At 48.8% G+C, this 131,110-nt stretch overlaps 2 protein-coding genes and 1 long non-coding RNA gene across 4 annotated transcripts; 1 reads left to right on the top strand and 2 right to left on the bottom strand.

The window, feature by feature from the left end:
- Window positions 1–5,958: 5,958 nt before the first annotated feature.
- On the bottom strand, window positions 5,959–8,454 carry LOC148118411 (uncharacterized). The gene is made up of 2 exons (XR_015735962.1): window positions 7,976–8,454; window positions 5,959–7,228 (listed from the first exon to the last, which is right to left on the bottom strand). It is a non-coding gene; the product is annotated as an uncharacterized LOC148118411 (long non-coding RNA).
- A 5,628-nt stretch (window positions 8,455–14,082) lies between these two features.
- LOC148118412 (uncharacterized) lies at window positions 14,083–24,132 on the top strand. Of its 2 annotated transcripts, none has more exons than XM_087900358.1 (5): window positions 14,083–14,198; window positions 18,198–19,585; window positions 19,972–20,169; window positions 22,183–22,567; window positions 23,889–24,132. In XM_087900358.1, exons 2-3 carry the CDS (start codon window positions 18,240–18,242, stop codon window positions 20,003–20,005), a joined length of 1,380 nt encoding a protein of 459 aa, XP_087756484.1. In that variant the 5' UTR covers window positions 14,083–14,198; window positions 18,198–18,239; the 3' UTR covers window positions 20,006–20,169; window positions 22,183–22,567; window positions 23,889–24,132. The 2 variants fall into 2 exon arrangements, with proteins under 2 accessions (XP_087756484.1, XP_087756485.1); XM_087900359.1 differs by lacking the exon at window positions 14,083–14,198 and adding an exon at window positions 14,210–15,539.
- A 16,259-nt stretch (window positions 24,133–40,391) lies between these two features.
- On the bottom strand, window positions 40,392–95,644 carry LOC148118413 (voltage-dependent P/Q-type calcium channel subunit alpha-1A-like). Its single transcript, XM_087900627.1, is given in 27 exon segments — window positions 40,392–40,447; window positions 40,567–40,672; window positions 42,752–42,848; window positions 44,715–44,818; window positions 44,923–44,988; window positions 45,227–45,343; window positions 52,440–52,523; window positions 60,716–60,917; window positions 62,662–62,799; window positions 63,676–63,836; window positions 64,578–64,677; window positions 71,806–71,912; window positions 72,480–72,539; window positions 73,323–73,452; window positions 75,112–75,250; window positions 76,523–76,669; window positions 76,672–76,967; window positions 83,132–83,806; window positions 86,089–86,195; window positions 89,419–89,486; window positions 89,600–89,659; window positions 89,662–89,716; window positions 92,749–92,821; window positions 93,083–93,214; window positions 93,317–93,429; window positions 95,383–95,495; window positions 95,578–95,644. Coding segments are annotated over 27 exon segments (3,573 nt in total).
- Window positions 95,645–131,110: the final 35,466 nt, after the last annotated feature.

Below are 131,110 nucleotides of genomic sequence, written 5' to 3' on the forward strand. Positions count from 1 at the left end.
GATATAGAAATACTGCTATATTTGTACATTAAAGTGACAATTTTCTGAATTATTTATGTTGGAGTATTATTGCTTTTATTTTTGTTTTTCAAGACATGGTTTCTCTATGTATGTAGCCTTGGCTATCCTAGAACTTGCTACATAGACCAGGCTGGCCTCAAACTCTCAGAGATCCACCTGCCTCTACCTCTCTTGTGCTAGGATTAAAGATGTGTGCTACCTCGCCAGCTATCCATGTTTAAGCTGAACGCTAGTGTTTGCTTTTCTTTTTTGTTTTGTTTGGGGGACTTCTTGAAACAGGACCCACTGTGTCAGCCAGGCTGGCCTCTACCACAAGTTTCTTTTGCCCTCGCCTCCGGAGTACTGGGAAGCCAAATGTGCACCACTGTCCTCGACTAGTGGGAAGTTCTCTGCTTTTCCTTTTTATTTAATATTTAGTTATTTTTAGTTTTTTAAAAATATTTTGCAGAAATACTACTTTATGCATGTCCACTATGTTATAAACGGTGGTTGTGATTCTGTTTATCTAATCCATTCTGATCAAACACATGAATAGTTTGAATAACTATGGAATCTTTAGCACTGTAGAAGCTGGCTGCACCTTCCCTGACTCTTAGAGCAGTGGTTCTCAAATGATGTGTCATGACCCCTTGGGGGTCAAACAATCGTTTCAGAGAGGTTGCCTAAGACTATTGGAAAATATATTTACATGATAATTCATAAGAGTAGCAAAAATAGACTTATGAACTAGCAATAAAAATAATTGTGTGGTTGAAGATCACCACAACATGAGGAACCGTGTTAGAGGTCTCAGCATTGGGAAGATGGGAACCGCGTTAGACGCCGCAGGATTGGGAAGATGAACCGTGTTAGAGGTCGCAGCACTTGGGAAGATGAGAACCGCGTTAGACGCCGCAGCATTGGGAAGATGAACCGTGTTAGACGCCGCAGGATTGGGAAGATGAACCGCGTTAGAGGTCGCAGCACTTGGGAAGATGAGAACCGCGTTAGACGCCGCAGCATTGGGAAGATGGGAATCGAGTTAAACGCTGCAGGATTGGGAAGATGGGAACCGCGTTAGACGCCGCAGCATTGGGAAGATGGGAATCGAGTTAAACGCTGCAGGATTGGGAAGATGGGAACCGCGTTAGACGCCGCAGCATTGGGAAGATGAACTGTGTTAGAGGTCGCAGCATTGGGAAGATGAGAACCGCGTTAGACGCCGCAGTATTGGGAAGATGAACCGTGTTAGAGGTCGCAGCACTTGGGAAGATGAGAACCGCGTTAGAGGTCGCAGCATTGGGAAGATTAGAACCACTGTCTTAGAGTCAGTCTGACTGGTTTTGTCCTCCTCTCACTAGTATAATAATCAGGTCCCAAATAGAAGCAGTGCATCAGCCAAGTCAACAGAGTACATAGAGCAAGAAAGAGACATATCCTAGGATGACATAATAAATTTTATATAAGATTTTATAATACTTTAAAGGCTAATGACATAGGCTAGTGGCTGAACAGTTATGTAATGTGGTGGCTTGATTGAGAATACGCTCCCTGTATGCCCACATGTTTGATGCTTAGCTACTAGTGAGTAGATCTGTTTGGGATGGAGTAGGCTGTGTGGCCTTGTGGGAGGAAGTGTATCCCTGTGCGTGGGCCCAGTGTCTCCCTTTTCTGCCTGCTGCATGTGGGCAGGATGTAAAGTCCTCAGGTACTGCTCCAGTGCCATGACTGCTCCCGGCCACCATGATGTCTCGACCCTCGGAAACTGTAAGCAAGCCCCTAGTTAAATGGCTTCTTTTTATAACAGTGGCCTTGTCAACTGTGGCCGTGGTGTCCTTCACAGCAACAGAACAGTAACGATGGCAACTAATAGGTTCCTCATCCTGAGTTCAGCTCCCAGTACGATGCAACCTACTAACAAAACAAAACTCAGCTATGAAGTGCCAAACCGCGGTGTGGACGGACGCTCTAGACACAGTGACTTGACATGATGGAACCCATTGTCACCTGACTGCAGCCATTGTTCATGATTCTTCTACACTGGCTTAGAATTACTACAGCTTCAAACATACAATTTACCGTCTCCAGACTTTCTTCAGAGTCAATATCATCAGTTACGGAATTCAGCAGACTCCTTAGTCAAGGGATCAGCTCACTTCCTTCACCTGGAAAGGACAGTTTTGAGATCCGGTGACCTAAACTGATGGCTGGTAGTCTTCCTGAATTACAATCCCAAGATCACAAGTCTAATTTATTTCCTTCAGTATCACAATCTGTGGGCCACACACACACCACACACACACCACACACACACACCACACACACACACACACACCACACACACACACACACTCACACACACACCACACACACACACACACCACACACACACACACTCACACACACACACCACACACACACACACCACACACACACACACACACACACCACACACACACACCACACACACACACACACACACACCACACACACACACACACACCACACACACCCACCACACACACACACCACACACACACACACACACACACCACACACACACCACACACACACACCACACACACACACACACCACACACACACACACACACACACCACACACACACACCACAGACACACACACACACACACCACACACACACCACACACCACACACACACACACACACACACACACCACACACACACACACCACACACACACCACAGACACACACACACACACACACACCACACACACACACCACAGACACACACACACACACACACACACACACCACAGACACACACCACACACACACACACACACACACACACACACACACAGGCCTGTATTTGCAGCTGTCACTCATGACTCGCTTTAAACATCCTAAGTTAAGAATTCTAAATTTCTGGCAATGCCCCCCCCCATACTGAGAACTCGTGGAGTCCTGGACACACACTGCGTCATGAAGTTCAGAACCCTTACATGTGTGACAAGCAGTAATTTCAAAATTATTGGAAATGGATTAGTCCTTGTGTCTATGTTTTGTCTTCTTCTCTCCTAGTCTTAGTCACTCTTCACTGACAGTGAACTGTGTTTCCACTTCTGCTGGCCATAACTTTTATCTTCCAGCAATCCTTGACTTGATGTCTCCAGTGAGCTAAAACGGTATTCTAAGAATACAGGTTTGTTACTGAGCAGGGTGCAGTTTCCTACTGAGTACAGAATTCTTTGCTAAAGTTTGAATATGTATGTATTTAATTAAGATTCACATGTGCACATATGCACAGCACTCTCGTGGAGGTCCGAGGGCAATCCTCAGGAGTCCTTTCCTACCACCTTGTCGGATCCAGAGATCAAACTCAGTCCTCAGGTCTTCCTGCCATCTAAAATCTCCACGGCTTTCCAAAACATTACAACTGGACGCCAGTGTCCAGACACAGAAGCCTTGGGGACACTTCACATTTGCCCCATGGCAAAGCTGTCTTTAAGTCCAGTCACTCTGGCAGTTTGTTCTCCAGTGTGAATGGAGTCGGGGTGGGGGACTCAGTCCCAGTCCCTAACACATAGATGGTTGTGGTGGGGGACTCAGTCCCAGTCCCTAACACATAGATGCCTGTGGTGGGGGACTCAGTCCCAGTCCCTAACACATAGATGGCTGTGGTGGGGGACTCAGTCCCAGTCCCTAACACATAGATGGCTGTGGTGATTTGAATGGGTATGACCTCCATAGACTGTGAATGCTTGGCCCATAGAGAGTGGCACTACTGGGAGGTGTGGTCTTGCTGGAGGAGGTGTGGCCTTGTTGGAGGAGGTGTGGTCTTGTTGGAGTAGGTATGGTTTTGTTGGAGGTGTGGCCTTGTTGAAGGAGGTGTGGCCTTGTTGGAGTGGGTGTGGTCTTATTGGAGTAGGTGTGGTCTTGTTGGAGAAAGTGAGTCTCTGTGGAAGCAGGCTTTGAAGTCTTATAAGCTCAAGTCTGGCCAGTAGGGCACACAGTCTCCTGCTACTGTGTCTGCCTGCACACTACCATGTTCCTCCATGATGACAATGGATTATCCTCTGAACTGTAAGCCAGTCCCAGTTCAATGCTGTCCTTGATGAGAGTTGCTGTGGTCATAGTGTCTCTTCACAACAGCAGAAACCCTAACTAAGACAATGGCCATCTCTATGACTGAATGACCCTTAAGGAATAAGAACTGTCTCTGTTGTCGGGGAAGAGGTGTCATTCCTATGCTTGGGTACACTTGGGGCAGTAATGAAAGACAGGAGTTAAGTCACCTGCTGACTGCATAGGGAGAATAGTTAACAGCCTTTAACAACAGTAATCAACTCACAATGATAAGAAACCGTTGTCACGTTTTTAATGAAGGGCCCTATGAAACGAGCTGACCTTGAAACCCAGCCAGAGAAGGCAAAGGCAAAGGGTACCAGCAGGCACGTTGGTCTTAGGTAAGAGCACATAAGTACTGTCACTCAGCCCTGCAAGAGACCAGCAAGGGTCTCAGTTTTTGAGGGACTCCAAATCAGGGTACCTTGCTCGTGAGTTGTCATTGGCTAAAATCTACCCTTAGCCCAGATACTCTTAAAGGTCAGCCTTCTTAAGAGGGTTCAGCAGCAAGTTTCCCTCTGGGGCACATGCAGAGGCAGAGGAGGATAGACCAGGCAGGGAAAACAAAAGCCTCAGCAGTCACCTTCTTTATCACTATGGCACACCTATAAATTATAGACATTTATTAGTCATCATTAAAGGAATAAGGAGTCTTACTATTTTCTTGCTTGGCTGCTGATTTAGCCTCTTTCCAGAACGCTTTCTTGAAGACTTCAGAAGCTGCAAAGATACAAACCTTAACTACTTGAGTTTGGTCTCCAGGACCAAACTCCCTCAAGCTGTCCTCTGACCTTGACCAGTGTGCTGAAGCACATATGCAATCAATGCACACGCGCACATGCACTACATGTGAAAAGATTAGACAAATCACATTTCCAGCAGCAAGCGTTTGTCAGGTCACCGTCTTCCCACCCCAGTCGGATTCTCTTCCAACAATGTGTTCCAAGGATCAAGCAGTCACTGCCAGCCCACGGGAGAGACAGTGCACAGCTGCAGCTACAGCTGCATTGGTGACTTCCTGCATCCTGACTGAAGGGGCTCTGATGGGCCCAAGCATGGCAAGCGTTGAGAACAGGCTTTGCCTTTTCACCGCTCTTCTTTCCCCATGCTGAAAAGCATTACGATCCTAAAGCTAGCCAGCCACCAAGGTCTAGTCCCTTATTTGGCCACTGACTCATTACTGAGACAAAACGCCAAGGCCCAACAATCAATATTCATTTGGCTAAAATATCCAATCAGGATTTACCAACTCATCCCAGCACAGACTCCCTTCCCCTACCTACCTCTCCATCTCTCCTTAAAAAGCCACTCCTGCAGAATTACCTTCTCTTGCTTGCTTGTTTGCTTGCTGCTGCTGCTGCTGCTGCTGCTGCTGTTGCTGCTGCTGTTGCTGCTGCTGCTGTTGCTTCCACCTTTGTAGCCCCACCCCCACCCTCCTGCCCACTTGCTCCTCTGGGATAAAACATCTCCTTTATGTTAAGAATTTTGTGGCTAGGTGTTTTGTACCTGTTCTGGGGCTGGCGGGGGTGGCTGGACACCTCCCTTTCACTGATAAGAGACCAATCTTACAATGGTTCCTCAATCTAGATACCTAGTTATCCCCATACCTGGCGTTCAGGTTATAACTGCTTTGTCAACTAAATGCCTTACAAATACGCCCCAGTCAGGCAGTGATGGTGTACACCTTTAATCCCATCACTCGGGAGACAGAGGCTGGCAGATCTCTGTGAGTTCGAGGCTAGCCTGGTCTACAGAGCAAGTTCCAGGACAACCACGGCTATACTAAAAAACTTTGTCTTGAAAAACCAACAAAACAAACAATAAAAAACAAATATGCACCATAGCATGTTTCCCTTTTATTCTTTTAATGGCATGTATGGAAAGTCTTAATTTTTTGAGAGACTCCAATTGACTGAGGTTTCATTTTGGGGTAATCATTTTGGTCCTCTTATTCCAAGCCCCTGAGTTGCCCTAGATAAGCATTGTTGTTGGGTTTTTGTTTTGTTTGCTGGTGGTGATAGTGGATTCTGTTGTTGTTGTCTTGAAATATGGTCTCACTATGTAGCCCTGGCTAGACTTCAACTCACTATGTAGACCAGGTTAGCTGTGAACTGACAGAGACCTGCCTGCCTCTGCCTTGTAAGTGCTGGGATTAAAAGTGTGCACTTTCACACTTCTTGTTGTGGCTTTGCCTTTCACAATTGTACCTAGAGTTCACTGAGCACTGACACTAGCTCATCTTTCATTCATGCCCACCAGCATTTACTGAAAAAAGCCGTACTGCCTGAGTTAAGTCCCCACATAGCTATTGGTTCTGTTTTTGTGCTTGTTGGGTGTTTTTTTCTTCACTTATGACAACATTGCATTAACTCAGTTGAAATCTCTCCCTACACATTAGAGGTCCTGGAAAGACTTCTTCCACACTGTTCTTTCAATGGGGCTTTGCCATTTGTGCTTATGTGAATGCTGAATTGGAGCTCCTCGGGATGGGGCACACTTTTAATCCCAGCACTCAGGAGGCAGAGGTAGATGGATCTTTGTGAGTTCAAGCCAATCTGATCTGTAGAACAAGTTCCAGGACAGCCAAGACTACACAGAGAAACCTTGTTTTGAAAAGCAAAACAAAGCAAAAACATAATATTGCATGCTAATAATAGTTTTAAAAAATAGCCTCTGCCAATCCAAAACATAACAATGTAAGACAAAGCTATTTTAAAAAGTTACTAATATGAAGTGGCAGGCTTTGTGAAAACATTTGAGTAATTTCTTCATATCGTGTTGTTCACAGCTCCTTAAATTTCATACATAAGTCTGAAGAAGTTCACAGAATATTGTTTCTTATAAAATGTTTTCCCTACATAGGGTTTTTGAATAAATATTACAGTCACATGGTCAAAAAGTGAACACATTTTCTTCTTCTGATATCCAAGTTATGTATCCTTCCAAGATATTCTGTGCTATTGAAGACAAGTTCACGTGTACTGATGAGACTCCAGTTAGGGCTACCGAGAAGGCTCACTCTTCTCTCCTGGGGTTCCATCTGCTGATGTCAGGCCCTGTGGCTTTGTCATTTGGTTGACTGAGCCCTCTTGTGGATGAAACTGAATCTTCAGGACTTCTGACAATTGGAATACATTTATATTACTACGCTCTCATAGAGGTACAATTGTAAACAGTTTTCTTTTGTGGAGAGGCGGCACACCCCTTTAATCCCAGCACTCACTCTGGAGGCAGAGACAGGTGGAACTCTGCATTTGAGGCCAGCCTGGTCTACAGAGTGAGTCCCAGGATGGCCACAGCTACACAGAGAAACCCTGTCTCAAGAAACAAAACAAACTAACCAACTAAAGCTTCTCTTTAACATGTTTTACTCACTGAATTTGCTCCCTGATGATTCCACCTGTGCCCATAATGCTTGCTGACCATTCTCTCCTTGCTTTCTCTCATTTTCCTCCTACCTCCGTCTCTCTCTCCCTCCCCCGCCTCTTTCTCACATTCATGTCTATTTGTTTTGTTTTGAGAGCCACTGAATATAACCAGGGCTATCTGTCCTTCCAAGGGTGTGGAACTGTGCAGTGAGGTTTGGGAGAGTCAGCAGTGGATACACAACTGAAGACAATGACTTCCCCTCCCAGAATCTGTTTGAGTCCAATAGTTTAGCACTGAGGGGTGCTGGCTACAAGCTTTCCCTTCCAATACTGATTGCTGATCACCCAGTCTTGTGTAATCCAAGTTATGATTTCATGAAACCCTGGGTTGCCTGGTCACATTTTTAGCTATGGAAAGCAACCAGAGATGAATGTCAGCAAAGGACTCAACCATAGCTGTGAAGGCTGTAGTTGGGGGCTGGAAGGAGAAAACTCACCACCAAAGCGGCTGGTGTGCATAGAGGTTGGCGTTCAGGCAGATAGAATGAAGAGCTGTTGTAAAGAAACCTGGTTCCGGAGCCCAGGGTTCCACATGTCCTCAGCTAGGCCACCCACGGACAGAAGGGAAGCTAAGTCACAAGCACCAATGTTATGGTTAAAGTAAAATGGCATTATTCCCCGAGTTGTGGTAGTGGGCAGCGGGCCACCAGACCACACCGCAGGTCCCCGAAGACAACTGGTCCTGAGCAGGGAGCCACACAGCAGGTGAGAGAACTCGGCAGGTCAGCCAGTCCCATGAGGAGCCATAGCCACAGCGGGTGAGAGACAGACAGATACGCACACCATGCAGGGTAAGGTTGGATACTTATTTAGTGTGTTATAGAGGGGAAAGAGAGAGGGAGAAGGGGAGCTGGGGGGAAGAGCAGAGAGAGGCAGAGAGAGAAAAAGAGAAACAGAGAGAGAGGAGGGGGAAGGGGAGAAGTGGGGAGAAGGGAGCAAAGCAGAAGTTACCTCTTCAGACAAAGAGATGGAAATGAAAGAGACTCAGACTGGAAGCAGAAGGAAGATCCTCTTGCCTCAGCAGTGGAAGAAGAGGAGGGAGTGTGTGTGGCTTGTCTCTTAAAGGGACAGAACAGACCATTACACTCCTCATCCTCTTCTTTTCTTTTTGAGACTGAGTCTTCAAATGAAGACTAGGTGGTCATGAAAGCTATGTCGGGCCAGCTTCACCTCTACCTTCTGAGTGCTGGGATTTGTGTAGAGTTCAAAGTCAGCTAGAGAGGTACTTTGTAGGAATCCACTCCTGCAAAGTCAGCTAGGGTTCCTGGATTGGTGGGGGGGGGGTCATCAAAGCTAAGGAAATGCCAGATGAAAGCAACAGAGACAGAAAACACAGGATAGAATTGGGAGGTCTGTTTGATCATGCCAAAAAGACAAACAGCTCAGAATTTATTTCAGAACTTGATTATATACAAAAGCAGAACAAAGCACAGCACAGATGGTCAGTCAGTATCTAACCAAAAGACCATTCCTGTCCTTGAGTGAGCGGTCTCCTCTCCAACGTGTGCTTGCTGCTCCGAAGCAGCCTCACTTTCTATCTTGATGTTCCTGAGGTTTGCCGTCAGCAGTATACGCTCTACTAGATAGAGTGCTCTTTTCCCAGGGGCTAAATCAGAAGTCTCTCATAGCCCTCAAGGTTATTGGAAAAAGCAGAGCAGGCAAGCTTGAACTCAAAGTCAGAATGGACTCCAGATGGAAACTGAGTCACACGTGGGCTCCTCCCACTCTCCAGCGCTAAGACCCATCCTCCCTTCTCATATGTTTTCTCTGTAGACTTCTGTTCAGGCCTGCATCCCCATTCGGAACACTCACTCTCTGCCCTAATAGCCAGTGTCTCTCCCTTTCACTCCTTTCAGCTAGCCCTCAGGGTGACACACAGCACACTGTTCTCAAGCCATTCCTGAGACCTTTTGCTCCACCTACTGTAGACAGCCACTGCCTAGCTTTCACTCTCGGTCCCATGGAATCTAGCCATTTTTGCATGCACCACTCCCCCACACCCATACCCCCTCATTATTCTTTCTTTTTTATGTAATATTTTAATTTTTTGTCTGACAATGTCATACATATTAACAATGTATCTTGATCATGTCTCCTCTCAAATCATTTCAGGTTCCCCAACAAGTGCCCCTCATACCTTTCCTGATGTCTAGGGTACGGGGATGGATTCATTTGCTCTGCCAATTAAAGAAAATGCAGGGGTGAAGTCTTACTAGAAACAGTGGGGCATCCCAAGAGAGCCATCAGATGACACCAGGGAACTCAGGCCTCCTTGTGGAGTTCTTAGCTTGATTAGCATAATTAAGGAGGGCCTCAAATGGAAGTTCAAGGGTGATGCTTTCATTTGACACAGGAAATCCAGAACAGGCAAGCCCTAAGTCTTGAAGCTGTCTGGAGGACAATGGGGAAGATAAGCATAAAGGTCAGCCACTGACAGCAGTCACAGTGCAGGGAGGGAGTCCAGGCCATTAATCTAGTCGTTTAAAAGCATAATGGAAAGAGAAAAAGCCCAATTCTGCCCTTCTGAAGCTTTAGGTACAGACCCAGCAGTATCTCAGGGCAATTCTGCTCTTAGTGTAAAGCCTGGCAGCTGAGATTGAAAGGTATCCTGGCAGTTGGGAGTCAAGGAATACCATAAAGCCACTGTAAGCATAGCAACTTACATCTCTGCTCCTGGGAGAGGTGCCCCCAATGTAACAACTCTGCTCTGGTAGGGGAAGTTTTCCCCAGCGAAGTTGTTACAGCTCTGCTCTGCTCTGCCCTGCACAAGAGAAGTGTTACAACTATGCTCTAGCAAAAGTGTTATAGCTGGGCTCCGCTCCAGTGAAAATGTCACACCACACAATAAACCTCACTCCAGAGATTTATTGAGAAGGAAGAGTCCAAGAGGGTGGCTCCCTTGGGTGAGAAACATCAGGGTGCAGATCTTATATAGAATTTATTGGAGGAGGAGAACTTTTCTGGGTGGCTTGGGTGTAATGGAAAAAGTAAAATGCTGCAGACCCCTGAGTGGCTCCAGTGGGCAGTGGGTCATGAGACCATGCTGCAGGTCCCCGGAGTGGTGGCAGGCAGTGGGCAGTGGGTCCAGAGAGCAGCCAATCTCAGGCAAGGATAGCGCAGTTCACAAGTGGCTGCAGTGGGCCATGAGGGGCAGCGAGTCCCAGGCAGAGAGCCGCATGGTAGGTGAGAAATTGAGATGGATAGACACACCACAAGATCACACTGCAAGTCTCCGAAGGCAGTGGTCCCAGGCAAAGAGCCACATGGTGGGTGAGAGACAGAAACATGGATAGGCACGCCATGCAGAGTAAAGTTGGATATTTATTTAGTGGGTTATAGAAGGGAAGGGAAGAAGAGGGAAGAGAGGTAGAGAGAGAGAGAGAGAGAGAGAGAGAGAGAGAGAGAGAGAGAGAGAGAGAAACAGAAGAGGAAAGGAGAGAAGTGGGGAGAAGGGAGAGACAGAAACTTCCTCTGAGAGTAGAGGAAGGAGGGACTCAGGCTAGAAGCTGAAGATTAGCATGCCTTGGCAAACAGGGGAGGGAGTGGGTGTGGCTTGTCTCTTAAAGGGACAGAGCAGACCATTACATTGGGATTGATGGATTTTTGTGGTCTGATTCTGGGATAAGCTTGGGGATTGGTGGAATTCTGTGCTTAATGGGATTGGTGGGATTCTGCAGCCTGACTCTGGGGCAAGCTCAGAGATTGGTGGGATGTTAAGCCCTGGTTCTGAAATAAAGTCAGGGACAGTGTTATTTTTCCTTGGCCCTTTTTGTAATAGTCTGTCCTGTCCCTTTAAGAGACAAGCCCCATCCACTCCCTCCGAGGCCAGTGGATCTTCCTTCCACTTCAAGTCTGAGTTCCTTTTTTCCCCATATCTCTCCTGAAGAGATAGCTGCCGTGGCTCCTACCCACTCCCCCCTCCTCTCCTCCTTCTTCTTCTCCTCCTCCTCCTCCTCCTCCTCCTCTTCTCCTCTTCTTCTTCTTCTTCTTCTTCTTCTTCTTCTTCTTCTTCTTCTTCTTCTTCTTCTTCTTCTTCTTCTTCTTCTTCTTCTCTCTCTCTGTTTCTCTCTCTGTGTTTTTCTCTCTCTCTCTGTTTCTCTCTCTCTGTTTCTCTCTCTCCTTCCCCCTTCTCCCCATCCCCCTTTCCCTTTTCCCTCCATAACCTACTAAATAAATATCCAAACTCACTCTGCATGACATATGGTTGTAAGAGACACCAGATATTTCCATACCACAAACACTGGACAGGAACAAAGAGACCAGCTATGCCAGAATGTGACTAGCACCCAGCTTTCTCAGATTTCCCACACCCTTGAAGATGATGTCCACAAATAAGCAGGAAGCAGTCTTGAGAATCTGTCATCCCAATTCCTTTAATCTGTTGTGCCTAAACTTGCTTTTTTATTATAAAAAAAAAAGATGGGATTGTAATGGTCTGTCCTGTTCCTTTAAGAGACAAGCCCCACCTACTTCTCCTGAGGCAAGTGGACCTTCCTTCCGCTTCCAGCCTGAGTTCCTTTTTTTCCCATCCCTCTCTTGAAGAGGTAGCTGCTGCGGTGGCTCCTCTCTTCTCCCCTATCTCTCCCTCTGCTTTTCTTTCTCTCTCGTTCTGCCTCTCCTCTTCCCCCTTCTTCCTTCTCCCCTTTCCTCATCCCTTCTGTAACCCACTAAATAAATGTTCAACCTCACTCTGCATGGTGTGCCTATCCATCTCTGTCTCTCACCTGCTGTGTGACTCCCTGCTGGGGACCCACCACCCCTCATGGTCTGCTGGTCACTCAGGGAACTGCAGCATTTTATCTAAACCATAACACTTTTCACCCTATACATAGGAACTGAAATTGGGCACAGGAATTCTGGGAAGGAAAAGTACATTATTTTAAGGGGAGCCTTGTTTCCTAAGGGTGGTTCTTTAGCTAGGGGCATGATTAGCCTTGTGGGATTCACACTTGGGCTTATCTCTACTTAGAGGTAGATGCATTTCTCCTCCTCCACTTTTACAAAATAACTCCTTCAAACTTATCAGTGCAGCCTTGGGGATGGACAAGCTACCTGTGGCCACACTTGCCTGCCCAGACAGCCATCAACCATGAGGGTGGAGCCTCGGGAGCCCTTTCCCCAACTGTGTTGATTTACTACCACCTAGACTGATTCTTTGTCCAATGTATATAATTAAGACATAAAATTGAAAACATTTAAATAAAAATAAAACTTTTAGCGGGGTGGTGGTGACGTGCTTAATCCCAGCACTTGGGAGGCAGAGGCAGGCAGATCACTGTGAGTTCAAGGCCAGTCTGATCTACAGATTAGTTCCAGGACAGCCAGGGCTACATAGAGAAACTCTGTCTCAAAAAACCAAAAAGAAAAAGAAAACAAAAACAAAACAACAACAACAAAATACCCCCAAATCTTCTATAATAGGCCATATTGTGCTGTTTAGGAAAGAATGGCCCCATCCAAACCAAAACACTGAGAAAAAGAGCATTTAAAGAAGGATGAAGGGGAAAAAGTCACTCATCCTTAACAAAGCATTTACTTCCTTTGAACCAGAAGTGTTCTACTAGTGAGGATTCTTTAAAGAGCTGTTGATTTGGAAGTGTCTCTGGGATGCTTCCAGAAGGGACCTTTTGTGGTGCCCTTGGGAGTGGGTTGGGGAAGTTTTCTTTCTTCACTACATATGAGATTCCTACACCTCGGTTCGGCAACAACCTTCTTGGCGAGATCTTGCCATAGCTGACTGATTATGGAGACCTCAAATATGTTCTCCCAGAAAAAGTTTTCTGGGAAATTGTCTCTTGGGACAATTTCCAAGAATTATATATATGACAATCCAATTCAGGCATCAAAATATTGAGGTTTATTAGGGTGCCAGACCCCTGAACCTCTCAGGACCCAGAAGGAATGCTATACCAGGCAAAACCCGGATAAATGGGATCTGAGGGTGAAAGGAATGAATCGGCTCATACAAGTCTTCTCACCATGTCACATTTCTTCTTCCAATGTCCTCCCAACGCTCTCTTGATGTCCTCCCCAACGCTCTCTGCCCCTGCTGATTTGGCATAAGTTCCCAGATATGTAAGTCATTGACGTGTCAGAGACTTAACTTCGAATTGTCATCCTTGGCAGTCTAAGATTTTAGGGATCTTGACTCAGGACAAACTGGGATTTGTGGTTTTGACACTGAAAAGAATTTCAGGAGTGGCCTAGATGGCAAGGATATTTCAATAGCCTCGAGGGTGAGGAGATGTCTATGCAGAGAAAGTAGTCGCCTGAGGCCCTGCTGCCAGTGCCACCAGCTGAGCCCATCACCCTGCTGGTCTGATCCTCTGCAAGCCTGAGTCAAATAACTTCTACCTCCCTTATACTGAGTCTTGGCATTGATGTGGGAGGAGCCATGAGCAAAGAACTCCAAAGCTATGCTGGCTTCTGGTCAACTGTGATTGGTGCATGGCTCCGTGACCTCACAAGGGACCATTGTGATGAATGAGAGAGACCCACCTATATTAGGCACCACCTGGGCCTAGACCTTGTTCTTAGGCTGCAGTGAAACCGTTGGTTGGCTGCAGAGGACTTGACTGAAAACTGTGATTTTTATAGATTTTGAATTTTATTGTGCATCTTTGGAAGTGAACATCTGTGATCACCACTGACCTGAACATCGTGAGTGTGCCTCCCAGTGGGGGCGGGTTTGTGCCTGAATTTTGACTGACTTTGTTTAGATTTAGTTCATGCCTGCTTCAGTTTATTTCCTCATCAACCATTTTCTGTTATTCTCTATACATTCATCTTTGACATTTCATACATTGGTTTATTTCTCTACCTAACTTTTGTTAAGTTAGCTGTAAAAGATAAGGGATTTGGTCGTGCACTCGGAGCATACCCACCTGCCTTGTTACTTTCCCCGCCATTTCCCTGTGGTTATAAATTCCCTTACCACGTTAAGACTCTTCTCCTGCCCACCACGCCACTCATTAAACAGAACACGCTCTGGATAGTTTGAGGGACGACAGTTTCCTGGTGGCCTCGCAATGGCTCAGACAGGCCATCATCCTTTCAGTGCCCACAACTGCGAGTTTAAGGGAAAGGAACTGAGTGTCCTGAGGGTGGAGAGGAAGAGGGCTGCAGTAGTTGGAGTCATCAGAGAATTTGAGGGTCTGAGTGAAAGGGACCTTGAAGAAGCCTGTGTGTTCACTATCTAGTCCATAGCCTGTCTCTAACACAGGTTAGCCCAAAGCCACCTGAGTCCACTCTTTTTTTTTTGAAAGTAATTTTATTAAATTATAAAAGTTTCCATTTCCGCCCCTCCTCCCAACACCCTCACACTCCCCCCACTCTCTCTCCTCCTCCCTCTTCGTCCTTAAGGGCAGTCAGGGTTTCCTGCCCCTGAATCCACTCTTGTTGTTACTGCTGCTGTTATTAAAGTCCAAATGTCCTCAAGGTTTGTGTGGGAGAGGTTTCACACCTGGTCTCTAACACGGGGTTCTGTTCTGAACATTGTAATGCCCCATGGTGGTGGAACCCAGCAGGGGGAATTGAGTCATTAGAGGCAACAGGACATGACAAAGCCATGTAAGCAGCTGCTTCAGACCCATCTTCCCAAGTCCCCAGACATGGATTCCCTGTCCTCTGAGAGTCTGAGCCATAGCACAACCTATGGAACAAATGTTGCTGCTTCTCAGGGAATTGGTCATGGCAGTGAGAAAACCAATGCAGTCCTGGGAGACAGAAGGTGAAGTGGGTTTTCTTTCTTTCTTTTTTTTTTTTTGTGGTTGTAAATAGCTGTGATTGGTTCATTTCCAGCATGACCTCACTGAAGTCATTATGAGTTGTAGACTCTGCCCACATGAGGCTCTGGCTGGGGCTGGGGCTTCTTGCTCTGCAGAGAAACTGTATGTAGCTTGGTTAGCTGAAGAGTTGTTGAACTAATACTTGATTCACATAAACCTTGATATTACTGATCTACGAAAACCGACGCTGTTCATTTGCTTTGACATCCAAACAGTGAGTTTGTTTCCCAGTTTTCTGGTTTTGATTTCTGTCACTGAGGTGGTTCTTGACTTAATTTGTGCTTTTCATTCAGTTTCTCTTTACTAGTCCTGTATATCTATTCTTTAGCATGATTCCTTGACATTCTTTAAATTTAATACTTCTGGTTTTCAAAGTTTATTAGTATGGACAAGCTTTAAAGCCATCTCTTTCATCCCCGTGTGAAGATTTATCACATCTACCTGTGCCATCTTTTATCTCACAGATCCTTTGGAGCACTTAAATGCCCATCTACCCTGGTAGCTATCTTCCACACTTGCTATGTTGCACCCCAACACCCGGCAAAAAAGACCAAAAACATGTCATGTGTACCATGAGGTACAGTCCATTTCATCACAGCATCCCAGTGTCGGGGAGGGCTAGCATCCTTTAAATGACAGTCTATATGAGTTTTAGATAAAGGAACTGAAGGTGCAAAGTGTGGAGACGATGTCTGTAGTCATCAGAATACTTGGAGAACTTTAACATCCTAGTGCAAAGGGCATTGGGGAAAACAATAGGTTCATTCTCTAACTACTCCATATCCATGTCCCTAGCAAAGGTCAGCACAGAGTTGCTGAGTCTGTCCACCTTGTTACTATATCACTTGTTACCTTGTTACTGTGATACCTGATTACTATGTTCTTAAAGTCAAAGTGTCCTGCTCAGGTTTGATAGGGAGGTACTCACACCTTCTCATGTGTCTGAATGCCTGGGATCTAGCAGGAGGTGCAGTTTGATGCAGTTTGGGGAAGTCATAAAAGCCCAGGGCATCAGGAGCAATTGAGTGACTGGATGCACCAGGGACCAGCCAAAGTCATGTATCCAACTGCTTTAGATCTATCTTCCCAAGTCCCCAGCTCCTCATCTGCCATCCCTCCCTGGCCCCTGAGAACCTGAGAGAGGGTTTCCCTTTGTCATTTAAGCTGTATTTTGTTGGGGATTTGCTCACAGTCTTGACAAAAGTTATGTAGTCCCTGGAGCAGGGTAGAGAATCATCTTTTGGTCTTTTTGCTGTTACTGGTCCATTCCTTACTGTGACATCACAAAAGGCCTTTGTGAGAAGTTATCAAAATCTCTTCTTATAAAGCCCTGCTGCAGACTGCGGTTTGTCTTGATGCTGCAGAGAAACTCTTGTTGGACAGAGAGCAGCCAGACTTCTATACTTGACCTCATAAACTGGAATCTCCTAATCTCTTGAACCTTGACATTGGGAGATTTCCTCTTTGTTGGCTGGATTCTGTGTTCAGTTGTTATTTTTGATACATACACGCAGTGCTTTTTGTTGAGGCACAGATTTCTGCTTATGTGTTCATTTTGCTTAATTGTTCCATTTAAATATTTTTTGCCACATTTTACTTTGGTTTCATTTTTTCTTATTTTAAACCTTATCTGTATGAAATAAGGAATACTTCTATAGATGTATACAATGACCTGGGATCCTTTTCATCTGCTCTGTGACATTACAGCTGCCCCTGGTGTGTGCCCCAAAGTCCCCCATTTCAACTAAGGTTTGAGCTACTTATCCACAGCTCTATTCACCATTTCTCTGGAACTGGGAGGAGGGTTTTGCAGTACGAACCTCATGTCTATTTCTTCTTCAGAGAATGACAATAGTTGATGTTTTCGTGGCTAAGTATGGACCTCTTCACTTGATCTCCTTACATGCTTGTTAGTTTCCCCATAGAATTGTCCTAGGATTCCCTGTTGAACTCTCTGTGAATAGGAAACATCCTAGCTGTCATGGATTGTTTGAATTTGTGTGAAGAAGCAAGGAATCTGATAACAGATGTACAAGTGGATATTGGTCAAGGACACTGGAGTACACTTAATCCTCTGTGTGTGTGTGTGTGTGTGTGTGTGTGTGTGTGTGTGTTGTGGTTGTTGTTGTTGTGGGTTCAGCCTCAGGGTTATTCTGGCTTTCAAGACTATATTTGCAATGACCTTTCTTCTTCTCTTTTTGATGCTTCCCGGGGAGCACTGGTCTCCATTGTCAGGAAAGACCCATCATGCACTCTGTTGGTCCTGGGATGTCCTTGCTAACAGAAGTTCTGTTTCTCTTTCCATTTCATCCCTAAATTGATCACATTGTTTTATAACATCTGGAATTGATCCTCATGCCCGGGGTGGATTAGTTGGAAGGCAACAAGTGCTATGTAGGTGTAATAACATCTTATCAATGTTAGTGTCTCTTATATGATTCAAGAAATCTCTTGCTTACAGGAGTATCAACTCTCTAGAGTCAGTTCACATCACACACACGCAGGGCTCCCTAGGTCCTACTTGTCCTTCCTTCATACTTTATGTCTTGTCTCACATTTCAAGAGTTTGAATCTTCTCTCTGGGTGATGCAGGTCAAGGGTTTGTCAGACTTCATTCTTTCAAATCACCAGATCCTTGTTTCTTTGGTCTCTGATTCAAACTCTAAGAGACCACTTATTGCGTCTCTGCTCTTTCTTATGCTTTCTCATAATTGCTTTGGGGTTTGGATTGACATTTATTTTCTTTTTTACCTCTGACCCTAAGATGTGTCATTAGGAGGTTTGAGGTAGCTAATTTTTTGATGACTTTCATGATTTAGACATTTGGAGCAATAACTTCTCTACTAGACCGCTTTTGTCTTTTTCCTTCTAGGATCTTGTGGTGGTCCCATCCCCCACCTTAAGGGTGGGGGTCATGGAGGAGGAAAGTGGAATACTGTGGCATAAGAGCTGGCCGGTTTTGTCGGCCTCAAAGATTTATTCTGAGGAGATGGAGAGTACTAACTCGAATGAAACTAATCTTGACAGTGAGTCAGAGGAGGACTACTTCTCCTGCATGGAGGATTTAGACATGGAGGATGACAGCGGAGAGGCTGAGGTGCAGGAGAAGGGCAGCATCACCATCCATCGTGATCCCCCAAGTCACACTGAAGACCCTGAGGTCATGAAGGGCACTGGCCTCAGCAGGGAGAATGAGGGTACCATAGGTGATGGCCCAAGAGAAGGCATAAAAATTGATGTAACAGATTGTGATCCCTTGAGCCAGAGTGAAGTCCCTGAGGTGACCGAGGGCACTGGCCCCGGCAGGGATATTGAGAACACCACTGGCCATGGCCCAAGCCGGGACATAGATATTAATGTAACCTATTGTGATCCCCTGAGCCACAGGGAAGACCCTGACATCACCAGGGGCACTAGTCCCGGCAGGGATACTGAGAACACCCTAGGCCATGGCCCAAGCAAAGACATAGAAACGGATATAACATATTGTGATCCCCTGAGCCACAGGGAAGACCCTGAGGTGACTGAGGGCACTGGCCCCAGCAGGGATATTGAGAACACCACTGGCCATGGCCCAAGCCGGGACATAGATATTAATGTAACCTATTGTGATCCCCTGAGCCACAGGGAAGACCCTGACATCACCAGGGGCACTGGTCCCGGCAGGGATACTGAGAACACCCTAGGCCATGGCCCAAGCAAAGACATAGAAATGGATATAACCTATTGTGATCCCCTGAGCCACAGGGAAGACCCTGAGGTGACTGAGGGCACTGGTCCCAACAGGGATATTGAGAACACCACTGGCCATGGCCCAAGCAAAGACATAGAAACGGATATAACCAATCGTGATCCCCTGAGCCATAGTGAAGACCCCGACGTCACCAGGGGCACTGGCCTCAGCAGGGAGAATGAGGGCACCATAGGTGATGGCCCAAGCCAGGGCACAGAGAATGATGTAACATTTGGTGGTCCTGTGCCCCCATGTCTATATCCCAAAGTCATCATTATCCCTGGCCCCCCCTGGGAGAGTGAGGAGTCCCTGCACCCTCTCCTGAGCCAGAGGGAGGAATATGAAGAATCCGTGGGCAGCCCGCCTAGCTCAAATGTGGACCGTGAAGACAACTTGCATGCTGAAAACCAGAACCCTGACAGAAAGAAGAGATGGCGCCTTAAAGGGGTGAGGAGGCAAATCCGTCGTCTGTGCTGCTGTTTCTTCTGTTGCCTCCTCACCCCAACGGAAGGAGCCCCAACCCCCAGGTGAGGGACAGGGAGAGGTGGGAAATGGAGTCCCAGTGAGACCGGGTAGACAAGCCCAGTGATTTCTTGTGTATTTGATCTTGGCTTTTGCCAAGGATATGCTGCACCAGTTATAGGACATGAACCCTAATATCTGTGACCCTAGAAGGAGCTTTCCCACTCTACCCCTTTATATGGATTTGGGGGAAGTTGAGCCTGAAGCAGAGAAGCAGAGGATGCAACCAGGGGCAGCGGAGGGAAGGAGAGGGGTTTGGGCTTTGGGAAGGGAGATCAGGTTAGGCAAGAGGAATCATGTAGAGAGCTGTGGGACAACAGGCTAGCCCAGTGGTGAGTCCTGCCTGTGTCAGAGTCACTAACAGAGTCCTTTGCTTGTGTCTCCTTTCAAGGTCTGAAGAACAGGCCTGGGGCCATGGTTCGTAAACCATGGCTGCTGTTCGGCCTGGTGTGGCCTACCAGCCACAAGAGGGGGCCAGGCCGGAACAGAACATTTGAGAGCCATATACCTGAAGTCATCACGCCTTGTGACACAAGGCTAGCTCTCTATCCCTCCTCTCCCTGCAGTGGGAGCTGTTAGCTCCCGCAAGGTAAGCTCATACTTGTCCCAGCACTATGGCTGGACACAGAAGTCAGACACACGGCCACCCTGTTTTAAAAAGCCAGCCGTCCGACTTCTGCAATCCACGTTATGCAACTTCATGTTCCACACGATATGGGGTCTTCATCAAATCATCCCATAATTTTTGAAGATCCTTATTGATAAACAGCTGTAAAGAACTCCATGTACAGGGCAGAGAGGAGGAGAGGGGTCTGTGGGACAAGGCAAGAGAGAAGAAAATCAGTAAGACAGTGAGGGGGACAGGGCATGATGCTGGGGAAGGGGAGGGGTCTGCCCATAGGAAATTCCAGTTCCAGTCAGGCAGCAGAGAAAAAAGAGATGAGCAGGTAGGGCAGGAACAGGGACCGTGGGCGGGCTGATCAGGAGAAACTCCCTGGAGAAGAGATATATGGGGTGCAGGGCATGGGTTCCCGGGAGCAGAAGACCATGTCTCCCTAGGTTCAGGCCAATCCCTTCCCAGGAGCCTCCTCTTCCTGCTCTATCCAACCACAGGCTGATCTGGTAGCGTCTACGTCCTTTTCTTCACAGCCTCCTGCCACCAGGGTCCATGCTGCCCTTCCCATGTTCCAGAAGTTTAGAAACTGTGGTAGTATTTTTATCCCAGTGAATGATTCTTTCCCTCTGATTGACTAAAATTACAGGACTTTTTTGGGTACTGTGAAAAGGTAACTAGGACTTGAGAGGACTGTGGAACATCACTGCTGGACAAGGCCTGTGTCCTTGGCCGGCTTTGTGTCCAGTGATGACATCCAGAGTCTAGATTGGGGAAAACAGTCACTGTCATGGAGCTACAAGGTATCAGCCAGTGTTATTGTGTACATTCTTGCTGAGTGAGGTGTCTGCAGAATCCTCATGGTCACCATGCAGGTTGTGAACAGCTCTGTGTCAGTGAGAGCTTCCCAGCTGACAGGGAATCCAGGGTTCTTGTCTGAGGTGATTATTTGGATCAGTAGTTCTCAATATTCCTAATGCTGCAACCTTTTAATACAGTTCCTTATGTTGTGGAGACCCCCCAAAAAACAGTTACCTTTGCTCCTGTTTCTGATCTTAGGTGAGCCTGTGAAAGGCTCATTCAATCCCTAAGGAGGTTGAGACCCACAGATTGAGAAGCGCTGAAGTGATGAATTAGTTTGAGTTCTCTGAATGTCTCTGTGTGGAAGATGAGTTTCTGAAGCCTGATCTTAACGGAATCCACCAATGAATCGGGCTTTATGTCTGCTGAGAATGCTGGCATTGGTTTTTCTGAATGTGGGTGTTGCATCAGCTTAGCAAACAGCAATCTACGTCCTCAGCCACCGCATAGCACAGCTTGCACACACAGTCTCTGTGGCAGCCTACAGTGCCGAACTCTAGTGTTGATGGGGCAGTGGGTCAGCAGGTCATCCTGAGGAGGGCTTGATACTTGTCTCCCTGTGTCATGAATCATTTGCCAGATACCCTAGGCCCTTTGAGATAGGACCTTGGTGCAGACAGATACCTATTCTAGCATTCACTTACTGAATTTGCCCATTCTGCTGTCAAAGCACTGTGGCCAAGGCCACTTAAGTGAGAAATCATGTTATTTAGGGGTCCACAGTTGCAGAGGGGGACAGGACATGACCATCCTGATGGGAATTTAGCAATAGGAAGACAGTCATGGCATTGGAGCTGGAGGTGATAGCTGACACTGATTCTCAAGCGACACACACAGACAGACAGACAGACAGAGAGAGAGAGAAAGAGAGAGAGAGAGAGAGAGGGGGGGGGGGAAGGAGAGAGAGAGGAGAGAATGAATGGGTTTGGCTGTAGAATCCCTAAAGCTCTGTGACCCCTACTGACACTTCCTCCTTCCAGGCCATACCTCCTGTTCCATATCCAAACATGTTCATCCACGGGGGCCATTCTCATTCAACCTAAGCCACATATTAACCAGGATGGGGAGAGGAAACACTCTTGGGTGGCATCGCCCTGAGTTCTGACTGTCGCTGTCCCCACTTTTCAGCTCTCCTTGCTCTCTCAGAGAGCAGAAGACACCACTGTCTCTCTTGAAAGTTGCAAACCTGCACTTCCATACAGATGTCTGGAAGACAGAAGAGACCCTTGCACTCCAGTTTTATCTGCAATGAAGATTCTTTAGTGGAGCCCCTCACCTAGAGGAGCCTTGTTTGGTTCTTTGCACCCAGTTGGATTTTGGAACTACCTCACACGGTCAGAATGGGCTAGATAGTCTCAGAAAAAGAACAACAGGCACACCCCTCAATCCTCATTGGGAGACACAACATACAAAACCATCAGTGATCTGCCTTATGTGACAACGGAAGTCTGACCACAGTGGCAGCCCGTCAACCAACCCATGCCACAGCCTCTCTGCCAACTTGCTGAAAAAGGTGGGGCATTCAGCGTTAGTGTCTTCCTTCCCCTGACTATCAGACATAGTAGTCATTGTGAACACAAGTCCTGGACCAGCACAGGGCATCATGGAGTTTAGGGAGTGCCCTGTCAATCAGCTCCTGGTGTTGGGAAAGCCATCTAATCAAGCAAAGGATGATCTTCACAGCTTTCTCATGAGCCTTTGGAAAGCAGGGGGAATAGCAAACTCTGTGTGACTCTGACATCATGATCTGTCTCCTGTCATGGTGAAGCTGAATGGGGGGCAGGTGGGCAGGTGGCCAGAGAATTCAGGCTGAGCACCATGGAAGGTTAGAATGGGACACACATGTCTGGTCAGCTCTCCCCAAGCAAAGGCTGTCTAGCCAGGGACAATGTGAAAGAAATCTGTCCTTGACAGACAAGGTTACAGAATCCATTAGGGACACCATGCAATAAAGCCAGGCCACTTCCTTTCAAGGTCTCGAGGGCACCAGCCTCATTTGCCCTTCAGTCTTACCTCAGGAAAGCATGTGGTGGCTTCTCTGCCCCTTTCAGACAGCAAATCCACACCGCTCATTTTCACACAAGTCAAGAAACCTTTTTGTTGTTCTTGTTGTTTTTGTTTTTGCTTTTTAGCCAAACTTCCTGATCCCCAGGCTGCTCACCATGGCAGGAAATGAATAATAGCCTTTGGTCTTCCTTATCTTGCAGGCACTTGTGAACACATCCAACCACAAGCTTTTCTTGCTTTCCATACAGTGCTCCAACAGGGGATTGACCACCACACAGGGTCAATTATTCCTGAGAGATATCATGAGATGAGAACGTAGCCATCAAATTGCCCTCCTAGTGACAGGAATAACTCACTCCACCAAGTGCTCGCTCTTCAAACGTGAGGGCGTGGGCTCAGAACCAGCTGCCACATAAAAGCCTTGAAGGCCAGTGGGAGCGCATCATCCTACCTCTATGGAGGTGGAAGGGAGAAGTCCCCTTTTCATCCTTGTACAGGTGATCTAGAGTTACTGAGAAGTCACAGGTTCAAGGAGAGTGTCTCAGGAAGCAAGGTAAGTATGACACTTGAGACCCTCCTACTCACACAGGAGTGGACACAGGCAGTGTTACAGAAGACACATATGAACCCACACACATACAAAAGTTGGAAGGCCTGAAGAAAAGGGAATAGAAAGAAACATGAGTGAAGGCTTCATCTTTCATAAATGATTGTTCTTATGTGTGGGATCGATTTCTCAACCTGCAATAACTGTGATTTTGTTCACAGCATTCTAGCGAAAGGTTCCTGCATAATTGTGGTTTCAACTTCATTTTTTGTCTCCTCAGATAAGTCTGCTGAATATCACGGGTCACTTGAACCTATGAAGACCAGCGTGGTAACCTGTTGTAAGCTGCCTCTGTGGGACGGCAACAGAATGGCATCCTTAGCTCTGTGTGGAAGCCTTTCCCACTGTTACTTTTTACTTGATGTTGGCACATCAGGACTATGTTCCACATTTTACAGGCCTGACACAGAATTTTTCCGTTTACTATTTCATTATTCAATAAATAAATTCCTGTTTATTATTTACTTTATTAAATGTTGACTTGATTTTTATCGTGACCCATGGGGCAATATTATGCAGGCCATGATATTGTAATAGCAGCATAATTTATATATAGAAAAAAGTTGACTTTGAAAATCCAGATTTTTGTATACATAAAACACAGCCCTTTCTTTTCCTACTGAGAGCAGCACTGTGCACTCCGGAAAACTTTTCCCCACTACGGAACTCCACAGTTGGCAGCTCCCTCTGGTCCCCATCAGCAGTGGGCTCTCTGCCCAGCCTTCAGTCCAATACCAGGGCAGAAAGGGCATTCAGGTCTTTCATGTATGGATGATCTACCAGGATCTGGTCGATCTTCAGTTTTTGCTCAGAGTCAGGGAAGATCTTCAGCAGGGCCGCCCTCAGCTCGCTGGTCTCTGCGGAAGATCTCTGTGCTGGTACGAGAAGGTTCTGCTGTATACTGGGAACGGTGGCCAGGGGTGTGAAGTGGGGCTGCTGAGGAAGCCAAGGGCCCGAAGAGGCTTACTGGTTCCAGGATGGAGGCTGGTGGCTGGTGTTGGCTACTTGGGTGTTGGGGCTCCGGAAGCCAGGATCAAATGTGCCCACATTTGGCAGGCCATTGAGTAGCGACTGCATGTCTCTGCAGATAAAGTGACCATGGTGAGAGCGACAGTGAGAGAAACCCTGGAAAGCACGTATGTAACACAGAGGATCTAGATGCTAGCTAGTTCCATGTTTTCTGAAGGCCAGAGAGCCAAGGGGATGTGAAATCAGCCCCACAGAGTGGCTCACAGGGCACCCGGCACCATTTCCAGACCAATGAGGGAACAAACACCTCTGGGATGGACAGCCCCACCCGAGTCTGCTGTCTGAGGGTGGGCCACGGTTGTTGCTTCTGCAAGGTCCCTGCTCATCTGGAGGGTTTTATTCTAGGCAGTGTAGGCAGACTGGGGAGAGGAAACCCTCTGGGCAGGGGCAACTCCAAGAGGCTCCTGGAATCCCTGTCTCCAGTGAGGTCTGGGTGGGGCAAGTGTGCTCTGAATGCGTGTGCACATGGTGTTGTCTAAAAACTCCCACCAATTTCAGCTGTAGCTGAGAACTGAGGCTAACAGTGCCATCAATGTCAGAAGCTTGACAGCCTGCAAAAGCTCCATTAACATTAGCGGCATCCCCTCATGAAGGAGTGACAGCTGGTGGCCACCAGGCACTTTGAAGATGACACTAGGTGAGAGGGAAAGGACCAGCAGGGCTGATCCTGTCACCAGGCTACTGAAGGAGGACCAGGTAGCAAAGAAGTCACCTTTAGTTTGACCTGGGCCTCAGCTCAGCATGGGGCCCACACACAGCCTCAAACACAGGCCTTGAGGCCTAAAACGCCATGAGGATTTCCCATAGAGGAGGTGGGGTTGAGGGGTTGGACTGGGAAAGCATACAGCAGGCTGCCATGTTCTTGGACCGAGTCAAGGCCTTAACAGTGTGATAAAACCCAAAGGCTCCCAGAGAAATGATAACAAGGCCAGGACTCTCCAAGTGTGTCGGTCTCCACTGAAGAAGATCCCTGGGTGAAAATCAACCCACCACAGTGCACCACCAAGTTCAAACTGATGATCTCAAAGGCTCAGGCTACAAATGGCCAACTAGCAGCCTTGAAAGATGGGACAGTGTCTATGTTCTCATTTTAGGGACCTAGGCCAACCCCATACAAAAACCTGCCACGAGATCCATAAAAATACAGCTCACTTTCGTTTTCAAAAAAAAAGGTCTGCCACTAGGTTAGCATGAAGGAGGCTGTGGTTAACAAGGTCACCTGGGAATTCTTAGCATAGAAATAACCTCTACTTCTCAGTGGCAGACAATAAAGCGAGCAGGCTTTCCCATGCAGAGATGGTAAACAGTAGCTGTGGGCCCTCACCCTACTTCCCACAGCGGTTCCGAGCAGGACACAAGTTCACGGCAGCACTGGACACTCAAAAGAAACGACTGCAGAAAGTGCATGGGAAAGCATCCCACACAGAGATCCCGGGGAGGAATGACCTACAAGTTAGTACCACCTTGAAAACCTGCTTCTGCTGAGCCCCTCATGAATGTCTGTGTGCTCTTAGACTAAAATGAAAAGGAGCCCCACATAGGGCAGGCCTAGACCTGGCACATGAGGCAGCGGCAGAGGATCAGAGTTTGAGCTTAGCCTGCTGACTCAGAGGAAACAGTTCTAAGGCTGCCAGGCAGGCAGGCAAAACAACACTGAAAAAGACCACACAGAAGATCAGCCTTGGGCTGCTTCCTTGACTGGCTTCTATACCGGTCACACAACGCTAACCCTAGAAGACATTCAAGTGCCATTCTAGTTTTCAAGGACAGCATTTGTTGCAAAGCACGACATTTGGTTAAAATAAAAAATCTTTCACATCCAAGAAATACACAGAAATACCTAAAAAAGCCCTCCTTGCGAAGAAATTCTTCTAGCTGAGGTCCGTTTCTCCCAAGGGGGTCATCGGGAACCATGAATATGTCCCCCACGAACGTGTACTGAAGCAGCCTACAACACAGAAAGTCACAGTGCTGACCATCAGTCCCCTTCACTGCTGAGGAAATGGAACATTCCTCAAAGGAGACACCCCACCTGGGGACGTCAGTGAACATTCCCAGTCAGTGCTATCTGCCTGGAGGGGAAGAAGCCCCACATGCAAGTGAAAGCGTCCTAACTTCTGTAGTGGACACAGTCATGCGAGAAGCTCCTCTCAGCTGTCCGCAAGTCTCATCCAGATGCCAGCCAGGTATTCTATTTTCTACCAGATGAGAAAACATGATTAAAAATCTCTGCTTGGGAATCAGCAGGTGTGCCATAAAGTGAAACTGGAAACACATGCTCATAGGCAAACCTCTGATTTAAAAGAGAAAAAAACATCATACTTGACAGAAAAAGCCAGGGTAGATCCGGCATTACTCATTCAGGGCAGGGGACCTCGCCCTGTTCAGCAGGAAAGTCTTGTCAGGAACACAAGAGACCGTGGGGTCTAATACACACAAGAAATAAAGTACTGACTGGGCATGGTGGCACATGCTTTTAATCCCGGCAGTCCAAAGGCAGGAGAGAGAAAGCCTGTGAGAGCTATATAGTAAGCTCTTCTCTCAAATAAATGAATGAATTAAAGTGAAGTAAAAAAAAATCTTAGCATCTATGTCTGTGATGTACATTTTGGTATCCAAGTTGCTTCTGCGAGGTCTAAAAGCAGTGGGTTTGTGTGAGCCTCCTTGTGTGCAGACTTGTGTCTAGCGCACACCAGTGTCTGAGAAGTTCAGCAACTCATCAACTGTGCCCACCAGGTCACACTTTCCTCCACCCATTACCAAGACCTTCTGAGCAACACAGAGCTCAAAATGACTCAATTTAATTTACTTTCATCCAAGAGTCTGTAGCCAAAGTTTCTCTTTCTTCTAAAAATTTAAAGTTACATTGTTTCCTTATTTGTGTGCTCCCAACTTTGGTTCTCTCTTTCCTGTGTGGTTCTGGAGACTTCCAGGTCCTCAGGCTTGGCACATCTCACCAGCCCAAGCTTTCAGAAACCCTGTTAGGATGTAGCAAGCTGTGAGTCTGAGACAAGGGCCGACTGGAATCCGAGAGACACGTGTGTTTAAATGTGTTGCTTACCCGCACTGCCCTGAACATTCCCTATATGCTTCAGATCTACAGCAGATCTGCCTTATCCCTGAGCCACAGCACAGCAATCTCCCTTCTTGTGGGAAGCAGCTGCTCAAGTGTCAAGTCTTCTGTGGGCTCATGGAAGCCAGCATTCACCACTGGTCAGCAGTTCACGACTGAACACGTTCACAGTGGCAGCAACAAGAAAAGCTGCACGCTAAACTCATGGAAAACACCAGCCATCAAAACTAGACTTGCCCGTGCCCGCAGTTAGGTGCCCCCTCCCTCGGCATATTGCTTTTGGGCTATGTTCCTGCTGGAGTCACAGTACCCAGAGCTGACACTTCAGACGGCATGAGGTCCCGACTTACAGGTGCTCCGAGGAGGCCCCCCTTCACCCTCTCCAGGGTCTACCATCTGGCAAGAAGCACAGACAAAATGCAAACAAGAAGCAAACACCAAACTCCTGATCAAAGCAAAGTAAAAAAAGGTTACCTTTTTGTAATAATTTCTCTCTAGGACACCAACTCAGTCACGAACTCTCTGAAGTTATCATTTGTTACAATTATACCCCCAGTTTTGTCCGCTAAGTGTAGCAGGAACCTATGGGTACAAGAGAGTTCAACATGAGCAGACAGCATGCCTCGCTGAGAGAAGCTGGGCTATAGTGGAATAAGAAAACAGCCGCTTTAAACAAGGTCGGATACAGAGAAGTTAGGTCCCGTCCACTGAAGACGGATAAAACGATAAGCATCTCTGGAATCATCAGTGGGATTATAAAACACCTTTTTTTTCATGCAGTCCAGTTCTACAAAAAAATGATTTCAACTGATTCCTACATTTTCTAGAACAGACCCACCAATAAATCGTGGTGACAGTGCATGAAGACGTGAGCCAAGGACAAGCTAAAGGTAAGAGGCCTATGAGATACTTCAGCTGAGTTTACTTCAGTGTTAGCTGACAGTCAGCTCTGCAATTTTCTAAAGAACAATCACAAATTTCTGCTTTGCTTTAAGAAGACAACATCATTTTGGCCTAAATATAGATAGATTCCCTCGATTACAAAAGAACACGTGGTGACAAAGTGCCTTTTGTGATCTTAAAAAAGTTGTGGTGCTGGGATCAAACTAAGGGCCTGACAGGCGAGGCAAGCATAAGTGAGGGCACAGTAAAGAAACCAAGATGGCTGCTCCGTGGCTGGATGGCTGGGGGAAGTTTTTACAGTGTGGATAGGAGAGAGAGAACAGCCAGATGCATCTGGAAGAGTCCAGAGCAGAGAGGGAAAGCAGACTGGCTGTGGATCCTTCTCAAATATGTTTGGGGGGCAGGGGTCAGTGGAGACATGACAATAAAGAGAAGTTGGAAAGAATGAATATCGAGAGGGGCTTCGTTTGCCATTCCAAAGAGCGTGTTCTCCAGTTTGGAAGCATAGTGCAGGGGAGGGGGAATAGTGAGATTAGCAGGGGCTTGGATAGTCATAACACATACAAGTTACTAGGGATGGAGGAGCCTGGAGGTTAGTTTGGGGCTTGCTATGTAACCACAGGCACAGCCAAAGGAAGCGGCCCTTTCTGCTAGGCAGGAATGCTGCACGCGGGAGCCTTCATCTCTGACAGCACTCCTTCTACAGTCCAGCTTAAGCAGACTATATGACCATGACTGCCATTTTGGGGTCACCCACAACCTTCTGGAGAACTGGGGATCCCGTTGGACTCTATCACTAAACTCATAGCCCTATATGTGAGAGGGTCTTAACTCTCCTAGGTTGGCCTTGAACTGAAGATGACCCTGACCTTTCGGTGCTGGGATTCCGGGTGTGTTCCAGCACACAGGGTCTCATGGACACACAGTGATGAAAGAGAGTAAGAATAAGGAATAAAGAATATTGTTCTGTTGCTGAAGATAACCCCTGTCTAAACCCTCTTAAAACATCGTGAGTAGCCAGGCACAGCAGTGCACATCTTTAATCCCAGCACTTGGGAGGCAGAGGCTGGCAGCTATCTGTGAGCTTGAGCACAGCCTGGTCTACATAGTGAGTTCCAGGACCAGTCAGGGCCACTGGTGAAAACTATCTAAAATACAAACAAAACAGAACAAAAGCTGTGAAAGGAATGGACGTGTTATTTCTTGAGCACGAACAAAGACAGTGAAACAAAACCCCAGTCACTGGACTCTGAGGTGCAGGCGGCCGTTCTTCTTCACGGTGGCAGTGACTCCTAGGCGGGACTGAAAACAACTTAACAGTTTCCTAACTCTTAGGAACTTGGGGCAGTTGGACTTGTTTTTATTTTCACCACCCTCACTCCCCAACAGGAACTCACAAATTCCGGGCTAGCTTAGAATTCACTATGTAACTGAGCATGACTTCGAATCCCTAATCCTCCTGCTTCGACCTCGAAAATGCTGGGATTACAGGTTGGAGCCACCACACTTGGCTAAGGTCTTTGTTAATAAACATTTCAGTTCACTTCTAAAGGGCACGACGGCCAACGGTGCTCTGTGCTGTCAATAAAAGCAGATAGTGAGGCTTCCCACCAGGACACACAACTATGCTCTCTGAAACCCAGAGCAATAGAAACCAAGAGGAAGCTTCATCTGCATGCCTGTTCCTGGGTTCGAATCCCTTGGCTGCGAGGAGAAAACGGTGGATGTAGAGGCCTGAAGGCTTTTCCTGTGCCTACTGGCCGACTTGCTTTTCCACCCGAGCACTTCGGGGTTCCTGAGCCTGGGACCATGCGGACAAGAACTGCCCTTCCAGGACAGATTCCCAGGAAAGCTCCCAACCCGTGTGCTGCCCTCCCTCAGCTCTTCTCACGCCGCTCTTTGACAGCACCTTGAATGCACCCCATCTAAGCCCATCTCTTTCCTGTCGGTGAGGGAATGTCTGCAGAGCTCCTACATCACCTCTTTCCCATCCCACCACACAGCAGTGTGGGTAACACGTGAAGCACCGCCTTCACTGGAAGGGGTGGGAATGCACAGAACAAAGCAGAGAAGGGGCAGACAGCCCAAGGGCAACAGACACCACGCTTGTCACTACTTACACGACAACACCAGAATAGAGTTGCAAAAACTACATATCACCGGGGAAGCTGGGAATCCAAATTCCTCCTTTTGGGAGGTGGGGATCTCACCAGGTGACCCTGGCTGGCCTGAAATGCAGAGATTCACTCAGATCTGTGATTTACATAGTGAGTTCTAGGGCAGGGCAGCATGGTGAAACTCTGTCTCGGAGGGGGTGTGTGTGTGTGTGTGTGTGTGTGTGTGTGTGTGTGTGTGTGTGTGTGTGTAAATGGAATAAAAAGGAAAACCAACTACATATATCTGCCTTTTCTCACTTCAGACATACTTCTGCCTGCTTCTGCCTCCCAAGTGCTGGGATTAAAGGTGTGTGCCACCACTACCCAGCTTGATTTAAAGTTTTTACCTTCTTACTGATTTGGGGGTATGTGGGGCTGGGGACTGAACTCAGGACTTAGACATGCTAAGAGTGTGCTCTGCTGCTGAGCCACACTCCAGCCCTACTGTGCTGTTATCTGAGTACACAGAACTGAGTGGGTGGTGCATGCCTGCAGACCCAGCGCCCAGAGCTAGAGGCAGGAGGATTGGAATTCTAGGCCAGCTTCCACTACACAAAAATATAAAAACTGATGCTCTAAGCCCGCTATCCTGGTACGAGGGAGCCTGAGGCAGGCGAACTGAACGTTCAGGCCTGGGGCTAGGGAGATGGCTTAGTGGGCAGGAGAATATGCTGTGTGTGCACAAGGACCTCAGTTTGGATTCCCAGAAGCCATGGAAAGAGCTGTGCGCAGCTGTACACCAGCCCTGGAGGGTGGAGGTCCTGAGAGTTTGCTGACTGGCCATGCTGCCCAGGACCATTTGGTGAGCAGATGGGGCCTTGTAGGCTTGGACTTCCAGAGCCATGGCCAAAACGTGAGCAAGGGGGCAGGCAACAAAGGAGCGGGCCTGACATCCTTCCTCTGGCACACCCACCAATGGGTGAGTACTCCTGGAGGTTCATGTGTAGATACTGCACACATATATACCACACCCACCCACATACACACACACACACACACACACACACACACACACACACAGGAGGAGGGAAGAGAGGGAGAAGAGGAAGAGGGAGGGAAAATGAATGAATCACAAAATGAGTTCAAAGTTGGCCTGGATAATTTAGTGAGACTCTATCTCATAAGGAGGGCTGGGGATATGGCTTAGGTGGTAAAGTGTTTGCATACAGATAGCTGGGTTCCATCCCCAGGACCCAGGATAAATAAATACAAACTAAAAACCAGATACTTGCCCAGCATGTACAAGGCTTGGGTTCTAATACCAAGATAAGAGGGGAATGTTTACTGTGCTAGGGAGAGGCAGTGGCATGACTAAGTCTAATCTTTTACATTTGTTGTTGTTGGTTTTTTTTTTTTTTGTGGTGGTTTTTTGTTTTGTTTTTTTCTAGACAGGGTTTCTTTTCTTTTTCTTTTTTAAAAATTATTTATTTATTTATTATGTATAGAATATTCTGTCTGTGTGTATGCCTGCATGCCAGAAGAGGGCACCAGACCCCATTACAGATGGTTGTGAGCCACCATGTGGTTGCTGGGAATTGAACTCAGGACCTTTGGAAGAGCAGGCAATGCTCTTAACCTCTGAGCCATCTCTCCAGCCCTAGACAGGGTTTCTATGTGCAGTCCTGGCTGTCCTGTAAACCAAGTTGGCCTTGAACTCAGAGATCCACTTGCCTCTGCCTCCTGAGTAAACCATATCCAGTTTGGGGAATATCATTAGTAACGGAACTCAGACAAGCAACCCAGTGATCTGTGACAGGAGCCTGGGCTACCCTGACACCTGACAGAGGCTACCTGCCCTTTCCCCCCCTAGTCCACTGCACATGTGGCTTTATTTTTGTGTGTTTCTAGCCCCTTATCCCAGCCATGGGGGTCCCTGGAGCCCCAGGTTGGGAGAGCAGGATTGTGGCCCATCTAGACGGGTATGAGCACAGTGACCTGCCACTTGGAGGATTCATTAGCAGTATGGGGGTCCTCCATGTATCCCTTTACTTTGTGACCCAAGGCAGGTGACAGTGGGGTCAGAGAGTCTTTTTCAAGGCAATCCTTTCTTTGGTGTTTTGAGGCAGAATCTTACTCAATAGCCAGGCTGGTCCAGAACTCGAAGTCCGTCTGTTTCAGCCTCTGCAGTGCTGGGGTCACTGTGCGCTGTGGCAGTAGCTTCCTCTGCCCTAGCTTTAAGGGACTCTGACCAGCAGAGTTCCCGTTCACAAACAGGAGGTAGACAGCAGAGAAATGACCCATTTGGTTTGAGCCACAGAAACCTTGGGGCTGTTACGGTGACAGCCTTCATCGTGAGGGACACATCTGCCTGGCCCCCCACCTCCACCTGTGTGGCCCCCTGGAGCAGGACTAAAGTCCCAGACACTGGAGGCTTGGTTGGAGATGTGACTCAGTGGTCTACCTTTTCTGTAGTGTCCTACTTAGCTTTAACTGTTAATTTGATACAGCCTCGCTAGAGTCACCTGAAAGTAGAGTATCAGCTGAGGGACACCTAGATCAGATGGGCCTGGAGCATTTCTGTGGGGCTGTTTGGATGGCTGATGTAAGAAGGCTCCACCTAGGGCGCTGGAGAGAGGGCTCAGTGGTTAAGAGCATTGCCTGCTCTTCCAAAGGTCCTGAGTTCAATTCCCAGCAACCACATGGTGGCTCACAATCATCTGTAATGAGGTCTGGTGCCCTCTTCTGACCTGCAGACATACATTCAGACAGAATATTGTGTACATAATAAATAAATAAATAAATAAATAAATAAATAAATAAATAATTTTTTTTTTAAAAAAAGAAAGCTCCACCTACTGTGGGCAAGCGATCCTGGGCTGTACAGGGAAGCTCGTTACCATCTGGGGAGTTTGCTCAGTGCTTAGCAGCATTTGTTGATTTCAGGGACCCAGGTTCAGTTCCACCACCTACCTGCAACTCCAGCTCCAGGGGATTTGATGTCCTCTTTTGATCTCCGCTTGTAGGTGGTACCAGTACATCCAGGCAAGACTCATTTGCATAAAATAAACAAAATAAGCCAAATAAAAAAAGAAACAAACTCTTTTGAAAAATAAAATAAAGCCAGGTGTGATGGTGCACACTTTTAAACCTTGGGAGGCAGAGGCAGGTGAATCTCTGTGAGTTCCAGGTCAGCCTGGTGTATAGAGCAAGTTCCAGGACAGCCAGAGATGTTATACAGAGAAGTCCTGTCTCGAAAAATCCAAAACAACAACAAAAAACAACAATAGAACCAACCAACCAAACAAAAGCAATCTAGCTAAAGTCTGGAGAGATTGTTTGTGGTTAAGAACACACACTACTTTTGCAAAAGGGCCAGGTTTTGTTCCCAGGACCACAACTCCCTGTAACCCAAGCTCCAGGAACCCGAGGAATCCGACAACCTCTTCCAGTCTGTGCAGGCACCAAGCACACACACGATGCACAGACACCACCCAGACAGAACAGTTGCCAGGTGTAGTGGTGTATGCCTTTAGTCCCAGTGCTTGGGAGGCAGAGGCCAGCCTGGCCCACACAAGTGGCAGGTGGTACATGCCTGATGCTTAGGGTTGGTTCTCTCTTCCCACTCTATGGGTCTGGGAGGCTGGACACGGATTCGCAGACCTGGTGACAAGCCCTTTGTTCACGGAGCCATCTCTTGTGGGGTCTTCTGCACCTCTGGGACAAGGTCTCACTGTGCCTGGCGCTCATCCCTTTGTCTAGACTGGCTGTAAAGTGAGTTCTAGGGATCTGTCTGCCTGTTCTCCAGAGCTGTGTGTTTCACATGTCCAGCTTTTATTCAGATACTGAGGATCCAAGCTCCGGTCCCCATGCTTGGGTGACAGGCACTTTAGTGACTGAGCTGTCTCCCCAGCCCCTGGTTTCTTCTGCTCTCCCTCCCCTCTTATGATGGTTCAGACATGCTGACTACTGTCTTAGGTATACTAAACATGGCCCTGCTTCAGGACCTCTGAACAAGTCATTTTCTCTGCAGTGACTGTTCTTACATATGGCTGCTTCACACAGCTCTTTCAGGTCTGTGTCCAATGTTTTATTAAAGAGGCATACTGAAGATATGGTGGTGGTACACACCTTTAAATCCCAGCACTCTTAGGAGGCAGAGGCAGCAGATCTCTGTGAGTTCAAGGCCAGCCTGGTCTTCAGGGTAAATTCCAGGAAAGCCAGAGAAACCCTGTGTTGAAAAACCAAAGGGGGTGAGGAAAAAAGGGGCGCATTGAGGGACTTACCATCTCTTTACATTTTATTTTTAAGAGGGTCTCACTGTGTGGCCCTGGTTCACCCGGAATTTGATATGTAGAGCAGAAGGCCCTCAGACTGACAGTTCACCTGCCTCTGCTTCCCAGTGCTGGGACTAACGACATACTTCACCACGCCTGGCTTTTTTTTTTGGGGGGGGGGGGAGTTATTTTTAAGAAAGATTTTGTTTTTGGGTGTATGATTTGCTTCTTTGCATGTGTGTACCATGTGCATTTCTGGTGACTGTGGAGGTCAGAAGAAGGTTCCAATCTCCTGGAATTGGAGTTAGGAGGTTTGAACCAAACCTGGGTGCTCTGAACTGCTGAGCCATCTCTCCAGGCCTATGAAGGTTGTGTGTGTTTGCAATTTAATAAAGTTATTATGGAGTCGTAGATGGCCTAGAACTCACAGGTAGGCTACCACACCCTAGCAAACTTCCCATCTTACCCCTCAGCTCCACTGTGGCTGGATCAAGTAATTAATGTTCATGTGTGGACAGAATTGGAAATGGATTCTCCCTGAAGTCTTCAGAAAAGAGCTCAGCTTGGTTGGCTCAACTTTGGCCTCGTGGAACACTGAGCACAGAGCCATGTAGCCTGCCTGTGTTAAAGTGCTAATTTTTTCAGATTTATTTTACTATGTATACAATGTTCTGCCTGCATGTGTCCCTGCAGGCCAGAAGAGGGCACCAGGTCTCATTACAGGTGGTTGTGAGCCATCATGTGATTGCCGGGAATTGAACTCAGGACCTCTGGAAGAGCAATTCTCTTACTCACTGAGTCATCTCTCCAGCCCCACTATTTTTTAAAAATGATATGTTTTATTTAATATAGGCTGAACCTCAATCAGATTAATTCTATTCATTTATTTGTGTGTATGTGCCTGTGTGGGTTCTTGTGAAGGTCAGAGGAAACTTGTGGGAGTCATTCTCTTTTTCCACCATGTAGGTCCCAGGGATCAAAATCAGGTTGTTAGCCTTTAGTCCGTGTGTGTGTGTGTGTGTGTGTGTGTGTGTGTGTGTGTGTGTGTGGTGTGCTCATGTGCTCTGTGCATAGGTGTGTGCACAGGTGTGTGCTCTGTGCACAGGTGTAGGGTATGCTTTGTGTATACAGGTGTGTGCTGTGTGCTGTGTGCACAGGTGTGGGGTGTGCTGTGTGCACAGGTGTGGGGTGTGCTGTGTGCACAGGTGTGGGGTGTGCTGTGTGCACAGGTGTGGGGTGTGCTGTGTGCACAGGTGTGGGGTGTGCTGTGTGCACAGGCGTGGGGTGTGCTCTGTGCACAGGTGTGGGTGTGTTCTGTGCACAGGTGTGGGGTATGCTTTGTGTATACAGGTGTGTGCTGTGTGCTGTGTGCACAGGTGTGGGTGTGCTGTGTGCACAGGTGTGGTGTGCTGTGTGCACAGGTGTGGGGTGTGCTGTGTGCACAGGTGTGGGGTGTGCTGTGTGCACAGGTGTGGGGTGTGCTGTGTGCACAGGTGTGGGGTGTGCTGTGTGCACAGGTGTGGGGTGTGCTGTGTGCACAGGTGTGGTCCCTCCATGCAGAGACCAGAGCAGGACTTGGGGTGCCCTTCTCTAGTTCCTCTCTATCTACTTGAGACAGGGTCTCTTGGAGCCTAAAGCTCATGGTTTTGAGTCAGCATCTGCCTGTCTCTGCCTGCTAATACAGGAACTACAGCAGAGCCGTAATGCTCTAGGTTTTGTTGTTACTGTTTTTTTTAGTGTGTGTGTGCGCATGCACATGGGGATTTTCAGGTCCTCAAGTTTGCACAGCAAATGCTTTTATCCACGGAGCCATCTTCCCATCTCCCCTGCCAAGATGTTTTGTTGTTGTTGTTGTTTTGAAGACAGGGTTTCTCTGTAGCTTTGGAGCCTGTTCTGGAACTCATTTTGTAGACCAGGGTGGCCTCAAACTCACAGAGATCTGCCTGTCTCTGTCTCCTAAGTGGTGGGATTAAAAGCGTGCATTCCCTCCACTGGTTCTATGGCCGGGTTGTTGGATATGAACATCCCCCACGTCAGTTCATCACCAGCTGGTGGTGCTGTTTGGGGAGGTTTTGGAACTCCCCCCTCCCTGCCAGTTGACCCTCTAGATAAGGGGGGCTGCTAGGGGTGAGTCCCATTTCCTGTACTGCCAGCTCCCTTGGGGTGGATGGATGCGATCAGTCAGTCTCCTGCTCCTGCAGCAATGTGTCCCTGCTGGACTGTATCCCTCTGAAACTGAACCAAAATAAACACCTTCTCTCCCAAAGTTCCTTCTGCTGGGTCAGCAACAAGACCCACTGCCCACTGTGTCCGAGCTTCTGCACCACAAGGTCAGAGCCTTTGCCAGTTCCCCGCCACCTTCTCGTGGCACCGCCCACTGTGTCCAAGGTCCAAGTAGCTTCCTGAGCATCTGCAACACAAGCTCAGAACCTTCGCTAGCCCCACCCCCTTTTCTCATGGCCTCTTTCAGTTTAGACTGCATCTAAGAACCTGATTGTGCCAGTGCCACACAGAAGGGCCATCAGTTTCCCCAAATCCTGCAGAGTGGCAGTGTGGAGGAACTTCCCACAATGTGCAGTGACCTCATGGGAGAGCCCAAGACAACACGTGCATTCCTGACTTGGCAGGAATCTTACAGTGTTGGTGTGAAACACCTGAGGTGATCACCCAGGGCCTTCACCTCATATTCCGGTCAGCATGCAGAATAAACTTAAGACAGAGTGGGAAGCTAACCTTAGAGACTAAAGGACACCACTCTCAGCAGGACATGGTGGCACGCCTTTAATCCTAGCGCTCAGCAGCTGGGGCAGGTGGTTCTCTGTTAGTTGAGTCCAGCCTGTGGCCTCACAGACATAGTGAGTTCCCAGATAGCCAGAGCTACATAGAGACCCAGTCACAACCAACCAACTAGCCAAACAAACAACAAAAGTCTGATTCAAAATAAATCCAGCTTGGCATGGTGGCCAGGTTTCTAATGCTAGCACGCAGGAAGCAGAGGTACTCAGATTTCTGTGAGTTTAAGCTAGTCTGGTCTGGAATAGCAAGCTCCAGGCCAGCTAGGGCTGCAGAGCAAAAGCCAGAAAAGAAAAATAAGAAAGAGAAAAAAAGAAAAGAAATCCCAGCACTCAGGAGGCAGAGGCCGGCAGATCTTTGTGAGCTCAAGACTAGCCTGGTGTACATAGTGTGGTCGACATAGGACAGCCAAGGCTACACAGAGAAACCCTGTCTTGAAAAACAAAACAAAACAAACAAAAACCAATGAAAACAAGAAAAATTTACCAGTTAGTATAAAAGATTGAAAATTTCAAGAAGAAATGAAACGGGAGAGAGCTGGAGAGATGGCTCAGTGGCTATGCACACTTACTCGAGGCATGCGAGTCACGTGGTCACACGTAAATTAATAAAAATGAATTAATTTAAGTTATGAGCTAGTTAGAAACATGCCTAAGCTACCATAATTAGTAATAAGTCTCTGTGTTGTGATTTGGGAGCTGGCAGGAGGAACAGAAAAGTCTGCCTACAGTTGGCGCCCATGTTGGCTGCCAGATGCGTTTATCTAATTATTCTTTACCAGTAAAAACTCAGGAATCAGATATGTGGTAAGCACCTGAATGATTAGAGAAGTTACCAGTCACCTCTTTTCTCTCCATCCTTCTCTAAGACCCACTCTACTACTTCCTGTCTCTCTATCTGTTCTCAGTCCTCCAATCCTCCAAAACCTCTATGGTTAATTTTAGTCAGTCAGTAGTTTAGCTCCACCCTCTGTTTCAAAGCAAAGTTTTGACAGTCTTGGAAGTGTCAGAATGCAATAAAGTATCACACAGCACTTCCTGCTCCTGTGAAGGACCCGCTTTTGGGTCTCAGCATCTATACTGGGCAGTTCACAACCGCCTATAACTCCAGTTCCTGGGCATATGACTTCCTCCTTGGACACCAGGCACACATGTGGTGCACAGGCCTACACGGTTTCTCTGTGTAGTCCTGGCTGTCCTGGAACTCATTCTGTAGACCAGGCTGGCCTTGGCCTCAGAGATGCACCTACAGGGATTAAAGGTGTGTGCTGTGACCACCCGGTTTGCGTCCCTAGAATTGTTAGCACTAAAATAAAAGAACCAGCAACAGAACTGAGATGAGAGCTGGCAGCCTGCTCTGCTGCAGATCAGAGCCTCACATGGAATAAACGGCGACACTGCTCCTTTCGGGACGAAGGGAGCACTGGACATCCTGCCAAAATTTAGAAATATTGGGAGCCCAACACCACTCACAGTGCTCGGGAGGCAGAGGCAGGGGGATCCCTTTAAGTTCTGGGCCAGCCTGGACTACAGAGTGAGTTCCAGGATGGCTCCGACTACATACAGAGATTGTCTCAAAAAAATCAAAATAAATAAGTTAATTAATTAAAAAATAAAAAATTAAAGAATAAAGGGAGAGATGCCAGCAAATAAGAAAGAAAGAAGGATGGAGGTTGTGGGAGGACAAGGATGGAGCCCGAGGACTCTAACTCTCTCAGTTGCTCACACTGTCTCCTCCTCTTCTCTATGCAAAGGAACACAATTCTGTTTCAAAGGAGGAGGCTCTGATGCTACCCGGGCTCTCTGATGATGGGGTCTCTCTCTCTTGAGAGCCATCAGAACTCTTGGAGATTTTTTACTTTATATACATATATATTTTTTGAGACAGGGTTTCTCTGTAGCTTTGGAGCCTGTTCTGGAACTTGCTCTGTAGACCAAGAACTGTGGTCTTGAACTCACAGAGATCTGCCTGCCTCTGCCTCCCAAGTGCTAGGATTAAAGGTGTGTGCCACCACCACCCAGCTCAGAGATTTCTTAAAATTACTTTTATTCAAGTGTAAGTGTGTATGTGTGTAAGTGTGTGTGTGTGTGTGTGTGTGTGTGTGTGTGTTTTAGAGGGCAGAGGAGGTGGGGAGCAGGCTGCCATACCGCACATATAAGAGGGAGGAAACAACTCTTAGCAACTGAATTCAGGTCAGTCAGGCTTGGCGGCAAGTGCTGGCCCTGTGGCCAGCCTGCCTCTTTATAAAGACTGGGGCCCTAGCTAGTTCAGGACAGTAACTAAGGTCAGATTAATGCAGGCCCTCAACCTACCTCTTCCCACTGAGCTGTCTCCACAGATTCGACACCCTTCTGATGTGGGTCAGATCCTACCTCTTCTCTCTGGATCCTGGGGGTGTCTCCCTACTCAAGGGCCAAGTCAGCTCAGTGGGACCCCATGTGGTTCCTACTCCCTGCTTCACTCCTTCCTACCTCTTGGGGCTTTTGGGCGCAGGCTGGTCTCAGCCCAGGGCTCCTTTTCCCTCTGAGAACACACAACTCATTGTGCTGCTGACTTCAAAGACGGGGCGGGAGTGCAGGGCTCTCCTCTGTAAGGTGCTGCATCCCTTTGGCTGGAGGGTAAATGCTTACACAGATGCAAGAATGAGGACAAGGACAGGGGTCCCTCAGACAACTCTGCTGTCAGTCCAAGCCCACCCCACCCCTCCACCAAGTCTACAGCTTGCCTTACCCTTAGCAATCTTGATATCCAGGGCTGTTCGGATCAGAGCCATGAGGGTGGAGTTGAAGTGCACTGTGTTGTCGTCTGCCACAGGAAGATCCATCCGCAGGAGTCTCTACAGAAAACCCCAGGTGAGGACAGTCATTCTTGGGCCCTACCAGCATCTTGCAAGCAAATTCCAACCCAGGGAGACCCAGGAAGAACTCTGAAGCTGGGGCCACTCTCCCTGTGGTCACCTAAGCCAGTGCAGAATTTCTCTGACCCCACTCCTCTCCAGGGCTTTCCACAGGATTGACTCCACCCCATCCCTCTCTTTTACCTCTTTTCTGTTTTTGAAGACAGGATTTTGCTAATAGCACAGGCTGTCCTTGGAACTTATGGCAATCCTCCTGTCTTGGCTTCCTGAGCAGCTGGGATGCCAGAGCATGCCACCACTTCTAGCCCAAGCTGGTTTTTTTCTGTTTTAAATCCCACCTTTGGGACCTGAGGCCTAGGGGTTCAGATTTTTGCCCTGCCCCAGAGTACTTCTCGAAGGCTCCCTCTTATGTCCACCCAAAGAGAAAGAGCAGAAGGCAGATGTCAGCAGCGTGTGCGTGCAGCAGCCTCGCAGTGGGGTCCACGACCACAGCCGCCGCTCCCCGCCCCCACCCCCTGCTCAGCCCACAATGGGCAGATGATGGGCACCCAGCCCCAGCATTCCATCCTCAGAAGCGGCAGGCACCTCCCCACGCAGGCCCCTTGTGGACATGCAGCGAGGCCTACACAGAGCGGTACAAATGGGCACATGCAGACAGAATCTCGAGACTCATTCATAGCTCCATGGGAAGTGACTGTTGGGGCTTGCCAGATCATGGCTGCCTGTGCAGTAGCAGGGAGAAGGGGCTAGGACATTCCTGAGGCCCAGGGAAGGAATTCTGTGTCCCAGGCGAGGGTTCTGCCTGCTCAGTGGCTTGGGCAGGAGGATGTTGGACTCTGAGGTTTCACCAGGGGATACACAGAGATAGTACAGAGGCAGTAAACCAAGAATAGGGTAGGAAGTAGGGTGCTGGGGTGGGGCAGGGAGGAGGCAGTAGATAAATGTAGCCGAGGGCACTGTGTCCCGCTGGGCAGGTGTGCACTGTACTGTGTTAAACATGACCCAGCTTTTGCTTGCACAGTGGGTAAGGGTCTCCTCTGTAACAAAATTTTCCAGCAGACAGTGTTCTGTGTTAAATGTGCTATTTTAAATGTGCACAAAGTTGCCTTAGGGAGTCATGGTGGCTTTATCCAGACATCAGGTTGGGGAGTTACAAAAGGGACACTTGTGGGAAGAGGCTTAGATCTGAGAAGGATAGGGAAGCAGTCACACCAGGCTTGGAGGAGCACTGGAAGGAGAGGGGGGCAAGATGGATGGGAAGGTTGGGCTATGGAGTCACTTCTGGGGCATGGGGTTTGAAGGTCTTCCCTGGCCACCTTGAGGATGAACTGAGGGAGCAGATGTCCTTCAGGGAGAGAATCTTCCGGGGGAGATTCCAGGACAGAAGTTTAGAGGAGCGGGGGTCTCCTCGCTCCCTCGGCTGGCATACACCCCCACCCACCCCCAGAACCCTCCAAGGCTGCATGCAAGGCCTGATTGGTGCACCACGTTCGGGGTGGGGGCAGTGGCAGCCCTCCTGCTTGCTCTGAAACAATGGAGTTGAGAGGCATGTTGGGGCATCTTGGGTAGAGGGTGGCATGGGGAGACATCTCCAGGGCAAGGGAGGATGGGGGACTCAGTTGTGGGAGGTGTCAGATCTCCTGGGCCCTAAGTCAGAGATCAGCTTCAGATGTGTGTGGGGAGGTCAGGGTTTAAGGGCTCAAGGCACAGAACTGTCTGGCTTGGGCCTGAGGCATGCGATTTTGAAAGGGCAGAGATGTACAATTTGGCTCCCTGGGGTGGGGGTGGGGGTGGGGTGTCACGTGGGTGCTAGGGGATTGGAGCACTCCCTCCCCCTCCCCGTTGCTTGTTGGCCAAAATGGAGTCTCAGAACACTTAGACACTCATCAGAAAGGACACAGTGCGCTGCCGAGAGTCAAAGGATGCTCACGACTCAGTTACTTGAGAAAAGAAAAAAAGAAAAAAGAAGAGGGTGTCGGCAGAAGACTCGCTGGGTGTTGTGGTCAGCACTGAAAAGTCCCCAGCTCTGGGACATCGGTGTTGGCAAAGATAGACTACCTTGTAAGCCACTCTGGCCGGGCACTTCTTCCCCAGACCCAGGGGTGGGGACATGTGCCTCAGCATCTGATACATGTCCGGGTAAGGCATGCGACCCCTGGCAGCAACAAAAACAAAAAACAGGAGGGGGTGGGTGGGGCGGAGAACCAAAAGGGTGGGGGGAGAGGCGGAGAAGAAACAGAAAAAGAAAAAAAGAAAAAAACCAAAAAACAAAAAAACCACACGAGCCGAAAAAATAGAGAAAGAGGCAGAGAACGATAAAATAGATGTTTCAAATAAATGGAAAAGAGGAGAAAAAAATGGAAGAAAAGGGAATTAAAAATGATTATTCCACTGCTTACAAGCAGGCAGAGAGAGAGAGAAAAGAGAAACAGTCAGATTCCACTTGGGCTCCAGGCTGTGGCTCAGGTGGTGCGGAGCTGAGGGGCCGAGTATTCTGGCTGGGCTGAGGCTGGTCTCTGAGGGGCCTGGGTGAGGACGAGGGGCTAGGGCAGGGCATGGGGGTGGGAAGGGGGCTGGAGGCTTCAGGAGGCAGGGAGTGGTGGAGGAGAGAGTGGGGGTAGGGAAATGCAAAATTACAACTCCCCCAAGGGATGCATCTGATTTGGGGGTGTCATTGAGACCACGGGATGGGCAGCTTCAGCTAAGAGCAAGCACAGATGTTCAGAGGGAACAGAGGTAATGTCCCATGCTTCGTGGAGTCTGCATGGCCGCATTCTGGAGGCTAAGAGTTTGCTAGTGTAATGCAAGAGAGAGAGATGGCTCTGTTTTTGAGAAATATATATATATATTAAAAATGATTCCACTTGGGCTCCAGGCTGTGGCTCAGGTGGTGCGGAGCTGAGGGGCTCCTTTTTCTCCCCAACTTGCTATTTGGTCATGGCATTTTGTCTCAGCAATACAAACCCTAAGACATATGCTAAAGTGTTTCGAGGGCCCTGATATTTGATCAATTTGCTAAATAATTCTAGGGCCACCATTTCAGCAGAGAGCATAATAAAACAGCAGCGTGCCGGATAGTTTTATGTTCGCTTGACATAGCTTTGGCATCAGCTCCTGCCTCCAGGTTTCTGCCCTGACTTCCTTCAATAATGGACTATGATGTGGAAGTGAAAGCCAAATAAACCCTTTCCTCCCCAACTTGCTTTCGGTCATGGGGCTTTTTCGCTGCAATAGAAACCCTGACTAAGATAAACTAGTAAATGTCTGTTGAGACAAAACTCCTGGTCAAGAGAACACTTCCCATGTAGGGTGAAAAGCTCACGTTCCAGCTAGGCCAGGCCAACCAAGTGGTGAAGGGACCTTTCTGTAGGAAGGTGGGCTCACTGTGAACTATGCTTAAGCCATCACCTAGACTAACAATAGTTTACTGTTACTAGAAACTTCTAATGGGCCACATATCTGGCTAAGTTTGGGGGAGGCGTGTAACAAAGAGGGGAAATTGTGAGAAACATCATTTGTCTGTTGAAGGTAGTTAGCCTGGCAAGGGCTCATGTTTTCTGGATCTTCCTTGTCCTTTGCACAACTGGCGACTCACAGCAGTGTGTGAAGTAGAGTTGCCCCCAATGGGATGAAAGAGCCACTACCTGTGTCAGGGACAAGAGACAGAAGCAACCTGGGATCAGATGTGCTTGCTAGACTGGTTGGGCCTTGTTGCATGCTTTGTTTCATTAGCATGTTCCTTTGTGGGACACGGATTATTCTTTGTTTCTAACTTCTGGAAGACAGGTCTCAAAAGTCTCTCACTTCAAAAGGGGGTCAGGAGCATTCAACTAGGTAACAGTTGGAGCATTCCTTCTATGCTTCTAACCTAAGGATCCTTGTCCCAAGAGTGCCATTGGGAAAAGGCCAGTTGGGCGGACTTAAGCTCATCCCACATCCCCAGTCAGGAGAGCAATGAACACACAGAATGAAGGCAGATTCAAAGGCAACCCAAAGAGAAGCACGATCCCCACCCCCTCACCGGAAGAGGAGCATGAGCGCCTGGAAGAAGGTCCGGAAGTTATTGTGCTCAGTGATTTGGAACTCGTCCTTGTCCTCCCCATCAATGCCGATGTTGCCAAACACCTGGAGAGTTGGAGGGTGACGACTGGGGCGGTCACAGGGACCCTGGCTCCCTCTGAGGCAGGCTCCCCTCCCGCAGCCCTGGTACCCCAAGGGTGCGGGATCACCTGCATCCCGATGATGGCGTAGATGAAGAAGAGCATGGCGATCAAGAGACAGACATATGGTAGGGCCTGGAGGGAAGGAAGATGGTGAGGAAGGGTGCCAGACAGCTTGCCCAGACTGTCCTCAGAGTCAAGCCATCACGTGCCCCTGGCTGCTAGGGTCTGTGATGAGGCCCTGCAGACACTAAGTACAGACGTTAGCCCAGGGTCCTGCTTTAACCACTTTCAGTCTTGTTTTCTCATTTCGCCCAGAGTTAGGGATCTGCTCTGGCTTGGACCAGCAGCAGGAGCAGCCGCTTTGGCTCACCTTGAAGGACTGCACGAAGGTCCAGAGGAGAATGCGGATGGTGTAACCCTGCCGGAGGAGTTTGATGAGTTGGGCGGCACGGAAGAGATGGAGAAAGTTCAGGTTGATGAAGTTATTCTGAGGAGACGAGGAAGAAAGGTGACCATCCACCCACCCTGCGGAGCTTAGAGTAGTCAACACTCACAGAGGCCCCTACATGAAGCCAACCAATAGGAAAAAAAAGCAAGCCACACCCCAAGTAAGGAGGGAGAGGAGAGAAAGCACTGTTAATGCAATAGAGCAGGGGGGACATAAAAAAGCGGGGGGGGGGTAGGGGAGGCGGGTGGGGAAGGAAGAGATATCAACTCAAAAGCTTATGTCCACCCAGCCAGGCCCACTCACAAGTTGGGGGGAAGTAGAGGGGAGGGGAGGAGGAGGAGAAAGGAACAGGATCAGGAAGGAAATAACAAAAGAGTACGGAAAAGAAAATAATACATCCGAATCATCCAATCAGGAAAAAAATCGAGATGGTTTTTATTTCTCCCAACAACCAAATGCACTGAGACGGTAAGACACAAGCGGGTCAAGTTGTAGAACCCAGCACAAGAGTAGGAAGCATAGACAGGGGCGGGGTGGGGGAAGGGCGTCAGCACATGCAGGCCTAGGGGGCAAGTGCGGTTCCAAGGCATGTTAAGCTTGGGGCCAGAAATGCATCTGTCCTGGGACTCACCGGGCACCCTGCCCTACCCTGCCCTGCCCTGCCCTGCCGAGCTACCCACCCGCTCCTGCCCGCCCTGACCTCACCCCACGGCCCAGAGAAGGAGCGGCTGGAGCCAATGGGGAGAAGGGGAAGGGCATCTTTTCTTACCCCCTTGGCAAGCGGGAATGGGGAGGACTGGAGGGAGCTGGGGCTGTTTGGCTGGAGGGTGAGTCCTCGTTGCCCGCTGAGTCGGAGAAGATGCACTAGGGACCCTTTTTCCCCCTCTCAGGGATGGCTTCTCAGCTTCTGGGGCTGGGTGGTGTCTCTGGACCAGGCCTGCGGGAAGCAGGAAGGTCTCAACTCCCAGGGCCAGTGAGCTCTGATCAGCCCAGGACCCACCAAGGGGCCAGTGCTGGGAGGTGGGGGATGAAGCTATCCTTGGCCCCAGGATTTCCCTAAATGGACCCTTCCTGTCCTCCAAACCCAGGTCTAGTCGCTGCCTCTGCGGCCTCCCACCCAGGCTGTAATCGAGGAGAGGCTGGCTGGAAACTGTGGGCAATGCACAGGACTCTCCAGGGGGCTTCAGGTGAGGCTGGTGAAGGTGGGAACTGACCCAATATAGCCAATGAAAGTACTTTGTTGGGCCTGAGCTTTTTTTTTTAAAATAAGTGACTAATTTTAAAAATCAGATTTTGCCCACCATTCTGGCTTTTTGGCTCCCCAAGCCTCTCATAGCTGAGCCCTGGAGTCCAGCTCCATGCTCTCCAGTTTCCTAATCTCTTGGATCACTGGCACACAGAGCATTTGAGTTTTCTGCCTGGGGACCATGTAGTGGTCACAACCTGGAGGCAGGAGGGCCAGAGGCTTCCTGGTGCCCCAGTCTAAGGATTTGTAGGCATCCTGGATACAGGTCATGAGGCAAGCCCGAATGAGGGCTAATGATAAAAGGTGCTTGCTTGTGGAAGTGAGTGGCTTTGACAACAGCTTCCTTCCTGTTGTTGACAAGTCCCTATTTGCACAATGGATCATTTATTTATTGCAACAGGGTTATGCTATCACCCAGGCTGATCTTGAAATTTGAGGTCTTCCTGCCTCTGACTCCCAAATGCTGGGATTACAGCGGGCATCTCTCTCTTTTTCGGGCAGTGAATGATGTGTTTAACCTGCCTCCCAGAGGCTTCTCGTTGTTGAAACTGTGCCTTGAGCTAGCTATGGCTTGGAAACTGAGAGGCAGTGACTGGAGTTTGAAGAATTTCTGAGGCTGGTAAGAGGCCTCTGGGATAAATGACTTGTCCCTAGGACTTCCGGGATGGGGAATAAGCCTTGGGCTCCTACATTAGGACACTGTTGGGTCTAACCACTGTGAGCCTGCAGACCTAGCTAAGAGTCACCCACCGTGCCCCACTGACCTGAACCTAGTCCTGCCTGGCCACCAGTTCCGCTGGGGATGGGACCACTAATCAAGAAGTATTCCTAACCTGTCCCCTCAACCCTCCAGAGAACAAGCCATCCCTTCAACGGGGCAGATCATAACATGTGGGCTCGGCCAAACATGCAGAGGCAGGGGTTCTCAGGAGCAGCTTGGGGGCGAACTGGCACATGCAGAAGCAGGGATCTGGCAGCTGCTAAGCATGCTCACACATGAGGGAGGAGGGGTAGGGACTGGAGAAGTCAGGGGTCTTAGGCCTCATCTGCTCCTCCAGTTCTTCCTGGGTCTGCATGGAGTCCTGATAGCACACAGAATTCCCAAGGGAGTCCTTTCTACACAAACTCCACCCTGTGCTCCAGGCTGAGCAGCAGCGGAGGATGCAGGCTCAGGTGTGTGGGGTATCCTGGACCTTGTGTTCCCTTCCAGTGACAAGCTCAAGGGCAGGTGTCCCTTGGATTTGCAAAAAGACATGGGCACCACGTACTTCATATTCCAAGTCCTCACTACCTGCCATGTGCTTCTCTCCCAGCCCTTCCCTCAGAACCCAGGCCCCTAACTGGGGTTCTTCAGGGGCATCCATAGGGTGCCTCAGACTGGCTAGAGGTGCTCTCCCCATAGCCCTGGTCTCCTCCCAATCCTAACTCCCATCGCTAGCTTCCCAAAGACACCCAGCTCTACCCCTCCCCGGGCCCTGCACAGGGCTCTCCTGCCACCTCTACCTCCCTTGGCTTCCTGGCAATCTTGTCCAGTCTGTCCCAGAAGTGCCCGATTCAGATCCTCCAGATCTATTCACTGCTCAGGATGAAGCCTAGATGCCCAGTCCCTTTGTCTTTCTGAACCAGCCTGTCTCTCTGCTGTATCCAAATCCTCTCACTTGCAGACCCTGACCTATGCATACTCTTCCTGGCCACAGGGCTGGGGGCCCAGAATGCCTTGCTAATGCTGCCTATTCTTCCAGCAGTGCAGTTACAGTTTCAAGTCAAATCAACCAAAGTCCACCTCCTCCTACTTCACAGTAGCCAAGCAGAACGGCAATGGAGTCTACAACGTGCTCCTTTTTCAGTGGCACCTAACAGGGCCCCACTGGTGTCTGTGCATGAATGCGTGTTTACTGCGGGCACGCCACTGGAGGTCCTTCAGTGTGTCTCCATGGAGGTCGGCAGACGGGCAGGGATGGGGAATCACAGCTACTAAGGGTTGTGAACGGCAGGAAATGTGGTGGGAGTAGACGCGGAGCACACACGGGGCTATGTGTGTGGGAATGCACATGCACGCTGCGATCCTGAGGTTAATATTAGATGTCTTTGCTGATTCATATGCCACTCCTCCCCCCAGCAGGATTTTATAGTTTCTCTGTAGCTTTGGAGCCTATTCTGGAGCTTGCTCTGTAGACCAGGCTGGCCTTGGACTCAGAGATCCACCTACCTCTGCCTCCCAAGTGCAGGGATTAAAGGTGTATGCCACCACCGCCCAGCTTTTTTTTTTTTTTTAACTTAAATCTGGGACGGGGTTACTGTAGCTCTGGTGGGACTGAAACGTGCTATGTAGAACAAGCTGGCCTCAAGCAGCAATCTTCTAGCCTTAACTTCCTGAACTCTGAGATCACAGTTCCGCGCCACCACTGTGTCAGCTCTGGGATGGTTCAGAGTTAAGGGATGTGAGTGGGGTGGAGAAGGGTCACACCCTGGGGTCCTAGAGGAGGAAGAATATTCCTTTCTTGGCAAGGACGCAACCCTTTGGAGCCAAAGCCCAATCCAGAGTCCAATAAAAAACCAACCAGAAGGAGCTTTAGAAAAGGGGGGGGAGAGGGCAAGAGACAGAGGCGGGGTGGGCGGGGCATGCAGTGCAGTCACAGTTAATGTAAGGCATTTACACTTCAGAAAGAGGTAACACCAACCAGATTCTAGATGCAGATGTTGGAGATGGAGGGGGAGCGGGCGGGGAGGGAGCAGTTGGGGAGGCGATTCAGCGTTTTGTTTTCTTTTTTAAATTTAATTTTTTAGGTGGATTTGTAACCAGTGCCAAAAACCAATGGGTTTCGGTTCCGGGCAGGGAGTGTGGTGGCGGTGGCTGTGGCGGTGGTAGTGGGTTGGGACGTAAGTCATTGGTGTATGGACACACAGACCACGTCATGGGTGAACAAATGGATTTCATAGTGCATTTTGATTGGATGAGTTTTTCAGACGGCGTTGAGCCAATATACAGTTTAAACAGCAGGCATGGAAAGAGACAAGACAAGAAACACAGTCATTATCCATCGCGCATGGGCAAACCCGCCCCCAGCTAGATCTGGGCAGGACATTAAAGCCCAGGGCTGTGCTAGCATCTTAGCCTCTCTACCCAGAGGGAACTAACTGCCTTCCTGCTCTCCTAGCTCAGCTTGGCTCTAGCCTTAAGGATAGTGGCCTTACCTGGGTCCCAGACAGGGGCTACCAGCACCTAATGCAGGGTGAGGACAGGTCATATGCCTATCCAACATCTTCCCCTCAAAACGATGGTGTCTTAGGGCAGCTTCACTGCACCAAAGCAGACACATGGAGATAATAACAATGGTAATAATAATAGCCACTGGGAACTGAATTTTGTGGCAGGTTTTGTGCCAAGCACTTCAGAAGGTTGACTTTTGTGTGTACTACTGTGGCTAGGTGCAGGGTCTCCCACAAGCAAACCCAGAGCTCTACCACTGAGCCACACACCCAGACCCTCACCGGTGGGTGGGGAAGGATCTGAGGCATGTGCTCTGCCATGCCCCTAACCCTCACTGTAGGATTGTAGGCAGGGGCTCTACCATTTAATTGCACTTCTAGCCCACTTCCTTTAATTTTTTAAAATTAAAGTTATTATTTTGTGTGCCTTTGTGGGTCCCAGGGATTGAACTTCGGTAACTTAGTTTTGAATGAGAATGGCTCCCATTGGCTCATATATTTGAATACTTGGTTTCCAGTTGGTGGGACTGTTTGAAAAGGATTAGGAAGGGTGGCCTTGTTGGAGGAGGTGTATTGCCAGGTTGGGGGGGGGGGGGTTGCGGTTTCAAAAGTCCATGTCCTTCCTAGGCAGCTCCTGCTCCCTTCCCTCTGTGTGCCTCATGTACGTTCTCGGCTACGTCTCCAGCTCTGTGTCTATGTGCTGCTCCCGTGCTTCCTCCACGATGATCGTGAACTCTACTTCTGGAGCCGTAAGCCCTCACTTAAATGTCTCTTTTACAGTTGCCTTGGTTACGGTGTCTCTTCACATCAGTAGAAAAGTAATTTAAGTCAGGTAGTCAGGCTTGGTGGCGAGCGCACCTTAACCCTGGAGCCCTCTTGATGGCCCCTAACTGTTATTATCTATTCTCCCTCTACAGCAGAAGCCCTCTGCGGCAGGCACTCTGTGTGCCTGCTGCTTTGTCTTGCTCTTTTTGCTCTGTCTCTAGCACCTATAGCGCCGCTGCAAACAGCAGGTGCTCAATATGTGTCTGCGCAAGTCATGTGTGGAATTGATGAGTTTATCCCTGCTGCTTAAGAGATGATCTGACAAGAGCCAACTGGGTGGTTGGGAGGGCTGTTTGGCTATTATAATGGTCTAGTGTCTCTGAATTGACTTCTGTGTGTCACCATCCTACTTGCTAGAGAAAGCAGTCAGGATGAATCCTAAGGATGTCTTATTGGCAACTCCAAGTTTCACCCAGCTCCTTCCACCTGCTCTGCTGGGGTGCAGAACCTCCTCCCAACCTCTAAACCACAGGGATATCGCTCAAGGCTGTCCTCACCCTCCCTCCTGAAGGCCCTAGAGGGACACCATCTCAAGGCTGCCCTGACCCTCCCTTCTGAAGGCCCTAGAAGTGCCAGCCTTACAGAAGTGGGAAATGGTTGAGTCTGTTCTGGGGTTTCCAGAGCTGGCAGGAATCAATCAAGCCTTGGGTGACCTCTGGCCTCCTGGTGCTGGGGTCAGTTTCCTGCTGTGTGGACTGAGACAGCTCACTCCCATCCATCCCATGCAGGACTTCTTTCCTTCCCCCATTTCTTCTAGGTCTGCAAGGGGCACTGGTGGGCGAGGACGAGGGAGACAGGGCCTCTCCCCACTGTGCTTTGCTGGCTGCTACTCTGGTCTGTTCCAGTCCTTCCCACTTAGGCATGGTGTTTCCCTGGGTGGCTGGGCATTTGGGTGTCCTTGAATGCCTCCCCTGGACAGTGTTCTCGCTCATCATTCCTCCAGTCCAACCCTTTGAGACAATTCTTCTCTGCTCTGAGCCCAGACCTTCAATGGTACTCAGTTCATATGAGGTGTTTGGTACAATAGTCTCAATGTGTTTTTGTTTTTGAATATTGTTATGGGGTGAGGAGACCAATCTGGGGTCTTACACAGGTCAAGCCAACACTCTGCTGCTGTGCCACACTCCCGTCCGGTTATTATTATTCTCATTGTCATTGGAGGCAGAACCCACCCCGCAATTGGCCCTGGGCATTGATGGTTTGCTTTTTGCCTTCTCGTCCCTGGATCTCCTACTTAGTCTCCTGAAGGGTTCCAAGCCTGAGCTTACTGGCTCATGGACAAGGACAAGGTCTTGGAGAACTCTGCGACCCTGGATTTACTTAAAAAGGGGTAAGGACAATGTGTCCTGAGAGCCCTATTTGGAATCCCTGGGTCTGGGGGAGGGCTGTATTCCAGGAACTACTCTAAGGCCTTGATAGTGCTATTCCCATTATGGCCAGCAGGGGGCAGTGGAACCCAACCTTGTGAACAGGTTGGAGCAGTAGCTCAGTTCTATTTGCCTTTAAATGTATGAATTCTCAAAGCAGTGAACTGTATTGCTTGTCCTATGTCACACTCTTTATCCGTCATTCACCAACCACCAGGCAGGGAAGCACACTGTTCATTCCTGGCCTATGTCCTGGCTTTGGACACACCCATCTCCCCTCATTGAGACCTTAAGGGACTATCTGTGCACCCCAAAACCATCACCCAGGCAACTCCACACTCATTTCCCGTCTCACGCTGTGCACCTGAAGCCCAGCTCTGATCATAGCCCACTGTGTCCCCCGGAACTGCTGCTTCCGGACACCTTTCCTGCCACCGCCCACTACTCCAGCCTGAGTCACCCAGAAAGAAGCTGGTAGGAGACTTACCCCAAACTCGGTGACGAGGATGTCTGTGATGCTGCTCAGAACAGACACAAAGTTGAAGATGTTCCAGGCATCACGGAAATAATTCTGAAATAGGGACCCACAAGACGGAAATGCTAACAGAGGTCTCCGTGCCCTCACTCCCCAAGGCCAGAAGGGGCATGTGAGGGCAGGACAGAGGTGTGGAGAGTGACTCCATGTCATGGAACCCTCTGTTCCCGAGTCCTGGTCCTTTACAGCTTGCCCCAGAGGGGATGTGGGGACCTGCCTCTGCTTGTCAAGCCCCCAGGACATCACTGAATTCCTGAAAGACACTCGAAGTGGTGACCAGTAAGCGATCCTCAATCTCTGCCTCTCTCTCTCTCCCTCCCTCCCTCTCTCCTCCCCTCTTGCATGCACCCATGGGTGTGGAGGCTAGTGGAGGCTAAAGGTCAAGTTAGGCATTGTTCCTCGAGAGACATCCATCTTGTTTTTTTGACACAGGGTCTCCTGCTCATCTGGAGCTCACTGATTCAGTTAGGCTGGCCGGCCAGGGAGCCCCAGGGATCCTCCTGACTCTGCCTCCCTCATTACAGATGTGTACCATCACGCGTGGCTTTTTAAATGACTTTTAAAAGATGAATTATCATGTGTGTATGTGGGTGTCTGACTCCCTGGGGTTGGAGCTAAGGCAGCTGGGTGGGTGGGGGCTCCATGTGGTGCTCGGGATCAAATTCAGGTCCCAAGCTTGCACAGTTTACAGACGACACCCATCTTCCTGGCCCTGACTCCCGACTCTCCTAACCCTATGCCAGCTGACTATTCCAGGTGGTGGCTGGATCCCCAAGTAACTAGGAGGCAAAACTCCTCCCTGATGAGTGAAACAGAAGCCTCTGTTGATAGCAGCCTTGGATTTGGGGCATGTGTGTCCCTGTGACCGCTCCTGACTGACCCATGTCCCAGCTGTGTACTGGCTCAAGAGGGGCATCACAGGCTGAACTCTATTCCGTGTTCTCTGGCGATAGTCAGAGCCTCAAATCTCCAGAGACCTCTGCTCCAACAAAAAACTCCATGTGAGTAACTTTTCCCTTGACCTTCAGGCCGTCCTTCCTCCTCTCCTCACTGGGAAGGCTCCGGAGTTCCAGGTCATCAGCTCGTGAATGTGCACAGAGCAAGGCAAGGACTGGCAGTGATAGCAGGAGATGCTCAGCAGGTGAGTGCTGGGTACACTTGCCTGGAGGGAATTCAGGTCCCCATGGCACTTCTGGTATTTGGGCCTACCCTTGCCCTCCTACACCATCACGGGCTTTCTTTACTTCTCCATGGTCAGGGCCTGGCAGAAGTTCCTAATTAATAGATAGCCCCTGGGTGCTCAATACTCCACCTCCTGCCTGAGATCAGTGCAGTCAACTGTGCTCTCTGCTGCCACCTGGAGGCCTCAGGTGGAATGGCGCCTCAGGCACTGCCCAATTGAGACACTTTCCACAGGGGGCAGTGGAGTCCTTGTCCTTGACTCCTCTCCTCTCCTGCCCATTTTGGGAGTCACCTCCCAAGTAGGTTCCCTGCATTAAATCCTCACCTCAGACTCGGCTTCTGAGGAAGACTCAACGAAGACAACTTCTAGGTGTCTGGCCACGGATCTTACTAAGCTAAGGATCTGTCACCTGAATGTCACATGAGGAATTTCTAGTTTTCTGTAAAAGGCTGTGGAGCCTCAACCCTAGCACTGTGGAAGACTGGCTGAGAAGAAGGCAGCTCCTCTCAGTTGCAGGAGGCCAATGCTCCAGCTCTGGTTTCAGAAGTGCCAACCAGTGCAAAGATAAGGAGGGATTGGGTGGTGTCCACTCAGTTGGAAAGGACTTGAACCCATGTTGGGTTAAGCTGGGAGCTGACAACTTCCTGTGACCACTGAGACTCATTCTCCACCACTCTCCTGTGCAGCACACCCCACAGGAGCCATGGGACTTCTCGATTGTGCTATCTGCCTGCAGACGCCTAGCAGGCACACAGCTCAGGGCCCCATTGCTCAGGCTGTGCCTAACGGAGCCTTCTGGGAATACTCATTTAAAAATACAAGTTTGAAGCCAGCTGTGATGGTGCATGCCTTTAATTCCAGAACTCTGGAGGCAGAGGTAGTTTCAATCCACTCAGGGCTACACAGAGAGACCTTGTCTCAAAAAAGACCAAAACAAAAGAAAAGGTCCACTCAGATTAACAAAAGCTGATTTAGAGATTTACTCCTAACTACTTACGGCTTTGCTAACTGTTCAACCCCAGGCTTCTAGAAAGTTTAGATAAGTAACAATATATGTTGGATAAATAAGATATATTTGATAAAGTTTATAAATTCCTAAGGTCTACTCAAGGTTACAGTAACATCTGTCTAGTGTGGTGATACTTTGTTTGTGCTCTAGCAAATAAAACTTGCCTGAAGATCAGAGGGCCGAGGTAGTCACTAGTTAACCACAGAGGTCTGAAAGTCTGTATAGAGAGATAGGCAGAAGTGATATGGCTGGGCGGAGAGAGGAATATAAGGTGGGAGGAGACAGGCACTCGGTCCCTTTTTTGGCTGAGGAGTCAGCCAGGTAAGAGTCAGCTGCGGCTGCTCCTTTGTCTCTGATCTGTCAGCATTTGCCCCATATCTGACTCTGGGTTTTAATTATTAAGACCAATTAGAACTCATGCAGCAATTGGTGCCTAACACTAAGGCATGAGTTCACGAAAGAGCCGTGTGCCCGGGGCTTTGCTGGCACAGGCTGGAGCTGCACGTGGAGGCTCCCACTGGGGTCACCGTCCCTGCTGGCTAGATTTTCTTTTCTTTTTCCCCCAAGCCCCTGAGTAAGCTTGGGATTTTCCTGTTACAGCCTCTCTACAACAGTCTCCACCTACCACCCAAACTCCAGAAGCACCTGGGCTCCAAATGCCACAGAACTTCCCCGACCTAGAATGACCTAGAAGCTCCTGCCACATGTGCTTCTTCTGCACAATCCTGTGTGCATTTTCCAGACAGCTGGCTCCCTCTTGCTTCCCTAGAACCCTCTCCTCTGGCTGCCACTCTCAGCACACGGCTACCCGCTAACAGCTGCAGCTGTCCTCAGCCAGACTGTGACCGCCTGTGCTCTCCCTCAGATGTGCTACACCTCACAGTTCACCGTCCTTGTCAGCAGGTTTGGTGAGACGACTGGGAATTCTTAAAGGGAGGAATTCATTAAAAGAGAGAGTTTTTTCCCACATTAAAAAATGGGAAACACTATTCCTATGGAGGGAGGAGTTAGGTCCTTGTATGATAATATGCTGGACGGTCTGAAAATGAAACAATTTACATGAGAGGATAAATAATTTAGGTAAGATTTATGTAATGTCAATTATAAACATTATCAGTTTTATTGATTTATTGGGAAGTGATGTGGGATTTCTCTCTGTATGCTGTGAATACCACTGGTTAATAAAGAAACTGTCTTGAGCCCATGATAGGGTAGAATAGAGACAGGCAGGGAAAACTAAACTGAATGCTGGGAGAAAGGAGGCAGAGTCAGAGAGAAGTCATGGAGCCACTGCCAGAGACAGACCTGCTGAAACTTTGCTGGTCGGTCATAACCTTGTGGTGATGCACAGATTAATAATTAATTAAATATCATTATCAAAACATTAATTTATTAATAATAAATTAATAAAGATGGGTTAAACTAAGATGTAAGAGTTAGCAAATAAGAAATTAGAGCTAATGGTCCAAGCAGTGATTTAAATAGTATGGTTTGTGTGTGATTATTTCGGGAGTCTGGGCAGCTGGAAAACGAACAAGCGGCCTCCTTACAACAGGTATACCTGTACAAATTAAGACTGACAATGCTCCAGCATATGTCTCTGGCAAATGAAACAGTTTTTTGCTTATTACAATATAAAGCATATTACAGGTATACCATATAATCCTACAGGCAAGCAATTATAGAAGATCAAATTGAACTCTAAAGGATATGTTAAATAAACATAAAAAGATAATAAAGACCCCCAGATATAGATTGTATAATTCTTTAACTTTGAATTTTCTAAATGCTAATGAAAAGGAACAACAGCAGTGGAGAGACAGTGGATAGTAGAAAAAACTATGAAATTAAATCAGCCTTTAAAGATGTACTGACCTCAGAATGGAAACCAAGATATGTGTTACATTGGAGAGGGATTTTGCTTTTGTTTCTACAGGAGAAGAGAAGGTATGGACACCATCAAAGTTGATAAATGTTCAATTTGAACAAGAGAGATCTCTTAATTAGAAGAGATGATAGTTCATCAGATCAAGAGAGATCTCTTAATTAGTTCATCAATCAGTGTGACCATTCAATGTAAAATAACTTATATGACTAACAAATGCTTCTCATTTGACCAGATATAACTTCCCAAAAGGGAACCTTCCCAAAGTCAGGGTTGGGCAAGGGTTGTCTTTTTATCTTTTCAGAAGAATAAAGACATCCAGCTAAGGAATCTGAAGACCACTGGACAAATGAGACATCTGAAGAAAAAGGACAAATCATTCAGAAAAAAAGCATACCAAGAAAAAGAGTAAATTGGCCTATTGGTATATCACGTTTCCAAGAGGATGAAATTTCATGACTGCAGGCCAGAAGAGGGCACCAGACCTCATTACAGATGGTTGTGAGCCACCATGTGGTTGCTGGGAACTGAACTCAGGACCTTTGGAAGAGCAGGCAATGCTCTTAACCACTGAGCCATCTTTCCAGCCCGAGGATGAAATTTAATAAATCTTCCCAAATGTTTGTTTCTGCTATTCTCTACAGACATTTAATGGAAATGGTCTTTCTGTAGTCCCAATCCAATTAAAAATTAAAGCTGGCTTTGGAATTGGAATGTGACTCACTCCTTTTCTAAACCCAAGCATGCTTGTTAAAGTAAAATCGAAAATCTCTGTCTCATGTCAGAAGAGTCACCTGATATGGGACAGAAAAAAAAAACAAAATTAGGAATTACTCTATTGCTACTAATCTCATAATCCTTTGGTTTTATTTTGACTCTTTGGAACTTTTTCATAAGCCATGAATGAATATTATCTCAAAATTTATAGGATTAATATATCTGTATGTATTTTAAACATTTTTGTCATGTTATTAATGGTCATATAGAGTACTAATTCTAGAAAATGACTCCCTCTAGCTTTCTGTATGTGATCTTGGTTTGAGGTTTAATTCCTAGGTAACTAGGAAATAAGTTTTTATACTATGGATGTACATAACAAATATTGATCTTTTAACCTCTTTGAGATCCACTGCATATGACATTTAAAATGTTTTTCTGCAGGGAACCATGACCACCTAACAGTAACCTTTTAAGTCTCCAAAAGGAGGAAAGGAGCCCACAATGACGATTCCACCAGGACTATGATAACTAAGCTGAAAAACACCACCTAAAGATTGGCTTCGGGGGCTGGAGAGATGGCTCAGAGGTTAGGAGCATTGCCTGCTCTTCCAAAGGTCCTGAGTTCAATTCCCAGCAACCACATGGTGGCTCACAACCATCTGTAATGGGGTCTGGTGCCCTCTTCTGGCCTGCAGGCATACACACGGACAGAATATTGTGTACATAATAAATAAATAAATAAATAAATATTAAAAAAAAAAAGATTGCCTTCGGACTACAAACTGCTCAGAACAGTTTCGAGGTGGCTAGCTGAGATGATCCAGCCTAACAGATTACTCTAGCAGGACTTGGGACATTCCCAGTATGCAGAGACTGGACAACAAATGATATAGTGACCTCTCCCAGGACTTGACAATTAACCTAAACTTTTCCTTTCAGGTCACCTAAAGATGCCATTGCCCCAGAAAGCAGGAAGTATTTTAAGAACATGAATCCCACTTTCCCGAGAGGTGGGGTGGGTGGTTTTTGGTTGTTCAGTGAGTTATGAATATTTGTCATTGTTTTGTGGAATTGGTTACAAATTGTTATTGGTAATGGTTAGGAAAAAAGATGAACAAAGGAGTTTAGATACAGGGTTCTCATTTTGAAAAGAAGAAAGGGGGATATAGATATGATAGGATATAAGGGTAGATTATTGAGCCTACTCTGAATAAAAAAAGGGGGATATAGAAATAGGATAAAAAGGTAGATTATTTTTTAAAATATTTATTTATTTATTTATGATGTATACAATATTCTGTCTGTGTATATGCCTGCAGGGCAGAAGAGGGCACTAGACATCATTACAGATGATTGTGAGCCACCATGTGGTTGCTGGGAATTGAACTCAAGACCTTTAGAAGAGCAGGCAATGCTCTTAACTGCTGAGCCATTTCTCCAGCCCAAAAGGTAGATTATTGAATCTACTTTTAAGCCAAAAAAAGCAACCACTAGTTTTAAATATTTTACACTGGTATGGATTTTTGTATATTGATACATATTTAAGGTTATTTTTGTTAAAACATTCTGTATATACATTTCTAATCTTGATCAAGGTATTGTATCTATACAGCTCATTGAACAATGGAATGGAAATTTCTACTCCTTGAAAGTTATTATTACCAACTATTTAGGATAATAAGAAAATGCAAGTTAGTAAATAGTCACCTAGTACAATTGAACTTGTAGTCATATTAGGTATGTTTTCAAGGTCAAACATATTTTAGATAGATAGATTGTCTTCAAACATTTCAGAGATCTACAGAATATGGCATTTAAATTAATAAGGACAATGAGACACTTTCTGCTTCTGGCAGCACCAATCTGCTTCAGAGAAGAGGACTGAAAAAACTCCATATGGACTTTACTTTCTTTGTGGTAAAAGTTAGCCACTGGGCAAGAAAGTGCCCTTGCCTCAATTGCTGACAGTATGCTGTCCAATTTGGACAAACAGGACACAAAAGAAAGTGACTGTCGAACTTTGCCAAGACAAGTAATGACAGTCCCTTGGAATATCCTGCTTCACAGAAAAGTCTGTCAAATATGATAGGCCTGTCGGCCAAAGACGGATGCCCAACACTGCAGAGGACCTTTGGGTGACTGCCCAGGCAGCCAGCTGTTTTGTCATTTTTCACATTTTTTTTTGGAAGTTCCTTGCTTACATTTCTTGCTTACTCAGGTAATATTATTTCCTTCTTGGGTATCCAAGGGAGTTGAAAACGTTACAGTTTTCCTTGTTACAAGTTCAGAAAAAGAATAACTCACTAAAGAGGTGTGGCCTTGTTGGAGTAGGTGTGACATTATTGGAGGAAGTGTGTCATTGTGGGGAGTGGGCTTTGAGTTCTCCTATTTTCAAACTACTCTGAGAGTCACAGGCCATTTTCTGTGGTCTTCTGATTAAGGTGTAGCCAGCACCATGTCTACCTGCATGCCACCATGCTTCCCGCCACAATAATAATGGGCTAAATCTCTGAACTGTAAGGAGGCCACCTCAATTAAATGTTTTCTTTATAAGACTTGCCGTGGTCATAGTGTCTCTTCAAAGCAATAGAAACCCTACCTAAGACATCCCAGGTGGTCCAGCCTCACAGACTGCTCCAATAAGACCTACACTTCTCTAACCCCAGATAGTCTTGAGAGCCTGGATAGTCAGTGAAACGACCTGTTCTTCTCGGCCTTGGCCAACATCCCAACTTTCTTGGGTACCTAACAATGATGCCCCAATGTCAACAGGAAGTAGTCACAGAAAAGACTGCATCCCCCTTACCACTGATTATCAACAAAAAGTGGGATGTTAGGTCTCAAACCTGGGACAAAAGGCTAACTGAGTTGCCTATTTACACAAAGTGGACGTGGTTGTCAGTTTTTCCCAGCATCCTTCAGTCCCTACCTATCACAGGGTATGGCTGGCATATCCCTACCCTTACCCCAAATTCCCCAGCCATGGGCTAGACTACCCTTCCCCCAGCTGCTCTTCCGTATATAATCCAGCCATTTTGGTTACCAGGCCTTTTGGTCTACTCTATACCCTCTTGGTCAGTCTCTTGGTCCAGGCTGCCCCTCTTGGCGAGGCAATTCTCTCCCATCTTTCCTCCCCTCTCCCCTCACGTGGCCAGGCTCAGGATCACGTACCCTCTGGACCCTCCCAGATGTCTCTATCTCTGGCTATACTTTCCCTTTTATCTATAATAAACCCAACTCCTCCAGTGACGCCCTTCCTTTTTTTTTCTGTGTGTGTGTGTGTGTGTGTGTGTGTGTGTGTGTGCGTGCGCGCATGTGTGTGGGAGGGGAGAGAGAGAGAGAGAGAGAGAGAGAGAGAGAGAGAGAGAGAGAGAGAGAGAACAAGGCAGAGTACCAGTTTTTAAACTGGGAACACAGCTAGGCAGTGGTACCTCATTTTTTTCCAGGCTGTACTCCTCCATCATCTTGTCTCCCTGCTCCTGAAAGGTGATGATGATCAAGGCCACAAAGATGTTGACAAAGAAGAAGGGAAACACCACAAAGTACACCATGTAGAAGATGGACATCTCCATGCGATACCCGGGGCTGAGGCTCTGGTTCTCAAAAGTGGCATCCACTGAATGCTTGAGGACCCTGTGAAAGGTGGGAGGGAAACAGGAGAGCAGCAGAGGGGATGGGAAGGGCAGGAACACGGAGGGGAAGAAGACAGGAGATGGAAAAGAGATAAACCCAGTCAATGCCTTCTGTGAAGCACTGGGTTGATTATGTGCCAAAGAAAGTCGAGCATTTCACACACTTTCCCAGCAGCCCTGGCTCCACTTTGCGCACAGGGAAACTGACATTCAGCAGTTTGGAGACTCTTCTAAGGACTCCTTGGTTGGTATCTAAAGTCAAGTTTGTGGTAGCAGATGAGGCAGGGCATCTTGGAAGCAGGCATCGGTCAGTGTGGGCATTTAAACATAGGTGGTGGTGGGTGTGAAGAAGGTTCAGGAGCAGCATGTGTGCAAGTGTGGTCAAAGCAGCACCGTAAAGATGCACAGGATGTGTGGCTTAAAAACTCTCTTGGTAGGGCTCCGTGCCTTGAATGTGTGAGGCCCTTGGTTCCGTTCCCAGCACCACATACACACAGACACAAAAGTTCTCTGTCTGGTGAATGCAGTGTTCATGGCTGTCTTGCTCTGTAAATAATCTCTGATCAAAGGGAAAAAATTGGTGTCTAAACAGTGCCTGTGTATAGCAGATGTGATAACATGTATGCTCACCGTGATGAACACGGGTACCTTGTTTGGACAAATCATTTCTGTGTGGCTATGACTTTCTTCTTAAATTCACCTTTGTGAGTGTGCCTAGGAGGCAGATGAGTGCAGGTGTCCAGAGGCCAGAGGAGGACGCTGAGTCCCCTGGAGCTGGAGTCACAGGTGCTGTGAGCCGCCAGCCGTGGGTTCTGGGGACTGTCAGGTCTTCTAGGAGAACTGCAAGCACTCTTGCCCACTGGGTCCCAACATTTAAATGTATTTGCTTGTGTGTACATGCCTGCCATATTAGGGAGGAGAACCTTTGGGAGTCAGTTCCTTCCTTGCACCACGCAGGTCCCTTTGCCTGCTGAGCTACGTTGCTGACCCTGCCTTATTCTGGGAGACAGAGTTTCTTGTTGACCCTGGAGCTTGCTGGTTTAGCCAAGCTGGACAGCCACGGAGCTCCTGGGGCTACTACTGGGGACTGAAGTGTGTGTCTGTATGCCTGGCTACTATGCAGCTGCTGAAATTCAAACTCAGGCCTTTACCAACTGATTCATCCCCCCAGCCCTAGGGCTTGCTCTTTCTTCTTAATTTTTATTTTTTAAAAGATTTTTTTTTTATTTAAAACTGTGTGTATGTGTGAGTACATGCTCGGATGTACAAGATCCCCAGAAGTGCAGGTGGGGAAGTCTGGTGTGAGAGCTGGGAACCCAACTCCTGCCTTCCGGATGAATAGCAAGGCCCGTTCAGAGCTACCTCGCAGCCTTGAGTCTTTATTCTGAGTCTCACTGTGCAGCCCTGGGTGGTCATGGCATCAGGCTCAGAGAGACCCCTGCTTCTGCCACTGTCCCGGGATGCTGGGTTAAAGTCACAGGCACCATGCCCAGTAAGGCTGTTGTTTTTTAGTTTGTATTCATATCTGTGCTACTGGGGGAGTAACCTGGGTTTCCCAGCAGCTAGGCCAGAGTTCAGCATCAGAGCCACACTCAGCCCCGAGGACAGCCCCTAAACTATAAGTCATCTTGGTAACGACCTTGGGCACAGAACCAGGCTCTGACACCCCTGTCCTCCTCACCCCTCCATTCTGCTCCCCTGCTCCCGGGGTCCCCAGCCCTCGCCCTTCCGTGTGGGCCACTCACTGCGGCCAGCCCTCGCCCGTCGACACGGTGAAGTGCATGAGCAGGGCCCAGAGCACGTTGTCATAGTGGAACTCGTACTTCTTCCACTCTCGGTCTCGGGCCTTCACCTCGTTCTTCTCATACAGGAGGTACTTGCCTCTGTCACAGAGAGCTGGTAAGTCAGCAGGGCGCCACCACCTCCCTAAGGCCATTTGTGCTGCCTGGAGGTGCATAGCGCTGTCCCTGTGGGAGCCGAGACCCAGGCTTGAGTGTGAGTGTGGGGACACAGGCAGGGCGAGGAGGCAAACACAGGGACGCCCTATTTCAGGGTTCTCACACCTCAAGAGGCAATGGCTGCTTCTTTCAGGGCAGGAAGGAGTGAGCTTCAGACACCACCATAGAGTCTAGGAGCCTTTTTGTATGGCAGGGTCTCACAATGTAGCCCAGGCTGGCTAGAATTCTTGGCTCTTCCTGCCTCAGTGTCCCAAGCAGTGGAATGACAGGCCTGTGTCACTGTGCCTGGAACTATCTGAACAGGGCTGCTCAGACACGCCCCAACGAGGGACTGTGGAGCCCCACTTCACCAAGTCACTGGGAGACTAGGAGAATGGCTTAACCCAGTTTGTGGGCCCCAATTCTCAAACTATTTCTTTGATGAGATAGGGTCTCTCTGTCTAGCCCACGCTTGCCTGGACCTCTCCAACCACCCATCTCAGCTCCCAAGGGTCTGTGCCTCGTGCCATACACTTCTTCCTTGCTATTACTTTTTATGCCAGGGAGTGGGCGTGCACCTTGCCTTGCACACACCAAGCTCGTATACTAGTTTCTGAGACAAGTGCCCACTCTGTAACTCAGGCTGGTCTCACAACTCAGCTTTCTGAGTGCTGAGGACCTAGGTGTGTGCCACCACACCTGGCTTTAAAAATCCTACCCCAGATCCAATGGAACCCAGTCATCCCTCTGCCTCAGTGTCTGGACCGCTGACCCTGTACTTCACCCTCCCCTGCCATGTCCCGGAGACCGTGGCCCACCCACCGACAGTCTCGCTCGAACTCCTTGGACTCATCCGTGCAGTGGAAGAATTTGCCCTTGAAGAGCTGCACAACCACCACAGCAAAGATGAACATGAAGAGCATGTACACGATGAGGATGTTGAAGACGTTCTTGAGTGAGTTCACCATGCAGTCAAACACGGCCTGGCTGGAGGAAGAGGCAAACACAGCTGGTGTCAGGGGAAGAGGCATGAGGCTGGAAGCATGGCTGCCGCTCCCTCTGGATCCGAGGCATCTGCGGGTTCTAACAGCTGGCTTGAAAACATTCGGGGAAAGTAGATTCCATGTGTGCATGGACCTTTCCTCACCCTTGTCCCCTAACACCAGTATGGTGACTGTGCACCAGGTGTTCTGTTCCAGGTACCTTACAACCATTTTTGGGCAGGGTCTTGTGTAGCTCAGGAGAGCCTTAAAAGAATGACTTTGACTTTCTAATCCTCCTGCCTCCACAGTTCCAGTCCCAGGGTGTGGAACCCAGTGCTTCTTGTACACTAGGCAAGCATCTGCCAACTGAGATCCGTCCCCATGTCCTGACTATTTAAGTAGTTCTGTTACCCTGGAACTAGTACCTTATCACTAGGGTCTGCCCTGTCTCTGCAGTGACCACCAAAAGAAATCCCGACCTAGGGCAGATTCTGCCAGCCAACCCCTTTGCTGCCGTCTGCTGTACAAGCCTAGTAAGCACACCCATATACAAAGGCCAAGGGGCAACTAGCATCTCCTTTAATGTGTTTTGAAACAGGGATCCCCTGTGGATCCAGGCTGACCTTGAATTTGGGATTGTCTTCCCACCATGGTCTGTTTCTCAGACCATTCTGGAGTAATGTGCAACCCTCCCATCTGTGCATGGCCAGCCTGAGGACCCTCTCTCCCGACCTGTCTCACCTTTAGCTTTGGCAGCCTCTTGATGGTCTTTAGAGGTCGTAGCACCCGGAGGACTCGTAGAGACTTAATGGTGTTGATGTCTTTCCCTTTGCTATTGCCACTGTTGGGGGATGTCAGGGTTGGGGAAGGGAAGAGATGGAGTGGAAGTCAGGCTGGGGAGGGGCCCACAACCCCATGTGGTCCCTCTTGCCTGCACCCAGGTCTGGGCTGAGTCAGGCACATCCCATCCCTTTCCGATGGATGCTCTAGTTTTGGCCTGGAAACCAGATGACTTTGAGGAGATCCTGATCTCATAGTTTGCTGAAGACCCCGACTCTGCACTAACTTTTTCCTTTTAGGTTTCTTGAGACAGTGTCTCACTATGGAGCTGTGGCTTGCCAGGAGCTATAGAACTCCTCCTTCACCTGCCACCAGGTTCTGGGGCTAAAGCGTGCACCACCACGTGAACCACCACGTGCAGCCTTTCACATCAACTCTTCCACCGCTCTTTGCCTTTTGGCCTCAGAGGCTGCCAGAGATCTACCTTCCTTCTGAGGAAGGAGTCGGAATGGTGCACTTCCCTCATGTTGAAGGACATGGTTGGTCTTTTCTTTTCTTTTCTTTTTTTGATTTTTAGAGACAGGGTTTCTCTGTAGTTTTTGGTGCCTGTCCTGGAACTAGCTCTTGTAGACCAGGCTTGACTTGAACATGTGTGCATGTGTCTGTGCAGATGTGCATGTGTCTCTGCAGATGTGCATGCGTCTGTGTAGATGTGCATGTGTCTGTGTAGATGTGCATGTGTCTGTGTAGATGTGAGCATGTGTCTGTGTAGATGTGAGCATGTGTCTGTGCAGATGTGCATGTGTCTGTGTAGATATGTGCATATGTCTGTGCAGATGTGCATGTGTCTGTGCAGATGTGCATGTGTCTGTGTAGATATGTGCATATGTCTGTGCAGATGTGCATGTGTCTGTGCAGATGTGTGCATGTGTCTGTGTAGATATGCACATGTGTCTGTGTAGATGTGAGCATGTGACTGTGTATATGTGCTGTGTCTGTGCAGATGTGCATGTGTCTGTGCAGATGTGAGCATGTGTCTGTGTAGATGTGAGCATATGTCAGTGCAGAGGTGTGATGTGTCTGTGTAGATGTGAGCATGTGTCAGTGCAGAGGTGTGATGTGTCTGTGCAGATGTGCATGTGTCTGTGTAGATGTGCATGTGTCTGTGTAGATGTGTGATGTGTCTGTGTAGATGTGAGCATGTGTCTGTGTAGATGTGTGCATGTGTCTGTGCAGATGTGAATGTGTCTGTGCAGATGTGTGCAAATGTCTGTGTAGATGTGTGATGTGTCTGTGTAGATATGCACTTGTGTCTGTGTAGATGTGCATGTGTCTGTGTAGATGTGCAAGTGTCTGTGCAGATGTGAGCATGTGACTGTGCAGATGTGCATGTGTCTGTGCAGATGTGCATGTGTCTGTGTAGTTGTGCATGTGTCTATGCAGATGTGTGATGTGTCTGTGTAGGTGTGTGATGTGTCTGTTCAGATGTGCATGTGTCTGTGTAGATGTGCATGTGTCTGTGCAGATGTGTGCATGTGTCTGTGCAGATGTGCATGTGTCTGTGCAGATGTGCACGTGTCTGTGCAGATGTGTGCAGCTGGAGACAAGTCATCTTTAGGTGACGTTCTCCAGGTGTCACCACTTATCATTTGAAGCAGGATCTCATCCTGGCCAGCAAGGGATCCCCAGGGATCTGTCTCTCCACCCCGAGTTCTGCGTTCATATGTGTGTGCCACCATGTCAGACTTTCCATGGGTTCTAGAGACTGAACTTGGGTCCTAATGTTTGCATGACAAACACTTAACTAAGGTGTCTTTATTGTTTTGAGAAAGAATCTGTCTATGCATCCCTGGCTGGTCTAGAACTATGAAGACCAGGCTGGCCTCCAACTCAGAGATCATCTGCCTCTGCCTCCTGAGTGCTGGGATTAAGGGCGTGCGCCACCACCACCCAGTTCCGATATTTCTTCGTATATACTTTTGTCCACTGATCAGTGTTTATTTCTAACTGCTTGTTAGGTATTAAAGAAGAACACTGACTTCTATATATATCTTATCGTTTTTGAGGCAGGAACACATTATGTAAGTCAGGCAAACCTGAGCCTCTAAGATTCTCCTGCCTCAGTCCCTAAGGGTTAGGTGTGCCCTACCACAGTGGGCTAGAAAGATGTGTCAGGTAGAGGCTCCTCAGTGTTATGGGACCTCCTCTCTGGAAAGACCGTTTCCCACACCTCAGCTGCTCTGGTGAGTATTCTCCCCAGCTGCGTGGCCCTGCTGACATCACATGTGAGGAAGAACACGTCTTGCCCCTTCTGTTCTGGGTAAGAGCTAGTGGGTCACAGTGGCAGGTGAGGCTGTGAGCCCTTGTGATTTCTCTGCCCCCTGGGGAGCAGGCTCTGGTCATGGTAAGCAACAGGACACCAGCAAGAACAAAGGCCACAGAAAAAGAAGGCCAGAACCAACATGGCTGCAAACAGGGCACAGGAGACAAGACAGAATAGGAGAGAGAGAGAGAGAGAGAGAGAGAGAGAGAGAGAGAGAGAGAGAGAGAGAGAGACAGAGAGACAGAGACAGAGACAGAGAGACAGAGAGACAGAGAGACAGAGAGACAGAGACAGACAGAGAGAGACAGAGAGAGAGACACTTTACCGTGTACTGCTCCTGGTGAGGTGGCATCGGAAGGAGAGACAAATTGTGAGTAGCCTCAGAGAGAACACAGGACACGCACAGACACACATGGGCACTGGGCTCTGGGATCCCGGGGACCAGGGGGACGAGCCCTTCCTTCAGTCTCTGCACTGGGCAGGACATGGCCCTGACAGCAGCTCGCAAAGGCAAATGCCCAAGGAGTAAGGCAGCCCTGGGGCTGCCTATTACCCTGGGTGAACTCACCACTCAGTCACTGCCAAGAGCAGGGTCGCTTCCTGCAGCGGTCCTGGTACGGGGACTCAGCTTGCTGTAGGTGAGTTTCATGGGGAGGGAACAGAAGCTTGAATGGCGCTTTGACTGCCAACAAGCTTCATCTGGAAAATGGGCTTGTCTTCATGATGCTTCAGTATCAGGAGCCTCACCTTGGCTTATACTGACTTATCAAGATGTAGCCCAGGCTGGCATGAACGACTGATCTTCCTGCCTCCAACTTCTAAGTAGCTGGGATGTAGACGTGTGTGTCACTCTGGTGGGTGAACCTTTCTGGATAGAGAGCTGCTGCGGATGGAATCAAGGGCCTCACACATGCTAGGTCAGCATTCTACGGCAGAGCTGCCCCCAGCCCCTCACTGGAGGAGTCCACCTCTGAGCCACTCCTTGAGACTTCTCTTTACTTTTCATTTTGAGATAGGGTCTTGCTAAATTTCCTGGCAGTCCTTGACATTGTAGTCCTCCTGCCTGAGCCTCCTGAGGAGCTGGGATTCTAGGCATCATGTTATACTCAACAATTTTCTTTCTTCAACCCTGAATGGCTTAATGTCTACAAATATGTCTACTGACCCTTCCCCTGAGGTCCAGCTTAGGGCTCTCAGCCCTGCCTGGAAGTCTACAGCCCTTCCCTATGGGCGTTAGCAATGCTTCCAATGGCACTGGCATCTACATTATGTTTTGTTTGAACTCAGAGTTCCTGCACACCAGGCCAACACTACCCCTGAGCTCCATCCCCCATGGCTTTCCCTTAATGTATATGTGCTACTGAGTCTTGTGTCACTGCATTTACCTGCAGAAGGATGGCACCATTGTGCCCATTTTCCAGATGAGGAAGCTAGCCAGAAAGTGGCAGACTGAGAGTCAAACCCACAGGCCTGCATCTTGAGCTTGAATTTGCCTTCCTCGGGGACAGGGCTGTTTTAAGATACTGCTGGAGGGCCCCTCGGGGACAGGGCTATTGTGAGGGTGTTGCTGGAGGGCCCCTCGGGGACAGGGCTATTGTGAGGGTGTTGCTGGAGGGCCCCTCGGGGACAGGGCTATTGTGAGGGTGTTGCTGGAGGGCCCCTCGGGGACAGGGCTATTGTGAGGGTGTTGCTGGAGGGCCCCTCGGGGACAGGGCTATTGTGAGGGTGTTGCTGGAGGGCCTCTTCTTCAGTTGTTGGGAGTGTGGCTTTGAGGTGCAGGAGCAGCTGGATCAAGCTACACTCTGGCAGCTATGCCAGAGTCTGCCAACAGCTGGAGACCTGCTCTGGGGGAGGGCGGTGGTGCCAGATGGGCTCTTGGCAGTGAGGGTGGGATCATGATCTAGCTAGCAGCTGCTGTGAGATGTCAGCTAGCTGCTCCAAAGCATGGGCACTGAGCGTGACATCCCTCAGGGTGACAGCTTGTGAGATGGCTCGTTAGTGATGGTGCATGGAAGATGGAGCACGGTTAGTGGACGGAGAGCACATGTATGCACACCCACACCTATGCAACACAGATCACACACACAGATCTGGCTGAGGAGAGGAGGGTGAGATCATTCAGAGGGTTTGGCACATCCCTGGGAAAGCACAGGCAGACAATCAGAGTCCTTGCCCCAGTTCCCCTTATTCAAGAAGGGAGCAGCCTCCCTCCTCATTCCTGCTCCTCGGCCTCTCAGACCTTCCAGGGAAGGAAGGACCCAGTGGGACAGGTTGCTGGCCTAGATTCCACTCTCCACACACCTCGCCTCAGCCTCAGTTTCTCATCTGTGGAATGGGGATCACTACTCTGGTGTGACAGCGTCATATATGACACACACAAGGTGCTTCCTCTCATTTGAACCATTACAACCTGCTGCATGGGGAAATTGAGGCACCGAGAGTCTACCAGACTTAGGGAACTTTTTCTTCTTTCCTTTACTGAGACATCTGTGCTCCATAGCCAAGGCTGGCTTTAGATCAGCAATCCTCCTGCTTCGACCTCACATTTGCCACCACACCCAGACAGAGGTACTGCTTACTCTTATTGGGCTTTTCCACCTTGTCTATGAGCAGACAGCTCACGGGATAGACAAATGGAAGGAAAACAGCAAGTTGATGCTCTACCATGACAACAAGGAGATACCAAGCAAAGACTCACAAGTTGAAGCACCTCAGGTACAAGAGAGTAGAGCCTGCTGCTAGGGACTGGGGAGCAAGGCAAGTTCAGAAACGTCTTTTGGGAAGCAAGCAGCAACTGGCAATCACTTTTGCTGTTGGGTATGCAGGAGTGACTTAAACAAGGTGCTGGCCAGCTTGCACCGAGCTGCAGGCCTCTCGTCAGTGAGAAGTGGCAGGGCCAAGTGGATTCTTGGTAGTGAGGTAGGGGAATGGTAGGGGTCAGGGTGTCTCCTCTTCCGCCTCATAGCAAGATCCACAATTCCAAGTTCTTCCAAAATTCCAAGAGAATCCTTGACTCATGCTTTCAATGCCAGCTTATGTTAGAACTGCCGGCCTGCACAGGCACATGGCTGTCCCTGGTCTGACCTTCTCTTATGTAGGAATTAGGGAAAAGGGTTAAAAACAAGGAATTACAGGAACACAGCACAGCACTATGTTTGCACTGAATTCATGAGAACATTGAAAGTCTGACTCCAGAGCTGGGAGCATCGCTCGGGGCTCAGCGCAAAGGCCTCTGGCTCCATCCTCAGGACCAGAAAAAAGAAAAGAAGGGAAGAGAAGAGAATACGAGGAGGACAGGGAGAGAATCGGAAGAGTGGATAAAAGGAGAGAGAGCTGGGGATCAGGCGAGTTAGGCCTGCTGGCTATGGAAATGCTGATGCACGTCCACCACAACCACAGCGTGCTGGGCTCCAGGGGGCAGCTTGGGAGGCCCGACTGGAGCCCTTCGCCTGGAAATGGGCAACAGTCAGGGCCCTCTGTCATGAAATCGGCACTTAGTGCCAGGGGAGGGAGCAGGCTGAGAGGCCATGACTACTGAGAGGCAGCCCGTCAGACAACCCAAAGAAACCCTCAGGTCTCTGTGCCAGGTGAGGGGACGGTCAGGGACCCTGTAAGACCTTTCTTTCTGGGACTGACCTATGTGATACGCACAGTCTTAGTTACCAAAATGGATTTCTGGATGAGGAGCAAGTTAGGTCTCTCCCTGATATAGATGCCTGCTGCTGGGATCTCGGGCTCCCTCTCCAATTAGACCTAACCTGAGCTCCTTCTCAGGCTGGACACCATCTGGAATGGCTACCTAGAAACTTGGATGGCAGAGCTCATGTACCATTGAGAATGGCCACTGAGACACTGGATACCACATCAAGTGGATGCACAGACCTCTGGGGACACTGAGATGACCATTTTGCACTTAAGTACCTTCCTGGAATGATGATGAGATTTAAGGTAACATCTTGAAATGGCTTCTGACCCTTGAGCATGTTTGAGAAGGCTTCCTAGAACTCAGCTGCCATCCTGGGATGGCCGTCTGCTTCCTGAGCACTGTCTTGAAATGGTTTCCAAGAACCTGGACTCCATTTTTGAAAGGCCATCTAGAACCTGGGTACCATCTTGGAGTGCACCACCAACACCAGGCCTGGGCACCAACTTGCAATGGTCCCTAAACCCTAGCACATCATCTTGGGATGATGGTGAGAATTCATGTCATCTTAGAATGGCTGCCCGTTCTCCAGCACCACCACAAATTCCAGCATTCCACATAGGCTGGAATGGGAACTCGGGACTTGGGTGCCATCTCAAAATGGTTGCCATTTTAAAATGTTCACTCAGAAATTGGGAGCCATATTTGAAACTGCTACCTATAACCAGGGTGCCATTGTGGAGAGGTGCCATAGTATATAACCTTGCTGAGGGCAGGGCATCCTAGGAGCCTTGGGAGGACAGAGACACATAGAAGTAGGCCACCAGGTGTATGGTGAGGAGCCTTGGGGAACAGGTGGCATGGGATCTCACGCACACTGCGTTCTGATTGTCTTTTCAGGGGCACCTCAAAGAGACAACATGTAGAGGGGCTGTGGGTAGGGAGATGAGATGTCCCCAGAGGCAAGAATGCGAGAAGCAGCACAGCAAGAGGCCACCACCTTGCTGTGGGAGGAGTGGAAGGTGGCTCTGGTCCCTCACTTCCTTCCTTCCTTAATGGTGATGGCATGCACAAAGCCAGTTGCAGCACCACTGGGCATCCCCTGCCCGCCCCCCACCCCCACTGGTCCACAGCTCTCATTCCCGTCTCAGAACTCTGGAATACGACCCACATCTGATAGCGGGACTCAGACTGAGGGTGGGGAGCCGGGCATGGAGACTTACTTGAAGGCGAAGGTCACCAGGGCCCCACTGACCACTATGAAGTCCAAAATGTTCCAGAGGTCACGGAAATAGGCCGCTTGATGCAAGACAAGGCCCAGGTCGATCATCTAGAGGGAGAGGACAGTTTGTTCAGAGCCCTCAACCCTTTGCTAGGATAACACCCTCTTGAGGAAGGAGGGACTGGCAGGGTGACAAGTGGTCCTTCTGAGGAAAGGGAGCCTGACCTGACTCTGAAGTCCTCAAGCACAAGCATCAGAGTGTGCTCTGCCTGACCCCGCAGGAGACCATGCACCAGGAAGCCTTGTACACTGTATTTGGAGCCTCCCAAGACTCTGTCTACCTCTTACTTCTTCTGTGATCCGTGGTTCCTGCCCTCGTCATGGCCTACTTGGTCCCTGACAATCCCCTCATTTGTCATCTGAGGGTGCTTGAGAGCTCTCATGCAGAGTCCCAGAGCTCTCCACAGCTCTCACTTCCTTTGGTGTGCACACTAAAGTCCTCCTAGCCCTGGTCACACCTTACTTCCCTGCTCTTCCCTGCCTTCCCCACTCCTTCCCCCCTCTCTCCACCACACTGTCTGGTGAATTCCCCTCACACACACTCAGCACATCTACTCTTGGGTTGAGCTTTTCTCTTCTCAGAAGGTCCGTGGATGTCCCCAGTACTGTTCTTACCTTGATCACCATCTCAAAGGTAAACACGCCTGTGAAAACATAGTCAAAATACCGCAGCACCTGCACGGACAAACAAAGGGCCAGGGAACCCAATCACAGGCTTGCTCAACTCCTAGTAAGTCTACCAGCTGCCCACTGGGATGCGGGAACACTGAAAATTTCTCAGAAGCAGAGCTTCCACCCAGGAGCTACACCCAGGCAGGATTAAAGATGTGTAGGTTGTAAATCAAAGTGTCCAGCAGATGGCGGCAAATCCGACCGATTTACCCTGCTGAGGGCTGGTCACCATGAGTGCCTGTTTTAAGTACTCCAAGCTGCTTGTGGACTAAGAGGGCCTTGGAGGAGTCCATTCCACTGTTGGGGTGACTGTCCTTGGGGTGATGGGGTGGACGGGCCAGTGTCCACACTCAGGGCTCTCCTGTTTCCAGGAGTATCTTCTAAACTCTGGGAACACCTGGCCATCTGGTTCTCTTTCACTTTGAGGGTAGCACTCAGTCTGGGATGATGGAGCCTCCCCTTCCTCTCTCCACCATACTGCCCAGAGTTGGGCTCTAGTTGTTTCTGTCTGGATTAGCAAAAATGGCCAATGTCCCTGCTTCTAGCTTCAGGAGCCACCTAGGACATCTTGGGTGTGTGTGTGGGGGGGGGGGCAGGAGCTACAGGTTCAAGGGCTGGTAATTACTGAACATGACAAGGCAGAGGGTGCTTATAACCACCAGAGTCAGGCTCCTGCCTCCTTTAGGATAAGAGGCCCGCTAGTCATATAATGGGACTGCAGGTGTGGCTCAGAGGTGAACATCTATCTCGTCTACGTTTCAGATAGGGAGCAGAGCCAGGACTCACGTTGTTGCGGGGTGCGTTGGGTTGCACAGGATCCTCAGCAGCCAACGCTATGCTGCTCATGGCAATGACCATGAGGATGCACATCTCGAAGTAGCGCAGGTTCAGCATGTAATGGCAAAGCCGGCAAAGGCTGTGGGCAGAGCAGGGAGCCACTCAGATTGCAGACTCATGGGCCCTTCCCTCTGCTCACCTACAGTCCAATTCCATTGCCCCACCCAGACCATCTGTCAAGGACTCCACAGGGCACTGGGTGGGTCCCATAGTCCAGTGCAGCTGGAAGCCCTCAGCTCCCTGAGACAGTCTTGTTACCTGTGGAAGAGTTCTTACTCTCCAAACAACTGAACTACTTGGTTTCTGAAGCTAGTGGAATCACTACTACTGATGATTCTGCAGGACATAGAAAGACTTCACTTACTTATTCTTTTAGTTAATTACATTATTTATTTGTGTGGGGATGGTGCTGTGCCAAGGCTCCCTGCACAGAGCACAGGACAGTATGTGAGAGCTGACTCTGTGGTTCCTGGGAACGGAACTAAGGCTAGCAGGCTTCACAGCCTCTCTACCCACGGAGCCATTTCAAGGCTAGGTTTTCCATGTGTGAAATATTCCAGTGTCTAAAAGAAGAAACCGACAGTGGTGGCTCCTGTCAGTAATCTGAGCACAGGGAGGCTGTGGCTGAGGAATCACTAAGAGTTCAGGACATCTGGACTATGTTATGAGTTCAGGGCCAGTTTGGTCACAGAGTAAGATCTGGTCTGAAAACAAATTACACACACTCAAAACACACACACACACACACACACACAAAACACAACAACACACACACACATATCAGCAAATCACACACACCCAAAACAAGACACACACACACACACACACACACACACACACACACACAAATACAACATTAACAATACATGCGCAAAACAAAACAAAAGACAAGGGCCAGTGAGCTGTAAGGTGCTCTCCCTGCTAACCTGTGCCCAGTGTCCAATCCCTGGAACCCACATGGAGATGGAAGAAGAACAATGAATCCAGGGTCTCTGTGGTCTCCACACGTGAGCTGTGGCAAACACACACACACACACAAACACACACACACACACACACACACACACCAGTGATAAATAAAATTAAAAACAAAACTCAAAACAAATCCCATCACTTCCACCATGAGCAGAAAACCTGAGCTGCAGTTTAGCTGGGGGAGTGCTTGCCTAGTACGCATGAAGCCTGGTCCAACCCCAGGGCCACCCAAACAAGCAAAACCTGGGCTGTTAGAAGCAGCCTGTTCTGGCTCAAGCCTCACCCGCTTTCACTGCACCAATGCTAAGAGGCCATTCTGAAAAAAAGTTGTAAATTTATAAAGCACTTGGAACAATACTTGACAGTAAGTGCCACTTAGACATTTGTTTAGTAAAGGAGAAAAACTGAACTTTAGAAAAAAGGGCCCAGAGCCCACATCTGTGTGCCATGGTTATTCACAGAATTCAGACGCACGACTGCCACACAGGTCGTGCAGGTCGTGGACAGCACAAGGCAGCAATTTCTAAAGGACACCTGTCCCAGCAGGGCACAGGTTGGTATTTACGGCAGTGGCTTCCATCTCATGGCAGGAAGGGGTCTTTACCAAGATAGTCTGTTATGACAAGCTTTTATCTCCGATGAGTGAAGCAAGAGGGTCTACTGAGGGTCTCAAGACTCAAGATGGTGCTGAAGAGAATCTATCTTCCACTGCCTGACCCGCCTGCCCTGGGGAGCCTGGCCAGGCTGCTGCTCCCATACTCACGGGTTGGTGGTGGAGAGGATGAACATGGAGCTGTAGGGTGGCATGGGCTTTGGGCCGTCCTCCCCAGGGACTGCGTCCTCTTCCTCCTTCTTCTCTTCCTCTTTCTTTGGCAGTGGGTCTGGGTTAGCATTTTTGTTTACTGTTGGAACAAGAACAAACATGGGTTCCTCCATGATTACCCACAAAGCTCTAGACTCCTGGTCATTCCTGGAGCCAACGCTAAGCATAGGACCTGGGGAAGAGCTTCCTGTGCACTAGGCGTCCCTGACCCTGTGGGCTTGGTGCCTGTGCCCACCACCTGACAGAGAAGGGAATCCGGACACAGGGAAGTAATGTGGCTAGTCCAAGGTCACACAGCTGCCAGTGAACTGGCCCTAGAAGACCAGCTCCCACTCTACAGAGCAATGGTGCCTCTGCTCCCTTAGATTTTCTGATGTGACTAGGACCTGCATGGGGCAGCTGCCCACAGAGTAGAGAACTCAGACCCTGTGAGAACACCCAGTCCTGACTGCAGCACCTCTCCCCTGGGCAGGCTCCACAGCCCTGTGTGGTTATTTGTGGATAGGCTGAATCTCCCCTGGGGTCTGTTTCTTCATCCAAAAACTAATAAAATTAGTTTATTAACAAGACCCACCACAGTGAAGTCAGTGGCACACACCTATAATTCTGCCACCACAGGGAAAGAGAGACAGGACGGTCACTTCTAGCTTAGGCTTGGGCTACACAGTGAGATGCTATCTTAAAACATAGCAACCCTAAGCCAAAAACTGACTCACTCCTCACAGGAATGTACGCAGTTGTCTTTAGGGGCCGCAGCCCCAGGTGGCCAGAGGAGTGAGGCCGATTCAAATAGGCCACACTGGTACGTGAGACATCTGATCTCCAGGAGAGAGAAGAACATGCAAGTGTTCCTAAGTGTGTGCTGCAGCCACAGCGGTTCTAAGAGACACAGACACTGGGGTAAACAGACATTATCCTTGTTAGACATGGGGTCCTGGCTGGCCTTAAGGCCACTGTGCAGTTAAGGGTGGCTTTGAACTTGTGAACTTCCTGTCTCCACCTACCACTGCTGTAGGTTGTCTGTGGTGCTAGAGTGTCTAGGCAAGCACTCTACCAACCGGGCCAGGCCCCCGGCTCCTTCCTTGCTCACTGTGCCACTGGATCGTTTACAATGACGATGCTTCCAGCTGCGCTGCACCCAAACTCCAAGCTCTCCCCAGGCCCCCAGTTTCCACTTGGGGTTCCTTTCTCCCCTGTGGTAGTGTGGGCTCTGTGGAGGAAAGGTAGGGTGTGGAGCATGGCCTCAGGCCAAGTCCACTGAGGGCTGCACCCAGGGTCTAGTGTTTCTTCCTCCCAAGACTGTGAGCAGGGACTGTGGATAAAACGGCCCAGCAACCCTGCAGCTCCTCACCTTGGACCACAGTGTGGTTGAGGGGCGGGAAGGCTGGGGGGATCTCCACCGCCATGTGCTCGGGTTTCCTGGCAGTCTTCGCTGAGTTGGGCTGGGTGCTGCTGGGGTTGGTGACGATAAGGCTGTTCTCGGGGGTCTTGGGGGGGCGGGGTTGGACGGGTTGCCCGGGTTGTTGGGCGTCCTGCGGCTGGCAGCGTTCTGGGGGTTGGTGGCCAAGGTGGGACCAGGATTGGTGCTGTTCCCGATCTTGGTGGGGCTTGGGGGAAGGCCACTGTGGCCCAGGCTGTCGTGGGGACTGACAGGCTCCGCAGTGGCCAACTTGTTATTCTTCATGTTGTCAAGGTCCTCGGCCAGTGGCAAGTCCTGGCGGCCCAGGTCCTGCTGGAATGGCCTGGTGGTGGACAGGTTGGGACCAGACATGGGGACCCGGGAGCCCTGGTTCTCTCTAAGGAGAGGATCAAAGTGGAAGAGTGCAGAACTGGTTAGGATCAGCATTGCAGCTGCCGGGACCAATACCCAGGCCCACAGCATGGCCCAGGACAATCTGCTGCACTACCCAGCTCATATGAGGCCCTGAGCATCATCCACCCCGAAAGGAAAGAAAAAACAATTATTTACTGATTCTACACTTCACAGAGCATTGCACAGCTCCAGGCAGGTCCAGCGGTTATGAACTCTTGTGAGCTTTCTGTAGTGTTGAGGAGGAGCTCAGAGCCTCACACAGGCTGTGGTAACCCTCTAACGCTGAGCCACATCCACACCCCTCACTGGGGACTCTAGGAAGGGGCTCTACCTCTGACTCATACCCCCAGTTCTACTGGGGATATTTTGCTAGCCTAGTGTGCAAAGCTCAAGCATAAATTTCCAGTCAACAGTTTGCTTTTTGAGACAGGGTTTCTCTGTGTAGCCCTGGATGTCCTGGAACTCACTCTGTAGACCAGGCTGGCCTTAAACTCACAGAGAACCACCTGCTTCTGCCTCCTGAGTGCTAGGATTAAATGTGTGCATCGCCACACCCAGCTAAATTTTCAGTTAATTTTAATCCTTAAGTATCTTTAGGGAAGATTCAGAGGATACATAAAACTGAAGTCGGGCCCTGTCCCAGCGTCCAGGACAGGTGCTCTCTGTATTAAGTTAGTCTTATGCAGGCTCCCACTGCCAGCTGCCATGCACTTCTCCCTTGTGGTGTACTCTCCTGAGACCTAGAGACTGTTCTAGATCATAAAACAGCACCCTTCACTGCCTGCTTCCTGACTGACCCTCACTGCACAGTTCCTGACTGACCTCCTCTGCACACTTCCTGACTGATCTCTGCACACTTCCTGACTGACCTCCTCTGCACACTTCCTGGCTGCCCTCCTCTTCAGGCTTCCTGACACAGTTCCTGACAGCCTTCAATACTTCATGCATTACAGCACCTGAAATGGATAACAAGATCAGCTCCATTTAACAGAGTAAGAAACTGAGGCAGAGGGGAAGACATTTGTCCCTCATGAACTTGCTCAGATGGGACTGAGCTGGAATCTGGTTCTATCTAGAAACCTTTAGCTCCAGTGTCACTCAGCAAAGTAAACAGGTGGTGATCAAAGTGGAGGTGTTGAGGAGTGTGTTAAAGGATCAGGATTCTATGCTATACAGGGAGAGTGAGCCAGGAAACCCACAACTGCAGTAACCCTCCTTGTACCAATGGGGAGTGAGTGGCCATGGTGACAGATGCAGATGGAACTAGGCTGCAAACAGCTGACCCCCACTGGTCAGGAGACCAGTCCTAGGAGTGGCAGATGTCCGGTAGCTCACGGGTCTCTACCAGGAGTCTGGAGCTTGTGCCTCACTTGGACCCGTGTGGGAACCTGAGTTTAGCAACTACTGAACAGTGCAGGAATGGTGTTCTGGTGCAGGCTTCAGAGGGGAAGAGAATGGTGAGTGTAGAAATGGGAGCAGGGATAAGCAGAACAGGAAAAATGACACTGTCAACATCCCAACAATGAAACACATGGGTGGGCTCTGGAAAAGGCCAGAGGGCAGCCTATGGGAAGGAAAAGGACATGCAGATCACAGGAGCACCCAGCTCTCTGAAACAGAATCAAAATTTGAAACCCCCCCCCCACCTTCCACCCTCAAGTCAGGGTTTCTCTGTGTAGCCCTGGCTGTTCTGGAATTTGCTCTATAGACCAGGCTGGCCTCGAACTCACAGAGATCTGTGGCCTCTGTCTCCCATGTACTAGAATTAAAGACATGGGTCACCATGCCTGGCTGAGAATCAATGACTTTTAAACAGTTTTACTCTGTTCTAGGCTAGCTCCAAACTCATGGCAGTCCTCCTGCCTCAGCTTTCTGGGTGCAGGTTTCTAGGCACGCACCACCATACCATGTTCTAAGGTTTTTGATGTCCATCGCAGAGAGAGCCTGAGCATTACTAAAAATATGGTATGTACACACCGAGTGCTCACACGATGCTGAAACACTTGATATGGCCTTTTGTTGTTTATTTTGAGACAAGGTTTCTCTATGTAACCTGGCTGACCTAGAACTTTCAATATAGACCAGACTGGTCCTGAACCCACAGAGACCCACCTGCCTTTGCCTCCTGAGAGTGCACCATCATGCCTGGTGAACTGATATGTTCGTACTGTGGTTCACCTTTTCCCACTACAGATTCTGCATCTGGGGACTGAACTGATCGATTTGTTAGTGCCTGTGAGTCTGTGTGCCACCTGAGAATCTGGGAGCCTGATACCCCTGGAGACCATAAGAGATCGTCAGATCCCGTGGAACTGGAGTTACAGAAGGTGGTAAATCTCCATGTGGGGCATTGGGGACAGAACCTGAGTTTTCATGCAAGCAGAAAGTGATCCTAAGCGCTGAGCTCTCTCTCCAGACCCAAGACTGAAAATATATTAAAAAAACCCTGATACAGACTTTCCCCTCACCTCTTTCCTAAAGAATACAGACTATACAGCTGGGTAGTGGTGCAGGCCTTTAATCCCAGCACCCTCTGAGTTCAAGGCCAGCCTGGTCTACAGAGTGACTTCCAGGACAGTCAGGGCTACACAGAGAAACCCTGTGTCAAAGAAGAAAATACAGAATATATCAATGACCTTACCCAGTACTGGTCCCTGCATGCTGCAACAAGGATGTGCTCACTGGGGCAACAGGGGCATTACTGGTGTAGGGGTGACCACTGCTTACCGACTGAATTTGAGGGCTGTTCCACAGCAGAAAATTCATGCCTAGAACTGTAAACCTGATGAGTGTGGAGGCCATAGGCTCTAGGGGGGAACCTACTGTTGGTTTTCTGCTAAATGGCCACATTGTCAATCTGCTTTCTAAATTTTGTTTGAAAAATTGAGTCTAATAGCTGCCCATAGAGTGCTTGCACTGCATCAGGAATTCTAAGTTACCTGGAGATGATCTGGAGCCCACAGAAGAGGAGTGTGGGTTCCATGTAGATACTAGGCTGTTTTACAGATGGAGCACAAACGTGTAGATTTTGCTATCCCAGAGGGCCTCCAAATGACCCCTAAAGACATCCAAAAATGGCTAAACATAGAACTGCTACTAATTCCATAATTCCACCATGCTGACATTTACTGAGTACTTGTTGGCTCAGCATCTCTCAACACAGTTCATGTCTCTGCTTTCATTTAAACCTGTACATTTTATCCTACTGTTTGCCCCATCAGAAGAAATGGGGACCAGAAAGGTAAGGTGACATACTGATAGTATCACAGCCAGGCAGGGATGGGCAGGCGTACTGAGAGTCCCTGCACTGCAGCCCCAGGTTCTGCTCATGGTATGACTGACTTTCAGCGTTCTGCAGGGATGGGGTGTGGCTCAGTTAATAAGGGTGCTTGCCGAGTGTGAACAAAGCCGTGGGTTCCATTCGCAGCACCAAATAAACCTTGATGTGGTGGTATATATCTGTAATCCCAGCAGGCAGGAGGACCAGTCACCGTGAGGTCCCATCTCAGAAGAACAGAAAACCCTCCTCCGGGAACACTTTTAGGAATAGCCATTCTGTCCTCATCACCCTGTCTCCTTTGGTACAGCAGCAGCAGACACAATACAGGGACAAAGCCCTCCTCACATCTTTGGTTGCTCCTTACCCTCTTAAGGGAGCCAGAGTCCTACTAACCCATCTCTGGCCCTTTGCCCCCTCCCTCACATCCTGTAAGCTGGCTGTCTTCTGAGTGACTCCAGGGCCTTAACATGTAATGCTCTTGCCCAAAACGCTCTATTTTTCTCCAGCTGCTCTTCTTGTGGTCTGGTCCATCTTGGTCACGTTTCTCAGAATGTCTCTGCTTAATGTGTTTGCCCAGTACCCAGACTCATGTACTGAGAAACCTACTCCCTAAATTTGTCTGATGATGGTATTTGGAGGTAAGTGGGGCTAGATAAGGTCTCAAGGGCAGGGTTCCCATGATGGGTGAGTGGCATTCTGAGAGAAAGAAGAGACTGGAATAGTCATGACGGCCCTGGGTCACTCACCGTGGGAGTCCCTTACCATGTCTGGATGCAGCAACAAGCCCTCAGAGTGCTGGCGTTGTGCTCTGTGACTCTGCAGCCTCCAGAACAGGAAGCTGGACAAACTTCCACTCTTTCTAAATGAGTAACCAACCTCAGGCATTTGGTTACAGCAGTGGAAATGGATAAAACCAACTTTGAAGGCCCCAAACACCTGCAGCTACTGGCTGGAATTCAGTCTGGGCTAGATTACAGCTGGCCTTTCTCACACTTCTCTGAGCAGAGGGAAACACCCAGGAGAGAAAACTCTAGGGAAAGAATGATTTGGAACAATGGTGTTTAAGGGAGCACGGTGCAGACAGAGGTGGTGATATAACCGAGGAGGGCTGTGGGCACTAGGAGTGGGAAGAGTGTGAGTCAGTATCCATGACCAGGACCAGCCCTCCAGAAGGAGTCGTCCCTCCTTCTCCTCACCGAGTCCTCTCACCCCCCCTCTCTGATACAGGATTTCCCTGTGTATCCCAGGCTGGCCTGAGCTTGTGACCCCCACCCCCCCCACACCTACCTGGTAGTGATTTTTGTCTGCAGACCCTTGTCTAAACTCATTTGGTTGAGAATCTCACTACTCGGAATGTGGTCCTGGGACCTGCACTGGGCTCCTCTTGTTAGGAACATAGTCTCATTGAAGCCTGAGTCCCACCCAGTCACGAGTTGTGTCACGCAGGCTGGTAAGACACCTGACACCTCGGGACCCACACAGCAGAAGAGAAAGCTGACTCTGGCAGGTTGTACAAATACCCCTTTCCCATAGACCGGGGGCAGATTTAGTACATCCTTCAAGAAACCAGTGTGACGTTCTCATAGCAATAAGAAGGAGGATCAAGAGGACACTAAATTATTATTATTATTACTACTACTACGGATGTCGCACTGTGTAGTCTCAAACTCTCTACGTAGGCAAGGCTGGCTTTGAAGTCCAGATCCTCCTGCCCCACCTCCCAAGTACTGGGATCATAGGAATAACACCACACTTGGCTTGTATTTTATAACAGATGTTGCTATCAACACAGAAGTCCCTGGGCTCTTTATAGAGAGTCCCTTTATGGTCTTCCGTGAAACATTACAAAATATTATGAGAAAGATAAGAAGAAAACAGCTACTGGTGGGGTACTATCAAGGAAGGTGGCTCCCTTTCTGTCTTGGAGATCAGCCCTCCCTCCCCCATCAAGTAAGCAAAGGACTGGCAAGATGACAGTCGCAGACGCTTCGCACACATGGGCGCCCCTGCGAGCCCTTGGCAGAGGTGACTTATTTAACTTTAGCAATGACTGGGTCATTTCTGGGGAGTCCGATCATCAGATGAGAACACTGATGCCAAGAACGCACTAATTCACCCAGCGGTGGTGGCGCACGCCGTTAATCCCAACACTCGGGAGGCAGAGGCAGGTGAATCTCTGCGAATTCGAGACCAGCCTGGTCTACAAGAGCTAGTTCCAGGACAGGCTCCAAAGCTACAGAAAAACCCTGTCTCGAAAACCCAAAAAAGAACGCACTAATTCAACAGTAAACAGCGAAGAATGAAAAAGCTACACGAATCTGGTGGAGACTATGGGCTCTCCCTAGGGCCTGTGCAAGACGCACAATGCCTTCGTCCTCTAGCCGTTTTGAAAGCCAAGACAGCAGCACCCTAGACTTCTTGTATATAATGCTGGGATGGGATGGAGTTCAGTAGTAGAGTCCCTGCCTAGAATCCTGCAGTAAGGGGCTGAGGGCGTGACTCAGCAGTAGGGGGCCGGCCTAGAGTCCTCCAGTGAGGAGCTGGGGTGTAGCTCAGTGATAGATGCTAGCCTAGAATTCCCCTGTGACAGGCTGGCTCTCCTGTAGAGTGCCAACCTAAAATCCTTCACTGAGGGGCGTAGCTCTGTTGTGGACTCTTGTATATGAGACCCTGGGTTCATCCCAGCACAGAACTACATCTGTTTCCCCAACTACTAACCCCAGGCTGTGGGCCCTGGGTACATCCCCATCCCCACCGCTTCCGGTATTCTAGGCCTGGCGACTGTTCACTCTAGTTACCGGGGAAACTTCTTGGCCCAGCCCAGAGTGAAGATCCAACTGGGCACATCCCTCCTGGAGCCCACTCACTTCCTGTGCCGGTGCCTGCGTTCCCTGTCGTCGTGGGCGGGCAGCCCGTGTCGATGTCGCCGCCTGCGCTCCCCATCGTCGCCATCACCATCGGCAGCACGAGCCGGCCTGGTGGCATCGCAGGGACGAGGCCTGCGCTCTGGCCTGTCTTCAGGTTCATCCCTGGGCCGGCGGCGAGCGCGGTGACGTCGAGGCTCCCCGTCAGCCCCAGGCCGGTGCGCCTGGCGGCGGGGCGCGTCCCTGGCCTTGGTGCTCTTGGTGTCCTCGTCCCAGGGCGCATGCTCGCGGGGAGGCACGTGCTCGCACTGCTGTGGCTCGCTCTCTTGGCCATACGGGCCTTCCCGGCCAGGCGCGCGCTCAGAACTCCCGGTCCAGGCGAGCCGCGCGGCGGGGTCGCGCGCGCTCTCGCGGGGTCGCGCGGTCGGGCGCAGCGCATCGGGCGCGCGGCCCTTGTTGGTATTGTTGCTGCGGTTCTCCTGCAGGTCCACCATGAGCTGCCGGTCCAGGTGCGTCTTGACGTCGGGCCGCAGTGGGCGCGCGTAGGCGGTGGGCCAGCACTCGGCCGCGTCCCCATACAGCGCCTCGCGGCTGGCCAGCAGGTTGTGCTTGTGCATCTCACTAGTGCACTGCTCCCACACCGACTTGGCCGACTTCTGGTTCTTCTGCTGTTCCTTTCTGCAAGGTATGAAGGAGGCTGCTTGCCGTGACATGCGGCTGTGGGTGAAGGTGGTCAGATAGCGAGGACTGCGACCTCCCCCCCCCCCCCCGCGACTCCAGAGGGTTCTTTCAACTTCATAAATTGATGTATGCATTTGTATGTAAGTGTGCCCTGGCCACAGCAAGTGTGTGAAAGGTAGAGGACGACTATCTGCAGTCGGTTCTCTTTCACTGTGTAAGCTCCTAGGGACTGAATTCAGGTGTGGGGCCTTTACTTAATGGCCCTTTCTTTTTGGATTGCTGAGTAGGGGTCAGTTTCCCACCTCCACTTCTCCACTGCTAGGAAGACTGGTGTGATTGGTCTGTTGATGGGCGCATAGCCCTGGGGACCCATGAGGAGTGATAGAAACTTTAGGAGGCAGGGTCTACTTGGAGGAAGGTTATTTAGAGCCTACCTCTGAAGGGCATATTGGCACCTCCCTTCTCTTCTCCAGCACCGTGAGCTGAGCAGTTTGGTTCCATTATGGGCTTCCATTAAAATGCCCTGCCTCACCACAGGCTCCAGCTGTCTCAGCAGGAGCGCTCCTGCCTAGATTCTACCAGAGAGGGACTGGGTGTGTGATTCACTGGTGAAGGCCTGGCTACCTACCACGTGTGAGTCCCTGGGTTCCATCCCCAGTGCCAGAATGAATCAATGAATGAGTACATAAATAATTTAAACAGTAGTGCATAAAGTCAATGTTTGATCCTTTTCTTCCAAGTTGTGGGCAGCTGGGGTGTGCAGGTAGGGGCTGTGGGCAGCTGGGGTGTGCAGGTAAGGGCTGTGGGCAGCTGGGGTGCGCAGGTAGGGGTTGTGGGCAGCTGGAGTATGCAGGTAGGGGTTGTGGGGCAGCTGGTGTGTGCAGGTAGGGGTTGTGGGCAGCTGGGCTGCGCAGGTAGGGGTGTGGACAGCTGGGGTGCGCAGGTAGGGGTTGTGGGCAGCTGGGGTGTGCAGGTAGGGGTTGTGGGCAGCTGGAGTATGCAGGTAGGGATTGTGGGCATCTGGGGTGTGCAGGTAGGGGTTTGTGGGCAGCTGGGGTGTGCAGGTAGGGGTTGTAAGAAGTTGGGGTGTGCAGATAAGGGTTGTGGGCAGCTGGGGTGCACAGGTAGGGGCTGTGGGAAGCTGGTGTGTGCAGGTAGGGGTTGTAAGAAACTGGGGTGTGCAGGTAGGGCTTGTAAGAAGCTGGGGTGCACAAGTAGGGGTTGTAAGACACTGGGGTGCACAGGTAGGGGTTGTGGGCAGCTCTGGAGGAAAGCAGTTGTGCCTGCCTTTGGGATAGCACTGGCACTATGGAAGCCTGCCCTGCCATAGCCACTTCCCCTGGCTATCAGCAGGGGTGTGGTTCTGAATGTGGGTGTTTGGGAACCTCCCTTTAAGGAAGACACTTTTACGGTAACTGTGCAATGTCTGCCCCACTTTTAGAATACGGCCTGAACCCAGCTGCACCCACCATCCTGCTTAGTTCGCCCCTCTTTTGTATGGCCAGCCCAGCATCTTGATTCTGACCTTCAGCCCACACAACCACTCCCACAGTCTGTTACCCCACGAATAACCAGAGGGTACCTGTGAGCATCCGAGTCTGGTCTGTCTGGACACTGCACTGCTCAAGAACCCTCTTTGGCTCTCAGGATCCAGAACCCAAGTTTACTCGGTGGCCCTCAAGACTTAGCCCACTCCGCCCCCTCCATGTCTGTCTCCTCACCCCTCTTTCCCATCCCTGAAACACCCCTGCCTCAGAGCCTTCCCTCTCTCACTTCTTTCGAGTTTGTTTCCTTCTAACCGAGACCTTGCCTAACAAGTTTGTTTTCTGGATCAGGATCCTACTGTGTCTAGTCTGGACCCAGCTGCCCTTGAAATCATACATGTTTGCCTGTCTCTGCCTCCAGAGTGAGGTGTGTGCCAACACACCTGGCTATAAAGTCACCGCTTTGGGGGATGAAGTGAAGCTCGGTGGCAGAGCACTGGCCTGGGGTGCACACACAGGGCACACAGGGCACAGAAGGGCGGAATGGCTCGAATTCCTCATTCCTCACCCCCTGCCCCTTCCCAGCTGCTTCCTGGAGGCTCCACAGTGTGCAGTTTACTCAATCATCTCACTTCTTATTTGTCACCCCCTGGACTTGAACAGCGACACAGAAGTGTCCGTCCCGCCCCACATGGATGCTGCTTTCCCAGCCTCTCCCAGGCTCAGCCCTGAAGGGCCACCCTGACCCTCCCCACATCCTTGCCTGAGTGGCACCCGAGGCTTGGGGACACTTACACAGCTATTGACATGTTGGCCGCAGACAGGGGACTCACTTCTGCTACCTCCTTGGCTTTCTGTAGTGCCAGTTTCTGGTTGGCTGCCTCCTCCTCTTCTTGTTCATCCTAGGAAGCAAATGGGATTCCTGTGCACAAGAACAGGCCTGGGGCTCACTTCCCACCTTGCTGCCAGCCGGGGCAAAATCTGCAGTACTGAGAAACAAGTTCGGCCTGGACCTTAACCAGTTGGAACTAAGGCCCCCAGTCATACTGGGTGGTGAAATGTACCCCTTGTGTACGGGCTGGCTCTCTAGCCCATTAACCCTTTGTATCCTCACTGGTCGGAAACTTGAGATCTCTCTGGCTCAGCACTCCCCACTGCTGGAATAATAGGCATGTGTGACCATGCCTGGCTCCTCCTACCGTCTTTTCCCCAACTTCTTTTCTGGTGCTGGGGAAGGACCCTGAGGCTTTGCAGCAGCTGGAACCGAGCTGTCAGGAGCTGCACCCCTAGTCCTGAGCCTGTGGGTGTTCTGTGCTTTTCAGGTTGTTTAAATGCTCTGAACCGCGCCCTTAAACATCAGGTAGCCCCAAAGGCAGAGCCACAGCTTATACAACTGTCAACAGTGGGGGGGGGCAGCTGGGGTCCATAAGGTCTATCGTCAGCCTGTGGGAAGATGGGGAGAGGGGCGAGCTCTATGCTTAAGTCCATGGCCTAGATGGACCATCAAAGCCTGGATGTGCTGGCGCACGCCTTTAATCGCAGCACTCAGGAGGCAGAGACTGGAAGATTGCTATGAGCTCAAGACCAGCCTGGTCTACAGAGCGAGTTCTAGAGCAGTCAGAGTTATAAAGTGAGACCCTGTCTCAAGGGAAAAAATATATATAGAGAGAGACCCACCAAGACTAGGAGCCCTGGGGTAAGGCTACAGGGTGGCTACCTCTACCTTCTGAGTTCTTCTGGGACCAGGAGTAATCTCCACCTTAAAATCTGTCAGTGACAAGGAGGTGGGGTGTCTCCTCTCCAGGCACCATGCCTAGCATAGCTTAGAACCAAGTCCTGGAAGCATCTGCCTCAACAACACTGAAAAAGCAGGTTCCCAGGCCCCTGGCAACACCTGCAGACCCAGGGCTGCCTCCCAGAATCTGCATTTTCGGCAAGTTCCCAGGAGGGCATGGAACAATTCAGGGTTAAGCATCTTGTGTGCAGTGGAGAAGACCACACGTTTCAGATTCAGACAGCAGGGTTCAAATCCCAGCCTTTCCACTTATTGCCGTGTGACCTTCAGCAGGTCTCTTAGTTTCTCTGTGTCTTCTCTTCATCACCCGAACTTCGAAGACTCTGACTCACCCCGCTGCACTTTTCTCAGCACCATCTGGTAAACTGTGGTTTTACAAATGTGTCTGATTCCTGGCCTGTCTCCACAGCCTGGATTCCTGCACCAAGAGGCCAGGCATCTTAGTGTCATGCACTGCTACAACCCTGGCTTCTAGGCCAGGGCTGTGCTCACTGCAGGCGCTCAGTATGTGATTGCTGGCTAAGGGATGGCCTGCATAAACAGGGGCTCCAGGTGCCTTCCTTTGCTTGAGGATAACACCTGTGTGAAACATGTACAACAGAAAGGGAAGATGGGGTGTGTAGGGGAATGGCCACCTTCACTTTGGAGTGTAGCTGGCCTGTCTTCCCATGCTAGCCTCCTGTATCTTGGATGAGCACTCGGCTGGATCGACCTGTGGTGACACATGCCAGCCAGTTCCATAGTGGCTGAACTCTTGGCTTCACGCCTGGGGTGGGAGACTTATGCTCTTCCCCGATGGAGGTGGGGCCAGGAAATCCTCCCTCCCTCCCTCCTGCCAGGGTCAACAGATGGAGGGTTGGCAGTCCTACCTCTGTAGCCCCAGTGTCTGAGTTCTGAGGCAATGGGGATGAGACCGTGAAGCTGAAACTAGGGGAATTCCAGGGCTACCAGGAAGAGCCTGCCTGTAAGCGCTGTGTGGTTTTTAATTTTGCCGAGTCAGCTATGACCACAAAGAAGATGCCTCTGTCCTGACACCAAGGTGGAGGCCCCACCAACCATCACCCCTGGGGTCTCTTCCCCCAGGTGAAAGCACCCGTCTCTGAGCACACAGCCTCCATGCATCACCTTGTCCAGTTTCCTTTGTGTAGTGTGTATCCTGGCAGCCCTGTTCACAGGCTAGCCCACCACAGGCCATGAGATGCATTGCTGAAAGCAGTACTACCTCCCCTGTCTCCTATGCTGCCTTGAGGGGCACATGATACCCCAGATAACTCACTGTCACTGAGTATGAATGAAGACCTGGGCTTCATCTCACCCAGGTGGCTCTTCTTCCCACTTTGACATTCTCCCTGTCCCATCTCTTTTCCTCTGTCCTTTGCAGGGTTGCAAGGTTCTGTCTTTGCTCTCCCAGTTCCTAGTGTATGGCACATGCATCTACCCTCCCTGGCCTCAGTTTTCCCACTCCCACTGTGGAGTGAGGATATATGTCTATGTCTGTGTGCGCACACACACACACACACACACACACACACACACTTTTGGGGGGAAAGGAAGACAGGCTCTTGTTATGTAGCACAGATTGGTCTTAAACTTGCAATCCTCCTGCCTTAGTGCTGTGCTCACAGGCATGCGCCACCATGCTGGCTGCACAATGCTTTATGTAGTGGCCATAGCCGTCATACCATCTTGGACAAGGGATTTTGCCTTTCTGACTCTCCAAAGGGAGACTGGAGTAGTGTGTGGCACCCAAACACCATAGTTCTTTACTGTTGTCTCTTGGAAGGCCAGCCTGCAGGAAATTCATCTGGCCAGCCCCTCAACACCTGGTCACAGGTGGTAAATATGCCCTCAGCCCCATTCTCTGTCCTCCCAGGCAGCCGACCTGTGAGCATCCTGTCTCTTGGCCTCCCATCAGCTGTCCCTAGCAGGCTCCATATGGAAGCCAGAGGGAAGGCGCAGTGGGAAGTATATTCCTGGACACTATATCTGAGCCTTGCCATGGTTCTGCATTTCCCGAGGTCCAGCTCTATCTGTGGCCTCATCAAGTCACTTTTTGGCCCGCCCTCTGCTTGGTAGTGGTGCCCATTACCCTGGAACTCCTTATTCCTCAAGTCCTTGGGTGTAGCTGACTATCTGTCCTCAGTAGACACCTTGCTATCCGCTTTCCCTTCTGGGCTGTAAACTGGCTTGATCCGGGATGGCATGGCTCCAGAAGAAGCACCCAGTGCTCCATCCCCAGCAAGAGCCCTGACCCCGTCCATCCATCCCCACATCCTTCCACCCCCTGCTGTCATGATCTGCCCTGAGCAGGTGGTTACTGTGTCCTCCACCTTGGTGAGCTCTTGGGCATTGGGCAGGTTGTTCACTGCGATATCCAAGAACACATTCAGCAGGGTGTCTGCATGTCAAGTCAGGGAAAGCAGCTGATGGGAGCACTGCCCAGAGCCTGGGTATCTAGGTTCCTACTCCAATGCCCACACCCAGTCTGTCCCTGGTCCCCAGGAAAGATACAGTTCCTGAAGAGGGTGAGGACGATGAAGTAGATGGAGAACACCATGCCGCCTTGCACACACCCCGAGACTTGATCCCATCATACATGACCTCTTTCTAATCCTCGCCCGTCAGAATCTGAAAGACAGGGACAGACACACAGCCAAGCCCCTCTCAGCCAGCAGCTCGTTGGAGTCACAGCTGCAGCCATGATCCATCAGCCCAAGGTCTTCATTGACCTCATGTGAACTCCCATCTCTGTGCCTGTAACTGGGGGTTCCCAATCTGGCGTGGGAAATAGGGGACTTGGGTGTCTCATGGCTTGCTGTAATCCTGTCTTTGATGTGACACAAGGGTTTGCTCTGGGCTGCACGGGTCAGAGCACAGGCTCAGCTTCCAGTGAGTTGGTATTTGGTAATTTAGCAAGACCCTGTCTCAAATAAACAGACAGAAAAACAATAATTTTAAATGGCAGGAGTCCTGGGGTTGTTGCTCAGTGGCAGAGTTCTTGCCTAGCTATCTGACATGGTTAATGAACCTGTGAGCTGTATGATGTGAGATTCCTGCTAGTGTAAGAAGAAAGAAAGAGAGAGTGAGAGAGGTCTGGGGATGCAGCTCAGTAATAGAATACTTGCCTAGCATGTATAAACCCTGGTGTTTTTTTTCCCCTTTTCAAGACAGGGTTTCTCTGTGTAGCTCTGGCTATCCTGGAACTCACTTTGCGGACCAGGCCGGCCTCGAACTCACAGAGATCCACCTGCCTCTGCCTCATGAGTGCTGGGATTAAAGGTATGTGCTACCACTGCCTGGCCGAAACCTGGGGTTCTAGCCCCAGGATTGCATAGACCAGGCATGTGACACAAGCCTGTCATCCCAGCGCTGGGGAGGTGGAGGCACAAAGATGAGGAATTTAAGGCCAGCCTTAGCTCTATAGCTAGCATGAGGCTAGCCTGGGCCACATGAGACCCTGTCACAAAAAGGGTAATTTATGGAGCAAGATTCCACTGTGGACATTTTGGGGTTCAGCCTTGTGAGGTGAGGGAGCTAAGGTGTGTACCCACCCAAGACTGCTCCTGTGGCAATGTACAAAGGCAGGTCACACACTGGGAGCGAACAGCTGGAGCAAAAGGTGGCAGTCCCTCTGATGAGCATGGAGGAGAAGACACGGGATACCAGGCTTTCTCGTGTGTGTGTGTTGGAGGTAGGGTTTTGTGTAGCTAGCTGCCTTCAAACTTCCCAAATAAGTAAGGATGACTTTGAACACGTGATCCTCTTGCTTCCCCCACGTCAGTGCTGGGATGACAGGCATGTGCCACCGTATCTGGCTCCAAAAAGATACTTGAGCAGTGCTCAAATGCTTGAAAAAATCGAGGGTGTGATGTGAGTTCATATAAGTTTGGCACAGAAAGACAGATTGACCTAGCGGATGGACTAGCTGATTAGAGACCAGGGAGGGAAGTGGAGAAGCCCCCACGAAGAGCAGTGGGGAGAGAGGGACAATGGTGCCATGGCCTCTTATGTACAGCCGTGATGCTCTGGGCTGTATGATGTGCTGAGCCCCAGGGCCATGTACACGGTGTCAACATTCTGCCATGCCATAATTCCCACCCTACGTAGATAATCATCCCATAGTCTTTAAAAAGTTTTCTCCCTCTCTTTGAAGAAAAACACATAATTATGTGTATGTGGTGTGTGTCTGTGTGTGGGTTTGTACACAAATGGAGATGTCCTCAGAGGCCAGAAGAGGGTGTCAGATTCCTTGGAGCTGGACTTACAGGTGGTTGTGAGTCACTGACATGGGTGCTGGGAACTGAACTCGGGCCCTCTGAGAGTACATGCTATTAATGGCTCCTTCCTTCCTTCCTTCCTTCCTTCCTTCCTTCCTTCCTTCCTTCCTTCCTTCCTTTTTCCTTTGAGAGCCTAGGCCATCTTCAAATTTAAGTTACACTTATGTATTTTTTAGTGTCTGTGTGTGTGTGTGTGTGTGTGTGTGCACTTGTGTGCACACTCACGCATATGTCACAGTGCTAGTGTGGAGGTCAGAAGACAACATGTGGAAGTCAGTTCTCTCCTTCCACCACATGAGTCCCAGAGATCAAACCCAACTTGTCAGACTTGGAAACAAACACCTTTGCCTACTGAGGCATCTCATCCATCTTTTAATTTTTGAGTCGGGGGTCTCACTGAATAGACCAGGCTGGCCTCAAATTGTAGGCCACATCTTCTATACAATCCTTTTCTCTCCCAAAGAAAAAATTAAATTTGAATAAACCTACAGATTTCTGATCAGCCAGTCCCCAAGCTTTAGTGTAGGTGTCCCAAGAAGATGCAAGCCTCCTTATCCTGGAAAATGTGGAGACACTTGCTTCCAAGACAGGCAGATGCATTAACCAGGTCTTTCCCTTTTTGTTTCGGGCGGGGCCTCACAGCCTGGCCTTGAAACGGAGCTCCTCCAGTCTCAGCCTCAGAGTACTGGGATTACTACCCCAGGTTCTCTTTCCTTTTCGGTTTTCCTTTCCACTCCTCTCCTTCCCCGACTCCTTTCTGTTTTCAGCAGTGTTTTATGTAGCCCAGACTGACTCCAAGTTCATTATGAACTGAAAATGACGATCTCCTACTTCCTCTTGCCCCAAGTCCTGGGGTGATAGTCTAGTGTGCATCATGCCCAGCCAGCTTTACTGGCAGACCCTGGAGGGATGGTTTTGCCCTGGGGAAGCCAATTCCTAGAGATGGGGAAGAAATGGCCATTGCTCTGATATAGAACAGCTTACCCTGACAGCTGTCAGAGTCACGACTGCAGGGGCAGATGCTCCGCTTTACTTGCTCCTTCTCACGAAAACCAGAAGCAAGGCTCTTCGGTACCCCAAGTACCCCTGGTACCGTCCTCTGTGGTTCTGTAGGGCATCCTATACTCTCTTGGGATGTACAAGTGACAAGCTATCTTCTCCTCTGTGTGTGCATGTGTGTGTGTGCACGTATGTATGTCTGTATTTGGGTTGGAATCCAGGGCCTCATGTGCTAAATAAATGCTCTAACACTGAGCTACATCTCCAGCAACAATAAAAACAAGCATTCCAAAACAGTCAGAAAAGGGAAGAAATGAAGGAATTCAGGGATGCTCCAGCTTGCCCTGTGGTTAGGGGCCCGCATCGGGCTGAGAAAGTTCATACCTGAAACACAGTCATTATTGCTGCTGGGAAAGTGTCGAAGTTGGTGGGAGGAGTCCCCTCATCAAAATTAAACCTGTGGACAGCAAGGACATTCTGTGTTAGTCCTTCCACTCTGAACAGTTTCTGGTTTCCATAGTAATGTGTAGAGTATCTGTTCCTCAGGAAGATAATACTGTATTTCGTACCCAGAAGCTCACTGCCCTACATGACCATTCGTGTCCTGAGGGCAAGTCACAGGATGAGGTCAGCTTGAAGAAGCCGGGTGGTGGTGGGTGTGTCACGGAAGCTGAGCAGGAGTCCTGGGTGGGATGTCCAGGTGTCAGGCAGTACTTACTGGCCACCAAATAGCTGCATCCCCAAGAGGGCAAAGACAACGATGAACAGGAAAAGGAGGAACAACAGACTTATGATGGACTTCATGAAGTTGAAGAGGGAGACAACCAGGTTTCTGAGAGATGCCCAGTACCTGCCGACAGAAGCCAAGGTAGGGATCAGAGCAGGGTATGCACGCTAGGCAGGGTGCCCTCCTCATCCCCTCATCAGAGTGCTAAGAAACCTCAAAACTTACTTTGTGACTTTGAAAATACGCAGTAACATGAGAGCTCATAACACGCTGATTCCAAAGGATGTGCCAGGTTTTATGACAGCCCAGATGACTTCAAAGATGCTCCCAATGATGACCTGCAACAGAGAATCTAGTCTCAAGGTCGCGGTTGACCTCAAAACTCCCACCCATTTCCAGGGCCTGAACCAGGTCCACCCCTCAGGGCACATTGTGGTCTCTATGGGGGAAGTCTCCACAGGTTAGGGTTAGGCTTATAGGAAGCCTGTGAGGCTGGTAAGAGGTAGGGCCTGGCTGGAGGATCACCAGGGGTCAAAACCCCTCCTCCTTTAGGTTGTTTCTGTCAGGTTTTGTTTGTATGTTTTGTTTTTGAGACAGGGTTTTTCTGCATAGCCCTGGCTCTCTTGGAGCTCACTCCGTAGACCAGGCTGTCCTCCAACCCAGAGATCTCCCTCTGCCTCCAAGCGCTGGGATTAAAAGTGCGCACCAGCGTGCCTGGGCATCTGTCAGGTATTTTGTCACAGAGACTAACAGATGGTGGCCCAAATTCATCTTTTCCCTCTATGTTTCTATTTATTAAAAGCTCACATAGGTCTGATATCCCAGCACTTGGAGGCTGAGGCAGGAGGATCACTGGAAGTTGGAGGCCAGCCTTGGCTACAAAGAAACACTGTTTCAATCTCTCTCTCTCTCTCTCTCTCTCTCTCTCTCTCTCTCTCTCTCTCTCTCACACACACACACACACACACACACACACACACACACACACACACACATTCTCCCCCCACACTCACATAACTCATACACTCTCTCACTCACACTCTCCCCCACACTCACACACACTTTCTCTCTCACACAGATGCACACTCACACTCACACACACACACACTCTCACACTCTTTCACTCTCTCTCTCTCTCTCACACACACACACACACACGCATTCCCTCTCTCTCACACACACAGCCATGAAGCACACACTATAAAATTAACCCTCCGGGTACACGGAGGCATCCACAAGAGCCTATTGTCTGCCCAGGCCGCCCTGCAGCCTCAGAGATGCCCCATGCATCTATCCCCTCCTGAGCCACGGTGCTGAGGATCTTTGACTGCTTCCTGTCTGGGGTCTGCCTTCTTGGCCACTTCACAGAAATGAAATTAGGTGATACGTAACCTTTGATGTCTGGTTTTCTTCAAGTTCTCTGTCTCTATTTAATTTATATTTATTTATTTTAAATTATTTATTGTTATTGTGGATATGATTGGGTGTGTTGCCACAATATGAACAGAGGACAGTTTGCAGGAGTTGGTTCTCTTCTTGTACCATGTGGGTCCTGGGAGTTGAACTCAGGTTAGCAGGCTTGGCAGCAAGCACCTTTACCCACTGAGCCATCTTACTGGCCCAAGCTTTTTTTTTTAAAGTATCATGTAGTCCAAGCCTGCCTTGAATTCATTGTGTAGCCCAAGCTTGAACTATGAGTCCTTTGTTCTATGAAGAACAAACTAATCTTGAACGATATAGCTCAGACTGGTCTTGAACTCTTGATATTAAAGTAGACAGAATCTCTACCTCACAAGAGCTGGGATTAAAGTGTCTGCTACCATGGCTGGCCTTGAGTTTTTGGAGATAAGGTTTCTCTGTGTAGCCCTGGCTGTCCTGGAGCTTGCTCTGTAGACCAGGCTGGTCTTGAACTCGGAGATTCACTTGCCTCTGCTTCCCCAGTGCTGGGATTGAAGGTATGCACCACCACTACCTGACTGCCTTGAGTTTTCCATTCTTTCCATGCTCACCGCAGAACTGCTGGGTTCTCCACTTCTACTAAGACAACTTAACTGTCCCTACCTACGGTGACAGCAGCTGTGTGTCCTCGGTGCCCCCTCCTTCCTCCCCACCTCATGTCCAGAGGTGGCGCCAGCCTCCTGATTCCACCACTGGACAGCCGAGGCTACCCTCAGGTCTAGGGCTGAAGGCATGACCCGCACACGGCTCCTTCCACTTTCATATGAAGTCCCTGGGTATCAGCTACCACCAGTAAGATCCCGAAGGAGAGCCTGAGAGAATGCGGTACTCACCCCACAGTCAAAGCAATTGAAGGAAGAGTGGAAGTAAGGCCGCGTCCTGAGCCCGTACATTTTTATAAACATTTTGGACATAAAGAGTCCTAAGAAAATGAATTCTGCATAGTCTGGAAGGAAAAGGAAGAGCAATGGGTTAGGCCATGGGGAAGGCCCCAAGCCTCTACTCTTTCTCCTGTGTCTCCCGGGCACGCAGGGAGGTAGAGACGATACTCTGTGTAACATGGCCAAGGATAGCTATGCAAGGATTCTTTCCCATGGGCTTCAGTTTCTCATAGTTTTTGTCCTGGTTTGATGAGGAAAGCTGGGTGTAGGATATTGCTATGGACTTAGTTTTGTGTTGACTGATGGATCCCTGTGTGCCTTATTACATTGACTACGTGACTAGCTGGGTTTCGGGTATCGCCATACATGTGTGGAACACCTGTTTAAACTAGATATTGAGAGGCGGAGGCTTTGGATCAGCAATAGAAAGCCGGCCTAGAAGCCTCCAATAAATCAGCGGGGGTATGGCTCAGTGGTAGAGCACTAACCTACCATGTATAAAGCCTTGGTTCCATTCCAGCACTGCAATAAACAAATAGAGGGGCAAGCAGAAGAGGAGGTGGAAAGAAAGGACAGACTGGGGATTTAGAGCAGTTCCCACAGACCTCAGAATTACGACTCCAGAGCTAATTCTGCTTGACGATTGCCAAAGTTTGCATGCCTGTGCTCCTCTATGGAAATATGTAATAATTTTTTTTGAGACAGGATCTCACTATGTAGTTTTGGCATTCCTATTTAGACCAGACTGACCCCATGCTCAGAGACCTGCATGCCTCTGCCTCCCCAAATGTTGGGATTGAAGGCGTGCACCACCACACCTGGTCTCTAAAATTGGTGCTGAATGGTGATCAACCCCCTAGGGAGCAGCTCCCACGGGGTATGAAGCTATTAGAACAGTGTGCAGAGGCTGAAGGGGCATCAGGTCCTAGAGTCCTGTCAACAGCACTCCATGTGCCATGGCGGGTCTGATGTGGGAGCTCGTCTTCTGGCCTCTCATGGGGACATGGTAGTCCCCCTTTCCAGAGGACACAGCACTGACGGCACAGAACAGCTATCCAGTGACAACCAAGTCTCCCCGAATTCTTCCCAGGCTCCAGGAATTCAAGAAAAGAACTGTCTGTTGATGTTAAATCGCCCAGCCTCTGGTGTTTTGTTATGGTAGTGTGGATTGGCTAAGAGGATCATCAAGAGCCCTAGCTAGGCCCCGCTTTAAAGAGGTGGTTTGAATAGATTACCAAAAACCCCTCATTGTGATTTCTGGTGCTAACTTCCCTTGATTTGTAGGGTTCTCTAAAACTCCTTGTTTTCAGGAGAAACCCCTGAGCAGCTAGAGAAGCAGATCTGCCTATAATAGTTGGTCCCTCTGAGATCCAGCAGGGGGCGCTCTAAGAGGACATCTCTGAGCGGCTTGCTCCCTAGTTACCATGGAAACAAGGGAGCTAGTGACAGGCAACATTGGAGAGGCCAGGAGAATCTCAGGATGGTCAGACCCACCCTCTACAGAGAGATCCTGAGACCCAGACACACATGTCATTGATCCCAAGGGTGCTCACTTGCTCTGGTCTGGATTTCTCTGAAACTGTGCTACATCTTAAGAGTCACACCGTTTCATTCTTTGTTCCTTACAGAACACCTTAGGACTGAAAACCTCTGCTCAATGGACGACAGCCTGAACCTGCTTGGGGGTAGGACTTCCATCAGACACAGTCTGGACTTAGGAACAGAAATCCTGGATTCATCCTTACAAGCTGTGTGGCCTGGGAAAAGGTCCTTCGCCTCTCTGTCTCTTTTTTCATTAGCTGGAAAGGACAGTCCCCTTGGGGTGTCCTGTGGGGCCAGACAGCAGACCTGGGGACCACGATGGTTCAAAAAAGCAGTCCCTTAGACTAGAATTTAGGCCTTTCTAGGTCAGAGGCATGACCATCCCTTAGTGCTGTCCTAGGCTACTTCTGAGCAAAGGAAGGACACAGGTCAGAAGGCTAACAGCTCCAGGAGGAGGTAGCCAGTAGGCACAAAGATTTAGCAGTTCTCGAGCGGCCTCAAGGGGAGAGCCAGGCCATCCATATCCCTGTCAGGCCCACACTCTCTTCTGTTGATTATCCTTCGAGTTTGCTCAATCCTGGGGGCTCCCACCTTCCAGTGCCCATGCCCAGTTTAGAAAATCCTGACATGGGTAGAGTCCAGAGGACAAAACCTTGAGGGTCCTAGCATCCTCTGAGGAACTAAGGCAGGCTCACATTTGTTCTACAGGGCCCATCCCAGGCAGAAGGGAGGCAAAAGGAGCAGGCAGAGAAGGAGAGGAGAGTGAACAAGGAAGGAGGTAGGGGCCAGGGGCCTAGAATTCCCCATGGTGGGGTTGTGGTCGTGGCTCAGTGGTAGAGCCCCTGCCTACTGTGTGTTAATTCTAATGCTAGAACTGCGAAGAAGAGGGAGGGAACAGAGGGGCAGAGGTGTATGCTGCAGTGCAAGACAGCAGAGGGGGTCACTGTCTACAGGCCAGCAGAGGGGCAGAGGGGGTCACTGTCTACAGGACAGCAGAGGGGGTCACTGTCTACAGGACAGCGGAGGGGGTCACTGTCTACAGGACAGCAGTGGGGCAGAGGGGGTCACTGTCTACAGGACAGCAGTGGGGCAGAGGGGGTCACTGTCTACAGGACAGCAGAGGGGGTCACTGTCTACAAGACAGCAGAGGGGCAGAGGGGGTCACTGTCTACAGGACAGCAGAGGGGGTCACTGTCTACAGGACAGCAGAGGGGCAGAGGGGTCGCTAGAAAGACACTTTGTGGTTTTAAGGCTTCCGACTTGAAAGCGCACATCCCATGGACATTCTGAGCAATGCCACCGTCTCTGTGCATCTCTTCTGGTCACTGCCTCTTACCTCCTCCATCTGTACTTCATCTATATTCCTGTATCTCACTTAAAAACAGTAGCTGTGGATTCTCAGACTGTGAGAAAGACGGGCTGGGCAAGCCTGACTGTGTTCTGTGTCCCTTTCAATGGTTCATGTCACAGAAGGCTGCACTATAGAGTGGGAACACTAAGAACCAGATTGGGGCCTTAAAAGCTGGGGCTTAGTGGGAGGTGCTTAGGACGCTGACAGTGTGCCTTGTTGTCCATCTGTCTTACTCTGAGTCTGTCTGTCTTTGCATTCATATCTTTCTCTGCCAGTCTCTCTTTTCTTTTTTGTTTTTACTACTTGGTACTTTGTGCATGTGTGTGTGTGCCTGCGCATGCGTGTAAGTGTGTGTGTGTGTGTGTGTGTGTGTGTGTGTGTGTGTGTGTGTACATGCCCATGCCGCAGTGCTCCTGTGAAGTCAGAGGTTTTGTGGGAATCCTTTCTCTTTCTACCAGGTAAGTTCTGGAAGTCAGCTCAGGTTTCCAGGCTTGACACCCGAGTCTTTACCACTGAGCCATCTACCCAGGTCCTGTCTTTCTCTCTTTTGGATGTCTGTTCGTCTGTGTGTCTTGGCTTGGTTTCCTGGCTGCAGGTGTAAGAAGAGGCTCTGGCACACACACTCCTTCCGTCCCATGTCACTCACCTTGAGCTTCTGCCCAGAACTAAGCCAAAGCAGGTGGCATCACGCCCTTGACCCTGCCAAACTACGAGCTAACGAACCCTTTGTCTTTGCTCAGCCTCGGGTACTATGTTATAACTACAACTGCATTAATGGAACAGCATCGGCTCACCTCAGGCTATGGGCCCTGCTCGACCTGGCCTGATAGGGACACCAATTCCTTCTGCTTCCGTTGGCTTCTGCTCCAGGACCTCTGCACTTGCTCTTTCCCCTCTCTCAACCTCTCTCCCACGCAGCAACCCCAGAACCTCCCTTTCACTTCCTTTATGTCTGTGTTCAGAATTTTTGTTCAGGGAGACCTTAGCTGTTCACCTGACCCTAGCTGTTCCCTGCCACCTTCCCTTTTCTCTTCCCTCCTTCTGTGTTTCAGACAGTCTCACTGTGTAGGCCAGGCTGGCCTCCCACTCCTGATCCTCCCGCCCAAGTGCTGAGACAGCAAGGTGTTTCAGGATGCCTGGTCTTGCTTGCTTTCCTTCTTAGACTTGGTGGGGGGCTTGTCTCTCACTAGCCAGCAGCAGGGATTTGCCATATTCTCAGTGTGTATGACCACTGTGCATGGCACAGAGCAGGTGTCCTGTGTTTGCTAGGTACCTGGTAAATAAATACTTGCCTACTGACTGTGAGGTGCTCCTCTGACCAGCTCAGCCTGGTTGTCTTACTGAATCCTCAACAGCTCCCCACAGGTACTGGTTCTGCTTCCACGGATTGACCCCAACACAGTCCCGAAACACCGAGACAAAATGCACCTATATGTTGTGGAATATTACTTTAAGATGTGTTGTATTCTTTTATGTGGCATTTGTTTAATCTGTAAGGCTATGTTATTTGTCTAAAACATTTGATTGGTCTAATAAAGAGCTGAACAGTCAATAACTAGGCAGGAGAGGGATGGGTGGGGCTGCCAGGCAGAGAGAATAAATACGAGGAGGAATCCAGGGTAGAGGAGGAGGACACCAGGGGCCAGCCACACAGCCAGCCACTCTGTCAGCCATGGAGGAAGAAGGGGAGAAAGGCATACAGAATAAAGAAAGGTAAAAAGCCCAGAGGCAAAATGCAAAAGAAGAGAAATGGAATAATTTAAGTTAGAAAAGCTGGCTAGAAACAAGCCACGCTAAGGCCAGGCATTCAAAAGTATTTATTTATTTATTTGGCAGTTGGGTGGCGGGTTCCCAAAGAATAAAAAACAAACAAACAAGCAAACAAACAAACCCAACTACATCTATACCCAACATTTACAGACATTTTTCTTGTCATTCCTTAGCAATACACAACTGCCTAAGGCACTAGGCTACTGTGAGTCAGAAGACCCCACGGGAGGTGGTGTGAAGGCTGTCCAGATATACTGGGTCATTCTGTAGGGCTCTGGGTGTTTGCTGATTCTGGTGTCTGTAGGTTCCTGAAACCAAGCACCCAGATGCCACTGGATTACTTCACCATCATCACCTTCATTTAATAGTCAAGGAAACTGAGTCATTGTAGAGGTACAGGGCTAAGAGGAGTTGGAGATGGGACATGCACCCATGTTTGATTTAAAATGTGACTAGGATAAACCACCTGTGGCAGAAGCAAGAGGATCAGGAGTTCAAGGTCATCCTTGGCTAGTTTGAGACTAGTCTGGTCTACGTGAGCAATGAGCCCATCTGAAAAACAAACATGTGTTTAATCCCAGCACTCTGGAGGCAGAGGCAGGCAGATCTCTGTGAGCTTGAGGCCAGTCTGGTTTACAGAGTGAGTTCCAGGACAGGCTCCAAAGCTACAGAAACACCTTGCCTTAAAAAAACCAAAAAAACCAATCAACAAACCAAACAAACAAACAAAAACAAGATTTCATCTCAAAGTGGATTCTCTCTCTCTCTCTCTCTCTCTTGTCTGAGAGATAGCCCTGGCTGTCTTCAAACAATAGCCTTCCTGTCTCAGTCTCATGTGATGGTTAGTTTTAATGTCAATTTTTCACAAATTAGAATCGTTTGAGTGGGAAGCCTTGTCTGAGGAATGGTCTTGTTTTATCTGGTATGGGAAGACTATGCAGCAGCCCAAAGGGCAATGACAAATGACAAGGCAGAGGAGGTTGTCTGGGTCTCTCTCACAGGAGTCAATCTCTCCTTCATTTGCTAATCCTTCCCTGGTATCAGGACCAGCCTTTCCAGGCTTCTGTCACTGAGGACATGTGATTCTCCAGGAACTTTTTCAGGTTTTTGGTACCAGATAGGGACTTCCAAGGCACCCAAGCCTGGAGATGGAGGAACTACTGTGTCTCTGGGTTTTGCAGTGTGGAGAGCAAGCCAGTAACCAGTGTTCCTCCATGGTGTCTGTTTCAGTTCCTGCTTTGAACTTGTGCCCTTGACTTCCCTCAGGGGTGGGGTATAAAGAATAAGCTAAGATCAACCCTTTTGGTCATAGTGTTTGCCAGAGCAAGAGCAAGTGAGCCAGCAGTGCCTCCAATGCTGGGCTCCAGCTGTGCGTCACAGGCCCTGGTCTGCAGTGGATTCTTCCTGCTAAAATCCCAGGCTAGCAACCTGAATCCTCTGTCTCCACCCATCACCCTCCCTTAGACCCCTCCAAAGGGCAACTGTGACTCTGGGATGCCATCCCTGGACCCCAGGGTGAAAGGACCTAACCTGCTTTTGAGATCCACTCCATGTATCCATTGAGCTCACATTCAATCTGCTGTTGTCTCCTGAGCTTCAGAAAAGCCCTCCGGTTCTCCACACACACCCTTTCTTTTGCAAACTCCTTTCAGGATCACAAGGAAGCTAGAGGTTGGTGGTGATAGGGTTTGATCGGTAAACACCCGTCGACCATGGGCAGAGCCCTGGGATCCCCCCTGCAGCACAACATAAACCTGGCATAGGAGCACATGCCTGTTATCCCAGCCCTCAGAAGATGGAGGCAGGAGAATCACAAACAGAAGGTCGTCATTCTGGACTACAGGAGACCCTGTCTTAAAACCAGAAAACACTCTCTTGACTCCCCCCAAAAGACAGATTCTGTTGTTAGGAAAACTTTCAGAAGCCATGTGTGTTTGGGGATGTGGTGAAGGCAGTGGTTCTCAACATGGAAGTCAGCCCTCTAGGAGGGCGTCCTAATCTTTCAGTGTGTACACAGTTCCTGATGTCCCCATACATCTGAGCTCAAAGCTAAGCCAACTAGTGCTGCCACACACCAATTCTCTCTCTCAGAACACTCCTGCTAAACCCTTCCAGTCTGCTTGCTGTCAGCAGCAATCCTTGTGGCTCTGCTTCTTCCTGTTTGGCTCACATGGCAGCCATCTTGTGAGTATCAGGTGGTCATTTTGAGACATCAACTATCTGTCAGCAAAAGTCTTGGATAAGGAAGTCAGAGCGGAAACCTGGAGGAACCAGGGGTTGCTACTGGCAGCATTGGGCTGCATCACGTGCTCCCACAATTCTTTGCTGAGAAATATGAAGTCTATTTATAATTAAGTTTTTTTTTAAAGTAAAGTAATTTTGGGGATTTGGGGGACATTTGTGTTAGAATGCATTTAACATACTTATTTACAATTTTTATTTACATGTGTGTGTGTACCAAACTTGTGCAGGTACCTTTGGAGTCTAGAAGAAGGTGTCAGATCCCCTACAGCTGGAGTTACAGGTGGTTACAAGCTGCCCTATGTGGATATCAGGAACTGAACTCGGGTCCTCTGCAATAGCAGTAATCACTGTTTTCTGTTTCAGATGTGCTTGCGCGTTTTGCCTGCAGGTATTTGTGAGCATCAGGTATGTGTCTGGCGCCAGAGGAGGTCAGAGTAGGGCATCAGACCCCTGGGAACCAAGCCCATGCCCTCAACTGTTGAATTATCTCTCCAGCCCCAAACGTTTTTTGAGACAGGGGTTCACTATGACCTTGAACGCCCAGAGATGCACTTGCTTTCGCCTCTGGAGCACTGGGATCAAGGACGTGCATCAACATGACCAGCCTATCTGTAAGCATGCTTGACTGCTGGGCTATCTCTTCAGTCCCAAGGAAAATGCATGTTTGATTCTGTGTATATATATATATATATATATATATATATATGTGTGTGTGTGTGTGTGTGTGTGTGTGTGTGTGTGTGTGTGTGTAGGTCATTGTTTTGTTTTTATGAAACAGTGTCTCACTCTGTAACCCAACTTGGCCTGGGATGACTATGAAGTATATCTGTGGCGATTCTCCTGTCTCTACTTCCTGAGTACTGGGATTACATGTGTGAGTCACTACCCATAGCTTGTTATTTATTTTATTTTTTTAAAGAATTATTTATTTTTGTGTGTGGGTGTTTTGCTTGCATGTATGTCTGTGTACTATGTATATGGTTGGTACCCTGAGGTCAAAAAAAGTTGCTGGATTCCCGGGAACTAGAGTTATAGATGGTTGTTAATGGTCATCTGGGTTCACTTAAGTCCTTTGGAAGAGCAGCCAGTGTTCTCAAACACCAAGCCACCTCTCCAGCTCCCCAAAGTATTGGATATATATATATATATATATATATATATATATATATATATATATATATATATATATATATACCAACAGATAAGAAAACCCCATAAGGGCTTCCTCATTGATCAATCCCTAGCAGTACACAATCTATGCAGTGGGCTTGCTAAGGAAACCAGGAAAGAAGTGTATTCATTAGGAGGAGTGGGATGGAGGGTGGAGGTAGCAGGGACTTACCCAGATAGCACACCCAGCATAAGGTTCAGCATAAAGAAGGAGCCGATGATGATGAGGGGGATGAAGTACAACCAGTTCCAAGTGTTCCCTGAGGCATCGTTGCTCTGCAGAGTGCAAAGAGAGAAGCCATGTGAGATAGGAGTCAGGCCCAGGTGGGACTGAGGGGGGGCAATAGGGTTAGCTTCACATCGCCTGTGATTGACTTGTGGAATCCTGGCACTCTGGAAGCCAAGTGGAGGATAAAGTTTAGATGGTGGGGAATATCATCAAGGTACCACCAGGGGACAAAGCTCTCTCATGTCACACACAGTTCTCAAGGCATCTGGGAGCCAAGGTGATGCCGAAGAGGATTTTGGACCTGAGTCTGAAATGAGAAGGACACACACACACACCACTGAAATGTAGAAAGGAATGAATCCCTGGATCCTACACTTGTCTTTACACAGTCACCATTTCCCCTTAGAGGAAGCATATGGCTACAGTCTCATGGTCTGGTAAATTCAGAGCCACAAGCCTGTTCCTCAAGTTTATCTCCTTTACTCCCTGGAATGTGATGAGCATCACATGACAGAAAATATCTCTAGGAAGCAGGAGTCCACAGAGAGAATACTTTTGAAGTGGAGAACAGAAAACTGAAAGAGAATGAGAGGAAAAGAATATGAAACAGAAAATGAAGAGGATAGAGAAAGAAGGGGGAAGGGATGAGAGGAAAAAGGGAGAGCTGGTTGCAGGGAATGACTGGTATGAGCACTAAGTGAGCATTTACTATGTGCCTGTTCTCCTCTAAACAGATCACTTATATAATTCACTTGCATCCTCTTCACAAAGCACTGTATAACCACCATGTGCTCTTTCACAACTGGAATGAAGGCTGAGAAAGACAACCAACCAGCCCAGAGTCACAGAGTGCCAGATGTGGGTTTTGAATGTCCAAATCTGTGTGTCCTGGAGAAGATTCTCCTACAGTCTAGGGATAGTGGATCCTTCCAGTGATTGATCACCTGTGGCACTTGGAAAACGTGGGTTCTTCTGAAGGCCGGGAGAGGATCTGTTTCCCATCTTTCTCCAGGCATCTGATATTTCTCTGGCCGTCCTGGTCACTCACCTCCAACTCTGCCTTCATCTTAACATGGCCTGCTTCCTGTGTGTGTCTGTGACTCTATTTATCATTTCCATAAAGGCATCAGTCATACTGGTTTAGGGACATCTACTGACCCCAACATAATAAATTACATATGCAGTGACTATTTCCAAACCAAATCACATTTTGAGCTACTGGTGGTGGTGGTGATAAGATTTTTACTATGATTTGTTGTCATTGTGTGCTTTTGTTTTGTTTTTTTTTTGTGGTGCCAAGGCTGAAACCTAGTGCCTTGTGCTAGAACAAGAACAAGAACTCTAGACCCGAACCACACACCCAGACCTGTTGTTTTCTCAGGAAGGGTAGCATAATGTAGCCCAGGCTGTCCTCAAATTTCTGATCTTGCTGCCTGGGATGACAGCCAGGCACTAGCACGCCAAGATAATGCAAATTTTGAGAGGACAGAGCACTCTGAGAAAGAACAGTTTCTACTCAAACTGATGGGTGCAAGCCCTAGCCACGCCAATTCCAGATGGTTACCCAATGGAAATGTGAACTATGTTCACCTCTGACATGCACAAGAATGTTCACAGTGCACACCAGAAAAATGCTCCAAGCTGTGAACAATCTAGAACATTACCAGCATGGGGCAGTATACAAGAGTGGAATTCGGATGACAGGCTGCCACAGGAACCTGTACAGCAACGCCAAGTGAAAATTTCCGCACACAGACAGCACACACATGTGACTCCCAGCCAGACACAGAATTACATGTTGTATAGCAATTTCTTTTGAGATAAAACCAGTGACTTCAGAGGGAAGTTTCTTAATAGACAGAGGATGTTCTTTTGGGGGGAGGGCTGCTTTGTTTTGTTTTTGACAGAGGATGTTCTAAGGGGAGGTGAAACAATCCACTTTGCAGGGACGCTCCTTAAATTCAGGAAGCAAACAACTCAAAATCCTCAGGAAGCCTCTGAAACTGACCAGATTCATTAGGCCTCTCCCTCCCCAAGGGCTGCTGCTGGACTCTCAGACTTGACAAACCTCCTGAAAGAAGCAGGAATCAGACACATTGCTTGAGAGAGACAATAGAGCACTTCCTCGGAGTTTGCCAAAAAGCTAATGGACTGGGCATTATGAATGCAATTTTTGTCTGATAATGGTTGTTATTGTGTATAGTTTTACTGTGTCAGAGTTAGAACCTTTCCTTTTTATTTAGACAAAGGAGACGGGAAAATGCTGTGGGATATTTGATCATACTGTGACATTCCAAGACTGTGTCAATAAAGTTAACCTTGGATCAAGGTTCAGAGTCAATGACTAGTTGACAAGAATTATCCACAGAGAGTACAGAGGACCTGGGAAGACAGAGAGAAAGAAGCAAGGAAAGAAGGGAGGGCTTAGAGATTCATAGGCTGTTTTAGTTTGGAACGGTGTGGAGAGATGCTTCTCTTGCTGGTTCTCTGGCTGGAAAGAAGGCCAGCTGGTTGCATCTCAGCTCCTTTGAGGTAGCAGGTTTTCACCCCAACATTTAACTCCCAAGTCTGTTGGTAGATAGAACAACATAAATGTTAGAATCTTTACAGCAAATGGGGGCCAAAAAAAATCATAACAGATTATAATGCAATATCAACAGATCATGCAACATACCAACAGATACCTTTACAATGTGACTTGTGTACTTAAGGCTCAGTGAATGACCCAGAGAGATTGCAAGAGTCAGAGAACCAGGAGGTCTGCTGAAACCACGTCCTAGAAATGACAGGGAAGCTTCACTGATCATACATTACAAGTATGGCTGCTAAACAAAGACTGAGCAATGACAACATCAACAGATATGCTAACTCAGTAGGGGAGTTATCACTGGGTCCTGCCCAATGCAAAGAGCTACAGGAAACAAATGACTGTTAACAGAGGGAGAATTATTCTTTCCCAGGAACGATTCCCCTAACTGGTTACCCAAACACAAAGGGGTCAACCCTGAAATCGTACACAGAAGCCACACTAATTTCAGCAGGTTGTAGCTATATATTTATGCATTTATATAAATACATGTAACTGATCATTACAAAGAGGCCATTGATTTAAGAAGCAGTAAGAAGGGAACATAGGAGAAGTTTGAGGAAGGGAACACATCTTGGATTGGAAGGAGCACAGGAAAGGGGGAAATGGGGGTATATTTTTAATTAAAATGCTTTTCAACTTAAAAAATGTTAGAAGTACACTGTGTGATGTACAGCAGGTACCAGACCACCAGGGTGATTAACAAGACCTTATTCCTTGGCTTGTATGCACAAAACCCTGAATTAGCTCTCAAGGGCCCCAGGTTACAGTCTAGGGTCTTTTATTCATGGCCTCTATAGGAAGAAGAGACTGGTTACTAAGGGCCATGGTTGTTACTAAGGGCCATGGTTGTGCTGGTCCTTTTAATTGATAGAGGAGGCTGCAAATTCATTTTTCTACTGTGCATGTTCCTTCTCTTAATGAGTCTGATTTTATTCATTTGCACACCCAGCTAGACATGGGTGCAAGATAGTAAACAGGGGTTCTCCCTAAAACGTTACTAAAGGACATGATTTTGCCTTACTGTGCATGCACCCAAAGCCAGTTCAGGCCAGATTGGCTCTTCCAGTCTCCCCAGCTGTTGGGAACACACTTGTGCTGTCTAAATTTGATTATTACTGGGGTAGAAACTAACGCGTCGGTTCAGAGATGGAGCGGTAGAGCCTGATGCAGTTGGGGATTGAGGGTTCTGAGGCTGCTGGAGTGGAGAGGGGTACGTGTGCACAGCACACGCAGGTGAAGGAAATAGACTGCCAAGGGCACTATTACGGGACTGGTATGTGTGCATGGCACAAAACCAAACAGGCTCCAAGGAAAACTGCTTCATCTGCCTTCTTCAGGTTCAGGTTATCCTGGGCTAAAGACACCTCTAAAGACATACAACCCCAAAATATTCAAGACACAGACTATTAATATGCCTGTTTATTTAATTAATTGATTTAGTTAGATTTAGGACAAGATCTCATGTAGTCCAGACTGACAATACATGTCTGGTTCATGTGACTACATTGCAACTTCACCCTCCACGTGGCCAGTTCTCTTTGCGGTTCTCTGCCACTGGTAACACATCCAGAAAGACCAGAACACAACAGCCATAGTCTTTCCATCCTTCGGGCACCTGAATACTATATTAAATGCAATATGACACAGATACCTAGTCTCAGGCATTTTCTTTCAGCAATACAAAGTAGCCTAAGACGTTTTCAAATCCCCTCGTGATGCTGGCAGCATTTTATGAATTGTGAACTGAAGACAGAGAAGTGACTTTCACACTGATGGTATGTGGTGGAGAAAGGATTCAAATTCATGGACCAGATACTACAGTCTGCACAGTTCTACCCAAGCCCAGAATTTAAAAATCACCAAATCCATGAGGAGCTGCTTTGACAGAAGAAATAATAAATAATAGGTACACACTGCAAGGCTGTCAAGTATAGATAAAGAATAGAGCTGGATAAAAGGACAAAAGAAATAAAAGATAACCAAAGATCAATAAACTTTGGGAACATACAAATGAAGTGCTTTTCCAAAGGAACTTATGGAAACTCTAAGGACATAAGGTAGACCAGACAGGACTGGAGGAGGAGACAAAGCTGAAGAAATAGCCTGAGTATGAGATAAAAAGACAAGATCCATGAAGTAGAGGTAGTAACCGAGGTGGAAGATGACTAAACCGAGGTCCATCTAATGAAAGAGGCAGAAGGGGGGCTTGGGCTACACCTCAATGATGGAAAACTTGCCTGGCTTTGCAGTGGGATATTTCCTTTTCTTTTAAAAAATACTAACAGGTTTCTGCCACAGATAATAAGTTTCTCTGCTGGTGCAGTAAACCAGATCAAACAGAATAGAAAAGGTATAGCAATAGGTTTATTGAGAGCAAAGCAACTTCCCAGCAAGTTCGCTGGTCCCAGAGGTCCAGGTCAGAGAAGTCACAGGCCCAAGCCAGGGCAGGAAAGTTTTATAGATTGTAGGTGAGAGGCGATGACATGTCTGCCACAAGCTGGGGTTGTGCCTAAGTATGCTCAAAAGCTGAGCACTTAGGTAGGGACTTGGGTGACTGGCAACTTCAGAGGACGAAGCTACAATAGCCGCCTAGAAGGTGGAACTAGGTTTTTGGTGCTTTTCCTTTGTTTGGAGACTCTCTGAGCAGACTGGATTTGGAGAGAGAGGAAGAGGAGAGAGGAATGGGGCTTCCAAGACGACAAGTCAAGAGCTCCAACCAAACAAATACCACCTTATATTATGGTGCATGAAAACTTAAGAAGCCAATTAAAAACTTAGGAAGTTAGTTTTGAACACAAAATGTCTTTTCCTTTTCTTTTTTTTAAAAAAGAAGAAAATTCAGAGAATATATTTTGATCATGTTTTCCCCTCACGCATCTCCTCCCAGATCCTCCCTAAATCAAAATGAGGACATAGCCACTCCTAGGTTTCCATTTGTAATAAAGAACAAGTTCCTGCCTGGGGTGGTAATCCCAGCACTTGGGAGGCAGAGGCAGTCAGATCTCTGAGTTCAAGGCAACAGAGCTAGTTCCAGGAGAGGTAGAACTGCGCGCGCACACACACACACACCAAAGCAAAAACAAAATAAAAGAAACTTGTCTTTTAAAAAATCCTGTTTCTTAGATCTGATGTAAATTGCAAATCATGTTTTTCAGCCTACACTAAATATATGTGTGCCCCATTCAAATGATGTCTGTCCTTACCCTTGTTCCTTCCTTTTCACTGGGGTTTCCTAACAGTGTATAGCACCTGACTCTTTTACTTCTCTGAATACCTTATCTCCCCTATAAAATGGACCTCAAGAGGCTGGCAGAGGCTGCTCTTAAATCCGGACAGGGTGAGATAGCCGGCTGGCCAGTCCTTATTGTACCCAAAAATACAGCTTGCGTTAATGGGACAATCATGGACTTGGCCTTTTCTCCTCAAGATTCTCAGGTTTATGGGACAAGAGAGGCCCAGAAAATGGGGACCAAGAGCAGAGAACCAAGAAGGCACAGAGAGGACCAAGAGGTCCAGAAAATGGGGACCAATAGAGTGAGTGACCAAAATGGCTGAAGTCATAAAGGAAGGGAAAGCTGGGTGATGGGAAGCAAAGCCCAGGGGCTGGAGTAGTTTAGAGTAGGGGCAGTGCCCAGTGAGAAGTGCCCAGAGGAGCCAGGACTCTATATTTGCAATGCTAGGAAATGCTGGGAGAACCCAGGAGCCATTATCCACTTTGATATGCTAATAGACACCTCAGTCATTTGTTCTGAGTTTCTTTTGGACCTAGCACATCCCCACCACCCTACTACCTAACTTTTTGTTCTTTCTCTTAAGAAAAAAGCTACAGCCAAGTAGTGGTGGCGCAGGCCTTTAATCCCAACTCTCCAGAGACAGAGGCAGGTAGTTTTCTGTGACTTCGAGGCCAGCCTGGTGTACAGGCTCCAAAGCTACACAGAGAAACCCTGTCTCAGGAAGAAAGAAAGAAAGAAAGAAAGAAAGGAAGGAAGGAAGGAAGGAAGGAAGGAAGGAAGGAAGGAAGGAAGGAAGGGGGAGGGAGGGAAAAATAAAAAAATCATAAAAAGCAAAACAAAAAAACTAATAAGACAAAACAAACCAAAAAAAAAATCAACCAAAAAGTCCACAAAATGTCATAGAGTTTATTTTGTCTTAGCCCACTATAGTTGGGCAAAGAGCCTGCCCTGGAGTGTGGAATGTGGTCATTGTACCTAGTAACATTTCATTGCAGAAAATTGACCTTTCTTTTGTCTGCAGTTGTATAGACTGCCTCTAGATTCTCTGTTATGATTTAAGTGACCGAAGAGTACCTTTGGTGGGTCTGGGCCAAGGTAGGCCACAATAGATCACATCATGCAGCGGATCTCACTGGAGAGGTTTATTGGCGTGGGGGAGTGAGGCAGGGGATGCAGACACCGCCTCTGAGCGGGAGAGAAAGAGGGCAGGGAGACAAGACACTTGCTTTTTGTAAGGGGATATAGGATATGCACACAGGGAGGATGCACAACCCGTGGTGACAGTGGAAATACTCTTGTGACATGTCCTGCTGTCACTAGGTTACTGAAAGTGGGCTGACAGTGGGGTTTCCAGCATTCTTGGTTATGGGTAGGAGTCTGTGTCCGCTTTCCCCTCCCACAGCTGGCTTTAACCTTTGGAAGTCTTGGCACGCTGCCACAGTCTCTGTAAATTCATACACAGGGTCTCAAATTTAAGATTCAGGATCAACAAAAAACAAGAGGGCAAGCTCAGAGAGGGAACAAACTGGAAGTTTGTTACATGGGGCAGCATCTGTAAGGGCAGCATCTGTAATGGCGGCACCGTGGAGGTGGAGCTGGGAAGTGGGGGCAGCATCTGTAATGGCGGCACTATGGAGGTGGAGGTGGAGCTGGGAAGTGGGGGCAGCATCTGTAATGGCGGCACCGTGGAGGTGGAGCTGGGAAGTGGGGGCAGCATCTGTAATGGCGGCACTGTGGAGGTGGAGGTGGAGCTGGAAAGTGGGGTCAGCATCTGTAATCGCAGCACCGTGGAGAGAGGAAGATCAGTTCATGCCAGCCTGAGCTGCATGAGACCTCACCTAAAGCAGCCCTAGAAAGACTCAAGTGGAGGAACTGAGGTGTCAGCATCAGGGAGCCTAGGATGGAGATCACAAGTTCAAATCTCTGTGTGTGAGGAGGACTTGTGTACAAGCCTAAGGGCCTGACCTTGAATCTCTGGAGTCCAAACATGTAAAGCCAGACACAGTACCAGGCGTCTGTAACCCCAATTCGCCTACAAGACGGAAGGTGGAAATAGGAGAGCCCCACAAACTCATGGGCCAGCAGCCTGGCTTACATAATGCCTCACATCAGAGACCCTGTATCTAAGGTGTCTAAGACCAACACCCAAGGTTGTCCTCCGATCTCCACATGCATGCCATGACATAAGTGTGGTGGCACTTGCACACGCACATGAGTGCACACGTGTACACATGCATGCACGCACACACTGAATGAAGGAATGAATAAATATGTCATAAACTTTTTAGGTCTTCAGCGTGGACTGGGGAATGTCTTAGTGGTAGAGCACCTGACTAGAATCCTTCAGTGAGGGACCGGGTGCATGACTCCAAGGTACCTGCCTGGCACTGTGGGCATGTGACAGCCAGCCCTCAGCTGATGTCACTGTGTCACTGCCTGCTCTGTCCCAGTCAATTAGTGACACCTCCTCCAGAGTGCTCAGACTGCGTAATAAATTACACATAAACTCCCCAGTGACAGTTAAAGACACTTAACATAATACCAGGCATCCCTTAAGGGATGACCTTTGGGGGGGGGAGGCTGTGTGAGAGCCTGGTGGCCTGCAGGTGAGATAAGAGTAAGACAATGGTGTTCCTCCCGCCAGGTATTTAACCACTTGCTTTCTGCTTTTGTAACTTTACTTGTCTCTGTGGGTGAAGTGGTCTTTTTATTGCTCTACAGCAGATGGAGCAGAGCTGAAGGGAGTGAAATGATTCTCTTGCCCAGACGTGGACTCCACAGATAATTCTCCATCTTTGGTGTCACCCTTACAAACGCCCCCTTAAGCCCCTTCCTCACTTCATGCTGCTTGACTCTCAGGCTGCCCTCTTTCTGCTAGCAATAAAAACAAATTCATTTCATTCAAATTTGAATTGAGTCTAGGTCTTCGGTATTTCCCAGTGAATTTGATTGCCACAACAGCTTGTGTAAGGTTCTGAGTTCTGTCCGCAGCATTAAAAAAGAAAACAAAATCTCTTTGGGTCAAACTTGTAAGAACAGCCACTTCAAAAAGGGGCCTGCATCCAATGGCACAGTGACTGCTCAAGGGGACACGAAGGCTTTGCCTAGGACTGTGAAAGAGGAAGCTAGCAAAGGTGGCAGGATGGTGGATGCTTGTACCCTCAGCACCTAAGAAGCAGAGGCAGGAGGATGATGGATCAGGGTTCCCGTTGCTGCAATGAAACACCATGACCAAAAGCAACTTGAGGAGGAAAAGGTTTATTCCACCCACAATTTCATCAGTAAGAACAGTGAGGGCGGGGACTCACCTAGGACAGGAACCTGGAGCAGGAGCTGACGCAGAGGCCATGGAGGAGCGCTGCTTAATGGTTTGAGCCTCGTGGCTTACTCAGTCTGCTTTCTCAGAGCAGCCAGGACCACCAGTGTAGGGGTAGCCTCATCTACAACATGCTGGTCCCTCTCACATCAACCACTAATTAAGACAATGCCCTACAGGCTTACCTATAACCTGACTTTAGAGGCATTTTTTAAACTGAGATTCCCACTCTCAGATGACTTTAGCTTGGTCAAAGTTGAGACAAAGTATCCAACATAAATGTCAAAGTTCGGGAAAGCCCAGGCTACATACTGAGACCTTGTGTTGAGGGATGTTTAATCACACTGTGAGCCCTGAGATTGTGTTGATTACTGGAGGAACCTGCTTCTAGCTGTGGTATGACTCGGCCCTAAGCACACACCTTTAATCCAAGAGCTTTCTGCTGGAATATCGTAAATAGGATTAAATAAAATCAACCACAGGTCAAGAGGTGGAACAAGTAACCAGTTGACAGGAAAAAGTCAGAGAGAGTAGGAGGAAGTCAGGAGAATGGAGAGAGAAATGCACAGGAAGTAGAAGGGAGGGACATCTGGTTGGAGGAGGTTTTGTTTGGGGCTGGAGGAGTAAACTCTCTTTTTTGGGATGATGATAAAGGAGGAAGCAGCTGGCTGCTTTCTCTGCCTCTCTGAGCTAGCAGGTTTTCACCCCAGGATCTGGCTCCCAAGGCTTTATTGGTAAAACAGAACAACAGAGACTTCATTAAAAAGACAGCATTTGGCTCCTGACATGGAAGTTGTTGAGGAGGCAGCAGAAGCAGGGGCAGCAGAGGAGGTGGCAGCAGAGAAGCTTGCTGCAACAGGACTCAAAGGCTTGCCTGGGCCTAGGCCTCATCAGCAAGGGGTGGCAGGCTCAGGTCAACCACTATGCAGCTAATGAAACAACACCCTTGTCTCATGGAAGTAAGGGAAGGAGGGAGGAAGGGAAGGAGGGAGGGAGGGAGGGAGGAAGAAAGGAAGGGAAGGAGGGAGGGAGGGAGGGAAGGAGGGAGGGAGGAAGGAGAGAGAAAAGAAAGTCAGAAAGAAAGGAGGGAGGGAGGGAAGGAGGGAGGAAGGGAGGGAGATCTAGATAGCAGCCATTTAGTACATGGGAAGCAAACTGTTACTAAGTAAAGAAAAGCAGACCTTCCTGGTAATTCAGTAGAGCCCAGCACCCTAAGAATATAATCCAGTCACCCCTCAGATGGATTCAAAGGGGTGTCAACCCCAGGTTTAATGTCCTGGCCGGCATAGGTTCTGCTACAAATCCCTCTAGTCCCAAGCAGGCAGACTGAGAGCCAGTGTGAATCCCCTGGCAGGGAAAACCTGCTAGTTATTTTTTGTTGTTCACCGTGTTGCTTTGGGGAATTGAGATCATTACCACCTAATAGCAGCTGTTAGATCCTCAGCAGACACCTCCCATGAGGTCAGCAGATAAATATAAACTCCCAGGTTCGCTGGGAGCCCAGAGGCTCTCTGTCTCTCTGGGCAGGTCATTAGAGAGACCTAATCATCACTTGATGATAACAGGGAGAGGCAGTGACAGGGCTTACCTGCCCAGAGCTGAGTGGCCAGCGATACAAAGAGCCTGTGGGTGGGAAATATCACAGTGCATGGCAGAAGCCAGCCTGTTGTGGGGATGGCGCCTAGGGTGCCGGCTACTTAATAGGCTGAGGATTGCTTGAAACCAGAAACTGGAAGGGGGAGGAAGGAGATGAAGAAAAGGAAGAGAAGATAAAAGAGGAGGGGATAGGGTGATGGGAGAGAAGGTGGAGGGGAGATGAGGAAAAGAGGAGGGAGAGAGGGAAGGAGGAGAGAAGAAGAAAGGATAGAAAAAAGAGGAAGAGAACAGAAAAGAGACACCAAAGTGGACTTCATATAGACAAACGCTGTGGGAGGCAGGGGACAGGAGGAGCTTCCACAGCTGCCAGGGTATCTATCTCCTGCTCCAGGGAGCCTGAGGAAGCTCTGATGTCCTGTTCCTGACCAGATGTGGGGTTTTGCTTCCAGGAAACTCCCCCGGGACACAGCTGGGGAGCTGAGCGTGTTTAACCCTGCTCCTGCTGCTCCCCTAAGGGTCAGGTCCAGAGTGTTTGTATGGCTGGATGTGCATGGCCCTGGCAGGCTTGTGTATTTCAGTACCTGCTCCTTGATTGGTGGTACTGTCTTGGGAGGCTGTAGGACCTTGGGACATGGACCTATCTGATGTATATGGACTCTGGGCCAGGTATTGAAGATGGTTCAGTCGTAACTCTGCTTTCTGATCCACCATGGTGTAAGCAAGCTGTTCTCTCCTGCTGCCAACACTGAGCTCAGCAGTCTTGTGGATTGTGCTTCCAGATATCATGAGCCCCAAATCCCTCCTGTCAGGCATTTTGTCACAGACAGATACACAGACAGACACACAGACAGACAGACAGACAGACAGACACACACACACACACACACACACACACACACAGCAACTAATCAATTTTATAGACAAACGCTGAGGGCAGGCCTTCACACTTGGGCACAAACCAAGCTTCTGGTGGACCTGTCATCACCCCTCAGTCTATAAGACTTTCCTGCCCTGGTACAGGGGCACAACTTCCCTGACCCCAATCTGAGACTGAGAAGCCGCCTGGAAGTTGCTTTGCTCAATAGACCTGTTGTTATTCTTTTTCAATATGACTTGATCTGGCTTCCTGTGTCGGTGAAGAAACTTGTTATGGGGAGCATAAAACCTATCAATAATCTCTAGTAATTGGGGAACTGCAATTCAAAACAACTTGGAGATTTTATCTTCCACCAGTCAGAAAAACAAAAACCAGAAGAACAACGGAACAAATGATGGAGGGGGGATAGGGGAAAGGGAACTTTCCCTCACTGTTGGTGGGACAGCAAACTGGTACAGCTACTATGGAAATCAGTGGGGGGAAATCTCCAAAACTCTGAATAAATCTACCACATGACTCAGCTATATTCCTCCTTGGCAGATGCCCAAAGGATGCGATGTCCTACTCCACGGGTGCATGCTAGCTCAGCCATGTCCATTGCTGCGCTGCTCACAACAGCTAGGAAATGGAAGCAACCTAAACGTCCTGTGACTGAGGCAGGGAGAATGAAAATGTGGTCCATACGCACCATGGAATGCTCTCCGGCTGTAAGGAAAAGTGAGATCATGAACTTCCACAGGTAAAAGGACAGAACTAAGATCACATTGAGTGACCCAGACCCAGGAACATATATAGTGCATGTTCTCTCTTACTGGGGGCTCCTCGCTCCAACCCCTGAGATGTGAGTACATGGCCTGTAGTAACTACAGGAAAGTAACACAGGATCATTGCCAGGGTAGAAAGGTTAGGGAGCAATAGAGAAGGGAACAGCTGGGTACAAGTGATTTGATCAAGGAAATGGGAAAGGAGGTGCTTCTTAGGTAGGGAGAGGAAGGTAAACGCAGAAGAAGGGAGGTGGGTAAAATAACAATAAAGATGTCTGGAAAAGCCACAAAAAATCTTACTGTTAACTATTTACCTTAAAGACTATAATACAAAAAATTCAGTGTATAAATATGTATATATAGTTTTAATAAACTTTTCTCATTTGGGCCAAGGACCCCCCGATATTAAACATAAGAAGCCCCCTTCTCCCCCTTTTGAGTTGCTGTCCAGGAATGTCCAAGAGACTCCCAAAACATATAGCTTATTGTATGGCCTTGGTTCTCCCCCAGTGAGAAGTGGGAGGTAAGTCACTGTTGCCGAAGACACTGCACTTCAGACACAGGGCCCAGAGGACCCTGGGCTGAAACTGACCTGAATGCCTCCTGCCTGAGAGCTAGCCTCCCTGGTACTATATTTCATGGTACCAGAGACACCATGCTCGCTTCCCAAGTCCTACTCAGCTATGATACCATGGACCATATCTGAGGATGAAACCTTGCCACGTGGATGGCGCTATACTTTTGTGACCCAGCAAGAGACAATGAATATAAGAAACTCCGTGGGCCTGATAGGGATAACTTACAGACACAGTAAGCTGAACTGGGGTGTGATTCAGAAGTAGTACACTTGTCTAGTATGCACAAGGTCACGGCTGGCCCACCACCAATAACTAAGGCACAATGGATAGAATGTTAGTGTAAGTTGTTAGCTTGACAGGTCTTGGAATGACCTGGAAGACAGGCCTCTGTGCATGTGTGGGGTGACACTGACTTTGTAATTGATGTTGAAAGACCCATCCTAGCTGCAAGTGAGCCCATTCTCTGGACAGGGGTCCTGCTCTGTGCAAGGAAGAGAAGATGAGCCAAGCCACAGCATCATCCCTCTGTTTTCTGACTGGATGGGAAGTAGCTAGTGTTTCACGCTCCTCTGGTCCTCCTTCATGATGCTGCCTCTTAGCTAGGAGCCGGAATAAACTGCCCCTCTTAAGTTGCTTTTGCAGAGTTTTGTACCCCAGCAATGGGAAAGAAACTAAAGCAATGGTGTGAGCCTGTTGTTTGGCACACAGGAGAACATACTTGAGGCTGGCCAGGGCAATGTGACAAAGTCCTTTGTGAGGCATTCACCCGAGAAAACTGCTTGGACATGGTCTTAAGCCAATAGAAAGTCTTGTTCGCTGGTCGGTGATGATAGTGGGTGTTTGGGATTTAGTCCAATCAGAATAAGAATCAAAGTCCCAGCCAGTGCTAATAACACAGTAGCTAGTCAAGGGGACTAAGAGAACAGAGACCAGTGTTTTCATCTCTTTATCTTTTTGAGGTTTCCTAATCTATACTTCTGCTCAGTTAGCATGGAAACAGCAGGTTTCTCCCACAGCCATGTGTAGCTTCCTTTATCCCATGAGAAGTCAATCTAAGCCTTTTCTGTTTTGTGGGATCATTTCTGCAAGGGAATCTATTGCTGTTACAATTCAGAAATGGAAACTTTTAATACCTCTAGGCCCTGATCATCTGGTCTGCTTAGTTTGGAAAGCATCTGAAGAGGTGTGTTTAGTCAGATCATTGGAACATGCCCACCCAGTAGTCTCAAGGGCTTGGTAATATAGCTGTTATCTAGATGAACTAACTATTCCAGAATGAATGAACTATTACCCAGATGAACTAACTAACTAACTATGAACTAACTATTTTAGAGTGACCTATTACCCAGATGAACAAACTAACTAACTATGAACTAACTATGGCCATCAGGAAGAATAGCAGGCATCAGAAGAAGGGGAAGGGCTTAGATTAAAGGCTTTGGATACTGGACAAGTTTCAGCCCCTTATGAGTCCTCTAGAGTTGGTTGGTCTGCCCCCATTCACATGGGTTTGTCAGACAATGGGCTGCCTGGTTAGTTCCTATCCCTATGTAGTACAGGAGCTAGTGTCTAGGAATAACCAGCAATCCTGAGGCAAATGGATTCTACCCTCTTGTTCACTTCCCTCAAGCCTTGTACTGGTTAGTGGACTTCCAGACTGCCCGTTTCATCCCTTCTAGCAGAGCCTGGTGTCACTCACTGAATGACTTCCTACCTCTCTGGGTTGTGGTCTGATTGAGATCTCTAACTTGGCAGAGCACGGTCAGTCACCTCTGTCCTCTGAACATCAGTCATTGAAGGGCAAGGAGAATCTGCTGACAGTCATCCATAGGGAGATCATTGAAAAAACAGTCAATTAGAGAAATTAAGGAATCGGAGCTAGTTCTGAAAGGGGGGGTTCTGGTTCTTTCAGCTGTAGAGCTATGTGGTGGAGAAAGGGCTGCATGGATACCGATTGGAAGAAAATGACCACAGGGGAGCGAGGACTGAAGGACGTGGCACCCAGAACCAGAATCGGAGGAGAAACGGGAGGGCCACATGGGACTCCCTGGTAAGTATGGGGAGGAGAAAAGACAGGGGGAAGTAGGGAGGAGCTGTGGGGAGAAGATGATAAACAGAGGTAGGGAGGAGCTAGATGGTTGGGCAGGGGGAGGTATAAATGGGAGGGCAGAGTGAGACCATGGTGGTGAGAATGGGGTGACCAAGATGGGGGCTGAGGTGGAGGGTAAAGATGACTATATGGAGGAAGAAAGGATTCTTCCTCCTGGGAGTCCTGTAGGATAGTTTTCAGAGCGGTCTCTTTGGTCCCTGCTCCAGGCTCTCACAACCAAGGCTGACAACCAAGGCTTGGCCACCTTGCTTGTTCCAGACCACATAGACCTCCATCCAGGGGGATAGGCTAGAAGTTACTTCAGCTCAAGGCAAGATGTACCCAATTTGATCTGGGTGGCAGGGATTACTGAGGGTATCTGAGACTCCAAAGCACCCCAGTAGGGCTAGTAAACCCCGATGCGGGTTCACAGAATGTGCATTCAGCTTCACAGAATGTTTGGAAGTGACTCTTGATGATAGGGTAATCATAATCCTCCTTAACTGTAGGGTAAGGTGCATCGAAACTCTCAGAACACAGGCCAGAGGGCGGTTAGGCTGCTCGTCCTATCACCCACACTGCCCCTCAGTTCAGTCACCCTAAGTCCAAAATAAGCCAATTAACACAATTAATTACAAGAGACAGAATGGAGACAGCAAAAATGAAGCCAAAGACAGGATAATCGGGACATAAAACAAACCAAGAGACCTGAGATGGGTGATGTGACATCTCATTGTGTGCCCTGGATGGGAGAATATTGGGGTACTACCAAATGTTCACATCCCAGATGGGAATCCCACACAACAGAACCAGACTATGACTCCCCAGGAGGTCTCCACGGATGCTTGCTGCTTTTCCCAGCACAACAGTGTTGAGGATTTTTGCTCTTTTGACCCTTTTGGGGAGCCCACCACCCAACTCTGAAATAAATCAAATGGAAGCTTCTTCTTTCTTATAAGTGCCCAGACTTGACTTGGCTTCTTTCTAGTCAGCTTGTCTTTACTAATTCTCTACCTTTTGCCTCCAGGCTTTCTCCTGTTCTTACTTCTGTATATCTTTCTTCCACTCTTACTCCGTGGCTGGCTGTGTGGCTGGGTAGTTGACCCTAGTGTCCTCCTCCTTCTTTTCTCTTTCCTTAATCTCCCTTGTTTCTCAGACTTCTCCTCCTATTTATTCTCTCCACCTGCCATCCCTGCCTATCCTTTCTCCTGCCTTGCTATTGGCCATTCAGCGCTTTATAAAATCATCAGGTGTTTTAGGCAGCCAAAGTAACACAGCTTCACAGAGTTAAACAAATGCAACATAAAGGAATGCAACACATATTTGCATCATTACACAAATTTTCCACAATATAAGCAAATGTAACACATCTTAAATTAATATTCCATACAGCAGTTCACCTTGACAATCTGCGAACAGAAGGCAGCCTTGGGACCTGGGAACGTGTCAAGGCACATGCTTCTGAAGCAGCCCCGCAACCCCAGCGTGTGGTCTGAATCTCACTGGGGCCTCCAGAAAATATTAATCTCACTGGCCAAGAATAAGACCACCACCATAATTTTGAGCCAAATTTGAAGCAAGCTTGATTTTATTGGGGTGCACCCAACAGCTGGTCAATGACTGCCTCCTAAGTAGAGTTAAAGAGAGCAGCCCCGAATCCATCTCTTGGCGTCTTTAAAGGAGTAAAATCAGAAGTAGCTGCAAAACAGGTTTGTAAAAGAGAGACGATGGAGCAATAAGGAAATATAGAAAACACCCCCAAAAAAACCCCACCATGTGGTCCCCATGTGATTAGAAAGGTGACTAGGAAGGGCACACTCAAAAACAAGTTGAGGTCATCAGTTGGGGCAGGTGAGGCTCCAGTAAACAGACTTAAAAACTGTAACTCAGCTCTTACAGTAAATGGAAACTTGTTTTTAACAATACAGCATAACGGCCCCTGCCTTCAAAATGGAGTCAGCCAGGTTCTTCAGCTGCTGGTCTGTAGTCACACTAGAATTCCTTCCCTGTGTCTGTCTTCCTCAGTTCCCACATCCAGGCCTGAGGGCCGTGAGGACTGGACAAGATTCCTGTATTCACATCAAACACGAGTCTCAGGAGGAGGCAGAGGGTAGGGAGTGGAAGGGCCTTAATTTCCAGGGTCCATAGTCCAGAGACAGTTCCCTTGGCAGCATCTACGGCTTCCACTTTCTTGGCCTGGGTGAGGTGGGTCCACGGTGTAATGCCAGCTACCTTCATAGCCATAGGAGTGGAAGGAATCACCAGGTAGGGTCCTTTCCAGGTTGGTTTAGTACCCCTTTGGCTACGAGCCTGACTCGGTGTCCCTGGACTGGAACATGGGGAAACTGGCGGGTCTCTCAGATAGTCCAGTGATTGGTCTTTGTGGAGGACTCGGGTGCCTGTAGTGACCTGAGAAAGCAATGGTTAGAGAGTTCTGCCAGCTGCTGCTCTCTGAGCCTCAGAAGCAGTGTGGAAGCCTTCCAAGCACAATCTCAGAGTGGAGCAAATCCCTCCCTAAAAGGGGTGTAGCAGGCCAAAGCAAAGGAAGGAGGCCTCTCCATTCTTCTCTGGGCTCTGATGATGTGAGAGTTTTGTTAGAGTTTCTTTTAACACCATGTTTATTCTTTTTACCTGCCAGGAACTCTGAGGTTCATATGCACAATGCAGTTTTCAATCTCTGCCTAAAGCATTGCCTCTTAATTGAGAGATTTTAGCTGTGAAAGCCAGGTCAGTGTCAGACCCCATTGCTAAGGGGAGGCTAAATCAGAGCCTTTTTTGGTTCCTTTTTTGTTTTTTTGAGACAGGGTTTCTCTGTAGCTTTGGAGCCTGTCCTGGAAACTGGCTCTCGTAGACCAGGCAGGCCTCAAACTCACAGATATCTGCCTGCCTCTGCCTCACGAGTGCTGGATTAAAGGCATGTGCTACCACCACCCGACAAGGACCAGTTCTTAGAAGAAATTCTTATCTATTTGGGCAGTTTCAGTCCAGGTGAGGAATGCTTCTACCCACCCAGAAAAGGCATCTTTTAAAACTAACAAGTACTTGTATCCTCCTGGAGCAGGCAGGGTCATGGCGAGGTCAATCCTCCCAGAGTTTGCTGGGGTGTTGACGTCTCTTTGGACACTTCCTACATAAGGGCTCTCTGTTTCGGATTTAATTGAGCACAAACCTGGCATCAGGCTCAGACATCCCATGCTAGGCATCCAGTCTAGTTAAAACATACCAAGCAACTCGGAACTTTCTGTGGGCCCACCTGCGCAGTCTGGTGAAGGACAGTTGCTAGCCTTCCTGCCAGTTTTTCCTGGGACAATGGCCTTTCCCTCTGGTGTCCTTCATCATCCTGTGGGCTTGAGCTGCCCATTTCTTCATTACCTTAGAGTCTCAAGCAGCACTGGGTTGGGGTCCGTCGTCAGAATACCAATAGGCCTCACTAGTTTATGATTGTGTATTAACAGCCAAGTCAGTGGCTCAGCAGTGGAGGGCACTTCCTGCCTTCTGCTTAGATGTCAGGGAGCCCTGGATGAGAGACCCAGCCCCCGGATTAAATAAAGTCAATCATTGGTCAAGAGGTGGAGCAAGAAACCAGTTGATAGGAAAAAACAAAAAACAACGGAGAGCCAGAGAGTCAGGAGGATGGATAGAGAGACACACAGGAAGTAGAAGGGTAGGTCTTTCTGTTTGAGGAGCTTTGTTTGAGAAAGTGTAGGAGAAAGGTCTATTTTTGGAACGTCAGCAGAGGAGGAAGGTCAGTCAGGTGTTTTCTCTGCCACTCTGAGCTAGCAGGTTTTCAAACCAGCATCTGGCTCTTGAGTCTTTATTGGTAAAACTGAATGATTGAAATTTTGTTTAAAAACAACACCTGATATGAGTTCTGAGACCCTAAGTCCAGTCCTTGCTAGAGCAGTGTGCTCTCTTGACTGCTGAGCCATCTGTGCACATGCGTGTACACACACACACACACACACACACAGACACAGACACACACACACACACTCTTTTTAGGTTTAAAAGAAATTCTTTTCTGTTTCCCTTCCTCCCTTCTCTCCACCCACCTCCATTTTTAGGAGACAATGTAACAGGTCCCCAGACCTTAGCACAACAGACTACATGATGGAAGTACCATTCCGGTCAAAAAACTCAGCACCACCTGCCAAAACTAAAACAAAGACCTGATCCAATAAAATCCATAGAGCTCTGGGAAAGTCTCTACATGGCTAACCTTGCTTTCTGGCTTCTACAGCTCTGCCTCTGGCAGCCACATCCTGTGCATAAAAGCAGAAGGCAACTTAACCAAACTCACCTCTGTTTGTTTCCTTTTGGGTGGAGGTGTCAGACCCCTCTGAAGTATCAGGTAGCTAATGATAAAAGGGAGACTTGGGAATTCAGGACATCTCAAGTTGTGCACCCCCAGGAGTCCCCTGACCATTGTACTTTTCCTCACTCCAAGGGACTCTGAGACCCCTGGTGTCTCAAGGTCTGGTCTTTGGGATCACCGTGAGACCTCCAGAAATGTGGGGTGTTTGTCAGAGAAGACTGCTCAGACATGGTTTTAAGCCAGAAGAGAGTCCTCCCTAGGCAGCCAGCCACTACGCTGGGCGCTCAGGATCCCAGGGTAGCACTGAGCTTTTCTCAGGGTGAGCCTCTTGTTAACTGAAGTATTTCAACCCAGAATGTGGGGTTTTGTGCTTAAAAGCTCACCTAAGAAAGGCTCACCGTGTTTGCTAGACTGGGGTCTGCCTGTCTCTGCTCCCCACTCTGACTCTGGAGAACGGACTTGTGCCACCAGGCTCCGCATCTGTGTAGGCGCTGAAGATCCACCCCAGGTCTTCATGCTTGCACAGGCTCTTCCCCACCTGCCCATCTCCTAGGGTATTTTGTGGACAGGTCTCTCACTGACCTCTGAGCTCACTGATTCAGCTAGACTGGCTGGCCAGCAAGCCCAGGGGTCTCCAGACCAAATCTCTGAGTGGTGCTCCTGAAGACTCAAGGACTGATCTCCAGAACAAAGGAAAGTCCTGACTCCTTATAACATTTTAGGGGTGTCGGGAAGGCTTACATCACATGACCTCCCCAGCTCTGCAATTACAGATGGACACTGCTGTGCTGAGATTTGCTTTATTGTTTTTATTTGTTTGTTTGTTTTATTACTTATGAGATGAGAGTTCTCTGTGTAACAGCCCTAACTGTTCTGAAACTCTGTAGACCAGACAGGCCTCAAACTCACAAAGACCTTCCTGCCTCTGCCTCCTGAGTGCTGGGATTCAAAGCATGCACCACCACAGCCCAACTCTTATTTTTATTTTTTTAGACAAGATTTCATTATATAGCCATGACTAGCCTGGAACTTGTTATGTAGACCAGGCTAACCTCAAAATCACAGAGATCCACCTGTCTCTACCTCAAGTAATGGGATTAAAAGTGTGCCACCACACCGACATACCCAACTTTTTAGGTGAGTTCTAGGGTCTGTAGATCCTAGAATGTAGGTTCTGGAGCTTATGCACTGTACTGACTGAGCCATCTTCCCATCTGTCTATTGACTTATTTCTGTTCAGAATAATCTCCAGTACCCATCTGGGTGTGATGGTGAATACCTGGGATCCCAGCTCTCAGGAAGCAGAGGCAAAAGAACCAAGTGTTAGAGGCCAGCCTGGGCACATAGCAAGACCCTGTCTCCAAGAAGCAAAGTAAAGCAAAACTATTTCATTACTGACTGTCTTCCTGGTGAGGACCACATCTCACAAAAACAAGAACACGTCTTTGAGTCCCTGCTGTCCTGCTACAGCTGGGACAGCTCCTGAGACAGTCAGTTAGATGAATTAATCCCTTTATGTAGCCCTGTGCTACCCAATGGCAGCATTCCAGCAACTGGAGAGGACAATTCAAGGATCTTCAAGCATCTTCCTGGCTCCTTGGATTTCCCCTGCAGCATGAATCTTCAGCAAGCAGACACCTGCCAAGCACTGGGATCTAGAATTGGGGAACAGAACTAGGGGAGCAGCTGTTTCCTGGATCTGAGTCCTTAGACACCAGAGAGCCTCTTGTGCTAGGCCGTGGGACAGATGCCTGTCCCTGGAGACAGGTCCCAGCCACATATCTCTTCACCTGTATCTCTGTATACAAAACCCCAGGTGCTGAGAGCTATTGAGGATGCTCAGAGCTACCCTGTTCTTGATATTCTGCAGGGGCCATGCTGGGATTAGAGGCAATGGATTGATATTGGTCTGGGGATCTCACTCAAGAGCCTGTTGAATACCCCTACAATATCCTCAGGAGATGCTGAAATTGAGTTACTAAGGAAGAAGTAGAGGAGCTAATAACTAGAATGCAATAATATAAATGGATGAATCCACTCAAATACTCACCAACCTATCCATCCACCCCCCACCCATTCATCTATCCATGCACTCATCCATCCACACAGCCACCCACCTACCCACCATGCATCTACCCATCAGTTCATTCATTCCTCCATTCATCCACTGATTCACCTATCCCTCCCTCTGCAGTCACCCATCTATCCACCTCCCACCCAGCCATGCACTCTTCCAGCCACCTAACAGTACATCCACCCACTCCTTCCTCCATTTACACACACACACACACACACACACACACACACACACACACACACACACACACACAGAGTCACCTGCCCAGCCAACTGCTCTAAGATAACTGCATCCTAAAAATGAGCAAAAACACCTCAGGGTTTCCTTGTTCAGAAACACAAGAAAGAGCCATGTGTGGTGACACTGGTGTCAACCAGCGATGCAGGAACCGGTTCTTTGTTCTTGTTTTTCCTCTGCTGGTTAAAGACTTAAAAGCAAGGAAGAAATGCACTGAACATCTTAGGGAGTCCCGAAGAGTCATGATGCGATACTGGACAAATCAGGGCTCCTCTTGGCTTCATTAACAAAATAATTTAATATCAGACATAACGAGAGGAGCAAAGACAACGGACTCCAGCAGGATCTTGGGGGAAACATGTGGGTTTTTAAAGGAAAGGAAGAGAGCTGCCGTGTCACACCTTCCTGGAAGGGAGGAGGAGAACAGAGAAAAGAAGAAGCAGAAGCCATGCAGCTGCAGATGAGGCTGGAGGTCAGAGGCCAGTCACCTGGTGCCAAGCAGCCACATGGCAGAGAGGGGCCCTTCAGAAAGAGTTAGTGGGCGATTTAAGACATACTTAGACTCTGGTCAACAACAGAAAGAAAAGGACAGAAAAGGAAAAATAAATAGCTATGCCTTTCTGAGGCAAGGCAAGTACACTGAGCCGGACCTCATGGTAGCTGCTAGGGACCATGCCACAGGCTGAGGAATCTGGTAGGGAGGGCCGGTGAGCATCATCTTTAGGTGACTGCCTTCCTAGGGGTGGCTCCCCAGTCAGGTCCCTGACCTACCCCGCTGCATTTACCCTTAGGGAGGAGGAGGGGAGGACCTCACTTCACTGGAGAAAGACCCCATTCTTTAGGTCACAAGAAGAAGATGGAGGACGAGGATTGATGACTGAGACCCTAAGCAGCAGTATGGAGCCCTGTCAAAGGAAGGGTGGACGAAGGAGGAGAAGAGGCGGATGTGTGGAGGGTACTGGCGAGGGAGGAGAGTTCTAGACACTGACTGGAGGGTTTTGTGGGAAGTTACACGCATGCTAGTTGGGGGGACTTCTATTGTCGGAATGAGGAGAGTCACACTGCATGCTGGTGCTCTCCAGCAAACCCATTATTGCATTGTTGCCTGATGCTGTATGCAACCCCTTGCATCTCTAATCAGGGCAATTAACTAAACAGTCTGTAGAGTTTTGCATTGTGAGAATAAGCAGGCATATGCGGGGACATCTGAGAAGTAGTTCGGTATGTCATTTCCCCTGGGATGGCCTTGCTGAATTAACGCAAACAGAGCACAGAGCACTACCAAGTATCCAAAGATGGCCTCTATTATCCTAGAAGAGCTAAATGAGCATCCAGCTTCTGGAACTCACATCCTGTCGGGGTGCTGCGGAGGAACAGAACAAGGTCAATGGGGATGGAAAGAGCTGGAGGGGCATGCCTTAGTGATAGACCCTTCCTCCTTTTGTGCAGAAATCTCAGTTGGCATTCACTTCTGCTCTGTAGAGTGGACACTCTGCGTGACAGTGGCTTAGCAGAGTGAACGTTCCTCTCCTGCTGCTAGTGAAAAGGTCAGTGCTTTCTAACTGTCTGGGAGGCTCTGGCCCTTTCTTTTGTTTTGCTTTTTATTCTGCCAGTCAGTTTTATTTTCAAACAAAATGCCTACATTGTCCGTCATTCCTATATCTGCCTACATATGCCAGTGATGCAAAACTCTACAGCCTGTGTGCTTAACTTATATATAAACTATATGATAGTGTCAAGTTTTCAAAATACCTTTAGCAGATTAAGGGAAGGCTCACCTTGTGGGTTTGCACTGCTAAATTTCTTCCCCTTTCATTTGTTGTTTTTAACTTCCTTCCAGCAGGATTCGCTGTGCCCTCTGAACACTTTCTTGGATAAAAATCTCCCAAAGTCAGGAAGGAGTGACATAGAGCAGCCCATAATGGTCGCTTTGGCATGAAAGCTTCAGAATTGATGGGTCAACTGAAAAGTGATCCCAAAACATTGAAGACAAGAGCTAGCATGGACCAAAAAAGTTCTCCAAAGACAGTGATGGCTTCCCAAAGTACTTCTAGGTTGTAATTGTTGCTGGCAATCCAACTGACTTCTACTGTTCATAAACTCCCAGGAAACAGAAGGAAAACCCATTGAGGAAGACCTGCTGGCTGGATCTGTGAGTCTTGATTTCCATCTTCGAGTTTGCCACAAAGCCACAAAATAGCTGCTACAACCATCGTATGCATATTCCAGACAGTAGGAAGAGGAAAGGACTTAAAACACATCCCTCCAACAGAATGCCACTGTTAAAGGACTTACTAGAAACTGTGGAACCCAGGGCAGCCTGGTCACACATGACACCCAGGCAGCACAGCTGCCATAGCAGGCAACACCAGGTTCCAGGAAAAACCATAAGCTGGCACCACCAGGAACAGACTATCCAAAGGAAATTCCTAACGTCCCAACCATTGCAGATAGGATCACCCACTAGCACACACCTATCACTTTTCACCAGGACACCCCTAGACAAATGTCAGCCAATCAGGGGTCTGGCACCTTGGAAGTCCCTCACCCCCACCTTTGCTACTCTAAAAACCGAACCCCAGCTGAGCTTGGGGCTCTCAGATCAGTCCAATACTTTGGACACATGAAGAGTCCGAGTCTGTAAACTTGCTTAAGATTAAAGGCTCTTTGCTTTTACACACAGGACTTGGTCTCCTGGCTGGTTTTGGGGGGACTCCGTCATCTGGGTAGAACAGAAACTTCCTTCTGTTATTTTCCACGTTTATTTGATTAGATCCCAGGCATCTAGTGTTTTCCTTTTTTTCTCTCAGACTTAATTTTATTACGTGTGTCTGTGTATCTCTGTGTGTTTATGTGCACATGTGTATTTGGTGCCCTCATGGGTCATAAGATGACGTCAGATCCCCTGGGACTGGAGTTATTTACAATGCCGTGGGTTCTGGGGGTCAAACTCATGTCCTCCTGGAAGAGCAGGGAGAGCTCTTGGCTGCTGAGTCATCTCTCCAGCCGCCCCAGCTTGTTTAGTGAGGGTCTTTCATTGGCCGAGAACTTGCCAAGTTGGCTAAACTGCCTGTTCAGAAAGCCCCAGGCACCCACCTGCCACAGCACCCCCTCCACCCCACCCCAGTGCTTTAGGGCTGACTTTTCATGTAAATTCTGGGGGACTAAACTCAGGCCTCGTGTTTGCACAACAAGTGCTCTAAAGTCTGACCCCTCCCCTCTGCCCATCAGCACCATCTTTGACAGCCCATTGGCCAGAATGAGTCACATGGACCTTGAAAATGTGGAAGAGGATAAAGGTTTATACTCACTCTGAACATGCCAGCTCTCTTCTGATTTTGTAAATGTGGAGAATTCTGGAAAATGTGAAATGAACACCAAGGCACTCATTCTCTGAACCGGAGAAGGGGAAGAGAGAGACACAGGGCCTTTCTTCAGCATTTGAAATCTCAAAACCCTGCCCCGGTGACACACTTCTCCCAACAAAGCCACACCCGTAAATCTTCTAAGTAGTGTCACTCACTGATGACGAAGCATTCAAATAAATGAGGCTATCGGAGCCATTCCTGTTCAAACTACCACATCGTGCAAATAAAATATTACAACCATTGCCTTATTTACAATGTACAGGAGGATTTTTATCATACAAACAGGAGAGCCTACAGAGACTGACTATAAAGGAGAGTCTATATTTGGAAGACTGCATGGTGTTCAAGCAACCGTTGTGAGGCCAACATAAAAAGCATCAAGGATTACACAAAAGAAGGGTCCCGTGCTCCATCTACATGGATCTCAATTTCTTATTACAACAGACAGATATGTAGATTACCCTGATGGTGTTCATGCTGTGTTTGCAAGGTGACAGGCATGGACACAGATTTAAAAAACTGAGAGTTTTGATGACAGGGATTTTGTACCATATCAGAATAACTCATACAATGATTTTAGATGATCAATTTCATGGCCCTCCTGATTTATTAATTCATGATCAGTTGTCATAGACCTCAAGTTACAGAAAATCAAAGAGAAGCCCACGTGACAAGGCCTGTTGAACTAAAGCAAATACTCAAGTCCCAGACTCAGAGAGTGTCTGCAGTTAAGGCCAGGGCATTAAATAGTAAAGTATGGGATCTTGGGACTTGAGATGCGGATGTGTTGGGGTACTCTACTAGGGCTGAGAGCGGTGAGCTCTCAGGCTCTCAAGGGTTAATCCCACCTGGGGGATAATCACTCCACCCTTATTCCCCTCTTGAAATGTTATCATTGTCACCTGTGATTGAGAAAATTCATTCTTCATTGTCTTCTAAACCAGCTGTGAAGGAAATGTCAGGCAACACCACACTGATGCCCCTCAGGGCCACCAATAGCTACCTCTAGACTTATAACCAGACTTAAGGCACAGTAGGCTGGTAAGTAGAGGTAGAAAGTGTAGTTCATGACAGTGGGCCCATGATCATGAAATCCACTGGGTTCACCATGTTCTCCTCTATCCTGCAGGAGCTGACCTGATGAAAGATAGAATGGTCTTTTGAAGACATAGTTCCAGTGTCGATTAGATGGCAGCAGCATGGAGGGCAGGGACAGGGTTCTCTAGAAGGTGCTATATGCTTTGAATCAGCATCCAGTATAGGGAACAGTTTCTCCTATAGCCAAGATCCATGGGTCCAGGAGTCAAGGCAGGATGGAATAGGAAATATGTACAATCATTATACCATAGTGACTCCCTAGGAAAAAATTTCCTTCCTGTTCCCACAACCTTAAGTTTTGCTGGCCTGGAAATGTTGACATCATATTGGGGAGCACTCCTGCCAGGAGCCACAGCAAATCTTCAATTGAGCTGGAAGCCCAGAATTCCCCTGGCCACTATGGACTTCTACTGACCTTAAAACAATAGGCTATAACTGGTTTTCTGCCCAGAAAGGTGAGGATAGATGTGTTTAATAGCCTGGTGACCTTTGGGTTACCTCTGTGGCCGAGACTACACCAGCTCCTCACCCAGACCCTCCTCTCACTTGTTTTCTTAGTTAATCTGTAGAATCCATCTTTATAGAAGATGGCATTTGTACCTAACACGGAGTTTTGGTGTGGTCATGTCTTTAGCTTTGCTGTGCACATAAGATTGAGTGAATTACCACTAGGAAACTTCATCAAATTGTGCTGTGCTTAAAAATGCCTCAAATGAACTACTTGGCATCAGACTTGAAATTTCAACCACCATCTGACTGTTACCCTGCTGCCCGTGGTGTTTGCAGTGACCCACACTACGTGGCTGCATTTAAAGCAAATCAGGTAGATCAGGCCCAAGGACGTACCAGACACTCCAGGTTGTGGAAATGGCACAACTTCCTCACATGGGCTTCATAAAATGATGCCCCCTCTGACTGCAGTGGCAGGAGGTGAGGCACAGCTTAGTGGTAGAGCCCTAGCCTGTCATGTGTGAGAACTTGGGTTCGATTCCTCGTGATCCAAAACAGTAAAACCCTTTGACAGCAAACAAAAACACCGCAATGGCATGACTGCACACCATCTGATGCTGTGTGTGCAAGAACTGAGGACTCCCTGTTCTGCTCTTTCCCTCACTACTGACAGAGCTTACTTGATGGACCTGGACCTGACCCACTACTGTTCCATGCTTCTTGACCCATTTCTTGCTGTGGACTTGGTTCAGACTTTTCATCTCACAGATGAATTCTGCATCTTTA

The sequence above is a fragment of the Myodes glareolus genome, chromosome 22 (genome assembly GCF_982192425.1).
Source record: "Myodes glareolus chromosome 22, mMyoGla1.1, whole genome shotgun sequence".
NCBI classification, from domain to species: Eukaryota; Metazoa; Chordata; class Mammalia; order Rodentia; family Cricetidae; genus Myodes; species Myodes glareolus.

Excerpts from the sequence above, each read along its gene's own strand:
- LOC148118412 (XM_087900358.1), top strand. The coding sequence starts at position 18,240 with ATGGAGGAGGAAAGTGGAATACTGTGGCATAAGAGCTGGCCGGTTTTG. Across the intron at positions 19,586-19,971 it reads GAAGGAGCCCCAACCCCCAG|GTCTGAAGAACAGGCCTGGG; the intron begins GTGAGGGACAGG and ends TCTCCTTTCAAG.